Genomic DNA, 144,179 nt, shown 5'->3' on the forward strand with positions numbered 1-144,179 from the left:
GTAAACCGACGCGATATGATTTTTCATGAGCAGTGGTATATAAAAAACATAAATAAATAAATAAATAAGTTATCCATTTAAATTATTAAATGGCATATTGAACCTCTTATCCACCTAAATCATAGCCAGATATGTTGTTATCCGGTTATAATTTTGCCGGATATAAAAGTGTCGTTCCAGGTAGGGCTCCCTTTATCCGGCTAACTTCGCTGAATATCAGGTATTTCTGGCTAACAGGGTCATTTATCATGCCACAATGTGGCCCTATTGTATGCGATAAGTACAGCGTCGCAGCGGTAATATTTATATTTGGGAAAGGGGGGAGGGGTTTGGGTGGGCTTTGGGCAGGGTAAAAACATTTTAATTCTGGTACCGCTGCGGGTGACCATGTTTTACACGTTATCGCCGGCAGTAGTGCCGGGATTAGCACCACCTTTTCCATTGGTGGTACAGGGGCAATGCTGTGTGGGGCGGCCGCAACCGCGGTGGGCGAAAACGTACCACCGCGATGCGGCCAGCTGCCCAATTTCTCCCCACCCCTTTTTTTTTTTTTTTTTTAGCGCAGTTCATCATTCTGCTATGGGAATACAGTAAGATATGAAACTTTCCATTCCATCCTCAAAATTCTTTTTCTATTGAATATATATCATTAAATTTAATGAGTATTGAGTTTACTATTGTTCAATTATAATATTAATGAAGATTAATAAGTGAGGTGATATAATTGAGTATATTCAAAGCATATTGTGGATCCGTCAATAGTGTTTAATTTGTGCGTTATTTTTGGTTTATCCCGTTTTGGGGGGGGTGGCACATTCGGCCTCAGAGGGCCTTTGCAACTCGGATGGGAGGGAGGTGGGGGACAGGTTTGGTTTTGGTTTTTTTTAAAAGGGAACCTAACTTAACCGGATTGATTCTGTTTTGAATCTACCCAGTTAAATTTATATGGCTAACCATAGCCGAATAGCTTGTACATAATCGATATTTAATTGGGGATATTCAGTGAGCCCTTTATCTCACTGAATATCTGGCACAAGTTATCCGGCTAATTGTAGCCGGATAACTTGTCCACTAAACGTCCTACTGAATATAAATCCCTCTATGTGTTACCGACCGCGCCAATTATGGTTGGCATCGTAATCTGTAAAAGGACAGCAAGCACTAAGCAACACCATCTGTACTCAAAAGCCATACTCTATACATTATAAATGCCCAACATCCCTGGCATGGCCCCCCCCCCCCCCACCACCACCACCATGGTCATACTTTTAAGTCCTGCATCCTGGCTGAAATACCATTCCCTCCAAAACCTGAAAAAAATGGATCCCACCCATTGGCCATGAATCTCTACCCATCACCTGCAGGCCTCCAATACTCTTTTGCAAAGTCTGAGTCACCCCAGCGGTGGGCAGGCAAGCTTTCTAAATTATACAGTTAGACACTTGTATTAGAAAATAAAGACTTGATCCACTAAGCTTTTTTTTCCCCATTAAAAGCAGAATGGGGAGAAGAGCCTTGTTGAATCAGTCCTTAAATCATTCCTTTTCAGCAAAGAACATATTTAATAAACCAAAAAGCACGCACTCTTTGAACCCCCCCGCCAAGAACAAGATTTTCATGAATGAAATAACCTTGGCTATGGTTTGAACACAGACAAAATAGTTAATAGATAATACATACACATTCAAATAATCATCACCTCCTTCCTCAGCCTCTTTCGGTGTGCTCATACAAATCCAGTGTTATTTGCGGAGTGAAAGAGTCCAAGCAGAGTGACTTAGCGGTTTCATGGCTCCGGATCCCAGTGAGTGCCACTGGCATTGTGTCTGCAGTGGCAGCAGAAGAAAGACAGTCTCAGTTTGCATGCGCTAATACCACACAGCCTACATACTGACATGGCAGGGAAAGAAAAGAGAGAGAGAGAGAGAGAGAGAGAGGAGGAAGCCTGCGGCTGCTGAATTGGCCTCTCTCAAACACAAAATCCCTCTAGTTTTCATTTGCTTTCTAATTTTTCCTTGCATACTGAGAGAGCCAAAGGTCCTGATAACTCAAATGGTGCCTAAATTTATAGCTGTGCAGGTACATAGTAGCTACCAGTTATCCTTAACTTTCTTCCTCACAATAAGAGGGACATTTTCAAAGGCTTTTTGTCCAGATAAATAGATGTGTGCCTGGTAGAATGCCTCACTGAAAATTGCCCTCTTCCAATGTGGTTAAAAGTACAAGTAGGATTTAATGCTGTCAGCTACAGGAAAAAAATGGACGCTCCTGTGGGCATGTTTAGGTCAGGAGAGGAAACCAGTACACGTGCATTTGATCTTCAAATGCCCATGAGCTATTTTGCCCCTCTTCCCTACCCATACAACTAGCAAGGGCAAAGTACATGAATGCTTTAAACCTGCACGCTTCCAACATAGGTACTTTCTCTTTCAGAATTTTCCTATGTTTTCAGTTTTAGGGCTTTTAAAATCTGCCCCACACTGTGAGGAACTGCAGAAAGACCTTGAAAGGCTGGGGAAATGGGCATCTTAAATGGCAGATGAAATTTAATGTGGAAAAATACAGAGGGGAAAAGTAATCCTAATCACAGCTATTCAATGTGGGTTCCATATTAAGAGTCACCACCCAGGAAAAAACAAATCTTGTCATCCTTAAGGACAATACATTGAAATCCTCAGCTTAGGGTGCAGTGGTGGTCAAAAAAAACAAATAGAATGTTTGGAATTATTCTGAAAGGGAGAATAAAACTGTGAATATCATAATGCCTTTGTGTTGATCCAGGAGTATTGTGTGCAGTTATGATTGTCCCATCTCAAGAAAAATATAATAAAACTAGTAAAGGTATAGAATAGGAGAATAAAAATGATAAAGGGGATGGAATGTCTCCCTTATGAAAAATGGCTAACCAGGTCAGGGCTCTTCAGCTTGGAGGAGATATATTAGAGGTATATAAAATCATGAGTGGGCTGGAACTAGGGATGTGAATCGTGTCCTCGATCGTCTTAACAATCGATTTCGGCTGGGAGGGGGAGGGAATCGTATTGTTGCCGTTTGGGGGGGGTAAAATATCGTGAAAAATCGTGAAAAATTGTGAAAAATCAAAAAAACGTAAAATCGCAAAACCGGCACATTAAAACCCCCTAAAACCCACCCCCGACCCTTTAAATTAAATCCCCCACCCTCCCGAACCCCCCCCCAATGACTTAAATAACCTGCGGGTCCAGCGGCGGTCCGGAACGGCAGCGGTCCGGAACGGGCTCCTGCTACTAAATCTTGTTGTCTTCAGCCGGCGCCATTTTCCAAAATGGCGCCGAAAAATGGCGGCGGCCATAGACGAACACGATTGGACGGCAGGAGGTCCTTCCGGACCCCCGCTGGACTTTTGGCAAGTCTTGTGGGGGTCAGGAGGCCCCCCCCCAAGCTGGCCAAAAGTTCCTGGAGGTCCAGCGGGGGTCAGGGAGCGATTTCCCGCCGCGAATCGTTTTCGTACGGAAAATGGCGCCGGCAGGAGATCGACTGCAGGAGGTCGTTCAGCGAGGCGCCGGAACCCTCGCTGAACGACCTCCTGCAGTCGATCTCCTGCCGGCGCCATTTTCCGTACGAAAACGATTCGCGGCGGGAAATCGCTCCCTGACCCCCGCTGGACCTCCAGGAACTTTTGGCCAGCTTGGGGGGGGCCTCCTGACCCCCATAAGACTTGCCAAAAGTCCAGCGGGGGTCCGGAAGGACCTCCTGCCGTCCAATCGTGTTCGTCTATGGCCGCCGCCATTTTTCGGCGCCATTTTGGAAAATGGCGCCGGCTGAAGACAACAAGATTTAGTAGCAGGAGCCCGTTCCGGACCGCTGCCGTTCCGGACCGCCGCTGGACCCGCAGGTTATTTAAGTCATTGGGGGGGGGGGGGGTTCGGGAGGGTGGGGGATTTAATTTAAAGGGTCGGGGGTGGGTTTTAGGGGGTTTTAGTGTGCCGGCTCACGATTCTAACGATTTATAACGATAAATCGTTAGAATCTCTATTGTATTATGTTCCATAACGGTTTAAGACGATATTAAAATTATCGGACGATAATTTTAATCGTCCTAAAACGATTCACATCCCTAGCTGGAACAGGTAAATAGTGGATGGCTATTTACCCTTTCAAATAGTATAAGGACTAGGGTATATTCCATGAAACAAACAGGTAGCAGATTTAAATCAAATCATATACAATATTTTTTTCACTCAACACAGAATTTTTTGCAGGAGGTTGTGTTCAAGGCTGTTGCGCTTGCTGGCTGCGGGATCGCACAGCCGGCTCACCTCGCCCATCGTGCCTTGAGGGAACTCCTTCCTCTTCTGCGGCGGCAAGAAATCACCGCCATCACAATCCTTCATAGTGGCAAGGAACACAGTCAGCTTCAAACACCCGACATCAGCCTAGGCGTGTGCATGCCTCCGTCTGGGTCTTAAAGGAACCGTGGCGGGAAAAGCTCCCACGGTTCCCTGCCATGTCATCACATAGGGACTATTTTAACCTGGCCCTTGTTCTTCAACATTGCTTCTGCAACAGGTTTCCTGAAGCTGCTGGCTGGTTTTGGTTCTGCTCCTCTTCCTGCCTGGTTCCTGCCCTTGTTATTCCAGTTCTATTCCCTGCTTCCTGATCCTGCTCTCTCTGCTCATCCCATCCTGCTACTCACCCTCTGGACTGACTCTTGGCTCGACCCTCAAACCGGTACCTGGTTTTTCTGCTCTCTGCCTGTTTTGACCCTTGGACCATTGCTGGACTCTGCCTTAACTGCCTGCCTTGACTCTTGGACCGGTACCTGGATTTTGCTGCTTGCCGCCTGCCTTGATCCCTGGACTGTTTGCTGGACTCTGCTATTAGCTGCCTGCCTCAGCCCTTGGACTGGTACCTGGATTTGCTGCTTGCTACCTGCCTCAACCCTTGAACTGGTATTTGGATCTGCCTCCCGATGACGAGTGCATGGTGGATCCTCTCTCAGGTAGGTTGTCTCAGCTCTGGGGTCTTCTGTTTGCAATAGCTTGCAGAGGCTGTGGACCCTGCAGATCTCTCTGGCCTCCAGGCCATTCTGGGGCTGATGCAAAAAAATGCAACTACAGCAGCAATTCTCGGAAGCCCTTGCCGGCTCAGCGGAATGGTTTAACGCCCCGTCTGTATGCCTCTACTGCGGCGACTAGCAACGTGCCTATTGCTCCTCCTTTGGCTCCTCTGGCAGCAGCCACTATCCATCTTCCAGTGCCTCCCAGATATGCAAGAGACCCGAAAAATTGTTGAGGATTCTTGAACCAGTGCTTCATGCATTTTTCTTTGCAACCCATGTGGTTTTTCAGTGATTCCATCAAGACGAACTTTATCTTCTCCCTTCTTGATGGGAAGGCTCTGGCCTGGGCATCACTACTATGGAAGCAAGCCAACACCTTGCTTCTGGACCTGCAGCAGTTTGTTAAGGCATTCAAGTTAGTTTTTAATGAATCTGGCCGATGGGACACCGTGGGGTCATATCTGCTACATCTACATCAGGGTTCAAAAACCTTGGCAGAATTCACCATAGAATTCCAAGCTATGGCCTCAGAATTGAATTGGAGAGAGGATAGTCTTATTTTCTTAGAAGGGCTATCCTGGGGGGAGGACAAGATGTCCGCGAGCTGAGGATGCTGTCTTTTGCTGTCTATTGTCAACATTTTGTTTCCCTTCTAATGGCTCCAAAAAGAAAAGGGAAGGTGCGAGTTATCCCTTCTGAACCTACTCACCTCCTGGGACAGCAAACTATAACATCTTTTGCATCCTCTGTTTCAATTTTGTCCAGTGGTCAGTTCTCTGTTGCTGGGTCTGAAGGAGGAGCTTCAGCCCAGCCAGGAGAGGAGGTTTTCCTCAGCCCCTGGCCTCAAGAGTCTCTGCAGTCAGCCGGGCATGCTTTCTCTCTGAGTGCAGCCGTGTCACAGGAGTATGACATCTCTCTGCAGCCAGTGTGGAAGGGGGCCGAGAAGATGTTGCTGCTCGTACAATCTGCAATTGGGAGCGTCTCTTCCTGACTTAGCTGTAGTTGCTTAAGAGGGTGATACTGCAGCACTTCGGATCTCGCCAGATGGTGTTCCTCCTATGTCATCTTTGTCTTCTAGGCAGTCTTTTCCTGTTGGTGAGTTCTCCCAGCTTTTTCACAAACCGGCAGAAGTAACATTGGATTCCCTTTGGGACATGGTTGCCAAGTTTGGCCAGACTCTTTGTGCCTCTGCAAGTACAATGGATTCTCTTATTTTAAAAACTGAGCCTCAGTTATCTAGGCTTGAACTATAGGTTCGGGAGCATGTGGATCAACTCTCACAGTGTAAGAATGACTTGGGGACTATTCAAGGAGTTCAAACTGCTTTTTTGCAAGAACAAGGAGCAATGTCTCGATGAATTGAAGCTCTGGAGAATTCTGCTAAAAAATGTAACCTTCGTGTATTGAATTTTCCCAAGATTATGAGTGAATTAGCCTGGATTACTTTTAAGAAATATTTAGCAGAAAATTTGCATTTTGCTCCAGATGCTTCCTTCTGTGAATAAGCTGGGTTTTTTGCCATCTTCATCTCAACCTAATGTTGTTCATGGTCAAGAGGCTCCTGCAGTTTCTTCTTTGAATCTAACAGGCTTCTTAGAATTGTCTTCCCCAGAAATCATTGAAAGGACTACTTTGTTAGTTTCTTTTTTTTTCTGAAGCTGACATTAGTAAAGTAATGAAAGCTTATTTTCAGAATTTAAATGTGGATTTTCTGGGTCAAAAATTGAGAATTTTCCCTGATCTTTCTCGATTGACATAGCAAAGAAGAAAGGCCTTTCTGGCTCTTAGGAAAGATAATTTGTCTTTAGAAGCCTCATTCGTTTTGCGTTACCCCGTAAATGTTTTGTAAAATATCGTTCTGAAAGTTTTTTCTTTTTTTTTCTTCAGAACAGTTGAAATCTTTTATTGAGGCTTGTTCCTGATCCTATAGGGAATCAATGATCTCTTGTTATTGGTATAACAGAATCGGCTCATTAGTGCAGTCACCTTAAATTTTCCTATTTTCTCTTATATTTTCCTCCTCCCCCCCTTTTTCTTCTTTTTTGTTTCCTTTTTCAGGGGTTGCATATATTGTATATTTTTATACATTTATATGTATATTTATAATTCTTTTTTTTTCTTTATTATGTGGTTTTGTATATCCCCTGGTTACTGATACAAAGTTTTTCATGCTTTGTTAATTGAAATATCATTAAAAATAGTTAAAAAAAAAAATAAGAAGGGCTATCCTCTTGAATAAAGGATGAGCTGGCCATCCGAGAACTCCCCGAATCCCTTGATGCCCTCATTTATCTAGCCGGGAGGATTGATCGGTGACTTCAGCAGAGAACCCGGGAACTACGAGCCCCACAAAGATGTGTACCACTAGCTCCTTCTTTCTCACATCCTCTCACTCCGTTATCTGTCACCTCATCTGGATCGACCAACCAAGAGGAGCCTAAGCAGCTTGGACAGAGCCATCTTTCATCAGCGGAGATACTTCGATGGCGTTCTCAGGGTCTGTGCTTCTACTGCTGTGGGCAGGGGCATCTAGGAGCTCAATGCCCATTGAAGTTGGGAAACTCCAGAGCCTAGGAATTGATGGGGAGTTAACTGTAGACTGTGCTCTTCCCTCTCCCCAGCTCACACGACCCATTACTCTTGCCACTGAGGGCCGCAAATTTTCCACCCTCACCTTAGTGGACTGGAGCAGGTGGAAATTTTATTATGAAGGCCTTGGTGGAAACCTTAAACTTCCCACTGTTCCTAGAGCCACTCCTCGTTACATCTCATCCATCTATGGCAAGCCTTTGCCCAGGCAAATCACCACCATGACCAAGCCCCAGTTCCTCCAGACTGGCCTTCTCCATCAAGAAAAGATAGCCTTCCATGTCCTTGAGAAGGCGGTACACCCCATTGTTTTGGGGCTACCCTGGCTATAGATCCATTCTCATAGTTTCGAGTGGGAATCTCTTCAGCTGTCCCTATGGAGTCCTCATTGTCTATCTTCATGTATGCTTCCTGTAAGACCTCTACCACCGCTTCCATTAGCCACAACCTCCCTGGGCTTTCCCTCCCAGTACACAGACTTTGTGGATGTGTTCTCCAAACAAGCGGCAGACATTCTATAGGAACACCATCCTTTTGATTGTGCCATAAATCTTATTCCAGGAACCACGCCGCCCCGAGGAAGAGTATATTCTCTCTTACTCCCGGAGGCCAAGGCCATGGCTCAGTATATCCGAGAGAATCTTGATAAAGGATTTATCAGACCTTCCACTTCCCCTGCAGGTGCAGGGTTCTTTTTGTAACCAAAAAAGATGGAACACTGCACCCCTGTAACGATTACAGGGAGCTTAATACCACATCTAAAAAAGACAGGTACTCTCTTCTACTATCAGAATTACTTGATCAACTCCAAGGGGCCAAGGTCTTTACTAAATTAGATCTGTGTGGTGCATATAATTTGGTCCACATTAAGAAGGGGGATGAATGGAAAACCGTGTTTAATATGTGAGATGGACACTATGAGTATGATGAATGAAATCTTCAGAGACCTCCTGTATACCAGTGTAGTAGTCTACCTGGATGACATACTCGTCTTCTCTAAAGATTTATCTTCTCATCGTAGAAATGTTTGTCAAGTGCTCCAAAAGCTTTGAGCCCACAAACTATATGCTAAAGTGGAGAAATGCATATTTGAAAAAGAGAGTCTGCCCTTTTTAGGATATATAATCTCCAGCAAGGGTTTTTGCATGGACCCCAAGAAGGTGAAATGTATTCTAAATTGGCCTCAACCTTCTGGTCTTCACCCATTGCAAAGATTTCTAGTATTTGCCAATTTTTATCTCCAGCTATTCTCAGATGGTAGCTCCTCTTACGGCACACACCCAGAAGGGAACCAATACCAAAATCTGGCCCCTGGAAGCAGTCATGACTTTCTCGAACCTAAACAAGCTTTTCTCGAAGAACCATGTCTCCATCATCCCATGTGTCCCTTTATCATCAAGGTTGATGCATCCTTTGAAGGCATTGGGGCTGTTTGAAATCAACTCTCATAAAAGGGGGCCCTCTGATTCTGTTCATTTTTTTTTTTTTTTAAATGTCTCCAGCAGAACAAAATTATGGAATCGGGGACAAGGAACTGTTAGCCATAAAACTGTCTTTCAAAGAATGGCGGCACTAGTTAGAAGGGATGCAACACCAAATTACTGTGTATACGGACCATAAAAATCTAGAACATCTCCATAATGTGCAATGTTTAAATGCTCGTCAGGCTCGATGGTCATTGTTTTTCACTTACTTTGACTTTGAGGTGAGATATAGACCAGCTCATAACAACATCTGTGTGGATGCCCTCTCCCGATTGTTTGAAGTGGAGGATACTCTGGAACCCCTAAGCCATATTATCGATCCTGCCCAAATCCTCCTGGCTGCCTCCACACCTGTTCCACCTAGAAAAATGGTAGTTCCACGTCGTCTCCATCAGAGAGTATTTGAGTGGGCGCATGACTCTTATATTGTGGGTCATCCTGGCCGGGCACAGGCCCTAAACCTACTTCAACAGTTTTACTGGTGGCCACAAGTGAAGAAGGACATCAGGCATTATGTTGATTCCTGCCCCATTTGAGCTAAAAAAAAAAACCCTAGTAGGTCAACCTTGAGGGCTGTTGCAGCCCCTACCTGCACCCAAAGAGCCATGGACTCATTTATCTACTGTTTGCATGGTTGGCCTTCCCCCTTCTGAGGGCTGTCGAGAGGGAGACATCGGGGCCCATCTGGGTGTTCATCGATTGCTTCTCCAAGATGGCCCATTTTGTGGCCCTCCCTGGGCTTCCTACTACTCCAGAACTGGCCAACTGTTTACTACATACATTTTTTTTATTTACATGGACTACCACGACATATCCATTCAGACAGAGGTACTCAATTTACTTCAAAATACTGGCGATCACTCTGTAAAAAATACAATACATTGGATTTTACAACAATGTACCACCCTCAAGCCAACAGCCAAACAGAACGCACTAATCAAACTCTAAAACTTTCCTGTGAATGTTTGTCAATGAATATCAGGACAATTAGGCTGCTCTGTTACCCTGGGCTGAATTCTCCCATAATTTCCATTTCAATATCAACACTGGGACCTCCCCATTTTAAATAGTCTACGGATGACAGCCTAATCCTCTGCTACCCCTACTTTTATCAATAGCCTCTTCTGCAGCCCAGCTGATGACTCAGGAACTTCAAAATCTTTGGATCCACACTGAGTTCATGATACAAAAAGATGCTGTTAGAGCTAAGAAGAGCACAGATAAACATTGTTAATCAGGTCCAGAGCTCAAGCCTGGAGACAATGTTTGGATAAGTACCCGATATATTTGACTCAGGGTACCCTCTATGAAACTAGCCCCTGTTATATTGGACCATTCTCCATTATTTGGCAGATATGACCTGTCACATACCAATTACGTCTTCCTACTACCCTGAGGATAGATGACATTTTTAACATCTCCCTCCTAAAACCCTTGGTGTTATCCTGGCTCACCCAAAAAATTCCAGAAGGGTGTCTTCAGCTTAAGATCAACTGTATCAAGTAAAGGATGTTTTGTATGTCCTTTGGAGGAACCGAAGGTAGGAGTAATTGATACCTTGGGAAGGATAAGGAACTGAAGACAATACCTGGAAATAAGTCTCAAACATAGTGGATAAGAAATTGCTCAAGCAGTTCCATGCTCATTATCCCAAGAAACCTAAACCTCCTGGAAGGGGGCATAAGAGAGGGGGTAATATTGTGCTTGCTGGCCCCGGGATCACACAACCGGCTCCCCTCACCCATCAGGGCCCTGGAGAGACTCCTTCCTCTTCTACAGCAGCAAGAAACACCACTGCCATGATCCTTCACAATGGCAAGGAACGCAACCAAATTCGAACACACGACAGCAGCCTAGGCATGTGCAAGTGCCTTCCTCTGGGTCTTAAAGGGACCACAGCAGGAAAAGCTCCCCCTGTTCCAGGCTACGTCATCAAGCAGGGAGTATTTTAACCTGGCTCTTGCTCTTCAACATTGCCTCTGCAACAGGTTCCTTGAAGCTGCTGGCTGCATTCTGGTTCTGCTCCTCTTCCTGCCTGGTTCCTACCCTTTAGTATTCCAGTTCTATTCCCTGCTTCCTAATCCTGCTCTCTCCGCTCACCCCATCCTGCTCCTCACCCTGTGGACTGACTCTTGGCCTCGACACTCAGACCGGTACCTGGATTTTGCTGCTCTCTGCCTGCCTCAACCCTTGGACTGGTACCTGGATTTGCTGCTTGCTACCTGCCTCGACCATTTGACTGGTATTTAGATCTGCCTCCTGAAGACGAGAGCCTGGTGGATCCTCTCTTAGGTAGGAAACACTCGTCTCAGCTCAGGGGTCCACTGTTTGCAATAAAGGCATCTAGCACAGCTGGGTTTAAAAAGGGTTTGGACAAGTTTCTGGAAGAAGTCCATGAACAATTATTAGCCAGTTGGCTAAACCCACTGTTGTTTATCCCTAGGACTGACCAAAAACAAATTGAACTCATTTTTGGGATCAGCTGCGTACTTCCTATTGACCTGAATTGGCCACTATTGAAGATAGGTCTCTGGGATCGATAGACTTATGGTCTGACCTAGCATGGTGCATCATATGCTCTTGCAGTATGTTAATAGTGTGTACATAGTTTGAAACTATGTGGGCTATCTAAAAATTGACCTGTAAGATACTATATTCTCATCATGATGGTGCTCATCCATCTTTCTCCTTGTCTAGTATGATTTTTACTTTTGTTTTCTGCCAAGTTGGGCTCTCATGCTGCCATTGTATTAGCAGTAAAAGCATTTTGCTTTTACTGCTGATGCAGCAAATTTAACTAGCATGGATACCAAATCCAATAATAAGGCAGGAGAAAGTTTACTCAAAAATGTTCTACCCTCAGGGGCGCTCTTGAGCAGTGACCAAGATGGACATTTGAGCCCGCAGCTCCGCTCGAACCAAGTCCTTAATCGGGAAAAAGACCGGAAAACGACGTCTTTTTTATTCGATCAGTCAATCTCATCCTAATCAATATTCGATGGCATCCAATAAAGCTGGGAAAATTGAAGCTGCATTTGCAGCGGCATCAGGAACTAAGAGAACAAAACCAGACCCTCTGTCACCGGACAAGGCCTCACCACCAAAGGTAATGGCATCTGCAGATTTAGTGCTCACGGAGCTAAAACAATTAAAAGACTTGATTCAGGTTAATATCGAGGCAACTACAGTGATTCGGGGGGACCTGCATACCATGTCAGTGCGAATGGAATCATTTCAATCCTGCATAGATGATGTGGAGTCTCATCTTTATTGTTAGCTACCGCCTCGGTTCCGCGCTTTTCTAAAGACATGGAAAGGCTGCAGCAAAACGTAGAAGATCTCTAATCGTAATCGGCGCAACAATATCAGAATATTAGGAATTCTGGAGGGTACTGAAGGAACCGATATCATGCAATTTCTCTCTCAAATGATTCCCACCAGCTTACATCTGGATTTTGACCACCCGTTTGAACTGGAACGCGCTCATAGGATTCCGTCAAAACCTCTGCACAATTGAAAATACCCCAGGCCGATTATTTTCAAAGTTTTAAGATACCCTCAAGTTTTGGCCATATTTTCTGCAGCTCAGACCCAAGCACCCATACAATACCAAGGCCACACCATTTTATTCGTCCCGGATCTTGCAAAAACCACAGCTGACAAAAGGAAGGCCTTTCTGGCGATGAGGCCTCACCTACAGATATTGGGGATGAAATATGGGCTGCTCTACCTGGCCCAAATATGGGTTACATACCACAATCTAACAAAACTTTTTCATAACCCTCAAGACCTAGATGGATTCCTACAATCTTTTGAAACTGCGCAATCAATGGTCCCTTGAACGGATCTGGGCCTACACACCATTCCTATTGTTGTATTTCAAGCTTTTTCATGGTATTTGACTGACTAACCCTGTATTTTTTGGCTCTTTTCGCTGGACTCAGCCTGCAGTGGTCAAATAGACCGACTATATCCATTTTCAGATGCCACAAAACGCCTGAATAATGAAGACTTTCTGTCTTCCCTCTCACAGGATTCTATTGAAATTTTCTCTTCCGAGCCTTAATCCAGTGTGATAAAACCAGTTGAACATCGGTATAGTAAAAACAAACAAGCAAATAAATAAATAAATCAATAATCTACAAAATGGCAACCGGTTTATTTTTCCCTGATTTAATCATCTGCATGATGTTATATTGAAAGGAGCTGCAGTCTCGGGGGGGCCAGTGGTCTGCCTTTAGGCTCTTTATTTGTATTTTCCTCTGATAAAAGTGCCGAAGTGCGGCTTACTTACTTTTAGTTTCACCTCTCACACCGTCCTCTAGGGATGTGCAGAGGGACGCCATACATTGCATTTGGAATTCGTATTCGTCGGGGGGCAGATACATTGCATTCGGCAAGGGGGGCCCCCGATACATTTATACGTTAATTCTTATTCATTTCCCAGCTAAAATTAAATGAACTACAACCCCCCCCACCCTCCTGACTCCCCCAAGACTTACCAAAACTCCCTGGTGGTCCAGCGGGGGGTCCAGGAGCCATCTCCTGCACTCACACCCTCGGCTGCCAGTATTCAAAATGTCACCGATAGCCTTTGACCTACTATGTCACAGGGGCTACCGGTGCCATTGGTCAGCCCCTGTCACATGGTAGGAGCACAAGATGGCACCAGCCATCCATTTACATAGTAGGTCAAAGGCTATCGGCACCATTTTGAATACCGGCAGCCGAGGGTGTGAGTGCAGGAGATGGCTCCCGGACCCTCCGCTAGACCACCATAGAGTTTTGGTAAGTCTTAGGGGGTCAGGAGGGTGGGGGTGGGTTGTTTCAATTGGCTCCTTTAGATGGCTGAATAATTTGGCGAAGATTCATTGTATTCATGGGGAATCGCGATACGTTTCGCTTCCCCATGAATACGAATATGGCCCTATAAGTTGCGGATTACCAATTTGTAGGGAATGAATGCACACCTCTACCGGCCTCTTCATCTGGTTTTTCTCCTCTGTTTCTACTCTTTCTTGTTCACCCTCTTCCCCCTCTTAACTATGCCTTTTTTCTCTCATGTGTGTCAAGTAAATGAGGTTATACCCGTGGAACATAGTTTTGACCAACAAGCATCATTAACATCATTCATTTACTTACGGTGACCAAGATTTCATCATTTACATTGGTTTCCCTAAATGTCAATGGCTTCTCACATCCTATTAAGCGGAAGAAAGTTCTCACCTATTTGCAACCCCTGCAACCAGACATTGCTCTGCTTCAGGAAACCCACTTATCTGCTCCTGAATCTCTTAAACTTTAGGACAGGTCTTTTTTAGCCCTGTCATGCGTAAGAAAAGAGGTACTGCCATACTGTTGCATAAATGATTGTCCTTGCCCTATGCTATACATTGGTAAGACCAAACGAAGCCTTAAGATCTGAATGATTGAGCACAAGAGTGCGATAGTAAGAAATAAATTGGAAGCTCCGTTACTACAACATTGCCTACAGAAACAACATACTTTTGATGATTTCAAGTTTGCAGTGATTGAAAAACCAAATCCATGTAATCGTGGTGGAGATTTTGATAATTATCTCCTGCAGAGGGAGCAGAAATGGACTTATTTTTTTGACACAGTGGATCCGAAAGGTTTAAATAGAGAGATTGGTCAGTTTTTTATCAGATTCTTAGTGAATTCAGTGAAGCATGGTAACGATGTTTGGGTGTTTATAGTTGGGGGAAATAACTGCAGATTTAACAATCGCATTGGAAGATGGGAGATGTAGTTTATGGAGAAGGAGTTAATCTAGTATTTCCGGTGACGGAATTTCGGGAACGGAATTTAAACTGGTAGTGATGAATCTATGTTGACAGCTGAGATGCCGAGGCGCCATGTTTAAATCTTCTTAAGAGACAGTGAATGTCGTCCGGGTGAGTTTTGCTGTACTTTGCTTTTGGAGTCTTTTGAATTCATTGTAGAATGAATTATGGAGTCAGTAGATGAATGGTCTGTGAGTGTTTGAGATTATCTTTATAGCGGTGAGGGTAAGTAGGGTGTGTTTGTAAAAGCTTTATGGATGATAAATTCCCTCCATAGTGGATGTTGGGTGCTGATTTTATAAATTTCTTTTATTTCTAGGATTTGAGAATATTTTGCCTACATTAAATAAGAGAATTCCCTGAAGAAGACTGTTTTTCAGTTGAAATATGAGTCATGTTGGGAGTAACTTTGAAAAATTTAGTTCGTGGGTCTAAGTGATCAACATTTGGGCTAAGTATTCCTATTTTAATAGCTATAGTGTTATACCATTCTTAATATCTACGCTCCAACTGTAGATGACCCTTCCTTTTTCATACCACTTTTGCACGTCTGCTAGATGTCGACTCCACTCAAATCATCATTAGAGGAGATTTTAACCAACCTTTGGACCCCTATCTTGACAGGAAATCTACTGCTCGTCAAACCACCTCCAAATCCTGTATGACGCTCAAACATGTAATATCTTCATTTGGTCTTTTGGACCCTTGGCGCTTGCTGATCCCAGCAGAAAAGAAATACATGTTCTATTCCTTCCCTCATCCATCATACTCATGCATTGACTTTTTTTTAACTTCACATCGTTTAATACCTCGGATTCTCTCATCGTCCATTGCTCCCATTTTAATATCAGATCATGCAGCTGTAATCCTTAAGTGTGGCCTGCAATCTTCCATCACTACTGACCGGATGTGGTGCTTTAATCCCTCCCTATTGTCGGAAACGGCTTTCATGGACATGCTTCATGGTAAAATTTCCACTTCAATGCCACTCCAGATGTTTTGGACTCCTCCCTATTGGCAGCATTTAAAGCCACAATTCAGGGAGACATCATTAACTACTCGTCTTATCGGTAGAAGCAACAACAGGCCTCCTTAGATAATCTTCAACAGGAAGTGGCTACTCTTGAAACAGCTCATATTTAGTCCCGAATAAAGCATCCCTGGATGCTGTTTTGAAGGCCAAATACCTATATAATCAGATACTAAGCTCCACCATACGACTACACGTATTTCAATTCAAAGCCCTTTATTATGCAGAAAATAACAAATGTGGACAGTTATTGGCTTCCTATTTAAAGAAAAGAGTGGAGAAAAAAGGGTAGTTATAGTTATTTCCCCATCCAACCAAACCCTGACAAACGACGCTGATATCTTACAAACGTTTTGGGACCTTTATGACACTCTTTATCAGTCTGGAATTGGAGGAGGTTAAGAGTTGTCTGGGAAGGCTTGCTTAAATAACCAAGTCTTGCCTCCATCAATTTTTGCAGGCTTCAATTTAGATAAAGCAATTCTAGGGACCTTATTCTGCCAAAGAAAGTTTGTGAGAAGTCTGTCCATATATTTATAAAAATCTGTAGAGAAAAATATGGGCAACATGAAAAGTATATATGTTATTTTAGGAGCGATAACCATTTTGATTGTTTCCAGCCGGCCCCACCATGTTAGATGGAGGGGGACCACTTAAGTGTTAATTCACGTAAAGTTTGCAATATTTTAGATTCAGTATTTCCAATAGTGGTTTGCGGGTCTGAGTAGAATTTAACACCTAAGTACGTGAGACCTTGGGGGACCTTCTGTATGGTGGACTGAGAGAGATCCACCAATGTGCCCAGATAGTTTAAGGGAAGAAGCTCAGTTTTATGCCAGTTGATTTTATAGCCTAATAGAGAGGAGTAGGAGGCTATCAAATTCAATGTGAGGAAGTGAGTTATCAGGGTTTAGGAGAAATAAGAGGACATCATCTGCGTAGGCCAAGAGTTTAAATTCATCAGATCCAACAGTTACACCTTCAATCAGAGGATCTTGCCGAATTGCATTGAGTAGTGGTTCCAAAGCCAGACTAAATAGAAGGGGAGAAAGGGGACACCCCTATCGAGTGCCCCTATGTAATGAAAAAGATGGGGAGATTTGATTATTAATATAAAAAAACACTTTAGGAGAATGATATAAAAGTTGTTCCCAAGAAACAAAATTGGGAAGAAGAAGCGATTCAGACTTTTTTTTCTAACATTTCTCACCCCTTGCTTTTATCCGAGCAAATGGCCTTTCTTGATAGACCAATTACTCCTTAAAAAATAACTACAGCCATCACGATCTCTCCACAGGCAAGGCTCCTGGTCCTTATGGATTCACTATGGATTTCTATTGGGCTTTAAAGAAGGAAGTCGTACCCCATCTACATGCGTACTATTCGGCAGCCCCTTTGCAAATGACTCTCTTCTCCACTTTCTCTGAAGTATGCATCATAGTGCTTCCAAAGCCAGGTAGGGATGAAACTAACATTGACAATTATAGACCAATCTCACTCCTGAATATGGATTATAAGATTTTTACTAAAATATTGGCTACTAGACTGTCCTCAGTCATGTCCTCCTTGATACACCCAGATCAATCCAGTTTTATCAAGAACTGTTTAATTGCGAACAATACGCAACTTTTTCTTCACATTCATGAAGCCACCCTTTCAGCCTCATCACCTGCAGTAGCGGGATCCCTGGACGTGGAAAAGGCCTTCATTGTGTCGAATGGCCTTTCCTTTTTTCCACTCTCTGAAGGTTTGGTTTTGGTCCCAATTTTGTTTCTTGGGAACAACTTTTATATCATTCTCCTAAAGTGTTTTTTTATATTAATAATCAAATCTCCCCATCTTTTTCATTACATAGGGGCACTCGATAGGGGTGTCCCCTTTCTCCCCTTCTATTTAGTCTGGCTTTGGAACCACTACTCAATGCAATTCGGCAAGATCCTCTGATTGAAGGTGTAACTGTTGGATCTGATGAATTTAAACTCTTGGCCTACGCAGATGATGTCCTCTTATTTCTCCTAAACCCTGATAACTCACTTCCTCACATTGAATTTGATAGCCTCCTACTCCTCTCTATTAGGCTATAAAATCAACTGGCATAAAACTGAGCTTCTTCCCTTAAACTATCTGGGCACATTGGTGGATCTCTCTCAGTCCACCATACAGAAGGTCCCCCAAGGTCTCACGTACTTAGGTGTTAAATTCTACTCAGACCCGCAAACCACTATTGGAAATACTGAATCTAAAATATTGCAAACTTTACGTGAATTAACACTTAAGTGGTCCCCCTCCATCTAACATGGTGGGGCCGGCTGGAAACAATCAAAATGGTTATCGCTCCTAAAATAACATATATACTTTTCATGTTGCCCATATTTTTCTCTACAGATTTTTATAAATATATGGACAGACTTCTCACAAACTTTCTTTGGCAGAATAAGGTCCCTAGAATTGCTTTATCTAAATTGAAGCCTGCAAAAATTGATGGAGGCAAGACTTGGTTATTTAAGCAAGCCTTCCCAGACAACTCTTAACCTCCTCCAATTCCACCCAAACAATGTAGCCTCTTGGCACTGTATATAATTAACTTATGTTAACCTTTACTGCTCTTCTTTCCTCTCCCAGTTCTTTTACCTTGTTCATTGTAACTGCAACCCTGATGCACCAGATTATAGTTTTCTTTTGTTATATGCACCCCCTGTTCGAATGTAAACCGGCATGATGTGATCTGTTCATGAATGCCGGTATAGAAAAAACCTAAATAAATAAAATAAATAAAATAAATTTTCCAGATTTCTATGCATACCACCAAGCGTTTATCCTACAGCAAGCCTATCACCACTTTACTACTGACAGAGATTCATGGGATGGTCCTCGATGGCTATGTGTAGAGCATAGTCTCCTTTCTCCATACCCAACTTCTTGCTTTCCTGGCATGAAGCTGCTCTCCCAACATGCTTCAAACCCCATATTAAGATCTTTTCATAGAGCCTATATAGCTTTTGACTCCATCTGCCCCAAGGATATCTGCTTTTGGAGCAACTCTACTATGGTCCCGCTGTGGCATAACCCCTTGTTAAAAGTTGGGGATCATTCTCTTAATTGGCCCTCTTGGCAAACCAAGGCCATATGACTTCTTTCTTCGGTATTGGAAGGTTCAGTCTTAATGTCATTCTCAATGCTCCAAATGAAATTTGGTTTACCCAGTACTCAGTTTTATGCCTGGTTGCAGCTGCAGAATATCCTCCACTCCAAACCACTCTTAATCACCCGGTAGTGAGTGCCAAGGTGGTGACCTGGATTGCAAATTGGTTGACGGACAGAAGACAATGTGTGATGGTAAATGGAACCTTCTCTGAAGAGAGAGCGGTTTTAAGTGGTGTACCGCAAGGATCGGTGTTGGGACCGGTCCTGTTCAATATCTTTGTGAGCGACATTGCGGACGGGATAGAAGGTAAGGTTTGTCTTTTTGCGGATGACACTAAGATCTGCAACAGAGTGGACACGCCGGAAGGAGTGGAGAGTATGAGACGGGATCTAAGGAAACTGGAAGAGTGGTCGAAGATATGGCAGCTGAGATTCAATGCCAAGAAGTGCAAAGTCATGCATATGGGGAGTGGAAATCCGAATGAACTGTATACGATGGGGGGGGAAAGGCTGATGTGCACGGAGCAGGAGAGGGACCTTGGGGTGATAGTGTCTAATGATATGAAGTCTGCGAAACAATGCGACAAGGCGATAGCAAAAGCCAGAAGAATGCTGGGCTTCATAGAGAGAGGAATATCGAGTAAGAAAAGGGAAGTGATTATTCCCTTGTACAGGTCCTTGGTGAGGCCTCACCTGGAGTACTGTGTTCAGTTCTGGAGACCTTATCTACAAAAAGACAAAGACAAGATGGAAGCGGTACAGAGAAGGGCGACCAGGAAGGTGGAGGATCTTCATCGGATGACGTACGAGGAGAGATTGAAGAATCTAAATATGTACACCCTGGAGGAAAGGAGGAGCAGAGGTGATATGATATAGACTTTCAGATACTTGAAAGGTTTTAATGATCCAAAGGCAACGACAAACCTTTACCATAAGAAAAAAATCAGCAGAACCAGGGGTCACGATTTGAAGCTCCAGGGAGGAAGATTCAGAACCAATGTCAGGAAGTATTTCTTCACGGAGAAGGTGGTGGATGCCTGGAATGCCCTTCTGGAGGAAGTGGTGAAGACCAGAACTGTGAAGGACTTCAAAGGGGCGTGGGATAAACACTGTGGATCCATAAAGTCAAGAGGCCGCCAATGAAGAGTGGGTGACTTGCCAGAATGATGGCTACTGCCTGGACACAATACCCTTATTCAATAAACATACACATGGTTACTGTGACTCCAACATTGCTCTAAGCTTCAACAGCAAGAGGAAATGTGGAAAAAAGGATTTGCACTCACAAAGACGGGAGTAGCTGGCTTGTTACGGCGGTTACTACCCCAAACCAAATAAGCCTGATACTTCACTTTCAATGCATATCCAGCATAGTTCTCTGCTTCAACGGCAGGGGAGAAGAAAAACTGATACTTCACACATCCAGCAGAGTTCTCTGCTTCAACGTCAGGGGAGAAGAAAAAAGGGTTCGCACTCACAAAGCGGGGAGTAGCTGGCTTGTTACGGCGGTTACTACCCCAAACCAAATGTGCCTGATACTTCACTTTCGATGCATATCCAGCATAGCTCTCTGCTTCAACGGCAGGGGAGAAGAAAAACTGATACTTCACGCATATCCAGCATAGCTCTCTGCTTCAACGGCAGGGGAAAAGAAAAACTGATACTTCACGCATATCCAGCATAGCTTCAACGGCAGGGGAGAAGAAAAAAGGATTCGCACTCACAAAGCGGGGAGTAGCTGGCTTGTTATGGCGGTTACTACCCCAAACCAAATGTGCCTGATACTTCACTTTCGATGCATATCCAGCATAGCTCTCTGCTTCAACGGCAGGGGAGAAGAAAAACTGATACTTCACGCATATCCAGCATAGCTCTCTGCTTCAACGGCAGGGGAAAAGAAAAACTGATACTTCACGCATATCCAGCATAGCTTCAACGGCAGGGGAGAAGAAAAAAGGATTCGCACTCACAAAGCGGGGAGTAGCTGGCTTGTTACGGCGGTTACTACCCCAAACCAAATGTGCCTGATACTTCACTTTCGATGCATATCCAGCATAGCTCTCTGCTTCAACGGCAGGGGAGAAGAATAAACTGATACTTCACGCATATCCAGCATAGCTCTCTGCTTCAACGGCAGGGGAGAAGAAAAACAACCAATAAGGGCTGTATAACATAGTCTGGGTTAAAACAAATAGGCGTGGGTGTAGCTTGCTTATTGCGGCGGTTACTACCCCTAACTAATCAAGCTGGATATTTCGCTTGGATGCAGCTCCATCACTGCTCTCTACATTGATGGTGGGGGAGGAGGGGAAATAGAACCAAGAGCTAAGAGAAACAGATAAGTATGGGAGAAAGAATGTGTGAAGCTTGCTGGGCAGACTGGATGGGCCATTTGGTCGTCTTCTGCCGTCATTTCTATGTTTCTATGTATGTTTCTATGTATGATAAGTGTCCTTTCCTTCTACAAATATATCAGGAACATGGTTCCAAAAGTCACTTAGCCTCACAACTATATAAAATGATAACCGCTTATTCCTCGTGTACCCCCAGAAATCGTCTATGCCTGGCTTGGGCCTTAGATATTGATGTACCTCTTACTGACAAAGTATGGCAGCATTTATGGTCCATATCCATACGCATTTCACTATTTCCAGTTTGACTCAAACCTCCTTTTTTATAATGCACAGAGCATTATGGACTCCCTGGAAATTGCATCGAGCTGGCCTTCTTCCTTCTTACAACTGCTGGTCCTGCTTGACCACCAAGGCAACCTTGAAACATGATTTTCTCCTGTTCCTATGTTAATGCCTTTTGGCAACAGCTTTGGCAAACCATTTCCTCAATTCTGACCCTCACTCAACCTCTCACTTACACAATGATTTTCCTTAAGAGTGCGAACTTCTCTCTCTTCCATGCAGAAAATTACTTGACTTTCTGATTACGGTGGCCTTATACAACATCATGTCCAACTGGAAGCGTAGTGATTTGCTTTCGTACCACCTTTGGTGGAACTCGGTTTGTCTATATTGTAAGTAAGAGAAGGCCATGGCAATTAAATGTAACAGACTTGTAAAATGGTCTCGGGTGAGGAAGCCTTTAGATGACTATGTTTCATCTCCCACACTGTGATGACGCAATGTATACGATCGCGAGTATAAATTGAAGTGTAACTGAAGATATCCTGACCTGCAAATGCAGAAATGATACATAGTCAGAGAAGTTCCTGAGGCAGCTTTGGACACGAAACGTGGTCACATCGAACTGTACTCTGTTACGATCGGAAGGGCAGTACCCTCCACAAACTGTGCTCTGCTATCCCCGGAAAGGAAGTACTTTTGAATTATTCATTCTAAAAATGGAATACAAAATTATTTAAAGGCATATTTTATTTAAATGAAAAATTGTGAAAAAAATAAAAAAAACAAAAAACAATTTGAATACAAGTGAATTCATGACCTATGATTAAAGATGATCCCAGCAGCGGCTTAACAAAGAGCAGAGATGCCCAAAGAGACCGCAGGATGTTATGAAGGTCAACAAATCACTTGTATAAATATTGCATAGTGGGATTCGGTACTGAATGTTTGATTCTTTGAAATACTTAAAGGAAGTTGACGTACAGTTTACAATTATTTTGCGATATTCGTCAATTCAGAAAAAAGTAAGAGTAATTTACAATATATGTTTCATCCCTCCATAACCATATCTAAAGGTCGATACTATGGATCCCATGGATGTATCTTTCTATCTTTTGTTCTTCTTTCCTCTTCTCTTCCCTTTTCTAATCCTTTCTTACTATTTCTTCCTTTTCTTCCCTTTTTAGCTTTCAATTGAACCATGAATAGTCTGGATAGATTATTTTTTCACTGTATACTGCTGTCATTTCCTCCAGACGACCTAAATAATAATTCATATTGTTTCTTTGTTTTATGGTTCTCTTATATCTGCTTTCTTGTATTACAACTTGTTAATAAAAAGATTAAACAAAAAAAAAAGTTTTCTACCCGCTGAACACAGATGTGTTCAGCATCTTTGACTGAGGTGGCACATTCTGTTAGCATGTAGATTCTATGCAAAGATTTATAAAGCCTAGTTTGTTCTGCATTCCTAATAGGAGGTGTTTTAGGGCCTGGTGTAGTATCTGCAATGTTTATTTTTAATAGGGTTGTTCCTGTTTGAATGCTGACATGACAGTACCTTTTTGGTACAGGAAGTTTACTAAATCTTATTGTCATTCAGTTTACTCTTGGCTTTCTGAGGGCCAAAACCACACCTACTCACATGACAATAGGCATAATGCCATATGGTTTCCAAATGCCTTTTTTTGCAGAGTTTTCTGGGTGGCACCACAACAATGCATGCAACAGGGCTCAGCCAGTGCCATTTTTATGTGCTGGTAGGTGGGGCAGGAGCACCTGTGGATCACTTCTACACAATTCAGGCATTTTGGACCTGCAGTTGGTATGTGTTGGTTATTGGGAAAACAACACAAATTCTGTATTAAAAGGAACAGAACAGGGGTTGGAGGGGGGGGGGGGGTGCAGCACATTAATTGTTAAAAAACCAAGGAAAAAGATAAAAAAATTTTATCACAAAATTGTGCTCAAAAAATTGTGCTCAAAAAATTTTTATGGAATAAGACTGACTGTATCAGCAAGCCTGACGACACCCCTTGAATAATTTAACAGGGGTTGTCCGGACTTCTCGTCATGTACAGTCGGCCTTTTTCAATTAGATTTTTTTCAATTTTTTCAATAATTTTTGTTTTAAATAATTTTTTATATAAATGTTGCTTAAAAAATATTTTTTAAGTCCAGAGCAATTGTATCCAGTTATCTCAATTCAAAGACACAATTATTTCATTGTTTCACTTGACTCAGTCCAGAGAAATTATTATTTTCAAAGCCAAAGAATGTAATTTTCAATGAACAAAGGACAAGAATATTTGTTAAATAACCTCGACACCCGGCCGATGTTTCGCTACTGCTTCATCAGGAGCGTGACATTATTTACTTCCAATGTCTCCCGTTGAAATTCTATACAAGGAGCTTATAAAAAATCTTGCTTGTCCAAGTATGGTGTCTCCCGTCGAATTTATTTCATCGGGAGCCTACCCAACCTTGTTCCGCTCAACATTTTAGCAGCGGTCTCATTTTTCAGAATTGTTGCTTCTCATTATTGCCCGGAAACAACCTATAGTAAAACATACATACATGTTCTTTAAATATGTGTAATTATATAGCTTGTTCCTAGTAACTTAACTTAAACTCGTGGGCACTGCCAAACCTTCATTTTGGACAAACACCGTCTCAACTGGCTTCCGGAAATGCAGGAAACAGCAACCGCTTGAACGCGTGGTAAACGCTTAAATAGAGAATGTCAGCCTATCAAAATCAGACAAGGGCAGTCAATCAAAAAGCAGAGATGACGTCATTGTACGATCAGCTGTGAACCACAACTCAAAGGAAAACATTTAATTCCTGTTCCCCATTCAGTCCATTAGGTTGTAGAGTATCAAGGAAATTAATCCATTTTTGCTCTGCCTGCATTAATTTCTTGTTAAGATCGCCTCCGCGCCAATGAGGCAAAATTTGCTGTATTACACATACTCTTAATTCTTCAAATTTATGTTGTTTGGCTAAACAATGCGGGACTAAAGGAGCACTTATTCGTTGCGTGTTTATACTGGAACGATGTTCGATCAGTCTCACTCTCAGTTGTCGTATAGTTTTCCCCACATATATCATTTGGCACGGGCAAATAATAATATACACGACACCCATAGATGTACAATTGGTGTCTTGTCGTAATGTAATAGTTAATGATGGATTTTGTAATAATACCTGTGCAGTGCCCATCATTACATTGCATACAGCGGTTGCTGTTTCCTGCATTTCCGGAAGCCAGTTGAGACGGTGTTTGTCCAAAATGAAGGTTTGGCAGTGCTCACGAGTTTAAGTTAAGTTACTAGGAACAAGCTATATAATTACACATATTTAAAGAACATGTATGTATGTTTTACTATAGGTTGTTTCCGGGCAATAATGAGAAGCAACAATTCTGAAAAATGAGACCGCTGCTAAAATGTTGAGCGGAACAAGGTTGGGTAGGCTCCCGATGAAATAAATTCGACGGGAGACACCATACTTGGACAAGCAAGATTTTTTATAAGCTCCTTGTATAGAATTTCAACGGGAGACATTGGAAGTAAATAATGTCACGCTCCTGATGAAGCAGTAGCGAAACATCGGCCGGGGTGTCGAGGTTATTTAACAAATATTCTTGTCCTTTGTTCATTGAAAATTACATTCTTTGGCTTTGAAAATAATAATTTCTCTGGACTGAGTCAAGTGAAACAATGAAATAATTGTGTCTTTGAATTGAGATAACTGGATACAATTGCTCTGGACTTAAAAAATATTTTTTAAGCAACATTTATATAAAAAATTATTTAAAACAAAAATTATTGAAAAAATTGAAAAAAATCTAATTGAAAAAGGCCGACTGTACATGACGAGAAGTCCGGACAACCCCTGTTAAATTATTCAAGGGGTGTCGTCAGGCTTGCTGATACAGTCAGTCTTATTCCATAAAAATTTTTTGAGCACAATTTTTTGAGCACAATTTTGTGATAAAAAATTTTTATCTTTTTCCTTGGTTTTTTGATGATTAATTGAATGGAAAATTATTAGCTCTTTTTGTATATTTTTTTGCACATTAATTGTTCACATAGGGCAGCAAAAACTCTAGCACTGGCCCTGTCCAGTCTCCAACCCAGGCCTCAGCATCAGGTCTGGGCCCAGGCTCTGGCCTAGGCCGTAGCCCAGACATTGAAACCCAGTCTCTGGTCCAGACTGCAGTTCTGGGCTTAGGCTTTGGCTTTGGCATTGGCTAAGGCCCAGGCATTGAGACCTGGCCTCCTGGCTGGACCTCGGCATTGGGCCTGCATCCTGGCCAAGGCCCCAACATTGGGACCCAGCCTCCAGGCCAGACCAGAGTGTCAGGCCTGGGCCTGGTCTCTGGCCTAGGCTGAGGTCTCAGCCTAGGCAAGGCCAAGGCTTTGACCTGGACCTAGGTTTGCTGACAGATTCCCATCAGACAGGGTAAGTGGGGGTTGGGTGGGATCCTGGCCCTTGCATTTTTCTGGGTGGGAATGGGATGGGAGACCTTGATAGGTCCTGTTTTCTTTTTTTGGGTCATTTTTGTTCTTGTTTTGCTGTTGTTTTCTTTAAATGTTTCATTCATTTTTTTTACACAAATTAAATGAATGAAACATTCCATGAACCAAAATTCATGGGCAAAAAACCTCCCGAAAACAAACCAAAAAACAACACCACATTTTTAATTCCTACATGCCCCTAATACTGGCGGTAGACACTTCTATCCACAGTGTGTAAGGCCTGTCTTCTTATAGTACCCTAACAATGGCCCACTTGTGGCTCCTATTTCTCTAAAAAATGTACTCCCACAGAGAGAAGTTACACTATTAGAGATCGTTAGCTGTTAGACATGAAGCTAGCTTTAGACAAATGATAACACGGAGGAGGAGAGAGAAGGAGGTGAGAGAGAGAAAAACTACCGGAGGCCATCCGGAGGTGAGGAGCCTATCCTGGCCTCGACAGGGTCCTATCCGGAGTTACCTGAGGCTGACGTCACGGTGGAGTGAAGCTGCAGAGGCCCATAAGACCGGCCTATCTGCGGCATGCAGTCGCTGTCGGCACGTTGCCTTAGTCGCGTGTGCCAAAGGGACGTGCGGCTTTGTTTGAACTTACCTGAGTTTGGAACTGCATCTCTTCATCTTCCCTTTAATTTCTATGCCTGTCTCCTCTGTATCTTGAAACCTCCAATTCAGACTTGGATCCAAAGTTGTAAGAGTAGCTGAGAATCATGTGGCCTGGTTTTAATAATTTTTTATTTAAATAACATGCCGCATTCGGTCAGAAAGAGAAGGGCGAAGGAGAGGATGGGCCCTGCAGTAGCCTCCGGAACCCCTAAACTGGGCCCGATGGATTCTCATATACAGCAAATACACAGATCGGATGAGGCGCAAGACGGGGGAAAGGCCGAGGGAATTACTATGGCCTCCCTGTTGGACCTATCTATATCTCTATCCCCAATCTATCAGGAACCTCCAGCCAATCCAGCGGCCTCCAGAGACCAGGGTGTCATGGGGGGGGGGGGGGGATCCTTCTGCAGAAGTCGCAGTTAAAGAGACTTTCCCAGCAGGACCTGAGACCCATGGAGAACTGGGAGGGGAACTCCGGACAGGACTCTTTGGGAGTTGTGCTGATTCACTGGAAATAGAAGGTGGAGAAGATCAACTGAACCAAGCTGTAGTGGAAAGTACATCATATCTTATCAAATTGCCATCTCCACAACTGGTAAGACCAAATATAATTACTTTGGAAGAAATTTGGGAAGCAATTGCAAGTTTGCATAAATCTTTTGCTTCTCAATTGATTCCGGTAGTGGAAAAAGTGAAAAATATACAAGATCGAATGTCTAATATACAAAAATGTAAAGAGAAAACAATAAAAGAAAGAGAAAATTAAACAAGATGTGGATAATTGGAAGTTAGTGCAAGACACATTAGTTAAAGTGAACCAACAATTACAGATCAAACTAGAAAACTTGGAAAATGCAAATAGAAAGAAGAATCTACGTCTGATTAATTTTCACAAATTACCACATGACTTGCCAAAGGAAATGTTTAAAAGGTATATGCTGGAAATATTTAAAGTTACAGAGTCGGCTATACCGCCGTTAGTAAAGGCATAGGGGCGGATTTTAAGAGCCCTGCTCGCGTAAATCCGCCCGGATTTACGCGAGCAGGGCTTGCGCGCCTGTGCGCCTATTTTACATAGGCCTGCCGGCGCACGCAGAACCCCGGGACTCGCATAAGTCCCGGGGTTTTCCGAGGGGGCGTGTCGGGGGCATGTCGGGGGCGGGGCCGAGCGGCGCGCCGTTTTCGGGGCGGGACGCTGTGTTTCGGGGGCGGGCCTGGGGGCGTGGTTTCGGCCCGGTGCGGTCCGGGGGCATGGCCGCACCCTCCGAAACTGCCCCCGGGTCGCATCTAGGCGCGCGGGGATTTACTTCTCCCTCTGGGAGGCGTAAATCCCCCAACAAAGGTAGGGGGGGGTTTAGACAGGGCCGGGGGGGGTGGGTTAGGTAGAGGAAGGGAGGGGAAGGTGAGGGGAGGGCGATAGCGAATTCCCTCCGAGGCCGCTCCGATTTTGGAGCGGCTTCGGAGGGAACGGAGGTAGGCTGCGCGGCTCGGCGCGCGCTGGCTATACGAAATCGGTAGCCTTGCGCGCAGATACAGGATTTTAGCGGATACGCGCGGCTACACGCCTGGAGCGCTAACAAAAGTACGCCAACGCGCCGTGTTTGAAAATCTACCCCTCATTATATACCATCGTACAAGAAACAGGAAAATGTAACTCCACAAGAGGGGCACAAGTAATGGACATTTTGACTTCAAACTTAAATGTGTCATTACTGTTGGAGACATCAGATAGTGAGCTTGCCCAGGAGTCTACTATGATAATAACATTTGTTTTTCAGTCGGACTGGGACTGGGTGTTAAGGCTGTGTTATTGAACACGGTATAGAAGAATTTCTAACTTTAAAAGTCAGAATATCCTGATTTTTCTAAACAAACGCAAAGGAGGAGGAGGCAATTCCTACTTCTGAAATCTAGGGTACTCCAAATTGGAGCATCCTTTTTTCTTAAACACCCTTGTAAGTGCTGTATTAATTACAGGGGTCATTCGTATGCCTTTTTTTCCCCTCCTCAGTTAACTTTCTTTTTAAGTGATAAAACTGTTGCGACTCAAGATAGTTAGAATGTTCAGTTAATACCTTTAATAAGTGAGTGTTCCAAGTAAGTTTTAATATTCAGCTAGGGTAGCTACTCAATTCAGATGATGTTGCCTTAAAAGATTATTAATGAATAAGTCTTACTTTAATTTGAATCCATGATTGTGGACTATATTAGGTAGGAGGAATGAATATTTTTCTGAAATTGCGAAAATTTGTGTTTAATCTTTTGAAATCCACCTGTGTCTAATCCAGATTGCATTCTTGTGAAATAATTTTGTTAAAATGATAAATAATAAATAGAAAAGAAGGGGCCAGTCACACTTTGAACTTTTACATAAACACAAAAATCTGGAACACCTGGCGCAAGCACAATGACTGAACCTGCAGCAAGCCCGCTGATCACAAATCTTCAACCTTTTAAATCTTTGAACTGCGATATCACCAACGTAAAAGAATCAACAGGCAGATACCATCTCATGCTCCTTTGACCATGAGGGCTCCTTAGAACTCCCACAGCATATCAATGATTCTGCAAGAACCATGGTTGCTGCTGGAGTAACAGTGCTTCCTGGGAAAACTTTCCTCAATGGTTGCACCAGTTAAGTTCTTCAATGGGTTCATGACTTTAATTCGGCGGGTTACCCAGGTTTAACCCACTCCTTTGTGGTATGAGAACCCTCCTGCTATCAGTGGACAAGGAGTAATAATAATTGGTTTATAGATAGTTCTAATGGGTATCACTTGGTGTTGACTGAAAGGGAGCCGTCAAGAGGAATGCTCTCCTTTCTGTCGAGGAACCTTACTGGATTAAAGGGAATTTACCTACCTGAACAGTTCTTTGGAAGGAGAGGGGAAAGGCAGAGTTTTTTTTTATATAATGGAATTAGTTGGAATCACTAGTGTAAATTAATTAAAAATATATTATGTCAAACCTAGTAAACAATCACAGTTATATTCTTTCACAAATATATAAAATAAGTCTCTTACTCTATTGGGCAGATTTTAAAAGCCCTAGGCGCGTAAATCCAGGTGGATTTACGCGCCTAGGGGGGTTACGCACACTGGGCCTATTTTCAAAAGGCCTGGCGACGCGCGTAAAGCCCCAGGGCTTGCAAAAAATGGACGGGGCATGGGTGGGGAGGGGCAGGGCAAGGCGGGGGCGTGGCCAGAGGCCTTCACACGGCCGCTATGCCAGGGGATCATGTGCCGGCAGTTGGCCGGCAGGCGTAACTTGTGAGATAAAGGGTTTTCTTTTTTAGGCTGGGGGCGGATCAGGTAGGGGAAGGTGGGGGGGGGGAAAGGAAAGTTCCCTCAGAGGCCGCTCTGATTTCGGAGGGAATGGGGAAAGCCAGCTGGTCTCCCCGAGGGCTCGGCGCGCGCAAGGTGCACTAGTGTGCACCCCCTTCCGTGCGCCGACCCTTGATTTTATAACGTGCATGGGCGTTCATTTGTGTACGCCGCGCATGTACCTTTTAAAATCTACCCCTATATGTTTATTGACAAACTACTCCTTGTTTTACCTAATATAACTTTCATGTATATGTGTATATAAGCTTTTCTTTTCCTTTTAGGTGCTTTCACTTTAAAGACTCCAAATAGAATGCATTCAAGAACCAAGCTTCTATTCAAAGCTCCCATTAGATAAGTATAAATTCTAAAAACAAACAAACAAAAAAAAAAGAAACCTCCTTTTCATACTGCAAAAACTTTTTGTTGTGTATCCAAGAAATGATTCTTTGTGATGTCTTGTTTTCTCTCAGGTTCCCGGCTCAACAAAGGTGAACTCCACAGCGCCCTATGTGGTTTTTTTTCTCCTCTTTGTCTGTTTTATCTGTTAAGTATATATCTGCCTCCTCTTTCTTTTATTCTACTGTCAGTCTTTCTCTTTCTTTTCTGTCTCTTTGCTATGGCTGGTATTGGTGGTACCTCTAGTGCTGGCGTGTACCCACACTTATCTCTCCCATGGTGATCTCTTCTTCCTACTACCTATCTATTAAATAATTCAATAGGAGAGTCTATCTCCCTGTACCGACATATCTTCCACAGACTTATTTTTGTGAGAGTTCCCTCAGTATGTTCTCCGATGACTTGTTGGAAACTATGTCTAGCTAAGTAGAAATAATTAAATAACCGTAGCTAAAGGAAGAACTGTAAGAACTGTGCTTTGCTGCTCATTCAGGACAAACATTCCTTCACACTCAGCACTTCAACTCTGTATGAATTTTTTCTTTTTGTTATTTTCTGTAACAAACAAGGTGGCTTGGTCAGAGTTAATAACTGGTGATACTAGGCAATATTATTAATCCAGTGGCTGGATCCAGTAGAACGATAGTGTATGATAGCTTACAATTGACTATCTTGTTCCCTGAAGAAGTTGTAATTTTCCTTGGTGACATACACTCAGTCTTTCTACTAACTTCACTAAGCTGCCATAATTTTTTGTTTTTACATTATGGGGTAGATTTAATAACATGCGCGCATGGCGTACATGTGCGCGCACTACACGGCATGCGCACATGTACACCTGATTTTATAACTTGCGCGCGCAAGTTATAAAATCAGGGGTTGGCGCGTGCAAGGGGATGCACAATTGTGCACCTTGTGTGTGCCAAGCCGCACTGCCTTCCCCGTTCCCTTCTCCCTAACCTGACCTTCCCAACCCTTCCCCTAACCTTTCCCCCCTCGAGCTCTACTCTAACCCCCCTCAAAAAATGTGTTTTACCTTTTGTGCCTGCCGGCCGACTCCTGGCACTCGATCCCCAGCATAGCAGCAAATATGGCCACTGTGTGGGAGCCTGACCCCGCCCCCACCCCCTCCCTGCCCCTTTTGTAAAGCCCCGGGACTTACATGCGTCCCGGGGTTTTATGCGCACTGCTGGATCTTTTTAAAATAGGCCAGGCGCACGTAAGGCCAGTTACGTGTGTAAATCCTCCGGTTTTATGTGCATAACCTTTTGAAAATCCGGCCCTATGTTTTTGAATATAGATTTGCTTGCATCCTGATTTTAGTGATTGTGGCTGTTTGAATTGTTGTACACCACACTGACAGGTCTTTCCTGTGAGAATGGTCAATTAGAATGAATAAAAAAATAAATAACAGACTGCTCTTCCTTGATCTAGTTCTTTAGTCAACCAATCAAAAAAAATTAATCAGATCCATTTGACATGACCTTCCTCTTGTGAAACCATGTGGCTTTGGGTCCAGCAACTCACCAGATTGTAGATAGTTTACTATCTTTTCCTTCAGCAGAATCGCTATTAATTTTCTTACCACCAAGTTAAGGCTAACTGGCTACCATTTTTGTAAAGCGGGACAACCATTTTTCTCTAATCTTGTGGCATCACAGCCATCTCCATCTTTTGAAGTGGTCCTTCAATGGACCCACCAGTACTTCTCCTAGCTCCCTTAGTATCCTGGTATGTAAGCCATTCAGCTCAATGGCCTTGTTCACTTTCAGTTTTGCTGCCAAACTCTCTCATCTATAAATGGGGCTATGGTTATTCCACTCCCATAAGTGTACTTGCTGAACAGAAACAGCCTTCTTTAGTGAAGCTCAAAGTGAAGAATTTGTTAAATATTTCTTCATACATTGATCCTTGTATCCTTTCAATTTTACAATACTACAACTGGCCTTCCTCCTTTCTCTGATATATATGAAAAATGATTTGTTTCCTCACTTTACTTCTTTGGTGATCTTTTCTTCTGCTTGACATTTTGATTTTTTTATTTCTTTCCTTGACTCCTTCATCTTCATCAGATATTCTTCCCTTCCACCATTTTTTTAGTTCCTTTGTAATTTTTGAATGCTGATCTTTGTGCTTTATTTTTTTGCTACCTCCTCAGAGACCTATAAAGGTGTCCTAGTCCTCTTAATTTTATTTACTTTTCTTACATAAAGATTTATTGCCTTTATTATAGCTCCTTTTAATTTGGCCTACTGTTGTTCTATTTCACGCATCTTTTCCCAATTTTCTAACTCCTCTTCAAAGTACATCCCCATTTTACTGAACATATTTTTGAATTCCATGATTATGATCACCTCCCCTTCTTTCCCACTTTTTGGATGACTTCGACCAAACCTATGTCTGGTTTTTCTGCTTGAGTTGGAAGCCTTTAGACCACGCCAGTATAATTGGAAACACCATCATCTTTTTTTAAGACATCTCATAGTGCTTATTCTCTTCCCCACACCCCCCACATTTCAATTGCTTGGATATTGTTTTTGACAAAGAGCTACTCCTCCCTCTGTCCTTCTTTAATAGGTTATAGCACAGTATGACCATATCCCAATCATTAGACTCACTGAACCATGTCTCTATAATAGCAACAATGGCCAAGCCCACCTCCACCATTAGGGCCTGCCGATCTGGAATTTTATTGCCCATACTAAAAGTATTTATTCTTATAGCTTTCCATTATTTCTCCCTTACTGCTCTTCCTTGTCATCTTTGCTACCCTTTTGCTTAAGAGTGGACTATTGAGCTGAATGAGTTTGTTAAAGTAATTCTACCAACTGGGCACATAAAATGTCAAGAGAATATGTCCCATATGGGAAGTGTCAGCTCTAATTTATTTTGTGGGTTCCACAATTCCGGTCATGCAGATTGTGAAGTGGACTCTGTTAGATTCAGTGGGGCAGAATACCTGTTCCTGGCTAGAACAAGGAGAGTGTTGCCTATTCTCCTCTCCATGAACCTCATCCCCGCTACTTCACCATTAGGGTTGGTATACAAAAAGTTTCACTAACAAAATCACTGAACTCGCTGACCTAACCAAAATCTAACTTTATTTTTCTGGATTTCCATCCCATAACTATACATTTTAGAAGAGGGTAAACAGACTGTACTGTACTGAATTGTACTGTACTGAATTCTCAGAGTTCATGGGATATGCAGTCAAAGCAAACACATACTACATTAAAACTAAATGATACCGCCATGCTTTGGAAGACCATACTCTGTCCACATATGAAGTGTATCCTTCAATCACAGACACCCCTTTCCATCCTCCAAGTTTCTCTCTTTGGGAAACATGGAGTACAAATTCCCAATTTCCTGCAGATGTCACTCATACTTGACCCCATGAGCTACACAATCTCTCAACTTCAGGTACCTATTTCGTACCATTTTGAGCCTCTCCCTCTGGCAATGTGCAGGCTTCTCTGTTTTTTTTTTCTACACACTGGCTCATTCCTTGTGGGTCATCCCTTCACATACTTCTCCAGGCTGTTTTCTTCAGAGGGAGGAGTTGCCTGCTTTCAGGTCCTTGGCCTTGGTCTTTTATCTTGGGGGAAATAGCCCCTGCAAGGGCCACTCCAAATTGGAAATGTCCCTAGGCCCCACCAGCCCATGGGCTAGCTACTCCAGGACTCTACATCCTGGAAGACTTGAAGTTCCAACCTTGAACGGGCAACTCCCACCAATTTAACCCAATATTTATACCTTCCTCAGCAAAAATCCTTAACTTATGTTGCCTTAAAATATCCCAGAAACTACATTCCATGGATCACACAAAATGTCAACCAGAGGATACAACACTTCAAACAATAATAAATCCTGGGGTCTCCCCACCTAAAATATCTTGTACTACTAAACGAGAACAGGGCACAATAGGGGAGCACCACATTCTCCCCCACCCAAAAGTTGTTTTGGTCCTCCAAACCACCCTGTTTATTGGCAAATACAGTGACTCAGTGCATGACATTTTCCCCAACACATTTTCATTTAAATATCCACCACCACTGTAGATCAACTACATCGTTAGGTGTTATCCACCTACTTTTAACCAGTTAGGATTGTCCAGGCACATCTTCTATCCACTCCTTGGGTGCAGCCACTGCAAAATACGAAGTGAATCTCCTTCCTCTTACAACATCCATAAGCAAAGATACATATTACCCACTATCACAATTTCATTTCCAACCCAAAACATCCCCTACTCTCTTTGAGGTAGACATGATGGGAATCACATGAGCGTGTACAATGGTGCAATCTCAGGGGGCTGTGCTCTATGGCTTGTACTGATAGCAGGTGAGTCTTCGCATGGGCCAGATTATGACAGAGTCCAGGAGTCTATACCAAGACAAAGCTGGGACTGAAGACTTGATGGAGGCAAGGTTAAAGCTGAAGACTTGAGAAGGCAAAAGCTGAGGCTGATGACTTAGCATGGGCTGAAGGGGAACTGAAGACTGGAAAAGCTGAAGAGTAAAGGAGAGCTGAAGTGGAGCTGAAGACGAGTGGAGCAGGGCTAAAGACTGGAACAGGATTGAAGGCTTGAGCAAGACTGGATTCTGGATCCAGGATAAGACAGGAACCAGAAGACCTTTCTGAGATGAGATTGAAGCATTTGAAGAGTCCTTTTATAGGGCAAGTGGCAATGACATCATCTGAGGGTGCCGTGGCCTTTTCTTGCCGTGGGCCCTTTAAAAGAAGCTGTGATGCACATGCCTAGGAAGTAGAAGAGGTATGGCGGTTACCTGCCATGCGGAGAAGCAGCGTTGGGCTGGCAGCATCGGGGTGAATGAAGATGCTTGTGGGGCTCTCCTACAAGTGGCCCTCCTACAAGAGAGCCCTCCTCAGGCCTGTTATCTTCTTCTTCTGAGGAGATGAAGGTACTTCTTTACCAACTGGAGTCTCGGGTGTCCAGCCACAGGATCCAGAGATTCTTTGATTTTAAGACTAGACTGAAGAATCATTCAAGATTGAAGGCTTGGATGAGGCCAAAGGTTGAAATCTTGGACAAGAACTGAGGCATCTTCTGATTTATGGACAGAGATTCTTTGGCAGGAGGATTACAGAATTCACATAGTAATAGGATGTACATTGGAGTGGCAAAGCTGGCAGTTCAGGTGAGGTAGTTTGGAATGAAGGGCTCAGAGACAAAGATGAGATGATACAATGCTCCCAGCAGGATGGACCCCATTGGTCAATCTGTAGGGTGCTCCAGTCAATGGACGGTTAATGGAGTCTAAGCCAAAGTAGTCAAAGGTGGCTGGATGCTTTAGATAACATGTAGAAACAGTCTCTTGATGAGACCCAATCTGCATCACAATGGGCATGGAGGCTGTGGTCACATGACCAGATAGAGGTTCTCTGTAGTTGGATGAAATGACACACGGGGAGGTTAAGCTGGTACTAGGGCAACCACATTGGTATAACAGGGATTCTTCGATAAAGTTGCCCCCAGCTCTGGAGATTACTAAGGCTTTGTCTGAACTGAGTATTTTCCATAGGTAAGAAACACCAGTATCATTAATTGCGGAGAGGGAGCAGGATGGTGAATTATTACCCTCTCAATGAGGCTTCCTTTTACTGAAGTTTTCGGTCTCACAGGACACCAACTGATGAAATGGTCTTGTGCAGCACAGTAGTGACATAGATTGTGTGATCTTTACCTTTGTTTCTCATTGAGTGAGAGTTGGCTATTACCCAATTACATGGGTTCTTCCATGGCAACCACTCTTGGTAGATATGAGAAGGACTGTGAGAGACTCAGAGGCCTGGGAACCACAGAAGATGTTTACTGGAAGATCTTTTTTTCATGGGCTTGCTCCTGGACTCTCAAGTCTATGCTTCAAGGGATGGAGGAAGGTCCTGAGCTCCTAATTCATCTTTTATTCTCCCAGATAATCCTTTCCAGAAAATGGTGGTTTAGCGTCTTCGCCTCTGTTGAGTTCAGAAGCTAGAGTATGAAATTCGACTGCATACTCGCCAACAGAGCGGATGCCTTGGGAGATATGAAGAAGTTCCATGACAATGGATGAAACTCAAATGAGCAGGTCAAAAATCAGACAAAATTGTTAATTAAAGTTGTCCAATTTTGAAAGAAGTAAGTCATCTTGTTCTCACAAGGGAGAAGCCCAGCGGGAGCAGGACCATCCAGTAAGGAAAGAATATACATAATCTTGGCAGGTCAGAAAAAAAACGAGCCAGCTGTAATTCAAAATTCATCTTGCACACATTGAGGAATCCTCTATACTCTTTAGGATTGCCACTATATCTCGGAGGTGGCTGAAGATAAATCATGGATTCCCCGGTCCGGATGGGTACCAGTGCAGGATTCGCTAGAGTTGGAACTGAGATAGAAGCTGGACATTGGACTTGTATCATATCTAAGTACTGATTATAGGGTCTATAAAGAGTCCTTTACGTGATTGAGTTGCTGCTGGGCCTGTTGCATGAACTAGTGCAGAAGACCAATCCTGTTTTTTGCTCCTGCATCTGGGTGATCAAGGCAGCAATGGCTCGTCACAGGGACATATCCACCAAGCTCATGGCCTCAGCAATCTGTTGTGAATGACATGAGCGTGAGGCCCTTTTGCTGTGGTACAATTGGTGCAACCTCATGGGCTGTGCCCTAAGGCTTGCACTGACAGAGGGCGAGAGAGTCTTAGCACAGGCCAGACTATGACAGACTCCAAGAGTCTATACCAAGACAAAGCTGGGGCTGAAGACTTGACAGAGGCAAGGCTGAAGTTGAAGACTTCAGAAAGCTGAGGCTGATGACTTAGCACAGGCTAAAGTGGAACTAATTTATTTATTTTTATTTATTTATTTTTATATACCGACATTCATCTCAATTGAGCTATCACACCGGTTTACATTCAGGTACTGTAGGTATTTCTCTATCCCCAGAGAGCTTACAATCTAAGTTTTTGTACCTGAATGTATCTGTACCTGTACCTAATGATTGGAACAGGCTGAATAGTGACGCGGATCTAAAGACTGGAACAGACTGAAGAGTGAAGCAGGCCAAAGACTGGAGTGGAGCTAAAGGCTGGAGTGGGACTGAAGACTAGACCCAGCTGAAGACTAGAAAAGACCAAAGACTGTAAAAGGACTGAAGGCTTGTGAAAGTCTAGATACTAGAACCAGGATGAGATAGGAACCAGGAGACCATTCTGAGGCAAGACTAATACATTTGAAGAGCTCTTTTATAAGGCAACCAGCAATGACATCATCCAAGAGTCCAACAGGCTTTTCCCACTGTGGGCCCTTTAAAAGAAGCTGTGTTGTGCACATGCATGTCTAGGAAGCAGAAGAGGAATGGTGGCATCTGCTGCACATCGTCAGTGTTTCCCTGTTGTAGGGAGTGGCAGTGTCAGGCTGGTGACCTCAGGGTGAGTGAAACCACTCGTAGGGCTCTCCCGCGAGCAGTAATCATAACAATACACAATTTGTAAATAACCTTGGTCAGCCATAAATATCCTCCCATCCAACCAGTTTCATGACAAATAGTTTTCCTTATTAGGAAGGTATCATGGAAATGTTTTAGTAACTAGAAGCAGGATAAATAGCATTAACTGACCACTTCAGGGGCAAAGATTATCCAGGAGACTAGGCCATAGGATCAGTTGTTATCCAAGCCTGCAGCAGGTCAGTCCTGAGGAAATTCTTCACAAAACTCTTGAGATCAACTTGATCCTGAAAAGCAAACATAGGACAATATTTTACAGGCATGCGCCCAACTGAGATGGTTGACATCACTCAGATATGCTCCATTGGGTTCCACAAAGCACAAAGTCCCCAGGGTTTCCATCTAAAGAGACACCAGGGCTCGATAGAGCTAAATTTCAACCAGATATCAACACATATACTTGCCCTCACATCTAATCATAATTATCTGGGTCTGGCTTTTGGACCAAATCACCAGTAGCTACAAGCTTGCAAATCACCAAATACCTTTCCCTCCATCTATTTGGGTGGATGTCCTCTGCCACATCAGGGTACACTGAGGGTGAGTAGGGGACATTCTCTGCAGCTTTAGCATGTGGCACATTTAAAACTAATCAGAGAAAGTTCTTTTTCACTCAACGCACAATTAAACTTTGGAATTTGTTGCCAGAGGATGTGGTTAGTGCAGTTAGTGTAGCTGGGTTTAAAAAAGGATTGGATAAGTTCTTGGAGGAGAAGTCCATTACCTGCTATTAAGTTCACTTAGAGAATAGCCACTGCCCTTAGCAATGGTAACATGGAATAGACTTAGTTTTTGGGTACTTGCCAGGTTCTTATGGCCTGGATTGGCCACTGTTGGAAACAGGATGCTGGGCATGATGGACCCTTGGTCTGACCCAGTATGGCAAGTTCTTATGTTCTTATGACGTATTCCATGTCATCTGGAGGTTTTGCCCATAATTCAATTTCTTAACCACATCTGTACTGCAGCCTGCAGCACAGAGTCCTTTGGATCCATTTCCCTATACTGCTGATGCTTTTTTAAAATAGCCAAGATGTACAAATGCCCTAACAAAAGTTTTCATTTTCCTAGTTGAGTATCTCCAAGCCTTTTCCAGGCAGTGAATCAGCAAAACAAGTTCTCATTTTAGAGACTGAACAATGCTGGATCCAAGTCTTTGCAATGCTGAGATGGTCTTGCTAACGTGATCTGGTACAGCTCTTGGCAGGAATCTACCTATGCTACTGTGTGGTTGGGACATGCACTGTTCAGTAGGGGTGTGCATTCGTTTTGAACTTAAATGTAAAACGCAACTTTTTTTTTTTTTTAACTTAAAAAAGTGATGAGGCGAAAACGATCGGATTTCCAACTTATTCAACATAGCTATGTTGAATAAGTTGGAAATCGCGATTGTTGATCCTAAATAAAAATTTAAACCCCTCACCCTCCTTAATCCCCCCCAAGACTTACCAAAACTCCCTGGTGGTACAGCAGGGAGTCAGGACGCCATTTCTGAACTCCTTTGCGAGGAGCACGTGACGTCGGCGTCACGTGATTCCCCGCGCGATCGCTCCGGGACCCTCGTTGCACCCAAAAGGAACTTTTGGCCAGCTTGGGGGGGTCAGGGACTTTTGGTAAGTCTTGGGGGGGGGGGATTAAGGAGGGTGAGGGGTTTAAATTTTTATTTGCACGTATGGACATAGACTCAACTTATGGAATTCTCCATATGTCCATATTGACCGCAAATGGGACCCCCTTTCGACTTATGGACTTATGAACATAAACTTTTGCTCTGCACATCCCTACTGTTCAGTTTTCTTTGTCTACCAACTCTCCTTGAAGTATTGCCAAACTAACTGATAAGAAAAACTGCTGCATGTTTCAGGACAACTCTGAAATAGTGAATTCTCTTATGTTGTATCCATTTTCCCCTTTTCACCATTTTGTACATCTTTCTCTCTCACATATGGAGATACTAGTCCTGTACATTCTCCAAACCTAAACATATTCTGTTGAAAGCCCAGAATCATAATAATGATATTTGCCTCGGTATCATGATTCTCATCAGCGTCATGTAAATATAAGAGCAATCCTATCAGATGGAAACACTACTGTTAAACCAATATACACACATGCACTCCCTTGTACACATTTGCACATACAAACACATGCATGCTCCTTCGCACACCCCCATTCTCTCTTTCCTCTCCTGCCCTCTGAATATGTAAAAGAAATTTTTTTTTTGCTTACATTGGTGGTTAGGAGGGATCCAGGTAGGGCTACTAGCCTCATTGCCCTCCTGTGGGGAAGAGGTAGGTAGCAAGGTCTGATGCGGGGGAGGGGGTGGGGTGATATTTTTTTTGCCATGGCCCCAACTTAAGGGGGAGCTTTTGGCAGAAACCAGTAAGCGAGGCCTTCAGCTATGGTGAGGCAGCAGCAAGATGTCTGCTGGATGCCTCTCATAGGAGAGAGAGAGTCAGGGTTGTGTGAGGAAAGATTGCGGGAACATTTCCACCACCGCAATAGTGAGGGGAGGGGGGGAAAAATCCCATAGAGATTAGCGACACTGTGGGGAAAGGACCATAGAAAAATGCAAGGCCAGGGAGCTGCAGGGACAAAAAAATAAGAGAGAAGCATAAGCCACTGGAAACGTAGCCACAGGAAAAGCCAAAAAAACCCCCAAAAAACAGAAACTAGTGAAGGGGTTCGGGGGAGGCTCCTGCTCTGTCAGAGCAGCCTGCTGTGGGGGCCGGGTGTTAATCGCAGCGGCTTCGCAGAGATGGGGGGGGCCGCTGTGAGCAACCCCAGTGTCATGTAACTGGACTGTCCAGCCCACTGGGGGCATGCCTGAAGCCCCGCTAGGCCAATCAGCTTCTGAGTATGGTTGCACATACTTTATATCCTTAGCAATTTTCAGAGAAAATGCAAGCATACGTTCACTATGGGGTAGATTTTAAAAGGGTTTCGTGCATAAGTTATGCACGTAACCCTTTAAAATAAAACCCCTGTGCGCGCTGAGCCTATTTTGCATAGGCTCAGCGGCGCGTGCAAGCCACGGGACGCGCGTAAGTCCGGGGGCTTTGCTAGGGGGGCATGGCGGGGGCGGCGAGACGTTTGGGGCATTCCGGGGGCGTGGTTCCGGCCCGGGGGCGTTTTGGGGGCATGGCCGAGGCCTCCGAAATCGCTCCCGGGCTGGGGAATCGCGCGGCAGCGGCCGACCGGGGCAGGCGTAACTTTCACGATAAAGGTGTGGGGGGGGGGGTGTAGATAGGGCTGGGGGGTGGGTTAGGGAGGGGAAGGTAGGGGGAGGCCGGAGGGAACGGGCAGCACGTGCAAGGCTCGGCGTGCGCAAGGTGCACAAATTTGCACCCCCTTGCGCGCCCTGACTCCAGATTTTAGAAGATACGCGCGGCTGCGCGCGTATCTTCTAAAAATCTGGCGTACTTTTGTTTGCGCCTGGTGCGCAAACAAAAGTATGCGCGGGCGTACTTTTCTAAAATCTTACCCCTATGTGAACTGGTGCAAAGCCTGCAGATAAAATGTATGGCACAGATTTTGTCCAAAATGCCAACAGTTTGAAAATTGCTCTCTGTGTAATCAGAACTGGTACCCAATTCATCATAAACACAGAAGATGTTATAATGCTTACAGTCCTACTGCCTCTGGTCTATTTACTGTAGGAAAGATTAGAATTTTTTTTTTTAAAGTCAGTAAGAATGTTTTTTTCCAAAGCTATTAAGCTACAGGTTACAAGCAAATCTGTTGGGCCTTAGTCAGCAAGGAATTTATCTTATTCTGTGCCCCTAGCAGAAATAAAGGTCAACAAACAAGTTGTAGGTGATGCCTTTTTATTTGACTAACTTAATACATGTGCCTAAAGCAAAAAAAAAACAAAAAACCATGCAGCTGAAGTCAGACAGCAAACGTGGACTGCTGAATCCATGAGAGCTAGCTTGGGATTCACTTTTGTGAAATGCTGCTTGAGAGCATTTTTCTGGACTGAGCTCAGATTTCAGTGCAAAAGTTCCCGAGCTGTGTTGTATGACTGGAGATATTTGGTTGCCAGCATTTTCTCCCTTGCTTTGGGAATGCAATTTTGCAGAACTGTTGCTCTAATGACTAGGATCCAGGTTAGAAATCAAACACTGTATATTGCGTACATGTGGATCCACAAAAGAAAAAGTAATGAATGCTATTTCCTACAGAAATTGATCTGGAACACTTCTGGCAATGCCCTACTATATACTTAAATATTTCTGTGCTGTTGGTTTTTTTAACCATCAAAATGTAAGAGTATTTAAAGATTATTTTTTTTTTTGTGAAGGGGGTGGTAGAAAGTAATCCTTTCCTTCTGCTTCTTTGGGTTCCCAGCTTAGTTGGAACTGGGGCGGAGATGGGGGCACCTTCACAGCCTTCATCTGTAACTACCCAGGTATTTCCCCCCCCCCCTTTGATATAGGCCGTCCCAACTTCAGCGGGAACCTTGCAGCCACGGGCCCCCTTTAATCTGACCACCGGGATGCGGCTGCTGTGTGACCACTGGGACCCCCGCCCCTTCCGGGTGCCATGTCTGCTGCCTTAATAGCCACCCAGGCCTGGCCAGGGGACCTGGCAAACAGCCCGGGGCCAGGTTCTTCTGCGTGGCGGTGGACAGACAGCACTGCCACCGAGCCAAAGAGAATCCCCGTTGGAACCTTTTAAAATGAATTGGAATAACTTAGGGTGTTCATTTCTGTTCACTGTTCTCTCATTTCAACCGCCCTATATTGTATCTTTTACTCTCTACCTCGACAAGCAAGGTATTTGAGAAACTTTCATAACATTCGAAAGTTCCCTACTTTTTTTTTTTTAGGTTCCATGTGTTATAAATAATACATTTAGCAATTGCGAACTATGAGTGTGTGTCACCCAACATTAAAAAACAGCCATCTACAAATTATTTGTCTAGTAGAAGTCTTGCGTTTTGTTAATTTCCTTCTGCTTGCTTCTGATCATTGAGTAATGCAATATATGTGTGTGTGTGCTGCAAGAGTCTGCTTACATTAAAAACTGTGAAATCAATTAGAAGACAAACCATAAAAAAAATATATATATATTCCTATTGCTAGCTATTAAAAAATTGATACAAAAGGTTAAGCAGAGCAGCAGACATCTGCACACTAATGACATGATTGTTATGATAGGTGTTTGCTTTACCCTGGAGTGGCAAACATTATAATTCATCTACCTCCTGAATGAGTGGGGACAATTAGCTGCAGTCAATGTGTCCCACGTGTTCCCTGTAGCATTAACAAGGCAGCTCTAGGCCCCTTGGCAGCCACTATAGACTGAAAACCGAGCCGGCTTCCCAGTTGAATGTGATCCTGATTACCTCAGCCGGGGCCACCTGCTGCTTGCATGGTGGCTGCTGGCTCTTGTGTGTTTAGCAGGCCTTCCCATTTGTAGTGCCCCGGGGGAAGCCCAACCTTAAGGGCAAACCCAGCTGACACCAATCTGCTGGAACACCGGCTGCAACAATCAGGTATGCACGGGCTGGCCACTTCTTTCAGCCCGCTAGCCGGGAACAATGGGCCTGTTTGTCTTGCTGTGCTCTGAGCACTTTCCCATGCAAACAATGCTGGGGGGAAAAAAAAAATATGATTTATAGAGTTAAATACCCCTTTTTGTTTATTGAAATGTATATAACCCCCTTCCCCAGCAAAGCATTCAGCCTTTTCCAAGTGGCTGAAGGGAAAAAATGATTTAAAAAACAAAAGTGCAATGGGGTAAAATGTTGATTTCCAGATTAACAGATATGATGTCTTTCTTCTATAACCAATCAGTTGCAAAGAGGCTTCCGGTTTCTCTGCAGTGTTTTTAGCAACTTTATAAAATGAACTGAAAGTCACTGCACTATGCCATCTGAGAGGAATCTAGCCAGTTGATTTCCCAGTGCCCTCTGTTATAGCTGAATGAGATGTGGAAGCATGGAAAAGGAGCTAAGGCTTGGTACGTATCTGCTTGCTAGGATGACCCTGGGGAGGGGAGAGGGACCATCTCCCAGGACCTTTGTGCTGTTGGATTGGTGGTCAAAGGTCATGTTGCAGTCAGGCATACGCTTAACAGGTTAGTACCTGAGAAAGGGTGATGGAAAATTCAAGAAAACGAAACAGTTTGCAGAGGAGCAGCACTATTTCAGACAAAGAGCCATCAATCTACTAGAGCAAGAATATCTAGGCTGAAATTCTAAAAGATTCAAGCAGCTTCTACTGCACGGTTTAAAAAGACTTGTCTCAAGAGTTCACTTTCAGATTACATCTCATCAGTCTGAATCGGAGTACTTAATTATTTCAGAATGTACAATTCTCTTTCATCTAAAATGAAATAGTTGTTTCTACAGTATAATAATGTAGGTTATTATAGCTACTGTTATCATATAACCCCACTGGGTGGGTAAAGAAAGAGCATTGACAATGGGCTCCGTGATTCTGCTGCGGCTTCTGCTGTGAAGATATTAAAGCAGGCGCTCTCAGCTCCTGTTCTCAGGGTTCTCACTTGGGATGTTCACAATCACATTGCATGAACTGGGATTATTTGCATACTTTGTATACCCTGAAAGCTTTGAGGACCAGAGTTGAGATCTATTGCAATAAACACCTCTCTCTCTCTCTCTCTCTCTACTTTAGGGGTGCTGGCGTAAATTAACCTGACCCCCCTCCTCCCCATGTGCATTGGTACAGTAAGGTCTTGTGGCACATGGCACAAGATAAAAGAAAAGTGCCTACCCTTGGCCTCAGCACTAGGGCTAATGATGGCTGTAGTGACCATGCAGAGCCTTCAGGTGGCGACAACGCTCCTGATGCACTTAGAGGCCATGGCGAACCTGCTCATGGACTCCCTGCAGCAGGAGAGAGACTGCAGAAGCTAAAGAAAAAAGAAGACTACATATTGTTACATGGACTCCTGAAGATAAAAAGGAGATAATGTGCTGATACTTTTATGTTACAAACCCTATATTTGAATCAAGAGGGGTCCCAAAGACCCATGGCAAGAACTGGAGGAAGAGATTTTATGTTCATTTTCCTTTTATTCCACTTCTCCCGTTTTCTCTCTGTTCCACAGCAGAGGTAGTAGGTCTATTTCTTTTTCTTTCTGATAGCATTTCAGTGAGCCAGTATTGCAGACAGGACGTGAAGACAGTGGACAGGGTGGATCTCTCCGAGGCAACATTCTTGTTTCCCTCAAGTTTGAGAAACGGGCCAGCAGCAACCTTTGATGCTGTCGGCATGAGCTGCAGCTGCCCGGACGATGTCTTCCTCTAATTTTTTCCCTCTTTCCTTTTGGCTCTGTGACTATGCATGTTCACATTATTACTTAGGATCTGATTATTGTACTTTGTAGACAAATAGTTCATTTGGCTGGATGCATCGCTGACAGTTGATATATTCATTCAAGTTGAATTTGGACATTTGTTATCCATTCATGGCCTAAAGATAATTCTCTCTCTGAAAGTTGTTTGTGGTTTTTTTGGGGTTTTTTGCTGTGGTTTTCAGAGACAAGAGGGTGGTTGTTGTTATGTTTTAGAAAATTGTGTATATACCCCTAAATACTGAAACATGGCCATTTTGGGACTTTATTGTAAAAGCGGTGTTACGAAGGCTGGTCATGAATCCCATGGCCAGCTCTCTTCACCCCTCCGTCGTGGTCCGGGTGATCCTCTGCCACTGCGTGGCACGGTGGGGAAGCCATCGCCACCCACCTCAGGGACTTCACACGCGGCTCCTCTGCCACCAATCCCCATTCCGGCCGGGGACTTCCCTAGTGCGCACGCGCCTCTCTCAGAGACTTAAGGGGGCCGTGACTCGCTAGGGCTGCCGCCCCCCCCCTTGATGACATCAGTTCCACAGATTTATTTAAGGCAAGCTCTGACAACCAGATCTTGCCTTTGCAACTGGTTCTCTCCCTAGTTGTCTTGACTTCTTGCTATTTTGCCTTTCCAGTATTGTCTGATCGCTGCTGGAACCTGACCCCTGCCTGTCCAACGACTTCGCCTGGTCGCTGCTGGAATCTGACCTCTGCCTGTTCCTGCATCCTTCCGTTCCAGTGTCCTCTTGTTCCTGTGTTCAGCTGTCATCTCCCCAGGTAGTACCTCTGGACTGTCTCACTGGTACTGACCTTGACTTGCTCCTTGACTACTCTGCTTGCTGCCTGCCTTTGACCTTGGCCTCCCTGTGACTTCGTCTGACTTCCAGAACCTGACCCTTGCTTTGTTGACCACGCCATGGACTGACCCTCGGATTCTGGCCTCTGCCTGCATGACCATGTCTCAAGATTCTAGCTCTGTTCCTAGCCTTTTCATCAACTATGCTGTTCTGGTCCTCTTTGCTCCACCTGACCTCCAGGACCAAACCTGACCACACTCCCCCTCTGTCTGCGGGCACGCCAGACTTCCATTCTCCCAGGAGACCCTGTGAGGCCCACCTAAGTCCTAGCAGCCCGGGTCCCTATGGCTTCCTCCCTGTCCTGAGGCAGTGGAGAACCACCCCCTGGGGGAGTTGTCTCCTGGTCCCTACCAGGATCAGTTCTCCACTGCCTCAGGCCAAGTGTCCACCCCCGAGTGCAACAGGCGGAATATAAACTAACTAAATAAATAAATAACATGATGTTTCATTTTCTGTGTTGCATACTTGTAATAAATTATTTTATTAACTTAATCATTTCTTATTCACTTATCTATTTACTTGTTCTATAACATTTTTTAGCTAATTCCCTCAATTATCCCTAAGGCCCAGAGTTGAGATCCACTGCAATACCACTTCTCAATATTTTAGAGGTGCTAGCTCAAGCTAACCTAACCCTCTCCCAATGTACACTGGTTCTTTATTTAAGTTCATCCTTCTGTTCTTCTCCCCTCCTCTAACTCTTGTTTTCTCTCTGTCCCACATAGGTCTTTCTCTGTCACTGCCCATTTGTGTAGAATCATTCATCAGATATTTTTCCTAAGGTTTCCAGAACAGCAAATTTGCAGGGATTTATTTAGAGCAATATGTTCTCCTTTTCAGGGCAGGCAATGTTGATTTATTTAAAAACCCTTATTGAAATACTTTAGTGCATACGTAAGTGTGTAAATTCATGTATAGGTGTATGTATGTATCTATCTATCTATATTTGAATGCTAAATTACAATCATACTTTATATAAAAAAAATTCTGAGCTACTAAGGTCCATTTATTTTCATAACCTGAAATCCTCCAGACTGATTTCATACAGTCATTAAGTCATCAGGGGTTTATACTCTAGCAAATCCACTTAGTTTTGTAATGCAGCTATCTTCATGCTGTAATGCATTCTATAGTTTTCTATTGATCTGTTGTTATTAAATATATTAAAACTTCAAAACTATGTTTTAAAATGCCATAATTTAATTTTTAAAGTTTTCTGCAGCTTAAAGACAATAAAAGAATAAGCCCAAGCCTGGAATACTTGGTAAAATCAGATTTGCTTTTTTTTAAACTATAAATAAAAGTATCCTTATTTTTCCAGCTTGATGTACAAAAATGATCAAAATACACTATGGTGCTAGTACCTATCAATTTATCTTTTTTTGGTACCAGAGAATCAAAATGAAAGGTATGTGCTGGATGTGGTATGTCTAGCTTACAGGAAAGTGCTTGGTGCTGTCCCACACTGGAGGTTAAAAAATAAACTGAACCACTTGGGGGTGGTCGCAACATGGTGGACTAGATTAGAAACTGATTGAATGACTTATAACAGAGGGTAGTGGTAATGGACCAGTCTGAAGAATGAAGGGTGATGAGTGGAGTGCTCAATGGATTTGTCTTGGGATGGTTCTATTCAATATCTTCATGAGTGATGGTTGCGGTGTGGTTAATAGGTAAAGCTTTTCTTTTAAGATCTATAAAAGACTGGACATGTCTGAGGGAGTGGGCAGAATGAAGAGTGTTCTAAGAAAGACTGAGATACAGTTGCATGCTTGGTTGGCAGCTAAATTTCATGTGAAAAAAGTGCAGGGTCGTGCATCGAAATCCAGGGAAGCAAAACGTGATGGACGGAGAGATACTATTGTCAATCAGGCAGAAAAGAGAGCTCAGGTTGATCATATCTGAGGATTTCAAGGAAACTGTACCTTTAAAAGGATATAGACAGAATAGAGTTGGTCCAGAAAATGTTTACCAAATGGTGCTGGCTATGCATGAAAAATCCTATAACGTGAAACTTAAGGAAGAAGATATGTATATCCTAGAGAAAAAGAGAGAAGCACCAGGGGGGTTGGGTGGGGGGAGTTTTGGAATATGGTAGAGATATCAAGATACTTCAGAGATATCCATAAAGCACAAGAAGCAAACCTTTTCAGCAGGAAGGAAGATTTGGAACAAGGGGCCGTGAAATTGTTCTGGGTGGGTAGACTCAGGAGTCAGCATCACAAAACACTTCTTCACAGAAAGCATGGTAAATGCATGGATGCATGGAACAGACTTTCAGGGGAAGTGAAGAAATGAAAGAAATGGCCAAAGATCAACTGGGATATATGGCATGCGCCTGGAAGTAAATTTAGTAGACTATTAGTTTTATGGCTCTCATCTGCCATCATAGTCTATGTTTCTATTATCTAAAAAAGGACAATGGAAAGAAGCCTAATACTAGGAGAGTCATTATCTCTGACATTTTTTCCAAGGGATGGGACATAGACCAAATAATAATTACATATCGCTCTGAAAATGTATTATTTGGCATTATGCACAACCATTGTGGGGGCCTTCAGAGTAAACAAGCTAGCTAGTGATATCTTCATTCAAACACGGGTACTAGGTAAGGGCCAATTCATTGCCTCCAGCTTCCTCACCATTTGCAATGGTGTAAAGGAAGCAAATTCATAAAAGTTCTAGGTCAACAACAACAAAAAGTTCCAGATCAATGACCTGGCAGCAGAAAACCACTACTGAAGCTAGTAGCAGCATCAAGAATCAGTTCAAAATTGGCAACAATGCTAACATATGAGCAGAACGTGTTAGATTTCTTCTCCAGAAATTCAAAACCGATCAGATGGGGAACAATGCATGATGACAATTGATTAAGGCACATCAGATAGTGAGACTTGTCCAGTTAGAACATAAGAAATTGCCATGCTGGGTCAGACCAAGGGTCCATCAAGCCCAGCATCTTGTTTCCAACAGAGGCTAAACCAGGCCACAAGAACCTGGCAATTACCCAAACACTAAGAAGATCCCATGCTACTGATGCAATTAATAGCAGTGGTTATTCCCTAAGTAAACTGGATTAATAGCCGTTAATGGACTTCTCCACCAAGAACTTATCCAAACCTCTTTTGAACTCAGCTGCACTAACCACATCCTCTGGCAACAAATTCCAGAGCTTTATTGTGCGTTGAGTGAAAAATAATTTTCTCCAATTAGTCTTAAATGTGCTACTTGCTAACTTCATGGCATGCCCCCTCGTCCTTCTATTAGCTTAAAGAGTAAAAAATACTTGCTAATGCTTTGGATAGGAGCATTTCAATAAAATAATGTAGTAAAGCTATGTCTAGCAGTCTGCAACTTTGACTTAATCATTTCAGTGCCTCCTCTTTCAGAATTTGGGCTGGTTAGTTGATTGCCTAATACCATCTAACTTGCAAGAAATAGAACTCTGGAAATTGTAAAGATTTAAAATCTTCAGAGGGACAGCTGTGTTGTCTGGTATAGCAAAAATGGTAAGAGGTGGGTATCACCTTGTAGACTTAACCAATTTATCAAGGCATGAGCTTTCGAGGACTCTGTCCTCAAAAACTGACACCTAAATAAACTGGTTAGTCTATAAGCTGCTCTTCAAAAATGCGTCTTGTCATTTTTTGAAGATTTCTTTATGACTTGACATGATGTGTTAATATAAGTGTTCCATTCGGTAAGTGTTTTATTACTTAATATGGATAAGAGCAGAAGGACATAGGATTTGCCAATCTAGGTCAGACCAAAGGTCCATCATCCTGTTTCCAACGGTGGCCAATCCAGGTCACAATTACCTGGCAGCATCCCAAAAGATCGATAGATTTTATGCTGCTTGTTCCGCAGTGGATTTCCCCAAGTCCATCTTAATAATAATGGTTTATGGACTTTTCTTCCAGGAACTTGTCTAAACCTTTCTTAAACCCACCTATATTACACCACGTCCTTTGGCAATGATTTCCAGAGTTTAATTATGCATTGAGAGTATTGCCATCTCTTCTCCAAACTGAAAAGCCCTAACCTCTTTAGTCTTTCCTCATTGAGGAATTCTCCCATCCCCTTTATCACTTTGGTTGCCCTTCTCTGTACCTTTTCTAATTCTGCTATATGTTTTCTGAGATCTGGTGACCAGAACTGCACACAATAATCAAGGTGCTAGTGCACCATGGAGTGATACAGAGGCATTATGATACTCTCTTATTCTCCATTCCTTTCCTAATAATTCCCTAACACAGGAAATACGTTTTTGAGTCTTCTTAGCCCAGGCATTACTACAGCAATCCAAAAATTAGAATTTGGAAACAGTGATTATTATTATTTGTCACCTAAAGGGGATTCACATATATATATAATCTCCATTTTCTTGTTGGTGATGTACAGTAGATGTCCTGATTTTACAAGATAATGAATGAAAGGACTTTACATCAGGTACTAGTACAATCGTTTAATATATTCCTGTCATGCTTCAATAATACAAACAGCTCTGGGCTTAAATGAACAACAAACTTTTTCAGGTCATTATAAAAGAATTTGAACTGCCTCAAAAAGACTTGCACAAAAAAATTGATTGCAAGTGTTTTTCCTATTCCTTCTTCCTCCTTCTATGCCTTTTCTTGTGCTGAACATTTGTAGAAGGGAAATATTTCTTGGCCTTACATTTCTCTGTATCAAAGTATAACTACTACTAGATCAGTGACATCCTGGAAAGAGAATGTTTGCTTCTCAGATGCTAAAACGCCACAGTTCACTGTCAGCGAGTATTTCTTTTCAACAACTCGGAAAGTAAATCCTTTGCTTATTTGAGACCAGACTAGCAAAAACAGAGCAATGTTTGAAGACACAACAATCCACAGCACAGTAAATCTCCCCACTTCACTTAGAAATGTTTCTTTAATTTGAGTGGTACAATGAGTGGGTTTTGAAAAATAATGCAGATAAGCAAAGCAAATGTGACAGCTCCATGGTTGTTTGACAATCTGTTTGCACAAACAAATGGCTTCTTACTTTTTGCGGGATAGTGATAAAGTCCAACAAGAATGTTGGATCGTTTAGTCACTATTTACTTACAGCCAGCATTGCACAAAGTTCATCAGTGTACAGTGGTGCATTTCTTGGTATCCTGTACACCTTGCCTATAAGTTTTTTTCAAAAATGGAAAATGTTGCAGCAGTAGAGTAAATCTGTGGAATAACTACAAACGAACACATATAACTACATGCGACTTGATAGTACTGAAATCTTTCAGCCAAAGGCTCTGCTGTAGCAAACAGCCAGCTGTGCCCCTGCCAGCTGGGCTATGCATGTTACTATTACAATTGTGGTGAGCAGGGGGAAATGACTTCATGTGTTGCGTATGGCCCAAATATTAAAAATTCCTTCAGCCAAATGAAAGGGCATTACAAGACGAGAGGCGAAGACGCAAGCGTGCCTATTTTATTTCAACACAGTGATCCAGCAGATGCAGTATTAAGCAGGGGAAATTGCCGCATCTCGGTTTCACGTTGCAATAGGTCTTACTGATTGGTGGACAGATTTACAGCACATGTAAGAAACAATTAGAAGGGGGGAATCCGTCGACAACAAAGCATGGAAATAAATTCTGATAATGAGACAGGAAAAGTAGAAGGTAGAAATGATGTATGCGCTTGCAGTTAGGGGATAACATGTCAAAACGGCCTGTGAATCGCACTAGGCAACAGATGGTGTGCAGATTATTTGATTCCTCTCTCTCTTTCTCAATACATTTCTTTAGAAGTGAAAAAAAAACAAAAACCAAACAAACCCCAGATTCCCATCAGTCTACTATTTCTTGGTAGTAAACCTGAAAAACCAGAAATGCTTGTGGGTAAGGGGTTAAAATAACTTGGAAAAATGAACACTTGAAAAGTTTTTTAGGCCACTTTGAATGGGTTACAAATCCAATGCCTTATTGGTAAGTTCCACTGACTAAAACCACTGAAGCAAAGAAAGGCAACATTCATTCCTCTTGCTTTGCTGGGGACAGAGGGCTCTGCTTGTGACAGTGGGAAGGGAAAGAGGAAGCAAACCCAGTGCAATAACGGGAAAAAAATGTCTGCGACCACCAACATTGTCCTGTACTGGGAAATACACCATTCCTGCACCATTATTACAATGTGCTGTGGAAGAGTATCACAGAATGCGTCAGAAAACATTTTAAATTCGGTAAGCGATCTGTTAGTGAATATTGCACTGCAGCAGCGCACCCTGGCTGTAATGTTTCAGGGATTTCAAATCTTCTCCCACTCTCTCTCACACCTTACAACTTGAAACAAAAAAACGATTACTGTTGGGTTTTCAAGCTCAAAATGTTAATAATGTTACAGCCTCTCTTAGTCACAATGTTGTAAGCGTGTCTAGGAAGAAATAAGAGCAAAGAAATTATATATACACATCTTGCTTATATATATTTTTTTAATGTATTGTGTTGTAATTATCATAGGTGTTTTATCAGTAATATTGCATTTTTAAAGTGATTTATTTTAGTTTACGTAGGAGTAATGTTTTAAGTAATTGTTTTTAACATCTATGTAAAATTATGCCAGATGTATAATGATAGGTTTATTATAATTGTTTTATGTTGAATTCTGCTACAGCAAATTTTATTATTGTAAACCGACATGAAATTAATTTGAATGTCGGTATATAAAGTTGATTAAATAAATAAAATTTAAAAATGACCAAAAACCCAACTGTATGTAGAAATATCCAAGTATAACATGATTGTATAGAAATAAAGTTATTGTTGTTATTGTTATCATTTCATTTATTTACTGGATTCCATTTGCATCCCAAAGTGCTTTGCAAATAATAAAAAGTATCCAATAAAATTCAACTAAAACAATTATCACTAACGAACACATTAACACAAAATAAAAAAATAAAAGCCATCATCCCCACACACCGCTTCTCCCTAAGTCATCCAATAAAACCCTCCTTAGTCCCTTAAAATACTAAATGTGTCTCAGCAGTTAAAACCAATCAAATTATCCTGGGAAAGCATGGAGAAACAACCAAGCCTTCAATAACTTCTAAAAACATAACAGATTATCTTCTAAAAGAAATTCTAATGGAAGAAAATATTCTGGATCTTTTTCTCTCCTGTATAACCTCCTGTACCCTTAGTACCAAAAGAAGACCCCATTGAGAGGAGTGAAAACTAGGTATCAAACACTTATAATAAACAATCTTTTTTTTCACAGTTAGCTGGAGGCCATATAGTAAAGGACCTTAAACAAAAGGACCAGTATCTTACTGGATCCTACACTGAATAGTGAGCCAATGCAGTTCCCAGAGCAATGATAAGACATGATCATATATTTTCAGTCCCCCAATAAGTCTTGCAGCGATGCTTATTACCAGCTGAACAAGTTTTGATAACTTCATTGGGAGCCCGAGCAAAACAACATTACCTTAGTCAGTCCTGGCCAATACCAAAGATTGACTTACTGTCCTTGGGTCTTGCATAGACTAAAAAGGGAAAACCTGATGCACCACTCATATAGTAAGCTATCTTAACAGCAGTCTTAACAACAGCAGCAACTTGGGACTACATGGATAGTTTAGATTCCAACTGCACCAGATCTCAAATCGCCTTACTATACACAAGGTCCTAAGCTAAAGAGATCCATTCCTGTGTTAGCCTGGTTAATTCAAAGGAGTTCAGTCTTTTTATTATTAAGTTTTATAAACATTTTCTGTAGATATTCCTCAATATGAAGCTGCTCCTCTTTTTATAAGATACTATAGAAAAGAACAGAGAAAAAAACACCTTACTTTCAATTTGGAGTTTTTCAACATTACCTTATTCTGACAAACTGGCTCTATCTTGCAAACTTCTAGGTAAACTCTTACATGATAGAGTCCCAGTTCTGTCCCAATCAAAAGACTGAAACAATTAGGGAATCTTTACATTTTTTACTACTACTATCTAAACTACTACTACTACTACTACTATTTATAATTTTGAAAGCACTACAAGACACATGCTGCAATGTAAAGAAACACATTAGGAAGACACTCTCTATTCCATGGACAAATATACAAGATAAACAAGAGTTGGACATTATTTCTATTGAGAGAAACACTTAGGATTTTAAAAGCTGATTCAAAAAAGCAAATTTTTAAATGGATTTGAGTATGGCCAGATATGGAGCATGATGCATGGACTCAGGACTCTAACATGGCACAACAAGGTGAAAAGCACCAGGTCAGGAGCTGCAGTGGAGGAGAAGGGCACAGATAAGAGCAACTTGCCAGATGCATGGAGTTTACGAGGAAGGGTATATAGATAGAGAAGAATCATAATGAGGACCTGTAGAGTGAATGCATTTATAGGTGAGTATGGGAAGCTTGAACTGTTTGTGGAAGGGAGCCAGTGTAGTGAAATTTTGAGAAGTTACAAGATCATAGCGCCACTGAAGATAGGTAAGCCTTGGAGCTGAATTTGTAATACATTGCAGTGAGGAAAGATGGTCCAGTAGGAGGCTTACAAAGAGCAAGTTAGAGGAAATGGGAGGTGATAAGAGAGTGAAAGAGAATTTTGGTTGTATGCTCCAGAAAGAAAGGGACAGATTTAAGTGATATTATAGAAGAAGAAGACCTGACACACTTTAGCAGTGTTTTGAATGTGTATAGAGAAGAAGAGTAAGACATAAAAAATGACCCCATGTTTATGGGTCGAGAGAGCTGGGAGGATGAGAGTGCCATCCATAGAGACAGAAAAAAAGGGAAGAGGGGAAGCAGGTTTGGGTGGTGGGCAGGGAGGAGGGAAAGTTTTGGCCATATAAAGTTTAAGGTGATGGCAGGAAATCCAAGTGGCAATGTCAGACAAACAGGCTGAAATTTGGGACTGGATTTATGGTGAAATTTCCAGTGTAGAGAAGTAGATTTGGAAGTCATCAGCATAAAAATATTATTGAAAGCCATGAAAGGAGCTTAGAGCACCAAGGGAAGAAGTGTAGATAGAAAAAAGAGAGCCCAGGACAGAGCTAATTGATAGAAAAATAGTAGAGGAGAACCACCAGAGGATATAGTAAAAGTATGAAATGATCCTGTAGGGAGGACCTTCTCTCCGGGTGGTGCATTGTCCTCTTGCACTGAGGATGTGTCTTCCCAGGCTAATACCCAGGAGGGAAGGATTAGATCAGCCATCATAGTTGGTGATTCGATTATTAGGAATGTGGACAGCTGGGTGGCTGGTAGATGTGAGGATCAGCTAGTAACATGCCTACCTGGTGCGAAGGTGGTAGACCTCATGCATCACCTAGATAGGATTTTAGACAGTCCTGGGGAGAAGCTGGCTGTTGTGGTACATGTGGGCACCAACAACATAGGAAAATGAAGGAGGGAGGTTCTAGAAGCCAAATTTAGGTTCTTAGGTAGAAAGCTAAAATTCAGAACCTCTAGGGTTCCATGTGCAGGTCCCCAAGGGGCCTGCACATGGAAGCTCCAGTCTCAATGCTCCAGTCTCAATGCGTGGATGAGACGATGGTGCAAGGATCAAGAGGGATTCCATTTTGTAAGTTACAGAGGAACCTTTTGGGGAAAAGGGAGTCTTTTACAAAAGAATGGGTCCACCTTAACCACGGTGGAAGCAGGCTGCTGGCACTAACCTTTAAAAAGGACATAGAGCAGCTTTTAAACTAGAACAAAGGGGAAAGTTGTCGCTTAACAGTGCATGATTCGGCGGGAGGTATCTTCAAAGGATACTAATGAATAATTAGAGTTAGGACATCCCAACAGAGAAGTTTCAATAATAAGAAAAGTAGTCCAAGTGCCTATAATTAAAAACTCAACTGAGCTAAAAGATTCCAATGTCAACTGAAAAGCAGAATGTAAATACAAACAAAAAACAAACTTTGAAATGTTTGTATGCTAATGCAAAAAGTCTAACATGGGAGAATTAGAGGATATAGCAATGAATGATGACATAGTCTTAATTGGTATCTCATAGACATGGTGGAAAGAGGATAACCAAGGGGATATTGCTATATCGGGGTACAAATTATACTGCAATGACAGAGAGTAACATCTTGGTGGCAGGGTGGTGCTTTATGTCTGGGATGGCATAGAGTCCAACAGAATAAAGATCCTGCATGAGACTAAATGCACGATCAAATCTTTATGGGTAGAAATCCCTTGAGTATTGGGGAAGAGTATAGTGATAGGGGTATACTAACATCTACCTGGCCAAAATGGTGAGATGGACAGTGAAATACTAAGAGAAATTAGGGAAGCTGACCAAATTGGTAGTGCAGTAATGAGAGATTTCAATTACCTCAATATTGACTGGGTAAGTGAAACATCAGGTCATCTAGAGAGATAAAGTTCCTGGATGGAATAAATGACAGTTTTATTGAGCAATTGATGCAGGAACCAACAAGAGAGGGAACAATTTTAGATCTAATTCTTAGTGAAGCACAGGATTTGGTGAGAGAGGTAATGGTGGTGGGGCCATTTGGCAATAGTGATCATAATATGATCAAACTTAAATTAATGACTGGAAGGGTGACAGTAAGTAAATCACCAGCTCTAGCGCTAAACTATCAAAAGGGAAACTTTGATAAAATGAGAAAAATAGTTAGAAAAAACTGAAAGGTGCAGCTACAAAAGGAAAAAGTGTTCAACAGGAATGGACACTAAAAATACCATCCTAGAAGCACAGTCCAGATGTATTCCATGCATTAAGAAAGGTGGAAGGAAGGCAAAATGATTACCAGCATGGTTAAAAGGTGAAATGAAAGAGGCTATTTTAGCCAAAAGATCTTTTCAAAAATTGGAAGAAGGATCCATCAGAAGAAAATAGGATAAAGCATAAGCATTGGTAAGATTTATTTATTTATTTATTTATTTATTTATTTAAAATCTTTTCTATACCGTCGTTTAGTAGTGCACCGTCACAATGGTTTACAGGGCGGCACGCATATATGTATTTGATTAAATTCTTACTACCAAAGTGCCAAAACATTTACGGTAACAATTTCATAATCTAAGGTATATAATGTGAGATCTGGATCTTGTCTTTTATATGATTAATAGGAAATCATACAATAATTGAACTTTAAACTGCATGTTTCTTAAATTATTCTATAATAATGATGGATATACAATTATGCTAATAGGGTGACTTTAGCTTTGTGTAGATGTTCATTTTCTTATTCCTTTAAACTTCTTGTTCCCCATTCATATTGTAGAATGCTTTTTCGAAAAGCCATGTTTTTAAACTTTTTTTAAAGCTTTTTAAACCACTTTGTAATCTTGTTTCGAGTGGCAATGAGTTCGATAATGCTGGTCTGGCTAAGGAAAGGGCTCGTTCTCTAACTTGGGTAAGTTTTGCTGTCTTGACTGAGGGGATGGTTAGTAGAGCTCTGTTGGCTGATCTAAGATTTCTTTGTGGGACATGTAAGCGTAGTGCTGTGTTTAACCAGTCTGCTTTTTCTTCGTTAGTCAGTTTGTGAATTGTGCATAGTATTTTATATTGCACTCTTTGTTCTATTGGCAGCCAGTGTAATTCGGCCAGTGTTTGAGTGATGTGTTCCCTTTTGTTTTTACCAGTCAGTATTCTGGCAGCCGAGTTTTGTAATATCTGAAGAGGTCTTATTGTTGAGTATGGTAGACCCAGAAATAGAGTGTTGCAATAGTCTATGCTGGAGAATATAAGTGCTTGTAAGACTGTTCGGAAGTACGCTTGGGTTAATAGGGGTTTAAGCCTCCTGAGGACCATTAGTTTAGCATATCCTTCTCTAGTTTTTTGGGATATGTGTTGCTTTAGGCTGAGTTCTGTGTCAATTATTACTTCTAAGTTCCGAGCCTTCTCGGTTAGTACTATTTCTTGATTGTTTTTAAGTTTGATTGGGTTTTTAATTATCTCAGAGCGTTTACGCTCTAGGTGTATAAATTCAGTTTTTTCAATGTTAATTACTAGTTCCATTTGGTTTAGTAATTGCTTAATTATGTCTAGGTACATCAATGCTAGGTTTAATGTCTTATCAATTGTGTCCTCTACTGGTAGTATTAATTGGATGTCGTCTGCATATATGTAGTGTATGATACCTAGTCCAGCCAGTAGATGGCACAGAGGCAGCAAATAGATGTTAAAAAGTGTCGCCGAGAGTGCGGATCCCTGAGGTACTCCATTTTTTAGCTCAATTCTGTCTGATATTGTGTTTTTAATTTGAACTTGGAAAAATCTGTTACTTAGGTAAGATCTGAACCATTTTATTGTTTTGTTTTTTAGGCCTATTTCTTCTAGTCTTTTTAGTACTGTGTTATGGTTTACTGTGTCGAACGCTGCTGAGAAGTCTAGTAGAATCATGATGTAGTGCTTCCCATTATCAAATCCTCGTAGTACGTTGTCCATTAGAGAGATTAGTAATGTTTCGGTGCTATAGTGTTTTCTAAAGCTGTGCTGTGAGGGGTAAAGTATGTTATTGTTGTCTAAATGCTCCGCTAGTTGTTTTTGAACTATTTTTTCAATCAATTTAGCAAGTAGGGGTAGGTTTGAGACAGGTCTGTAGTTACTTAGTATATTTGGATCACTATTTTTTTTCTTTAATATGGGTTTGATTATTGCACCTTTAAGATATCTGGGATTGATCCTTCATTCAGGGAAAGGTTAATTATATTGGTTATTGTATGGGAAACAGTGTCGGCTAGTTTTTTTATGTCTATGGTAGGAATTGTATCGATTTTATGTGGTGCTGGATTTAAATTTTTTAGCATGGATTCAACTTCGATACTGGATACCTCATCAAATGTGGACCATGGTGTCATATCTCTAGTCTGCATTGTAATTTCTTGTTTTGTTGACTTTGGGATTTTTGCTTTTAGGTTTGTTATTTTGTCTATGAAATAGTGTGCTATTTCGTTACATTTAATCTCCTCTGGGATTTGTGTTGTTTCTGTTTTATCATAAGTCAGGTTTTTAACAATGTTGAATAGTGTTCTAGGGTTGTTAGCAAACTTTTCAATTTTTCAGCTGAAGAATTGTTTTTTTGCGTTGAGAATTATTTTTTTGTAGTATGCTAATTGTTTTCTGAAATTAGTCAGCCTATCTGTTTTTTCTTTTTTCCACTCTTTTTCTTTTTTTCTAAGACTTCTTTTACTTTCTTTTATAATCTTGTTATACCATGGGTTTAGTTGTTTAGGTTTGTGTAGTTGCACTATTTTTGTGGGGTTTATATCATCTGCTAAATTACGAGTAGTTTCCAGCCATGCTGTTGTTGCGTTCTCACATTTCTTGTGGTCACAGTGTGTTAATGTTTCTTCAAGCTTACTTTTCAGTATTTCGAGGTTAAATGGTGGGCGATACACAAACTTTACTGTCTCCTTATTCTGTATGTCTGTAGTGTTAAGGCATCTAACTGTAGACTGAACTAGAAAATGATCTGACCATGGAATTTGTTCATATTTAGTGTTCATGTGTTCGAGACCACTATGGTTGATAAAAGTCAGATCCAGTGAGTGTCCTGCTTTGTGTGTGGCTTTGTCTGTAATTAATGTGAAGCCTAGTGCTGTCATTATATCATTTAGTGTCTGGCATGTATTTGTTAAAGGGCGCACGTCCATGTGAAGGTTGAAGTTAAATATAAGACATTGTTAAGGCAGGCTAAGAGAAAATTTGAAAAGAAGTTGGCCATAGAGGAAATAACTCACAATAAAAACTTTTAAAAATATATCCGAAGCAGAAAGCCTGTGAGGGAGTCAGTTGGACCGTTGAATGATCAAGTGATTAAAGGGCACTAAGCGAAGATAAAGCCATTGCAGAAAGATTAAACGATTTCTTTGATTCGATGTTCACTGAAGAGTATGTTGGAGAGATATCTGTTCTGAAGAAGGTTTTCATGGGTGATGATTCAGATCAACTGAACCAAATCATGGTGAACCTGGAAGATGTGGTAGGCCTAATTGAAGAGTAGTAAATCACCTGGACCGGATGGTATATACCCCAGGTTTTTGAAAGAACTACAAAATGAAATTACAGAACTATTTCAATTAATTTGTAACCTATTATTAAAATCATCTGATGTACCTGAAGATTGGAAGATGGCCAGTGTAACCTCTATATTTAAAAGGGGATACATAGGTAATCCGGGAAACAATGGATCGGTGAGCCTGACTTCAGTGCTGGGAAAAATTGTGGAAACTGTTATAAAGAATAAAATCACAAAAAAACATTTTGATAGACATGGTTTTATGGGACACAGCTAACATGGATTTACCAAAGGAAGTTCTTGCCTTACAAAGCTCCTACATTTTTTTGAAGGGGTGAATAAACATGTGGTCAAAGGTGAACCAGTAGATGTGGTGTATTTGGATTTTCAGAAGGCGTTCAACAAAGTCACGCATGAGAGGTTTCTAAGAAAACTAAATAGTCATGGGATAGGAGATGATGCCCTTTTGTGGATTGCAAGCTGGTTAAAAGACAGGAAACAGAGAGTATGTTACGGGAACCGGCTGCAGTAGGCCGCAACTGGCTCCCTCCACCTACCGCCGTGGCCACCCGCCACTTGTGTCAGCTCTGGGAGTCTTGCGGCCACAGGGCGCTGCGGCAGACGTGCTCCTCTTGAGCTAGGTCCCTGCCAGGCTTCCGATGCTACTGCTCCTTCCTGGCCATGCTCTCTATTCACGCAGGGCCCCTGCCAGGCCTACGATGCTGCTGCCTCTTTTTGGCCAGGAAGTGGCGGTGCCTTGTCCGGTCCCGCCTGCACATCTTGTGCTCCTAGGCGCACGTGCGCACATGGCCTCTGACATTTAAAGGGCTCCTCTCTCCTGACCCGGGTCTATTTAAGGTAAGGCCTTCCTGCAGTCCTTGCCTTGGCTACTCAGCTCCTGCTTACATTCCTAGAAGTTTCAGTCCTGTGTTCCTGCTTTCTGACCTGCCTGTGTTTGACCTCTGCTTGTACCTGACCTCCGAGTTACACTGCCTGCCAAGACCTCTGCTTGAACCTGACCTTTGAGCTGCGCCACTTGCCTAGCCTTGCCAGCACCTATCTCAGACTTGCCACCGCCTGCCAAGATCTACGCCAGCACCTGGACCCTGTCTCCTGAGACCCCATGTAAGTCTAGCTCTGGTACCCAAGGGCTCAACCTGAGGGGAACATGGGCTGGCAGTGGTGAAGCATCAACGAGGTCTCAGGCTTCTCATAGCCTTGCCTGCCAACGGTGGAGACCTGTGGTGTTCCTCTCCACAGGTAGTACTAACTGTAAATTCCCCTTGGCCCAAGTATCCATGATCTGTAACAAGTAGCCAAGGCCATAGATCCGGAGGAGGCTTCTGTGCTTCAGGCTATCTCTGGTCTCACTCAAAAGATCTTGGAGCAGCAGAAGGTCCTGGAGTCTCTGGCGACTTCCATGGAGCGGCTTAATGCCCACCTGGATTCGGTGGTCTCTGCTGTTGCTTCACCCTCATTGGGTTCCCCAGCTGCTGTTTTGGCTCCTCGACCGGTCATTCTCCTGCCAGCTCAGTCCCGTTATGCAGGTTATCTTCTGCAGTGCCATAGCTTCCTCAATCAGTGTAATATGCACTTTTATCTGCAGTTGGCGCTCTTCCCAGATGACCTTACCCAAACTACATACATTCTGTCCTTGTTGGAAGATAAAGCCTTAGCCTGGGCATCACCCCTATGGGAGCATTCAGATTCTCTTCTATTGAATCTCTCAGGGTTCCTGGCCCGGTTTCAAACTGATTTTGAAAACCACGGTCTGCCGACTCAGGCCAGCACTGAGCTCTTGCATATCCGGCAAGGGGGACGATCCTTGGTAGACTATACCATTGAGTTCCAGATGCTATCCACTGAACTCCACTTGGAGGAGTCCTATCTGAGGGCCATTTTCTTGGAGGGTTTGTCCTCTAAGATTAAGGATGAATGGGTGGCTCATGACCTCTCGAAATTGGATCTCAGAGGAGCATACAATCTTGTCCGGATCAGAGAAGGGGATGAATGGAAGATGGCCTTTAATACCCGCGATGGCCATTATGATGTTACGATTCCTGTCCGCAGAGCTACACCTGTGAGCAGGTCTCTTACCTCCGATGTCACTGGGACCCCTCACGCGGCTGGGAAGCCGCTAAAGCTTATGCGGCCTGGACCGCCATGCTGCCGCTGCACCGCCAACCTTCCAGTGCTCGTGCGGTCCGGACCACCACGCTGCCGGACCCTGCCTCCATCTTTGCGGCCCTGCTTGTGCCGCTGCTGAAACGCCGATGCCATCTTCATGCGGCCTGGAAGCTGCACCAGCCAGTTCCTCTCATGGCAGGGAGCCGCGAGTCTCTCTGAGTGGCAGGGGAAAGCCGCTACCATGCCAACGTCAGCCTGCAGCCTGGAGGCCGCCTCGAAGCCTGCCTGCTCCTTTGCATCTGCGTGCAGGGAGAACGCTGCTGTCCAGGGTCCTGCGTTCTCCTTTGGGTCTTCCTAGGTGTCAGCGCATGTCTCTTCAGCCCATTTAAAGGGCCAGCAACAGGGAGTCCTCTTCAGCTTGTTTCCTGCTTCAGCCCTATAAAAGGGCCCTGCCTGCCTTAAGTCAGTGCCTTCGGATTGGGTTCCACAGTTGTCTATGCTTCAGGACCAGTCCAGGTCCTCCATGGTCTTCTCCTGCTTCGTCCATATATCCAGATGTCTTCATATTCCTGATGACCGTCATCTCTTCGTCCGTACCTCCAGATGTCTTCATGTTCCTGATGACCGATGTTCCTCTGTTCGTACCTTCAGATGTCTTCTTGTTCCTGATGTCCTGGTCTCGTCCTCCATCTAGAGTCTACGTCGATTCCAGCATGATCTGCAACCAGCCCCGTGGGTGGGCTGTGTAGGGCGCACTGCGTCGCAGTCTCAACTCAGCTTTTGCCTTTGAACTTGTTGTCTCCAGAACCTTGCTCCTGAAGCTTCTTCCAAGAGTTTTCGCCCATGTCTATGTCCACAAGTCTTCGCCTATGTCTACATCCATGAGTCATCTCTTGTCTACAGTGACTTCCATGTTTTGAGGTCTCCATCTGCCCTCGTCATCTGTCCAGCCTGCCGCCTATTGCCATTATCCAGCGGCAGGTCCGAAAGGGCTTGGAACGGTCGGAGGACTGTTCATTGACCAACAATGCGTTGCTGGTCTTCTTGTGGTGTGCAGGACCGGTAGTGGGTCAGACCTTCTATCTCCTTATCTCCACTTCAGTCTTCTTTTGTTCCTGTTTGCATTGGCTCACCTCTAGTTTCGCTCTCGGGGCTCCTCCCTGAGTGGCATGGCGCTCCAAGGGCTCACATCGCCCGTCAGAAGCGACCACGCCTCCGCACTTGCAACATATGAATATTTGGTCATGCCTTTTGGCCTTTGTAACGCATCCGCCATTTTCCAAAACTTAATGAATGAAGTCTTCCATGTCCATTGCTCTTACTATGTGACAGAGGCCAGCCAATGGCACCGAAAGCCCCTGTCACATGGTAAGGGCAAAGGGCCACTGGCGCCATTTTGATTACTGGCAGCCGACGGCCCGAGAGCAGGAGATCACTCCCGGGACCCCTGCTGGACCACCAGGGACTTTCAGCAAGTTTTAGGGGAGTCGGGAGGGTAAGGGGGGGTTGTAGTTAATTGAATTTGAAGGGTTGGGGTGGGTTTGGTTTTTTTTTTCGGGGCAGCCGAACAAAATCGTCCCAAACTGCGGGAAAATGAAATTTCCCATAGCGGGCTGATAACGAAGGACAAACCAAAAGGTTTGGCCGAATCACATCTCTATGAGTAACCAATCCCTGCTCTTCTAGGTGGGAAGATGGCAAGAGGGGATGGATAGCTCAAGATGTTTTAGAAAAGGGAAATGGAACTCAGGCATAGTTGACAGACTGCGGTCCTGTCACATTCAAATGACATGTGTTACGACTGTCACTGCCCAACGTCTCCACTCCGCCCTCCTTACCTCTTTGGCGACTCCTCCCGCGGTTGATGGACGTTTGGCTGCCGTGGCGTCTGCCTGCCATCCTCTCCGGCATCCCCGGTCCGGCTTGGGCGCTGCCTCCCGCCATGCTGTCCAGCTGCCTTAGGGCGCATGTGCCGCGCGGCCCTGCTTCAAATACTTTCTTTGGCGCGAACCTCAGGGGCATCCCCCCTGTGATGATGTCACGCATCCCAGATACAAATAGCCTATATTACTGCTAGCTAATAGAGTTAGCAAGGTCAGGTATTCGTACTGGAACTCCTTACGGATGGGATTCGCTCTCCATACTTAGCTACTCTGCCTCTCCATTATTGGATTTTAGAGATGTGAATCGGAACTGAAATCGGATCCGATTCTGGTTCCGATTCACATCTCTATAGATGTGAATCGGAACTGAAATCGGATCCGATTCTGGTTCCGATTCACATCTCTATTGGATTTACTCTATTTGGGGTACCCGCTCCTCAGGGGCCTCTCTCTTCAGGTCACTGTCTGGAATCGGTATTTGCTCCTAGAGGGCCCATGTTCTCAGACTCGCTGCCTGGACTTTTCTGCTTGGAAGATACCACTGCCTACACCATCAGTGATTTACTAACTACTTCTCTCAGAGCTATTCCCTGGAACCAGGTACTCGCTCCTCGAGGGCCTGCCTCTATTCCAGCTCCTGTGATCCCTTTCCCTACTGAGAGAAACCGCTTGTGAGTACTCAACCAACGAGGCTCTATTCCAGAACCCTGCATCTACTTCATTGTACTCACTATCTCAGTTTCTCCTCACTAAAGCACAGCCATTGTGGGATTGCTGTTCCCGAGCCTGAGGGACTACAAGCCCAGCCGGGCTTCATCTCTGCTCACTACTGCCACCTCTGGTGGCTCCTCAGTACTGTTAATAAAATATTTATCTGTGTTTTGTCCTAAGCTGCCTGACCTGTGGCCCCTCACGGGACTTCCCCCCATGGGCGTGGTCAGCAGCCACATTGTCCAAGGGTCCACCCAAATCCTTACAAACAACAACATCATGATGGGGGCAAAAGTCAGCATGAGGCCGATTGGCATTGTTTTCCCAATGAAACTGCATATCTTGGGGATGCCCCAGCTACCACTAGACATCAGGGAACTTGAATTAAGTAATTTGGGGTATTTCAAGGGTGGACTATGGTGATGGTGGTGGGGGGAGGGGGGACCAGCAAAGTCATGATTCTGGGAGTGAAGAATTTGGAATAAACAAGGGGGTTGGATTGGGAAATGGGGGGCAGAGCCATCACAATATTAAAACTCCCCCCACCCAAACTTTTGCCACCTCTAGGAACGGTGGTGAGGTACTATTGGGATCACACTGGCCCCTTTAAAAGATGTCAGCCCCAGGGTGCAGAGCTCCCATCGCATGGTGTTTTGGCGGGCCCGCTAAGCCATGGTATTTTTCTCTGCAGTATTTCTCTACTCGGCAAGTACCACAGCTTTGTAAATAGCCAATATTGAAAGTTGAACCAGTAAATGTACACAATGCTTGTAAGAACATTGAATACTGGCTACAAAAAAAAAGTAAAGGAACTGTATTAGTATCCTGCACTATACTTATACTTTGCTAAGTTTTGCTGTTCAGAAGTTTGTGGCCACAGTATATTCTTACTTGATTGCTTCATAATAGCCTTTACTTATTAAATGGGTTCTCAATGTTTTCTTAAGCTTTTGTTGCATTTAAAAATAATATCACAGCAGGCATATGATTCTCATAAAGCAGGCCTGTGCCTCTGCGAAGAGAGTAAGCCTGGAGGCAAACTCCTGTAATCTCAAGACAGCAAAGACAGAACAATGACAAATTGTGTAAATATGTGCAAATTGTCCAAATGATATCATGCACCCAGATTTAGAAAATCCAAGGAAAAATAAGAGCGCCAGGCTTCAGTCAACAATCAGCTCAATTCCTCCATGTTCCCAATTAAGGAGAGGTAATTATATTCTACTTACCTAAATGTATTTTGATTTAAAAAATCTCCTGGCAAATCATGATACTATTAATGTGGTTACTTTCAAATTGCTGCTTTAAGAAGGAGCGAATATGATTTGTAGTACATAGAAAGATGAGATACTAGAGAACCCAGAAACTGGATTAATGTAGACATATTGTTAGCTATACAGAATTTGCCATGCAATTATGTCAGTTCAATATTTATTTATTTAAAACATTTGTCACCCGCTCGTATCCACAGTTCAAGAAGAGGCACAGATTAAAACAGACATAATATATAATATATGTTAGAAGAAAAATCAGGTGCTTCCAATAACAGAGCACAAATTAATTTATAGCACCTAGAACATGTCTTGTTTCCATAATAGGGACCTTCCTTTCGCATTGAAATTCTTTCATTAAAGTTCACGACAAGCATATTTGCAAATATACCGATTTTGACAAAAATATGCCTCACGTGAAGCTTTCACTTTTCATTGACCCTTGGGCCTGGCACATAACCTGTCTGTGATGGGGGTTTATGCGACCAAATATTTTTTTTGGATTCCTGGTAACTTTCTGCACTTTGCATATCATTAGTTTTGTGAGCAGGGTGAAGTAACCCATTTAAAAATTGTGCGTCATTTTTCCAGGTTTACCTGTGGTAACATCGCAGAAGTAGTGCATGCTAGTGAATCATCCTTCACCTTCCCTTTTCTTTTTTGCTGCTCAGCTAGAAAACACACCAGGTTCAAGTTTCTGGCCCTTTAATGATCTGATTATATCCTTGATGAAGATTATCTTAAAACAAACAATTATTTAAGGCATTGTACTCACAGCAGCCGGCCTTATCATCAGATAATTACCTATGCTGATGGCTAAATGTCCTGATTTAAGCAGCAGAGACATAACATAATCTGGCTGCCAGCTGCTAAGGGATCTACCAACATTAGAAATGGATTTAAAACATTTGAAGGTTTTAATTCTTGTGTTTTTAAATGACCACCTCAGCAAGAAGATTTAGTGGGTTTTCACTGCCAGTCAGTGCACACTGAATCCGCTCACAGATTGTCCAGAGCTACCAATCACTTTTCTACCAAAAAACGAATAAAGATCCATAGTTGAATATTCTGTGTTTTTAACTTGTCCTACTTGAACTTGAATTGTTTTACTTCATGAGGTTTCAGTTTCCCAGCTGCAGCTGAATGAAGTAATAAATTCTGTGGCAACTGATTAAAGAATCGGAGAAACGTGATGGCAGAGAAAGACCATATGGCATGGCTTGAATAGTTTGCCCATCCACATCAACGGCTCAGCTCTACAATCTCTACCACCCCTTCAGAGATCCCCTTTCCTTGTTCCATGCTTTCTGGAATTCAGATACTGTCCTCTCTACCGAGAGGCTTTTCCATGCAACCACCAACTAATCTGTAAAGAAAGGTTTCCTTAGATTACTCTGCAGTCTGCCCCCTTTTCGCTCTCATCCTATGATGTCTCATTAAAAGCCTCCTTTTCATTGCAAAACCTGTCTCTGGCTTTGATACTTTGAAGGTATTTAAATGTCTCTCTCCTTTCCTGCATTTCCTTTAGAGTATACACCTGTAGATCTTTAAATCTGCCCCCGTATTCTTTATAATGAAGCCTACTGACTATTTAAAGAGCTGCCCTCTGGACTCACGCCAACCAGTTTCTATCTTTTTGAAGGCGTAGTCTCCAGAATTGTACTTAGTATTTCAAATGAGGTCTCACCAGGGATTTATGCAGGGACAATGTCGTCATCTTTTTTTCTGCTGTCCATTCCTTTCCGTGTGGACACAAGCATCTTTTTGGCTTTTGCTATTTCCTATCCACCTGTTTAGTCACATCAGGATCATCAAATATGATCACACCCAGATCCTGCTGTTGTTTTGTGTATAGAAGAATGTCATCCCCTAGACTAGACCGCTCCCTTTTTGTAGTCCAAATGCATGAATCTGTATTTTGTTAGCGTTAAATCAGCTGCCAGACTCTAGACCAGTAGTTCACAAACCTGTCCTGGAGGACCCCCCAGCTGGTCAGGTTTTCAGGATATTTATATTGAATATCCATCCATAAGATAAACTATGCATGCTATGGAGGCAATGCATACAAATTTATATCATGCATATTGATTGTGGGATATGACGAGTGAGGTGACTAAATTTGCAGACAACACAAAATTAAGCAGAGCAGTTAAATCTCAAGTGGATTGTGATGAATTGTAGGCGGCCTTACAAGACTGGAATACTGGGCTTCCAAATGGCAGATGAAGTTTAATGTGGACAAGTGCAAAGAGATGCAAATAGGGAAAAATAACTCTTGCTGTAGTTACACAATGTTAGGTTCTATCTTAGGAATTACCACCCAGGAAAGAGATCTAGGCATCGTAGTGGATAACACATTGAAATCATCGGCCCAGTGTGCTGTGCCATTGGGATCAGTTCAGATTATATGAAAATCAGCAACTGGGCTTGATGGACACTTGTTCTGACCCAGTAGGGCAATTTCTTATGTTCTTATGTTCACAAGTCACTAAGGGATGGGCTCTGCAGTGGTCCTGCTGCAGGGCCTCCTCTTCTCGGGCCGCTGCGACGTGGAATCTGCGGCGGCCCTGCTACAAATGCTTCTCCTCTTCAGTACGCAGCCGATGCTGCTCCTCCTCCTCCTTCCTGCCTGCACAGGAATGTTTTTCTTCTGGGGTCGTGCAGGCAGGAAGGAGGAGGAGCGGTATTGGCCACGTCCTGCAGAGGAGCAGTGCTTGGTCATGACCTTTTTCTTCGGGCCATGGTGGGATGAGCTCCCCCACAGCCCCCGTCATCTTCCTGCTGCGCGTGCCCGCACAGCATAGCAGCAGTAATTCCCTGCTCAGCCGCCAGTGGGATGAAACCGGTGGCCGTATGGGCCTTTCTATCAGTCATCAGCAATCCCACCTGCTCCCCTCCCCCCTCAGTACGCCTCTGCGGAGAATCATCCGCAGCTGACCGATGAAATGCTGACCACCAAATTTTTTAAAATATTAACGCTGCCATGCCCATTAACCTTTTCTTTTTTTTACACTTACATCCTTTGCTTATGGCAGGGCAAAGCTGCAAGGCAAGAGGACAAGACGGTCGCAGCTTAGCTTCAGCCCTGCCGCATGCTCAGAGAAGCTGTTCAGCACGAGGTGGTGATGCGGGACGCTCATGCTGCTCTCTTAAATGTGTGCTGGCCGGTCTGGTAACCTGAGGCATTGAGAGGAGGCAGACGCTGCAGGGGCATTTTTTTGCCGCCTCCGAATTCTGCTGCCTGAAGCGGTCGCCTCATCCTGCCTCATTATAGAACCGCTCCTGTCTATACCATTCATCAAGCTTCATTAGATCCCTTCTCATGTTTTCCACACCTTCTTGTATGTCTACTCTGTTGCTGATTTTCATATAATCTGAACTGATCCCAATGGCACACACTGGTAATGCTCCTTCCCTTGTAGTAGACTTCATTTACTACTACCCTTTATCATCTTCCATTCAAGCATTTTCTAATCCATTTATTTAGGAGTCATATAAGGGTATTCAATTTGTTTATAAGTCGCCTATGCAGATCCATGTCAAAAGCCTTATTGAAATTCAAGTATACTTCATTGAATGTTCTCTCCTGATCCAACTCATGGTCGCCCAGTCATAGAAATTGATTAAATTAATCTGACAAGAGCTAAGACATAAAAACGTGCTATGTTGGCTCTTGTAATCCACTGGATTCTGGAAACTGCACTATCCTCTAACTTAGAAGCAATTCTACTAATTTACTCATCACAGAAGTCAGTCTAACTGGTCTGTGGTTCCTAGCTCCCTCCTTCCACTTTAGTGATGAGGAGCCACATCTGCCTGTCTCCAGTCCTCTGGACCTATACTCACAACGAAAGAAGCATTGAAGAGGTCAAACCACAGAGTTACTAGAGCTTCCCTAAGTTCCTATAATATCCATGGATGTAGCCCATCCAGCTCCATCACTTTATCTGCTTACAGTTTTTGCTAGCTCCTCACAAACACAGTTTTCTGAAAATTGTTTGGGGTTTCCCTCACATCCAATCCTATTCGCGCCCATTTTCCGTGGTTGTACTCCTTACTGTTCCTCAATGAACACAGAACAGAAATATTTGTTTAAATAATTCCACTTTTTCCTTGTCAGCCTTTACCTATTCCTCCTCTTCACCTTTGAGTCTCGCAACGCCACTTTTGCACTGCCACCTATCGCATATCTAAAATATTTTGTCCCCCTGCCCAATTGTACTGCATTGGCTATTTTTTTCCCTTTCTATCTTTGCTATCCTCACTACTTTCTCAGCTTCTCTTAGCATTTTCCAGATTTTGTTGCCTATCTTCCTTTTTTCTGTGATCTCTTGTAGTTTATGAACAAACTTTTTCTTCTTACCTTTTCAGCTTCTTCTTTAGAAAACCATAGCATTCTCTTTTCCTCTTACCTTCTTCATTTACTTTCCTAACAAAAAGGTTAGCTGCCCTTACACTATCCGATTTCTGTTTTGTCCACTGCTTTTCTACTCCCCCTAGATTTTCCCATCCAGCTAATGACTCATTGAGGTACTCCCCCCATTTTAAGAAAGTTAGTTTTCTTAAAATCTAGAACTCTCATCTTGGAATGAACCATCAGAGCATGAACTCTAATACTGAGGCACACTATCCAGTGATCACTAGATGCCAGGTGATCATCCACTATGACATCAGAAACGGTCCCCTCATTGGTAAGCACCAGGCTCGGTATCACCTCCTCCGTATGGGTTCCATTAGCAGTTCATGGAACGGTTTTCTTCGCGAAGAATCCAGGAACTCCTTGTTTCTAGAAGACACCTCAGCTGGAACATCCCAATTAACATCCAGCAGACTGAAATCACCTAGCAATAGCACTTCCCCTATCATAGCAATTTTGTGAATATCCTCCATTACGACTCCATCCATTTCTTCTGCCTGGGATGGAGGTCTGCATATTACACCAATGTACTGTAAATAGATGTACCATTCCTTCTTTCCATATTAATCCACAGCACCTCCTCCTTACCTCATAAGCCTTACAGTTCTGATGCTTTTATATAATGTTTTTATTATATAGTGGCTAGTGCTTCTCTTCCTTGTGTCCTTGTGGGCTCCTATATGTAGGTAAGACGATGAGGTTATTGAAGACTCATTTAATTGAACACAAAAGTGCATTGAAACGCAACAAGTTAGAGGCACCGCTGGTGCAACATTGTGTCGATCAAGCCCATTCTTTTGGAAGTTTAAAATGCACTGCTTTGGAAAGCGTGGTACAGGATGAACGAGGAGGGAATTTAAATCTACGTTTATTGCAACGTGAGCAGAAATGGATCTTTGTTGGAAACAGTTACGCCAACGGGGCTTAACAAGGAAGTGGATTGGTCTGTATATCTGTAGAGTGATGTTGATAGGACAATCCATCATCCCTTACAACCCTATATATGGTAAACTTCCAGTAGGAGGTGAAAGGAAGCATCTGAGCGCCATCTTTTGATTGTGGAAAATGCTGTAAGAAGTTGGGTCAAGTCAGAATGTAAGTCTCGTTGCTGTAGCCGTATAAGTAACAAAAATTTTTAAAATTATGAAATGGAGATCTAAAATTGTTTTTTCTCTGTAGGAACTTTGTTGAATGCCCCTGAAGCAGGCGCGAGTTTAGAACCGAAACATTGCCAATGTCGGGCGGGCAAAAAATAAATAACAGCAAGAAAGGCGATCACAGCAAAAGATAGGAGCAGAGAAGATAAGTTGCTACACTATTGGTGATATAAGTGAAATGAAATAAGGATAAGGGTGTTTGCAATTAACAAGAAAAGCATTTTGGAGTATACCCTGTAATGGGTATTTTTTAATAGGTGTTTAATTAGAGGCTTGGGCACGAAAAAAAGATAAAAAGAACAAAAGCCAAAAGAGCACATGGGAAAAGGTAGATGACGTTATAAGAAAGTGCTAATACAAGAGAGGGGTTGTAGCCCTATGCGGGCAAGAGCCCATGAGACTGCAGCACCAAGTATTCTGATACCATTCCCTGTGGCTTATTTAAGGTGTGTTTTAATGACATGAAAATATAGGTATTTTGCAATTTGCAGTTTTCCCTCAAGGAATTTTTTGTTTTTGATATAATAATTTGAGGGGGTGAGCCGTTGCTTTTTGGAATAACTATATCCAAGTCATGATTTTCTATGTGCCACATCTCCATGATAGCCAATATATACAAGAAGCCCCTTCCATGACTTCTCTAGATTCAGGATATTATTTCCCTTAGCACAGGCACCAATGTACATAGTTTTCCAGATGTTGCCATTCTTTCTCACTTCTATACAAGAGTTTAATATTTTACTTACCCGAGGGCTTATACTTAGCCAAGGGCTTTTTTCATTAATTCCCAATGATCTTAGTTTAAAGCCTTTGTCAGTAGGTTTGTCAATCTGTTCTGGAGACACTTTGCCCTTTTTTGATAGGTGACATATACATTATCTGTTTTGGAATTGAAAAGAGACATGCACTCAGTTTCTTACCTGTTGTTTGATTTTTAGTTCTGCTAGAGATTGTAAGCTCCTGGAGACTGTTTCACTCCCTTATAAGCAGTGCCATCCTCATCCCTCCCTAATACCCCATTCTTCCAATTGCACTGGCTTGGTTGATAAGTTCTGTCCTTCCTAGCAGTCAGTGCCACAACTCAGCATTGATCAGAGACATCTCCCCCTACTATCAGCACTGATCAGCAGCATAGACCAGGTCTCTCTTTTATCCTAGATGTCATCATCATAATCTGACATGTTTTCAAGGCACTGCAAGTTTAGGACTTGCCTCTATCCCCTAGCCTTAATCTGGGCTCTGGAATATCTTTTGATGCAGAGAATTTACTTTTATTTTTATTTTTGCTTTTATGTTTGTTACATCCGATGTTATCTTATGTAAGTTGTAATTCCTGGATTTCTTTTTTTATATGTCTTCTAGAATATTTTTATTATTATTTGTTTTATTGTTTTATGTAATTTTTTGCATGTTCATCAATGGAGCAGGATAGAAATGTATTAAATAAATACATAAACACATTTATTTATTAAATAAAAATAAATAAAACCACAGCATTATGAGCTGGAATTTTTCTTCAACTAAAGTCAGCAACTTAGGCTGAGATTTATCATTCATCAGCAGTGCAGGTGATGATGTTTTTTCACATTATCACCGGCAGCACCATGGGAAATAACTATACCTTTTCCCATGGTGCTATGGGGGTGATAATGTGTAGTGTGGCTGCACTGCGGTGGGCAAAACCACATGAGATGTATTTGCATGCACTACCTTCATGTATATGCAAATATTTCTCATGCATATTCATTAGAGATATCCTGAAAACCCAACTTGCTGGAGGGGCCTGTAGGACCGGTTTCAGCACTCATTGCCTAGAGGACCAGCCTAAAATTTGATATATGGGAAGGAAGACAAGGGAGAAAAGAAATGTAATGCCATCTTGGGAAGAGGATTCCTGATGCAGGTCTGTCTTAGACTCCCAGATGTCTATCACACTCAAGCACCAAACTTCAGCCCTGGGGAGCGAGGTTCTCCAATGAGGAGGAGATCTTAATCTCTGGGGCCTTAGGCACAGCAGTGAGGTAACCAGGCTGCACAGTCACTCTTACTCTTTGCTCACTTAACCCAAGCTTTACCCCAGGCAAGTCTTGCCTCACAAATCTGCTTCACTTTTCTGAAGGGGTTAATAAACATGTGGATAAAGGTGAACCGGTAGATGTAGTATATTTGGATTTTCAGAAGGCATTCAACAAAGTTCCTCATGAGAGGCTTCTATCATGGGATAGTTGACGATGTCCTTTCGTGGATTACAAACTGGCTAAAAGACAGGAAACAGAGAGTAGGATTAAATGGACAATTTTCTCAGTGGAGGGGAGTGGGCAGTGGAGTGCCTCAGGGATCTGGATTGGAACCCGTACTTTTCAATATATTTATAAATGATCTTGAAAGGAATATGATTAGTGAGGTAATCAAATTTGCAGATGATACAAAATTATTCAGAGTAGTTAAATCACAAGCAGATTGTGATAAATTGCAGGAAGACCTTGTGAGACTGGAAAATTGGGCATCCAAATAGCAGATGAAATTTAATGTGGATAAGTGCAAGGTGATGCATATAGGGAAAAATAGCTCATGCTATAGTTACACATTGTTAGTTTCCATATTAGGAGCTACCATCCAGGAAAGAGATGTAGGCGTCATTTTGGATAATACATTGAAATTGTTAGCCTAGTGTGCTACAGCAGCCAAAAAAAAAAATAGAATGTTGGGAATTATTTGAAAGGGAATGGTGAATAAAACGGAAAATGTCATAATGCCTCTAATTTGCTCCATGGTGAGACCGCACCTTAAATACTGTGTAGAATTGTGGTTGCCACATCTCAAGAAAGATATAGTTGCGATGGAGAAGGTGCATAGAAGGGCAACCAAAATGATAAAGGGGATGGAACAGCTCCCCTATGAGGAAAGAATAAAGAGGTTAGGACTGTTCAGCTTGGAGAAGAGACGGCTGGGGGGGGGGGGGGGGGGGATATGATAGAGGTGTTTAAAATCATGAGAGGTCTAGAACGGGTAAATATGAATCAGTTATTTATTCTTTCGGATAATAGAAAGTCTAGGGGGCACTCCATGTAGTTAGCATGTAGCACATTTAAGACTAATCGGAGAAAATTCTTTTTCACTCAACACACAATAAAGCTCTAGAATTTGTTGCCAGAGGATGTGGTTAGTGCAGTTAGGGGTAGATTTTAAGACCTGGTGCGTGCGTCCATGTGTGCTCGCTATCCATCGTGCACACATGGCCATGTGATTTTATAAGATGCCCGCGCCTGCGTGCATATGTTATAAAATCGGAGATCAGCGTGTGCAAGAGGATGCACAATTTTGCACCTTGTGAGCGCTGAGCTCTGGCTAAGCCGCGCTGCCTTCCCCGTTCCCTCCCAGGCCACTCCGAAATTGGAGCAGCCTCGGAGGGAACTTCCCTAATCCCCCACCCCACCTTCCCTTCTCTTCCCAAGCTAAACCTCTGCAAAAAAATTGCCTTACCCTGTTGTGCCTGCCTCGGGCAGGTGCAAGTTGTATGCGCTAGTCGACTGCTGGCTGACAGGCGACGCGCGATCCCCCAGCAGAGCGGCAAATGGCCGCTGTGCCGGGAGCCTCTGACCCCACCCCGCCCCCAGACTGCCCCACCCCACCCACACCCCGCCCCCGGACCACCCCTTTTTAAAAGCCCTAGGACTTAGATGCGTCCCGGAGCTTTACGCGCGTCACCGAGCGTTTTTAAAATAGGCTTGGCATGCGTAAGTCCAGTTACGCACGTAATGCTTTGAAAATCCGGCCCTTAGTGTAGTTGGGTTTAAAAGTGGTTTGGATTAATTCTTGGAGAAGTCCATCACCTGCTATTAATCAAGTTGACTTAGAAAATAGCCACTGCTATTACTGGCATCTGTAGCATGGGATCTTCTTAGTGTTTGGGTACTTGCCAGGTACTTTTAGCCTGGATTGGCCACTGTTGGAAACAGGATGCTGAGCTTGATGGACCCTTGGTCTGACCCATTATGGCAATTTCATATGTTCTTATGTATTTACTACTCACAGTAGAGGATAGTGGATGCAAATTGTTCACTTGAATAAAAGCTCAGGGTCCAAGAGTGGTGTTCAACTCATAAAAAGGTTTACTTTAACTTAAAAAGTAATACTCCAACACTAGGATTTTAAAAGGCAAAAATAAGATCTCTGTCTTCAGCTAGGATCATGGTATGCTCCTGCCGTGATCCCAGCCAGTGGTTTCTGCATTGCTATGTCAGGAAGTCCTGGTGTTGCCTGTGCAGAACTGGGGAGCAGGAAGGGAGGACACCATCCCTAGCTGTTTTACTTTTAAAATGCTGCCAGAGTGGCTTGGCGGATTAGGAAGGCTCAGCCCGGCAGGGTTCATTATTTATAACTTTGGTTGGAGAGTTGGTGACCTGGGCTGCTAGGCCTGTGAGGTACTTTTTAGAAAAAAAAGTCAGCTTGGTCACTTAACTGGCTATATATTTTTTTTAATATAGCCGGTTAAGTCTAAAATTATTTGGATACATGAAGCCAGATAACTTTAAACCTAACTGATGATATTAAAAAGATAGCCAGTCAGGTTCAAAGTTATCCGACTAAAGGTAGCTAGATACTTTTAATAGTGGACATTTATCTCACTGAATATCCGGGATAACTTGTCAGCTAAATTTAGCCGGACAAGTTATCTGTTCTTCTTTATTTTTTTAAATATTGACCTCTCTGTAACTACGCAGCAAATAAAAAAAAAAAAAAAGCTAGGATGTTTCAGTATTCATGACATCAGCTGATGACAAAAGGCTAAACGTTCCAAAGCAAATCAATAAAGAAACTCAATTTTATTACATAATGAACAGAGCAATGTTTCTGTTCATCGCCCTTAAGACAGTTCTTTTGTTGAAACAAAATGCTGATAGGTTTATTATGCAATACAATTTAGCTCATTGATTGACTTTGCGGGGCCTTCCACAAGCTCTGGCACTCAGAAAGCAGAGTTTAATATTCAGAAAGGCAGTGAGTAGACAAGTTATCTGGCTAACTTTAGAGCAACGCTTGGAGTGACCAGGACTGAGGCAAGACTGCATTGGCTCTTGGATCAGATGTGAGGGTTTGGCAGGATTCAGACTGGGAGGGGGCAGGAGGGTGCTTGGTGTCTGTTTTAAGTATTGTAAAGGGAATGGGACTGGTTTGGGTTGCTATTGCCGTATCTTGTTTTAAATGTTGGAGTTTGGGATTTGGGAGAGTGAAGATCAGGTGCTATACCCACATATACTTAAAAAGCATTTTGGGATCACACCTGCAGCCCCAGCAGGCATTTCTTTTTAATATACTTCTGGCTATATTCTGAATATAGCCCTCTAAGGAAAGATATCCAGGCACACAGGCAACTTTAGGACTGCTCTGAGGCAGTTCTAGAGCTGTCTGACAAAGGGGGGTTATTTTCTAAGGACTTATCGCATGCATTAGGGCCTTATCGCATGCGAAAAGGCCCTTTTCGCGGTGGGAGGAGGAGGAGTCAGCGGTGGCACCGCTGCCGGCGATAATGTTTCGAACATTATCGTCGACAGTAGCGCGGGGAATAGCACCACCTTTTACGATGGCGCTAGGCCCGCGATAGCCTGAAGCCATCCGCGCTGCGGCTGGCGAAACCGCACTGCCGTGGTGCGATCGGCTGCGGGCTATCGCCCACCCGCCCACCCCCTGCTTCGCCCCCCTGCCCCCTTTAGTGCAGGCTTCATCATTCCGCACGGAAAGATGAATCCTGGCCAAAGTTAGCCTGATAGCTTCGTGGCATTCCAGAACACCCTGGTCCATCCCTGACGTTTCAGACTAAGTTTTTGGCTGGTTAAGGACTTGGCCCTATATATCAGGGGCAGTCAAATTAGTGGAAAATTCAAACTTTTGAAAATAGACACCTACATTTTTTTTGGACTGGTTTGAAGGTGTTTTATAGGTCGCCCTAATCAGCTTTAATGAAGCTTATCATGGGGTGGTTAATGGTCCATTGTCTTCTGATACTGGGCCAGATTTTTCAAAAGTATTTACATGCATAAAAGCTATTTTCATGCACATAAATGGTCTTTGGAAAATTGCCCAGGGAGTTGTTTGCCTAAAAGTAGCATGTAACTCATTCACATATTTTTAAAGTGCTACGAAGAGGCATTCTGGGGGACACAGAGTACTCTTTACTCGTAGACTGTAGCCCTATGCACACTGTTATAAAATTGGGCTCATTTATAAGGAAGAAGGAGAAAACCCAATTCAGAAATTCACTGTCACTTAGGAATATGTTAGATCAACCTGTGATTGTAATTAGAACTCTGTTAAGGAGGCCAATAAACTATGCCAAGCAAAACTTTACAAAAATGGCTTCACGTGCTAAAATCTGAATACTGTACGTATATTTCTGATATAATATGTACTATTTCAGATATCAGACCACAAAGCACAATTTGCAAAATGTTTCGTCTTTGCAATTTCAGCACCTCCATCTGGTAATGCCAGTAACAGGCCGCAAAAGAGGATGGAGGGGTTACACCAGAAGAATAAAAGCCCACCAGCACCCAAGGGTAGAAGTGAACAGTGTGGGGGTGCAAGTATATTAGTGCTTTTAGGCAAAATAATTCAGGGACCCTTCTGATCTACAATTACTACTGTTCTAGCAGCAACAAAAAGAACATAACTGTTTTAATGATCCATTCACAGTTTCACTGTATTGGCCATGTGCCCTTAACATGTGCGTGGCTTAATCTTTGACAGCAGCACATGCTATTGGTAGGATCAACCAGATAACATATACTGCGGCAGATTGCCATGCATCGGACAGGGGTCCACCCGCTGCTCTACAGTGGAAAGGAGGGCCTCAGTGCAGCTAGAAACGTGAAAGGGCGCTGTCCTGGCCTCCCACTACTTAGGGAGAAAAATGGTCCTATGGTCTGAAGAAAGAACATTCAGGAAAGCTGGAGGAACATGGCATGGCTGTTGGAAGAGGAGTCATGCCTACATTTATGCTTGGCTCCCTGGTGAGCTACTGGGAGAATTGTCTTTGCTGTGCTAAAGACAGCCCCCAGTGGGGGCTTCCCGAATCATGCCACAAAGTCTTCTGGGGGGAACCCATTCTCGGGACCCTTGGGTGCATTCATCTTCTGCTCTGAGGTATATTAAAAAAAAGTATAAAAAGTATATAAAATGTATATATAAAGGCCCGGGACTGCGCATAAAGCCCCGGGACACGTCTAAGTCCCAGGGCTTTAGTAAAGGGGGCAGTCCAGGGGTGGGGCGGTCTGGGGGCGGGGTCAGAGGTTCCCGGCACAGCGGCCATTGGCTGCTGTGCCGGGGATCGCGCGCCGGCAGTTGGCTGGCGCGCGCAACCTACTTCAGCCCCAGGGCTGAAGTAAGTTTTGAAATTAAAAAAAAAAGAGAAAGGTAGGGGGGAAAGGGCGGGAGAGGTAGGGGAAGGGAAGGGAAGGTGGGATGTGGGTAGGGAACGGGGGAAGGCAGCGCGGCGCGGTGCATGCAAGGTGCACAATTGTGTACCCCCTTGCGCGCGCGCCGATCCCCGATTTTATAACTTGCGCATGCCTGCGCTCGCAAGATATAAAATATAGGGCGTAGATGTGTGCGTGCCAGGTAGTGCGCGCACAGGTATGCCTGCACGCTGTTTTGAAAATCTACCTCTTAGTATACTGAGGTATTACTAGCTATTGTAAATAACATTTAAAAATTATTTCCATCATTCTTTAGGATATGTGACTTAACTATCTTAAGTGTTTTTGTTGCATGCAGATCTTCTGAAAATCAGGAAGCATCAGGAACCCAAGCATTCATTCACATACTTTTGGAATCCCTCATTATAGTCATTTAAAATATCAAGACTGTCAATATTTGTGCTCGGGCAATATTCAAATTTTCAATTATAACTAAGTAAAAGGTCCTAATTCATCTACATTGGTTTTACCCTTTTTTATGATTTGGAAACTGATTTATCTACCTCAGCTTTATATCTCTTTAAACAAAAAATGAATGAGATACTTGTTTATCTATACCAGTTTTATATCTCCTATGCTTTAATTTAGTATTTAAAGGTTTACTAAATATTTGTGAAAAATTATTAAAAATATTCTGTCATCCATCCATACAACGTTCAGTCACTATCAGGGCTGACAAATAAAATCTGTGGGTCAGTCAAATTAAAATTAATTTTTAAATCCCCAATCTTCCTTCCTTACCTCAGGATAATTAATAAATATAATCACAAACACCTGCACAATCACTCAGTTGTGTTCCCTAGTTATCTTTAGCTATTAAGTGCTTTCACTAGGCCTCTTGGTATAAGCAGCAGCTGTGCAGGTTTTGTCCCTTCCTCAGTCAACTCAGGAATCCGCCCAGTGTTCTAAACTGAAACTACTATGTAGGGTTCAAGGGATTATTACTCTGCATGAAGTCATTAAATAAAATAGTTCCTTGCTGCTTTGTTTTAGATAAATGAGAACATATATTTAAGAATTAACTAATCTGTTAGTGAGTAATACAGCTAAAGAAATTTGTAATTCACTTTTACTTTTGTTTATTCTCACAAGAAAAAATATTTTAAAAGTGCTTTGGCTTTAAAAAAGTAACACTATGCTGACTTTTCACTTCAAGAATTTTAAACAAGACTCTGTTATCAAGGAGTCCCGATGGCAATGACTTTCCTTGTTACAGTTGCTCTGATGTTTAAACCAATGAAACCTATTTTTCTAAGTGGCAAAGACTGAATTTTTAAATAAAATTAAAATCTATGGTTTCCAAACAAAATATTACTTTTCCCCAAATACAAAATAAACATCTCAAATCCATTCTCTCATTATTCGCATTATTACAGTACCCTTTTACTTGAAATCCTATGAAAACCCTTCAGGACTCCCTTTAGTTCAATGTCTGAATTTAAAAATATTTCAGAACAATTTTAAAAATAGCCAGAAGCTTCTTTAAAACTCCTTAGATATTTATTAATTTTAAAAAAATTCTTATGAATCAGTATTTTTTATGTGGTCTCCAGAACTACTTATAAATATAATTTTTTAAATAAACTTTTTCAAAGTCTAATTTTACATGAATTATATTTTAAATAAGTATTTTCATGACCACCACTGTCAAAACTCTGAATTTTTAAAGTTTTATTGGTCCTCTTTAGCCCTTTAAAAATCTTATGGAAGTCTCCTTAATTATTAAACATTAAAATTGCTAAGTTTTTGAACTTTAAAATGTTTGGTGGCTCTGGGCTACAGGGGAGACCCCAAGTAGCAACAACGCTGACATCCGCTGCTCGCCTTGTCTCTCCTGCATGTGGTGTTTTTTTTTTTTTTTTTTTTACTGTTTCCATGCTGGTGGTTGTCCTCATTCTCCCGTGGTACCTCCAAACAAACGCTGGCACTCCCTGGTACATTGGGACATGCATAAAGAGCCTCAGAGAAGCCATGGCACTAAAACAGCTGCCTGTTCCAAGTCCTGATGCTCCTTCCACTGCAAACATGGCAAACACCGCGCACATTTAAACAACGCAGTGTCTATGCTGCCAATGGGTTTACTCCTCTCGCAGCCTTTTCCCCAACTCCAAATGTGGCGATCAAGCTGCTGGAGGCCTTCACTGCAGCTCCTGCCGCTTTTACTTTTAAAATGTGGCATTTCAGCTGCTGGAGCATTTTTAACTTCTGGCCCCCCTCTTGACAACAAGGATAGCTTCCAGACCCTAAAATAACTGGGTCACTGCCTACATGAGCCATTCAAGCCCCCACAGTTGCAGATATATTTTTTCTTTTCTTTCACCTATCTACACAACTGTTGTTTTTTTTTCTGTTTTTTATCCTTTGACAGATTATACCATAGTAAAAGGCAATCGGAAATGCAGATCCAAACTCAGGACTGCTTCTCAGGTAATAGAGGCATTATTTTCAAAAACGGATTCAGAGGAAGAATCATATCCTGGGTTCTCTGAATCACAGGATATTAAGCAGCAAGGAGCTAAAGAGTATTTCATACCTCCAGTCAGTAGCATCTTAGCTTACAATTAACTTCTGCTCCAAGTCTGAATAGCCAGCTCCTTCATCTAATGATGCCATATTGAAATGATATCGAACAGAGATTTCATTTCACTTCTCCCTGTCAATGAATTGCCTAATTTGGAATAGTTCGGGAGAACCGAAAAATGATTTAATTTTTTCCAAAATTTCAGAAAAAATTCATGTTTTAGTTAGTGTGCGCTAACTCTCGATAGTGCTGAACAATGAAATCATTTCCAACCTGTTCCAAATACTCTCATGGGATCAATGTCTATAAATCAGGCCACTGGCACCCAATTCAAATGGAACACATTCTGTTCTATTCTACCACATATTCTTGGTCTCATGTCACTTGGTACTTGAGGATTTTCTCTCTTTCCATATGATCCATGGAATTGTCACTTGGTACTAAAACTTCTATCAACAATGCTGTCCTTTTGTTTTTCTCCTTTACGAGTTTTCTTGAATCAAACTGTTTATCTGCTGGAATAGGAAAAATGTTGTTATAATAGTTTGAACAATTTCCAGTGGTTGAGCTATGCATCCTTATTATGACTTTCTGTACATAGGTCTTCTGACATTAGAACTTGACATTGACATCCAATCATGAATTGTATAACCATGTCTGGTACTGTTTTCTAGGATTTGCTTTCATCTGTTTTACCATCTATTTTTGGTGATCGCATCTGATAATCTTAAGGTGGCCAAACTGGTGGATAAACAACAACAAAAGCCAGAAAATTGTGTCGATGCAGAGGAAGAGGAATGGCCAGCAAAAAATGTAGGTGATACTGCCCCTGTATAAGTCCCAGGTGAGACCCCATTTTTATGCTGTGAAACATCTTATCCATAATCTACTATCAGTAGAGTATAGGAGAAGCCTAGTGGTTAGAGCTGTGGGCTATAAACCAGAGAAACCAGTATTCAAATCCCACTACCATTCCTTTTTATGTGGTGTAGATCACTCTACTGTCCATTGCCTTAGGTACAAACTTACATTATAAGCCTGTGGGGATAGATAAATACCTCTAGTATCAGAAGGTAATCTACTTTGAAGTGTCATAAAGCAGAATATAAATCAAATTAAATAAATAATCAGTGCTGCAATTATCAATTTTTTATTCTGAGATTTAAACTCTCCTCTCCACAGCCATTCCTGTGTCAGGTTTTACATAGGGTTTCCGAAGTAGCTTTCTATATTTGTGTTTTTGCCAACTTTTTCTTTTTTTTTTTTATCAACATTTTTTTGTCTTGTTTTGCAAATTCTGGGCCAGATTTTCAAAGGGGTACGCGCGTAAGATACGCGCGTACCCCCCGAAAACCTGGCCCAAACTCCCCCTGCACGCTCCGAACCTATGTTGCCTAGGCTTCCGGCGCGCGCAAAGCCCCAGGACGCGCGTCGGTCGGCGTGATGCGACCCGCGCATCATCGGGGGCGTGTCATAGGAATTGATTCTTTGTTTTTTCTCTCTCTCTTTTATTTTTCCCTAGATCACATGTGAGTACGTACTCCTCCTTTGGAAACCTTCCTGGGTAGGAATCTTTTCTTTTTATACTTTCTCTTTCACCTTTATTTTCTGTTCTCTCTGTTGTCTTTTACAAACAGGCCTGTCTTTTTTTTTAGCTGGTGTATACATACTATTTTTTTTTTTTCCTTTTTGGAATTGTCTGGCGTTCTGTGAATTCGTTGCTAGGGTGCGTTGATTGTTCCTCTTGACTCTCACAGCTCTTGTACCTACCATCTCACTCTTTACAAAATCAATAAGGAAAACGAACTCCCTTGTACCAACAGTTCATCTGACAACTAAACATGTTCCCTAGGGTGTTGTGTCTTCAATGGCTTGTTGAACTTTTAGCTAAATATAATTAAGTTTTCTCTAGCTAATGCCGGTCAGGAATAATAGTGGGTAACTAATTTACTTTTTTGTCAGAGAGAACTTATACTTGTACTAAAGGTTCTGTTTCCTTTCAAGTTTCTTTCTCTCTTTATCGCTGAGGGGCTATTTTCTTACTTTACTCTTCTGTTTGAGAGCAGTGAGTGTTTTAGTCTCCAAGACCAAGACAATGTTTCTTTACTTTTCTTGGCTACAACTCATAAGTTCCTATTGGAAAGCCCAAGCTCTTTTCTCAGACCTCTCTTATCTGAGCCATTTATCTGAGAAATTTTCTTTCCAGGTTTTTTTTCCCCCCAAAACCAGTTGAAACATTTTCTCTGTCTGGAATGCCTTGGTCTCAGAGTAAATGCTTGAAACCTTCTTTTGAATGGGGAATCTTTTTCATGTGCTTTTCTGAGCTCTTTCACTAACTCTCATAAACAGTTTCTCTAAAATATTTATCCCTTTCATTCACTGAAACTATCAATGCTGACACTAATTCATCTGAGGTCAGCTGCCATTACACTTAAGGTTAACTACTCTTAACCTTACCTTTGCTGTTTTTTAAATAACTAATCACTATTCAATCACATACCACTCATTCCATTGTTAACTATTGTTTCTGTCAGGCAGCAACGTTTACAGTTTCAGAGAGGAATACTAGCTTAGCTTGCCTTCTTCCATGTCACTTACATAGAAACATAGAAACATAGAAATGACGGCAGAAGAAGACCAAACGGCCCATCCAGTCTGCCCAGCAAGCTACGCACTTTATCCATTTTTATTTCCCTTTTTCTCTCTCCCACCTGTTACTATTGGCTTCCAGTACCCTCCAGCCCTAATTCCCCTCCACCCTACCACCAATTTAGAGACCAGCGCCGTATCTGCATCCAAGTGACATCCAGCTCAATTAGGGGTAGCAACTGCTGTAACAAGCAGGCCACACCCTTGCCCCATACTCTTACCCACCCCTGTTATTATTTTTTGTTTGTTTTTTTTTATTTTTTTTGGAGATAGCAGCCCTCCATCCTTCCGCTCAGTTCTCTCCCAGATTCTTAAACTGCCACTGCCTTTTCTAGCTTCTCTATATTCTTACTTCATGACATCATCGGGTCTCAATTTTTCAAATGTTGGGTGGCATTCCCTTACTAACCCCTAGATGTAGCAATCCGCTATAATTATAGTGTAATGATGAGCTGCGGAAAAAAAAAAAGGGGTGGGGTGATAATGAGTAGGCAGCTGCATCACGGCGGTGCATTTTCACCCAACATGGTTGTGGCCGTGCTGCACACTAGCACCCCCATAGCGCCAATGAAAACTGTAGATATTTCTGGCATTACTGAAGGTGATAATGTGTGATACATTATCTCCCGCAGCGCTACAGGACCCTAATTTACCTAAACCCTGCCCAAACTCCTTCCCTTTTCCTAATTTACATTTTCAAATCGTGATGCTGTCGTTATTGTGTGCGTTAGGGTGTTACGATGAACAATAACGTCCTAATGCACGCGATAACAGCCCATCGCAGTTTGATGAATAACCCCCCAGCATTGGCCTAGGCCCAAGGCCCATGGCCCAAGGCCCAGGCATCAGGCCTCCAGGCTGAGGCAGGACACTGGATCAGATAAGTGGGGGTTGGGAAATTTCCCAACCCCAGCAAAGTTTTTGGGTCCTGGGCCTTTGCTCGAGTATCCACCTAGGCCCAGGCGTTGGTACCTGGCCTTGGCCAAGACCCTGGAATTGCACTTGGGTGTAGGCTGTGGCCTCTGAGTTGGGCCACAGCCTAAGCCTATGGCAAGGCCGAGGCACCGGCATTGTGCTCATTCATAAGCTGATGTGCCTGCTTTGGGCCTCAGCCTATTCTTTAGGTGAGACCCTAGCCTCGGGCCTGGGCATAGGCCTGACCGAAGTCTTTTTTTTTTTTTTGTGGTTCTCAAAATGAAATGTGAAAAACCCACAACATTTTGTTGAATTTTCATTTGTTTCATTTTGAGAATGAAATAAAACAAAATAGGGCATTTCATTGTTATTTCTTTTTTTTTTGCTTCTCCCGAATACAAATCTTAGTACCTACCATACCTGAGATAGGCACCAAAATGATGTCATTTTGGAGCCATCCTCAGATGCCCTTTTTTTAGAGGATTCAGTGGGAGCAAGAACAAATGGACTTTTTTCCTCATTCCCCCCTCTATAAGGGGTAGGTGGGAGCTATGGAGTTCCCCAGACCTGGCAAGAAACAGGGAGTGGTAGAAGGGCCTCTGGAGGCAAAAACTGAGCTCAGACTGGGCCCCAAGGCTTTGTTTGGTGAGAAGTAGGGGTTGGAAGACCTCTAGGAGGCCAATTATTTTATTGTTATTGTTTTCATGGAGTTTTTTGGAGCAGGAAATGAACTGAACAAAAACAAACATTAAATGAACAAAATCCCTCTAAAACAAACACACACACACACACACACACACAAACCCAAAATGAGAAAATGGACCAAAAAATTGCAACTGCACATCCCTAGCAATTATCAATCTCTCATCTTCTGGTCTAAACTCACCTCTCTTTAATCATTCTTGAGTCAGATTTTGATCCATGTGTTGCTTCTGAAGCAAATCCCAATATTTCCCACTATATTTATACTTTTGCATTTGATTTTCCGTATCTTCAAGTCAGATTATTTAAATTATTTTCTCGTGTTCTGCAGATGACATTGCCTTTTTCCAATCGTCTGCTGGTAAATTCTGCCCCTCTGTATGTACCATGTGCTAGTCCTGCCACTATTGATGGTGCCTTTTGTCTCTCTGTAAGTGCCTTGTGGAGTTTATTAGGACTGTACAGGTGTAAACATTCCATTCCATTTCATTTTCCATTTCATTTTTGGGGGATTTCCCATGAACTTCATTTTGATGTTTATTTAATTTCTTTAATAAAAAAAACCAAACAAAACATTTAAAAAAACAACCCCAAAAATAGAAAGAAACAGAAACAGAGCCTCCCACCTAGAAAAATGCCAGAGCCCGGATCCTCCCTGGCCCCCACTTACCTCATCTGAGGAGGATCCATAGACAAGGCTTAACCCCACCTTACCGAAGGTAAGCCTAGTCCAGGACCTGGTCCCAGGACCGACACAGGGGCCCGGCCCAGAGGACCAATACCAACATTCAGGCATTGGAGTGATGCCACAGCCTGGCTTGGAGTTTGGTTCCTAACACCCAAGGCCTTGGCCTAGGGTCAGGCCCAGGCACAGAACCCAGGTCTAGGAAGTTCGCTTCTGATGTCTTCTTTCATCTTTCCTTGCTCTTCAGATGACTGTGTCTGCTTGTGACCCGCTGGAGTAAATTAACTCTGGCTCATCTTCCCCAAAGAAGGAAGCTATTTGGATGTAATGAAATACATCAAAGCTGCCTACATCAAAATAGCGCCCTCCACTAGGGAAGGTGCACTATACTCTGGTGCATCCAAAGCGGACACTATCATTTGAAGAGCAAAGAAAGGAAGCATCAGAAGAGGACTTCTGAGGCCTAGGCCTGACCCTGTGCCAAGGTTCAAGAGTCAGGCCTGGGCTGAGGTCCAAGCATTGGGACCTGGCCTCCTGACTGGACCCAAGTCCTGGTCTAGGCCAAGTTGCAGCCGTTGAGACCTGGTCTCTGGCCAGGCCCCAGTTTTGTATCTGGACTTTGAGTCCAAACATCAGTTTTGTATCTGGAAGTTGAGTCCAAGCATCAGGCCTCAACTTCCAGGTTGTGTCCCAGCATCAGGCCTGGGCCTGATCTCGGCTTCAGATCCATGATGGAAAAGGTAAGTGGAGGTCACAAAATTTTCCAACTATGTCACAATCTTTCAGGACTGGGCCTTTGCTTAGGTCTCGGATGAGACCTCAGCATTGGGCTAGGGCCTAGGTGAGACCCCTGCATCGCACTTGGGTGTAGGTCGCAGTCCATGTGTCAAGTCTCTGGCACTGGGCTTTGGCCTAGGCTGAGGGACTGGCGTTGACTTCGGGTTTAGACAGAGGCCTCTGCTTTGGGTTTCAGCATATTCCCTAGGCAAGGTTCCGGTCTTGAGCCTAGACCTAGGCCTGATGAATTACTTTCTTTTTATAGATTTTCAAATCAAAATGAGATTCTAACAAAATTTTGTTGGAATTTAAATCATTTCATTTTGAAAATGACCTGAAATGAAATAGGAAATTGCATTCATATTTTATTTCTTTTGAATGCACATCCCTAGTGTTTATGCCAATATTGTTGGAGCCCTTTGCCCCTCTGTAGGTTCCTTAAAGTGTTGATCTCATTGCCTCACTACTCTCACTGTACTTTGAGTTGTTCATGATCTGTATCTGCTGTTATAATGTTCTCAGGGTACCTTGTTGTGTTCATGTCATGTCATGCCCTTTGCCTCTGTTTAGGTGCCTTGGGATGTTAATGCCGTTAGTTTTGTTGCTCTTTGCCCCTCTGTATGTGCCTTGTGGTGTTTGTGACTTGCGGGTGAACTGACTAAATGCCGACTTTTAAATATTTTGGACAATATTCTGCCTAAAGTTTGGCTGGATATCTCATTATCCAGCTACAATTTAACTGGATAACATAAAGGCATCCAGGTGCCTTCTGGGTGGAGTTATGTCAGCCAGATAAGTTATCCAACTAACTTTAGTCATACCATAGAGTAATCCTAAAGTTAGCTGGTTAAAGTGTCTGGTTATCTTTATGATAAATTGCCATGCTGGATCAGACCTTGGGTCCAACTAGCTCAGCATCCTATTTTCTATAAAGGCCAATCCAGGTCACAAGTACCTGGCAAGAACCCAACAGTAGATTTCATGCTGCTAATGCTCGGTAATAACCAAGTCAACTTGGTTAATAACAGTTTATGGAATTCTACTCCAAGAACTTGCCCATACCTTTTTTAAACGCAGCCATGCTAACTGACTTAAACACATTATCTGGCAATGAATTCCAGAGCTTAATTGCACATTGGGTGAAAATAGATTTTGCTTATTTGTTTTAAATATGCTACTTGTTAACTTCACGGAGTGTCCCCTAGTCATTGTATTTTCTGAAAGAATAAATAACCAATTCACATTTACCTATTCTATTCCTCTCATGATTTTATAGACTTCTATCATATCCCCTCTCATCCTCTTCTCCAAGCTGAACAGCCCTAACTCTTTAGCCTTTCTTCATAGGGAGCCATTCCATCCCTTATATCACTTTGGTTGCCCTTCTCTATACCTTTTCCAGTGCAACTATGACTTCTTTGAGATGCGGTGACCAGAATTGCATAAGGTGTTGTCTCACCATGGAACAATACAGAGGTATTTTGATATCCTCCATTTTATTCTTCATTCCTTTCCTAATAATTCCTAACATTCTGTTTACTTTTTTGACTGCCACAGCACAATGGGGGGCGGATTTTAAGAGCCCTGCTCGCGTAAATCCGCCCGGATTTACGCGAGCAGGGCCCTGCGCGCCGGTGCGCCTATTTTACATAGGCCTACCGGCGCGCGCAGAGCCCCGGGACTCGCGTAAGTCCCGGGGTTTTCCGAGGGGGGCGGGCCCGATCCGCGCGGCGTTTTTGGGGCGGGACGTAGTGTTTCGGGGGCGGGTCCGGGGGCGTGGCCGCGCCCTCTGGACCCGCCCCCAGGTCGCGTCCTGGCGCGCTAGCGGCCCGCTGGCGCGCGGGGATTTACGTCTCCCTCCGGGAGGCGTAAATCCCCCAACAAAGGTAAGGGGGGGGGTTTAGACAGGGCCGGGGGGGTGGGTTAGGTAGGGGAAGGGAGGGGAAGGTGAGGGGAGGGCAAAAGAAAGTTCCCTCCGAGGCCGCTCCGATTTCGGAGCGGCCTCGGAGGGAACGGAGGTAGGCTGCGCGGCTAGGCGCGCGCCGGCTATACGGAATCGGTAGCCTTGCGCGCGCCGATCCAGGATTTTAGCGGATACGCACGGCTACGCACGTATCTACTAAAATCCAGCGTACTTTTGTTGGCGCCTGATGCGCCAACAAAAGTACGCCAAATCGCGCTTTTTGAAAATCTACCCCTGGGCGAGGATTTCAAAGTATTGTCCACTTTGATGCCCAGATAATTTTCTGCATGGAAACTCTTAATATTGAAATTAACATTGTGTAACTACAATGTGGGTTACTTTTCCCTATGTCCATCACTTTGTATTTGTCCACGTTCAATGTCATTTGGATGCCTAGTCTTCCAATCTCGCAAGGCCCTCCTGCAATATATCACAATCCACATGTGATTTAACAACTCGGAATAACATTGTCCCATCTGCAAATATGACTATTTCACTCGTTGTTCCATTTTCCAGATCATTCATAACTATATTGAAATAGAGATGGCTGTTATAGTACAAGTTTTTCTATGGGGTTATTGGGAAGATTCCACCAATATTCCCATTCTGTTTTCTGTCTTGTTCATATGACTCTCCTTTTGCATTTTGTATTGATAATTAGAGCTGTGCATCGTCCAGGCAATTGTTTCTGCTTTCATTTTTGTAAAACCGCAGGAAATTTGTATCTCCCGCGGTTCGGTATTTTTTTTTTCGTGGTGAATCGTTAATGCGCGCTAAACCGAAAACAATTTGCTACAAAATAAATAAATAAAAACAGCAAATATAATATAATATATATATAAGGTGATATTTTTTTATTGCAATAATACATTTCTTAGAAAGCTTTGGGAAGCAAATACTCCCGTTCTCCTTCCGTCTTGTAATATTTGAGAATATTAGATATATTTTCTTTTATCCCTCAAAATTAGTGTTGCCTTGATTCTATGAAACATTTGAATACCAGAGATGAGCATATTAAATCAGTTGTAGTTTGAGTTGTAAGTCCTATGAGGTAGATCTTAAAAAAGTACGCGTGCGTGTACTTTTGTTCGCACAACCGGCGCAATCGGAGCGGCCTCGGAGGGAACTTTCCTTCCACGTCCCCCCACTTTCCCCTCCCTTCCCCTATCTAACCCGCCCCCCAGCCCTACCTAAACCCCCCCTACCTTTGTTGTGCAAGTTACGCCTGCTTGAGGCAGGCGTAACTTGTGCGCGCCAGCTTGGCATGTCCCGGCACAGGCCGCAGTGCCGGGGGACTCTGGACCACCCTCCCGGCCTGCTCCCGAACCATCGCCATGCCCCAGGACCCGCCCTGGACCACCCCATGATCCCCAGGGAGACCCCCGGGCATGCCCCCTCCCACCCCTTTTACTAAGCCCCGGGATGTACGCACGTCCCGGGGCTTTGCGTGCACCGGCGGCCTATGCAAAATAGGTGCGCCGGCGCGCGAGTGCCCTGCACATGTAAATCTGGCAGGATTTACGCGTGCAGGCCTTTTAAAATCTACTCCTATGGTTGTCCCTTTATAGTTAAGTTGAAGAAATGCCACTATGCTATCTCAGTCTAATGTCTTTTTATTTGTTTCTTACCTCCCTACTTCTGGGGTTTTCTTTTCTGGGATCCACTGGTTCAAATTGCTTGCAAAACCAAAATAAACATTAACCCCAAATGAGTTGCTAATGATGACTATCAGCAAAATTATCCAGATAACATTGTTCCAGCTTGAAATACCCCCCATCTGATTCCACCAATCTGGCTTCATTCTTAGCTAGATAACTGCTTAGACAGATAAGTCAGGGGTGGTGAAACCAGAGGGATTTTCAAAACCCACTATTTGGCAGAGATTTATCCAAACACTTTGATTATGGGCCCCCCCCCCCCCCCCCCATCCCCATCCCCAATGTCCCACCATTTGAAAATTTTATATTAAAATTTGACACAATTTTATTTCTTCAAATACGACAAATTAATTTAATCTGACTGTCATAATGACAGCTAAATTATCTCCTCCATTCCTATTTAAGGGTTGGTTGGTGACTCTTTTTCACAGGTTCTATTAATTCCAATACCCAACACAAAATATTTTCTCCTGACTGCAGATAGTTTCTCTTGCTTTTGATTTGCACAATATTTAGACTATAATATGATATTTTGATTGCAACTATTAAAGATGTCATTTTTATTTAAGATTTAAAATCGCTTTTACTGTAATTAAAATGATTTACAATGTGGGAAGATTGTAGGTCAAGTTTGACAAGCGTTTTTCCTCTGAGCACAAAATTGGATTATTCCCTTAGTACTTCTCTCCTAAAAAAAAAGGGCTGAATGGACTATTTTGCAAGAAACCCGAGCCCCCTGCTGCTGGTTCACATCCTGAATCTAGAGATCTGCAGGTTTCAATGTGCTAAATTTGAAGTCTAGTGAACGGAGCAGGCAAAGGTGGAAGAACTCAGTGGTTAATCTCTCCCAGGACCAGTGGTAGATGGGAAAGAAGAAAGAGAAGCAACTCTTCTGAATGCAGAAAATCACACTTTGGCACCACTGCCACGTGCCAGTTTCAGGCAAATAATAGGCAAATAAGAAAAATGTATCCTGTCGCAGGTTAAACAAAATTGCAGGTTGCTTGAGGCCAAGATGGTTGTTTCTACTGCGGGGAATTTAATAAAATAATCTTAACAGTTGCATGAATAGATTGCAACATCAGTATGAAAACAAAGCAATGCTTGGATTTTGTAAAGTAAATCCCTAAATTTTAGGATGTGTCATATTTGCAGGATTTTATTATGAGTTTTTTGGAATTTTGATAACTTTTTCTATAGATTTGAAAGTACATTTTTTACTGCAGACATTTTTCTCTCTTTTCCTATTACGATGGTAGTTTTGAAACAGCCCCATGGGCGCATGTGTGCACGCGTTTGCAGGCTCGTGTCCAGGGACGTGGCCTATTTTATAACACACGTGTGTATATGCGCACATGATATAAAATAGGTTGAACATGTGCATGCAATTTTAAGTAGGCGGGTGGCTATGTATGCAAATGCCACGTCTACTGTGTAATTGGGGGGATTTTAGTAGACACAATTGCCGACACAATTACCAGTTTCCCAGTTCGTTCCCTGTTCACCCAGTCAAGGGGTAGGATTTCCAAACCTCCCTAGTTTAATAGCTCCCTTTTACCTTGTTAACTCCAACCTTTAAAATATCACTCATCTCTTTACGTTTTTTGTTTTTTGACACATGCCATCCATAGCAGAAGTGGTAAGGGACCATGGTGCGTGCTTGTACGCATAAGTGTTTACACGCTGGTTTCATTGAGAGATTATTTATTTTATTTAAAAACTTTTCTATACCGTCGCTAAGTTATATACCATCGCAACGGTTTACAAATAGGCACATAGACTAAGGTAAGCAAATGTAGGATATTGTACATTCTAACAGGTGCCAATAAAGAGAGTGATCCAGGAATGCCCATGCTCTGCCCCTTTTTTAGAAAAAAAATGTGTGCATATAGAGGGACATACATGCGTATGCGGGTACCTTTTAAAATCTGCTCAGCACACACCGGCCTGCCTTGTGCGTGTATCCCATTTTTTTGTGTGCACTGGGCTTCTAAAATTCATCTTTAAGGTTTTTTTTTCTTGCAGGTAACTCTCTCTTTCTCTTTCCCCTTCCCCCTCCCCCCTCCCCCCTTTCCCAGCCCCAAAATGCCCAAAATAGAATTTGTGAAAAAATTGCATTATGGGTATAACACATGATATCACACAGTTTAATGCCTTTGAACAAGATATATTTATGGTTTTGAAAAGCCAGCCCACTTTTGCAGAAATCCCCTCCCCTTTAAAAAATTTCCATCATGTTATGGTGCTTGCATTAAGGCCATAACGCATTTTAAAGAATGATGTGGACAGGCGATTGATCTTGTGCATTTTAGGAAAACTTTCTCAGTGAAATGGAAAACCTCCTGAACGGTTCATTAAGTTCTGCTAAATTTTTGAGGTCTTTGTCATAGACAAATTCTGTAAACCAGAAAAATACTGCAGAATTCTGTGATATTCAACTAAAAATGAATTATATTTTAGGGAGATTTTACACAATACCTATAAAACGCAAAACTGAAAATTGTATTTGTTTCACACATTTCTGTTATAACCCTTGATCTGGTCCATTGGGTCACTGAGCTGTGAGTTTTCTAGAAAGAAGGAAAGAACTAAAGAGAATTAAGAGGTAAGATGCCCAAGGCCCTACCAGATTAGGCTTCTTGCCCTCTGTGAACATTAGAATGAGAGATTAGAGGTGTACATTTGTTTTTAATGAAATGCAATCCAACAAACACATGGTCTATTTCATCTTTTTATGGGATTCCCGAAAAATATCCCCCCCCCCCCGAAATTTCATGGAAATTGATTTTTCACTTTACTGCGCACTAACAGCACTTACTGCGCAGTAGCTCTGTATTACCGCACACTAAAAACTGATAGTGTGCAGTAATTCCCATTAGTGCACAGTAACTCTGTATTACGGTGCACTAACAACTGTTAGTGCACACTGCACAGTAATGAGCCCAAATTTAGATGCTTATGCACCTAGATAGGTGCTCAACTGGGCATGAATCTGGATGCTTGTGCGTGCTTGTGCGTGCAGAAAGGCGCCTATGTAATCACAAATCTTTGCTGCTTGGGGCACCAATATAGGCACTCTATTGGCCACCAGTTGGGCCACTTAGGTGCAGCTGGATATTGGTGCTCAGTCTGGCGCAAATCTGGACAATTGGGTGCCCAGAAATGCCCCTAGGTATTCGCCCATCTGGATGCTTGTGAACATGTATGCATGTTCAGGAAAAACATGACCCAATTTTACTAAATTGACCAGTTCGTTGGCAACAGGTATGAATCTGTATTCCTACTGGCTGTCTCCTTGTTAATTATTTCTGTTACCAAGGTTCCCAACGAGGTGGTGTTTATTGGGGGATGGGGTGGCATGACCTGCTGATTAAGACCTGCCCCTAAAGTTTTTAGTGCTCACTAATTCCTAGTTAGTGCGCACTACCGGGAGTTAATGCACACTAAGGAACACTAATGAGCATGCTCAATGTAGTGCACACTAAATTTGTTAGTGCGTACTAAGTCCGAATTTGAAAAACAACAAAATAAGACCATCTTGACTCATTTTACCCATGAAATGGCCCTAAAACAAAATGACCCTAAAACAAAATGAAAAAAACAAATGCTGCGCTTCCCTATGAGAGATGTAGGTCCTTGTAGGATACTGAGCTGTTAAGTAGAAGGTTGTGGATTGGTTTGCGAATAATGAAAAGCATTAAACCTCATTGACTTCTGTGTGCTCAAATGTTCTCTTGGTAATGTATTATTTTGGTGTGGACAGTGCAGGTAAAACAATGAAATGTGTCTTTTTTGGGGATCTGGGAATTTCATAGGTATTTTATTCATTTATTCATTTATTTATTTATTTATTTATTTACCAACCATCTTTTATATACCATCGTTATTTACCATCACAACGGTTTACAAGAAGGCACATATAGTAACATAAAGTATATAGATCAGAAAAAACATTATAGAAGTGCCAAAAAGTGATTTGGTAGCAATGTATATTTTAATATATAATTATATGGTGAGTTTGTTTGACTTGTCCTTTCGCTAGAAGAAGTAGAAACAAAAACAAGAAAACATTTTGTGAGGCTAACTGAAGGATAATGTTCCAGAAAGTCCTACCAAGTTGAGGCTTGGTTTTACTGCTACCATTTTTGCTTTGTTCCCCCTTTATTTTGACTTAGGATGCTAATGCCATTTTTGGTGCCAGTTTGACACTTGACGTTGCCATCAGGTGTTCATGGCACTATTGCTGGTAACTGGTAACCTATTGTAGAGCCTTGGAGTGTTAATCCCACACTTGATCTCTTCTTGGTTTGGTCCAGCACAAACATTTGAAAAAAGTCAATAAAAGACAGACACAGGATTCACTAGAGGGCAGGGCATAGCTGCATCTATTCATTTGATAGGTCTCCCTTTCCTTGAACACAAGCCAGGTTGGCACATGCCACATAGATTTTAAAACTTGCCCACATATATATGAATATCCTATTATGTGTTCAAAAATATTTTCAAAAAAAAGGGGTGAGATGTGGGCATGGTCTGGGCATGACAAGGGTGTTCCTGGATTTCTCAATGAAACCAGTGCATAAATACTTACACTCAAGCATGCATCAGGGTCCCCTGCTGCTTAACTTGACCTTCTATGGATGATAGGTAAGTCAGAAAACAAAAGTAAAGGTGAGTGGGGTTTTAAAAGTCAGGGTTAACAGGGTAAAAGGGATGCTATTAAACAAGGGGGGGGGGGGGGGTAGGAAATCCTATCTCTTACCTGGATGAACTAGGAACAAATTGGGAAAACCGGTAATTCTATCAGCGCACGTGTCTACTAAAATCCTCCCACTTATGTGGTAGAAGCAGCTTTTGTACACATAGGTGTTCACCTTCTTAAAATTAAAATTGTGTGCACATGTACATATATGCGTATGTATGTTATAAAATGGCTGTGTCCCTTGGAGTGAGCTGGCAAATGCACGCACATGTGCACCCGTGCACCTCTTTCAAAGTTATCATCTTTGAGTAGTGCCAGAGATTTAATGCAAAATCAGGAAATGGAACAGGCTGAGGTCAGCTCAGTGATATAGGAAATGGTCTCTAAATAAAGCAGCCCTCATTACTTTCCTGGAAAACCACCCCACAATCATTAGAGAAACCATTGCGATGTACTAATTGTGGTAAAAACTTTCTATTTCAAAAATGAAACAAATAGGATTCATTTAATTCATGGGCCCCTTCAATTTGTTTTGGAGCCCCACAAAAGAAACAAATTGGCCCCTATTTATTTCATTTTTCTATTTTGTTTTAAACTAATACACATCCCTATAAGCCAAGCCATACAAAATACAGAATGAAACAACTATAAACAAAACCTGTAGGCAAAAACTGAACTGGAAACCGTAAGCCAGACTCAGTATGTAGTGCAACAATGGGAAAATAATAGTACCTTTCCTCATAAAGCATTAAACAAAGAAAAAAAAATCAAGAAATATAAAACATCAATCATAATAGTAAAACTCTACTAAACAAAAGAATAAATATTTCAAAACATAATATCCAATAGTTAAAAACTCATAACAAAAAAATAAAACACCAATAAAATATTTCAAATTAGCAGACACATCAAATAACAGACCATAATTAAAACAACTAAAGACAAAAATTCCTCACTGTCCATACCTTTTGAACTTTTGATTTTCAGTCACTCTGAAATTGTTTTGGATTAGTGATGAGATGGGGGAGGGGTTGGCGGGAGGGAAAGAAAACACCAATTTTCTCTTCAGTCATATATACACACACAAACATCCACCTATGCTGACTCACATATGCACACACACAAAGCTCTTTGACACACACAAACATATGCACACAGCTTTCACTCTCTGTCATACACATACTCATGCTTTCCCATACACACACAATCTCTCTCTCATACATACAAGCTCTCTCTCTCTCACACACACACACACATACACACACACATGTATACAGGCTCTTAATCTATCTCAGTGCATCCCCCTCTCTTTGGACTGTGGCCCTGTTTGACCTGTCGACTACGAGATGGGGTCCACTGTAGCCCCACTAGGCCTCTCTTTGGGCTACGGTGGGATAGTGTCTACTGCGACCCTGCTGGGCCTATCTTTGAGCTGAGTGGGATGGGAGTATCCTGTAGCTCTGCCAGGCCTTTGTACAGTTGGGTGATGGGGTCCACACAGACCCTCTAAGCCATGATGGGATAGGGCTCGTCATGGTCCCATCAGTCTTTCTTTGGGCTGCAGTAGGATGGTTATTCTGCAGCCTCACCAGTGTCTCTTTGGGCCACAATGGGATGATGATCTGCCACAGTTCCTCTTCCTTTTTTTTGGCCGTAGGTGGGTGGGGGCTCTCACTGTTTTGCTTGATGCATAATGGTAGACAGTGCAGAGAAAGGAGGTAGAGAGTCAATTAAGTTTAAAAGATGGTGGGGGTAAGGAAAATCAACACTACAAAACTTTAAAAGGACTAGATTCTCTGTACTGCGTCGAAAATTGCAATACAATCAGCTCCAGTCATCCTGCATTTCCCTATCATGGAAAGCAGAATTAAGGAGCTATTATCTAAAGTTTATTGTACGTGCTAAGGCTGCTTAGCATGCACAAAACCTAGAATTTTACGTATGAAGGCCCTAACAAGCATGCTAAATCGACTTGAAAAGACTAAATGAAAGACTGTCAGCTGCAAATGAAGTCCATATAAGAACATAAGAAATGCCATGCTGGATCAGACTAATGTCCATTGAGCACAGTATTCTGTCTTCGAGAGGTGGCTAGTTCCGGTCACAAGTACTTGGCTGATCACAAAGAGTAGATCTATTTCTTGTTACACACTCCCAGGCTTTCTCTAGTCTACCTGGCTAATGATAAAGTCTTATGGACTTTACCTACTGGAATTTGTCCAAACTTCTCGTAAACCCCAGTATGCCAATGGCCATATCCTCTGGCAACAGTTTCCACATCTCGATTGTGCGTAAAGTGAAAAAGTTGTTTTGAATCTGCTGGCTGTTAGTTTCATGGAGTGTCCCCTTTGTTTTATTATTACTATTTGAAAGTGTAAATAGCCTCCTTTATTTACCCATTCCATCCCAGTGATGATTTTGCAAAACTACTATCCTGTCCCATCTCTGCTTTCTCTTTTCCGGGTTAGAGACTTAAACTTAACCTGCGTAGCCTCTCTTCATAGGAGAGCCATTCCATCACTTTTACCAGTTTTCTTGCCCTTCTCTGCACATTTTCTAATTCCACTGTACCCAGTACTCAAAGGGTTGAATTTTTAAGAAACCTGTGCTTATGTAATAGCTATTTGATAAACATTGAAAATATGTGCATACTTCAGGTTTCACACACACAGATATGCATGAAAAAAAGAGGCAATGTAGAGGCATTCCAGGATATGGTCAGCAGTTACACACGGACGTTGTTATTTGATAAGAACCTTACGTGCGTACATTTGGCAACTTACTTGTGTAATTGTAAACCTTCGAATTATCTTAAGAACATAAGAAATTGCCATGCTGGGTCAGACCAAGGGTCCATCAAGCCCAGCATCTTGTTTCCAACAGTGGCCAATCCTGTCTACAAGAACCTGGCAATTACCTAAACACTAAGAAGATCCCATGCTATTGATGCAATGAATAGCAGTGGCTATTCCCTAAGGGGCGGATTTTCAGACTCCGCGAATAGGCCTACTTTTGTTTGTGCTCCAGGCGCAAACAAAAGTATGCTGGATTTTAGTAGATACGCGCGGAGCCGCGCGTATCTGCTAAAAACCTGGATCGGCGCGCGCAAGGCTATCGATTTTGTATAGCCGGCGCGCGCCGAGCCGCGCAGCCTACCCCCGTTCCCTCCAAGGCCGCTCCGAAATCGGAGCGGCCTTGGAGGGAATCCTCTAACGCCCTCCCCTCACCTTCCCCTCCCTTCCTCTACCTAACCCACCCGCCCAGCCCTGTCTACACCCCCCCCTTACCTTTCTCCGGGGATTTACGCCTCCCGGAGGGAGAAGTAAATCCCCGCGCGCGAGCGAGCGGGCCTCCTGCGCACCGGGCCGCGACCTGGGGGCGGGTACGGAGGGCGCGGTCACGCCCCCGGACCGCCCCGGGCCGTAGCCACGCCCCCGTACCGCCCCCAAAACGCTGCCGACACGCCCCCAAAACGCCGCGACGACCGGGCCCGCCCCCGACATGCCCCCAACACGCCCCCCTCCGAAAACCCCGGGACTTACGCGAGTCCCAGGGTCTGCGCGCGCCGGTAGGCCTCTTTGAATGTAGGCATACCGGCGCGCAGGGCCCTGCTCGCCTAAATCCGCCCGGTTTTGGGCGGATTTAGGCGAGCAGGGCTCTGAAAATCCGCCCCTAAGTAAACTTGATTAATAGCCGTTAATGGACTTCTCCTCCAAGAACTTATCCAAACCTTTTTTGAACCTTGCATTATTGATATCAAACTTGTTTATTGTGTACTATTGGCTGAATGGGAGGTCTGGGTGAACTGGCAGAAGTTAAGCTGAAGAACAAGAAGGGACTTGATGACCGGGAGAAAGACTGTGCTAACTGGTAGAGGAATAGGAAAACTTGTAATTTCAATTCCTCGTGCATGCTTTAAAATAAACTGACTTACGCGAGTAAATAGGCTTTTACTTGAGTGAGTCCTACATTTTTTTTACAAGTGTAAGGACCCCATGGTCTCCTTACCAGTAGGAGTGTGCTAACTAGCATACTGCTTGATTTACTAAGGCTTTTCTCCCATTCTGTATCTATTAGGGGTGTGCATTCGGATTGACCGCATTAGTAAAACACAACTCATATTTTTTTTTTACTTAAAAAATTGATTCGACATAAACGATCGGATTTCCCACATATCGAACATAGATATGTTCGATATGTGGGAAATCGCGATTGTTGAGCCAAAATAAAAATTTAAACCCCCTCACCCTCCTTAATCCCCCCCCCCAGACTTACCACAACTCCCTGGTGATCGAGCGAGGAGTGAGGACGCCATTTCTGCAATCCTTGGCGAGAAGCATGTGACGTCGGCGGCACGTCGAGTGACGCCGGCGTCACGTGATTCCCGGCTCGTTCGCGCCGGACGGCTCGTTCGGCCCAAAAAGAACTTTTGGCCAGCTTGGGGGGGTCAGGAGGCCCCCCCAAGCTGGCCAAAAGTTCTTTTTGGGCCGAACGAGCCGTCCGGCGCAAACGAGCCGGGAATCACGTGGCGCCGCGTCACTCAGACGCGACGTCACGTGATTCCCGGCAAGTTCGCGCCGGACGGCTCGTTCGGCCCAAAAAGAACTTTTGGCCAGCTTGAGGGGGTCAGGAGGCCCCCCCAAGCTGGCCAAAAGTTCTTTTTGGGCCGAACGAGCCGTCCGGCGCGAACTCGCCGGGAATCACGTGACGCCGCGTCACTCGACGTGCCACCGACGACACATGCTTCTCGCCAAGGATTGCAGAAATGACGTCCTCACTCCTCGCTCGATCACCAGGGAGTTGTGGTAAGTCTGGGGGGGGGATTAAGGAGGGTGAGGGGGTTTAAATTTTTTTTTTGCACATATGTACATATACCCAACTCATTGGATTTTTTTTATGTCCATATTGGCCGCAAGTGGGACCCCCTTTCGGACATAAAAAATATGAACATAAAATTTTGCTCTGCACATCCCTAGTATCTATGGAATAATACCTTGATGAATCAGGCCCATAGGGAGGTTCAAAGAGATGTTAATGATGAGAGGTTTGGGTTTTACTCCTCCATGTGGGAGTGGCAGGTGGTGTGCTCTATCTGTTCATCACCACCAGGCACTATATTAGGAGCATGGATTTTAGTTTGGATTTTGATTAGTCAGGTTCTAGATTTTCAGTTACCCTTACAAAGGACATGAACACTCTGATTCCAGTCTCTTATTTTCTAACTTATTGCAGGGCAGTTGCCTGTTTTTTTTTTTCCCTCTCTGTCAGCTTGCCAGTCTGGCCTACTTCTGTTTGCTTTTTACTCTGGTAATCCCAAGTTTAGAGACGTTTTCCTGTGAGAACCTTGGTACTCCTTCATAGAGGATTGAGGAGCCTCTGTGTAAGGTTAGATCAAGGGGTAGGGAAGATTCTAGCAGTGTTCTGTCATTCCACCAGGGAATAGACCTGTTCATGACCCAATGCAGAGGAGTTTCAACTTTGAGTTGCCTGTCTTTGGTGACTATCTCCTCAGTTTGAGGCAGGTTTTTCCACCCTTGCTGTCTCACTTTTATTGTCTCCCTTTTAAGTCAAAGCCTATTTTGGTTCCACCTGGGTTTAAAAAGGATTGGACAAGTTCTTGGAAGAGAAATCCATTACTTGCTATTTATTAAGTTGACTTAGATAATAACCACCGCTATTACTAGCCGGAGGCCTCGGTCCCGCCCCCGCCCCTTTCGCAAAGCCCCGGGACATACGCGCGTCCCGGGGCTTGCGCGCGTCGCCCGGCCTATGCAAAATAGGTTCGGCGCATGCAGGAGCGGTTACGCGCGTAAATCCTGAGGATTTACGTGGGTAACCCTTTGAAAATCTGGCCCAACGTGTGCCATTCAGAAATAGTGCACACTGAAAATGATAAAAAATATAACACAAAATATTGTGCATTTTTTTCTCTATCCTTTTGTTCTAAAAATAACATAAAACAATATTTATCTCTATCTTGAAACCGGTTTCTAAGCAGCAGCTATTCTTGTATATGTATTAAATAAAAAATATTATATAGATGAACCATGAAGTGACATAGACAATGCACCTTCCCTCAATGTGGCTAATAGTGCAAGTATTCTAAAATGCACTTTCCTTTCCATGCCTAGAGGGTGGGCAATCATCAGACAGCTAATTCATGCAGGCAAAAGTCATTTACCACGCTGCAATCATTTTGGAAATTGCCCTCTTTATATTCAAAAATACCTTGTGGTATGAGCTGAAGAAAGTTACAGATTCACCTGAGGAAACAGTTACTTTTAATCTCAAACTCGTTTTTATTAATGAAATCCACTGAAACAGGATTGTTAACACAAAAATAGTAAAAATGATGCATTTTTGGAAGTGCCTCCTCCGAGACACATGTTGGTAAACTATAGGTAACAGAGCCCACAGTAATTTCAGAGTGAGTAATTTCCAAATGTGCAATTACAAACGACGAACATGCAATGGCTCCCTGAAGCACCGCCACAATTTCTGCAGAGGGTTTAATTGTAGTCAGACGGAGTAACCTGAACATGGCCTGTGTCCTTGCTATAACCCTAGGCTCAAGCTCTGTTCTCCCAACATATGGGAAAATTTTTCAAGCTGATTGCTCCAATCTGATTAAGGGGGGAAGTAGTGGAGCTGCCACTTAGTCAGCCTTGTTACCACACTCTAACAGCTGCTCTACAATGATTCCCATTAAAGCCATTTTCTGCCTACTCCAATTCCAGCACGCCTGTTGAAGTAATTGTGATTTCTGTGATCTTTCAAGGGTGCCAACAAGGGCTTAAAAGATCTTTTTTGCATTTGGAAGTTGCCAAAAACAGCAAAAGAAAGAAAGAGAAAAAGGCTGGCTAGAAATTCCAGTTTCCTTTCACCCTGTTTTCCCATTCTAATTCCTTGGTGGATCAGAACTTCCTTCCTTAGAGAAAGACTGAGGCAGGCACAGGTGTCTGAAGGAATGTGGTTTCAATGAGAAGATCACAACTCGACAGAGCTGCTTCTAAACAAAAAGGCGGCCATTTTGAGACACAAAAATGATTCTTAAAGCGGTACGCTGGCAAGCTCAAAGGCCCTGTACTTTTCCTGTTGATGTTCAGCCTGCAGTTTAAATATTGAAATGATATTTGAAGTCTGCCGGGGAGAAGAAGTGTTTTCAGATATTGACGACTTTCTTTTCCCCAAAATCATAAAGCTTGAATGCAAGCCAACCCTGTGGCTCTGGTCACTGCATTGTGTGCTACAGCACTAGAAACAAGTACAAGTCAGACTCCTCTCCAAGCAGTTAGCAAGGAGTGAATGAACTATTGGAGGCAAAGTACTTGATGTGGGGAAAGAGGAACACGGGTGCCACAACTTTAAAATGACGCTTGTTTGCTGAAGGGGCAGAACTGATGGTGAGTCTCCGAAGAACCTTCCCTTCGGCCCCCTGCTAATTTGGCTGAAGTCTGCCTGTACGTCCTACAAGCGGACTTCAGCCCTGTGCGAGCTGTCATAATTTTGCCCTCTTTATGGCCTCTGGCTCATTTCAAACCACAATAACATCCTTAGTGGAAAGGGGGCAAGACAGCTTCTCACAATGCCTCTGCCGGATACTACAAGCTACGCAGAGCCGAGCTAGGAATTACGGAGGCAATTTTGTAAAGGTCCTCATAAGAAAGTCGGCAAAAAATGCATATCCGCTGCACTAATTTGCAAAAGAACTTGTGCCTGCAAACACAACACATGCTGAAATTTTTTCTGGAAAATCCCAAAGTATGCATGTTAAGTGCCAACCCTTCCCTAGCTCCTCCTCCAGGAATGCCTCCACTTAGAGTGAGTAAACTTCCATGCATGCAGGACATCCCCACACAAGTTTTCCTGTATTTTGGATGGGTCATTTTATAATACTGTTTTACCTATGGAAATGCCTTTGAGAATTGCATTCCCTAGTCATTTCCCTCTCCCTGCTTCTCTCTTCCTGCAAAGTACTTCTGCTGTCCCCCACTACTGCTCCTGTCCTTGTCTTCCCTCTACTGCTGCTGCTGCCCTATCCTCCTTCCCTATCCCTCCTCACCTCCGTCCCTTCACTCGCCCTAATCATCTGCCTACTACACCCATTAATGGCTCCATTTTAATGCATGATAAAATTCTTGGATAATGCAAACTAAGGTGGCACGATTATCGCAGCTCAGTAAATAGGCCTTTTTAATGAGATGCTATCCAAGCAATATAACAGAGAAATAAACTGGAGTTCTCTCCTTTAAATACTCAGCTCTTCTTTTCTTATTAATTCAATCATAAGAACATAAGAAGTTGCCATACTGGGTCAGACGGAGGGTCCATCAAGTAGGGGTGTGCATTTGTTTCCAACGTATTGGCAATCCGCAATGTATATGCCATATTCGTTAGGGATGTGAATCGTTATCTGACGATTGAAAATATCGTCTGATATTTTCAATATCATCAGTTAACGGGGGGGGGGGGGGGGGCAATAGCGATAGGAAACCCCACGATTAATTTAGTGGGTTTTCTTATCGTTATGGGGGGGGGGGGGGCTGGAAGAAAGGACACAACCTAAAAACACAACCTAACCCTTTAAAATGAGTTTGTTAGTATCCCCCCACCCTCCAGACCCCCCCAAAATTTTTTTAAATACCTGGTGATCCAGCGGGGATCCCGGGAGCATTCTCCCGCGCTCGGGTTGTCGGCTGCCACTAATCAAAATAGCTCCGGTGGCCCTTTGCGCTTACCATGTGACAGGGGCTATTGGTGCCATTGGTCGGCCCCTGTCACATGGTAGGTGCAATGGATGGCCCGCGCCATTTTTAAAGATGGCGCCAACCGTCCATTGCTTCTACCATGTGACAGGGACCGGCCAATGGCACGGATACCCTGTCACATGATAAGGGCAAAGGGCCATCGGCGCCATTTTGTTTACTAGCAGCCGACAGCCCGAGCGCGGGAGAATGCTCCCGGGACCCCCGCTGGACCACCAGGTATTTAAACATTTTTTGGGGGGTCCGGAGGGTGGAAGGATACTAACAAACTCATTTTAAAGAGTCGTCTGTATTTTTTGGTTATCGGCTCGGGCGCAGCCAATAAAAAAAAAACCCGATCGGACTGCAAGAAAAAAATATTACGATGTGAATCGGAACCGGAATCAGAACAGATACCGGTTCTAATTCACATCTCTAATATTCGTTGTATTCGTGGGAGTCATGAAATGTATGGCGAACCCCCACAAATATAATGTATCACTAACGAATAAACCCCCACCCTCCTGACCCCCCCAAGACTTGCCAAAAGTCCCTGGTGGTCCAGTGGGGTCCTTAAGTGATCTCCTGCACTTGGGCTGTCGGCTGCCGGTATTCAAAATGGTGCCGATAGCCCCTGGTACATAGTAAGGGCAAAGGCTATCAGCGCCATTTTGAATACTGGCAGCCGATGGCTTGATTGCAGGAGATCGCTCCAGGACCCCTGCTGGTCCACCAGGGACTTTTGGCAAGTCTTGTGGGGACTCCTGACCACCCCAAGACTTGTCAAAAGTCCCTGGTGGTCCAACGGGGGTCCTGGAGCGATCTGCAATCAGGCAGTTGGCTGCCAGTATTCAAAATGGTGCCGATAGCCTTTGCCCTGAGATCATTCCAGGACCCTTGCTGGACCACCAGGGACTTTTGTCAAGTCTTGGGGGGGACTCCTAACCTCCCCAAGACTTTCCAAAAGTCTCTGGTGGTCCAGCGGGGGTCCTGGAGTGATCTTCTGCAATTGGGCCGTCAGCTGCCAGTATTCAAAATGGCGCCTATAGCCTTTGCCCTTACTATGTCACAGGGACTACCGGTGCTATTGGTCGGCTCCTGTCACATGGTATATCACCACATCGCACCTCAGATCTGAGTTGCTTCCACCTCACACTTCTCGAACGGCTGGCCAGGTACTGAGGAGGTTGCAGCCCATCTGTATCCTTCTCCCAGCTGCCTCAGAGGAAACTCTATCCCCCTTCAGCTTCAACCTACCAGCCACGAGGTGCTCGCTATAGCATTACCTCAGTTCAGTGAATTTTTCCCTCTCCTTATTACCTATAGCATCACTGCATCTACTCTTCCTGATGCTTATCCTCCCATTTTCTTTTTTACTTTATGTTTATATATTTGAACATTCTGATATACAAAACAGAAGTTCCATACATAAGCAGCAACAAGAGGAAACATAAAATGGAAATAAATTCAGAGAAAAATTTCTAGTCACTTATAATCATTCCACAAATATAGAGCAGCCAGTTTCATAAATCGCAAAGGAACAATAAGAAAAGAAAAATATAACCAAATCTTACTAATACATATAGACTGTTACACAGATATATTTTAAGAGGATGTGTTAAAGATACCAGAGAATTCTGGTCAGTCTCAGATCTGAGGAAAGCAATAAGCTGAGGTCATCAAAAAACACACACTGAGTTGCCTGAATTTGAAGGGCATATTTACAAATGTAATTCAACCAAAATTTGCCTCCTAGATGTAACACCTGAGGATGCATCAATAAAAATTATTTCTTTGTACATTGTGCTACATCAGGAAAAATATGCACAACAGAACCCAATCAAGAATCATCCTTTAGTCGGAAAAAGCTTCAACACCCAATTTCTATCGGGTTCTAATACAAAATGCCCTATGAGATAGAAATAGAAACAACTACCTATTCTTTCTTTTCTAAGATAGAAGTAAGATCTATAAAGTCAAAGAAACGTCACATCATTTTTTTTAACAGAAGGTGGTATATAATAAGCTTTTATAATGGGTGAAAAAGTATTCTCTGGTATCTTCAACACATCCATAAAATAATGCTTGAACAATTGTAGTAAAGGAGCTGTGGGGATTTTAGGAAAATTAAGAAAACACAAGATTTTCTGATATTTTTCCTGATATTGTTCTCCATCATATTTAAAAACCTGGCTTTTTAGCGAGGCTTATGCAGCCTAAGCACCCTCCTTTTATTTCTTTTTATCATTTATTATATTTATATTTTAATTTTTTTAACTTCATTATTTTTACGAGACAAATGCTAGGATAGTAAACATGCTAGGATAGTAAACATTTATGTTTATTGTATTTATATTATGTTGTGAACCCCTCTGATGCAGTGCCACAGGAAGTTCTTGGAGAGCAGTGTGTGTGTGTGAGGCACCTAGTGATGAAAGCAGATGCTGTTTAGCAGCAAGAACCGAGGAACTGCTGCAGTTGATGGCCAACCATCAACTACAGCAGTTCCTCGGAAAGCTAAAGGAGGAAAAACTCAGAGAAGAAGTATTCAATTTAATTCCAAAATTGTGTCTGAAATTTCTAAATAGGATGGGTCTCTGGTCGGTCCTTTTCTTTCACTGTCTTTGGTAAGACTGTCTGCCTTCACGTTAGAGGGGATCTGCGACACAGGCCAAAGTTGAACAATCTATAGCCACCCAGTTTAAAGAGCTTTTCCAGCAGCTACAGGATATTCCTGGGAAAGTTAAAGAGTTTCTCAATGGAAGTTAAGGACAATAAAAAATCTTTGAAAACTTGGGAAGATGGTATGGGGTTAATTCAGCAGCAAATGCAAACTTTGTCTAAAGATGGTACTTTAATTCAAAATAAAATAGATATGATTTTTATTTATTTTATTTATTTATTGGGTTTTATATACCTTCACTAGGACAAGCCATCGTAGTGGTTCACAACATAATATAAATACAATAAGAAAAATAAGTCTAATACATAAATGTTTACTATCCTAGCATTTTTCACGTAAAAATAGTGAAGTTAAAAAAATTAAAATATAAATATAATATAAGATATAAAACAGGCTAAGAAAAATAAATATTATGTTCCTAATAATAACAGTAATTTTTCTAAAAAATAGTGTTGAAAAAAACCATGAGTCAAATAAAATAAAATAAAACATTAAAAATCAATGGTAATATAGGTAAAATAATGGGTCACTTCAGATGGAGGAGATCACTAGCGGTGGTGTTCGGGGCATTACTGGGAGATTCAGTCACTTAAGTCAGAAAGGATAAAGTTCCCTCCTGCTCTGCAGTCGATGAAGGCCTGCGTGGAAAATGAGCCCTCGGGCTGGATAAGAATAACAGGAGCAGTGCATTGGGGAGCTGGGTTAACACAGCCTAGGATCATCTCCTCCATGACACCTAGGCTCTGGAGTTTCTAGGCCTCTCAGGACACTGGGCCAGCATGTGATACTTGCCGGCACAGTAGAGGTATAAGCCCAAGGCCCAGCGCCACTCTTTTTCCTCCAGGGTGAGGTGGCTGTGACCGACCTGCATGAGTTCCCGAGTCTGGGCTGGCTCGGATGAAGGAGGTGGAGCCAGAGTCCGGGGGAAGGATGGCGTCAGAGGGATGGCCTTATGACCTGGTTTCAGCTCCCCCCTGGTGTTGTTGGAGGAGGAGGTCAATTCATCCGGTTAGGTTGATGAGGGCTTCTAAGTCTTCTGGAAGCTCTCAGGTGGCCAGTTCATCTTTAATTCTCAAGGCCAGCCCCTCCAGGAAAATGCTATGGAGACTGTACTCGCACGACCCTAGTTCCGAGACTAGGGTGCTGAACTCCACGGCATACTCCGCCAAGGTGAGCCATGGACTGTCATCTGGGTTCATCAAAGACCTGTTTAAAGGTCTGTATGAAGTGGGGAAGATCCAGGAGTAAAATATATCTGAAGCAGATAGCCTGTGAGGGACCATTAGATGATCGAGGGTTTAAAGGAGCACTTAGACGATAAGGCCATCGTGGAAAGATTAAATGATTTCTTTACTTCGGTGTTAACTGAAGAGGATGTTGGGGAGATACCCGTTCCAGAGAATGTTTTCATGAGTAATGATTCAGATGGACTGAACCAAATCATGGTGAACCTAGAAGATGTGGTAGGCCTGATTGACAAACTGAAGATAGTAAATAACCTGGACTGGATGGTATATACCCCAGGGTTCTGAAGGAACGCATAAATGAAATTTCAGATCTATTAGTAAAAATTTGTAACTTATCATTAAAATCATCCATTGTACCTGAAGAGTGGAGGGTGGCTAATGTAACCCCGATATTTAAAAAAGGCTTCAGAGGCGATCCAGGAACTACAGACCAGTTATCCTAACTTCAGTACCAAAATAAATAGTGGAAAGTGTTCTAAAGATCAACATATAGCACATATAGAAAGACATGGTTTAATGGAACAAAGTCAGCATGGCTTTACCCAAGGCAAGTCTTGCTTTACTTTTTTGAAGGCTTTAATAAACATGTAGATAAAGGTGAACTGGTAGATGTAATATATTTGGATTTTCTGAAAGCATTTGACAAATTTCCTCATGAGAGGCTTCATGAAAAAGTAAAAAGTCATGGGATAGGTGATGATGTCCTTTTGTGGCAAACTGGTTAAAAGACAGGAAACAGAGAGTAGGATTAAATGGACAATTTTCTCAGTGGAAGAGAGTGGGCAGAGGAGAGCCTCAGGGATTTATACTGGGACCCGTGCTTTTCAATATATTTTTAAATAATCTGGAAAGGAATATGATGAGTGAGGTAATCAAATTTGCAGGTGATACAATATTATTCAGAGTAGTTAAATCACAAGCAGATTGTGATAAATTGCAAGAGGTCCTTACAAGACTGGAAGATTGGGGATCCAAATGGCAGATGAAATTTATTGTGGACAAGTGCAAGGTGATGCATATAGGGAAAAATATCCCATGCTATAGTTACACAATGTTAGGTTCTATATTAGAAGCTACCACTCAGGAAAGAGATCTAGGTATCATAGTGGATAATACATTGAAATTGTTAGCTCGGTGTGCTGCAGCAGTCATAAAACAAACAGAATGTTGGGAATTATTAGGAACAGAATGGTGAACAAAATGTAAAATGTCTTACCTCTGTATTGCTCCATGGTGAGACTGTACCATGAATATTGTGTATAATTCTGTTTGTCGCATCTAAAAAAAGATATAGTTGTGATGGAGAAGGTACAGAGAAGGCCGACCAAAATAATAAAGGGGACAGAACAACTCTCCTATGAGGAAAGGCTAAAGAGGTTAGGGTTGTTCAGCTTGATGGAGGTCTTTAAAATCATGAGAGGTCTAGAACAGGTATATGTGAATCGGTTATTTACTCTTTCGGAAAATAGAAGGACTAGGGGGCATTCCATGAAGTTAGCAAGTAGCACACTTAAAACTAATTGGAGAAAATTCATTTTCACTCAAAGCACAATTAAGCTCTGGAATTTGTTGTTGCCAGAGGATGTGGTTAATGCAGTTAGTGTAGCTGGGTTTAAAGGTTTGGTTAAGTTGTTGGAAGAGAAGTCCATTAACTGCTAGTAATCAAGTTGACTTAGGGAATAGCCACTGCTATTACTGGCTTGGCTTCAGCAGCAAGGGATATGCTTAGTTTTTGGGTACTTGCCAGGTACCTGTATCCTGGATTGGCCACTGTTGGAAACAGGATACTGGGCTTGATGGACCCTTGGCCTGACCCATTATGGCAATTTCTTATGTTGTTATTGGATAAAATCTTTTCCATCAACTTTTGGCCCTCAGGAGGTAAACAGAAACTAAATACTGGGTTTTCTATGTATCTACTGTTGTAAAAGGAGATAGTCAACCACTTTTTGATGTGTTTTGAAATTCTCAAATAGATATTTGAATGGACCTGAAAAAGAATGAATGGGGTGTGCAACATGCAGAGTCCACTTATAATCTCCTTTTCAAAATGTACTCCGTCTCAGCTCCTGACAAAAAAAGATGATTCACCCACCTTGATCAGGGCTTCACAAAACCCTGTCCCATTAACTCTACAGCCAGTTGGGTTTTCAAAATATCAGCTATGAATGTTCATGTGATAAATTTGCATACATAACTACTAATTGAGGACTGAGTTTTCAAAGAGATTTTGTATGTAAAAATAGTATATATATATATATATATATGCATAAGTAGCATGTGTGTATGTATATGCTATTTTATAAACCTCTAGAGTATGTGCATTCTTGCAGTATGGTGTGCATATTTTACCGAAGGGAAAAAAGGAACTGTCTAAGTGCATTCTAGTATAGAGTTCAGAAGACGGTGTGCAAATTGCTATTTGTAAGAGGAATACGTTGCAAACATTACTAAACTTATTCAAATATACACCTGCTAAGAGACTCGTACAAGTGAAGTCTTGTTTTTTGTCTGCAGTTTTGGGTGGGAGGTCTGGCTGAACTGATGGGGACTCAGGTGATATGCCTGAGGGTCTAGGTGAGCTGGAGAAGGTCTGGGTGAACAGGTGGAGGTATAGGCAAAGTACGCATGCAAGTAAGTGTTTCTTGAATGGTACACGTGCATGCTTTATAAAATACCTGCCTCTATATTTAAATCAGGATTATTAAGCAGACGTTATATATTTTTACGCACCTAAAATATATGTGGGTCCATTTATAAAATAGTTAGAGAAAGTAAGCAGGTTTTTGGCATTGAAAATATATGCATTTACTACAACATATGGAAGTAATTTTAAAAGAAGTTACGTGCAGAAATATAACATACTATTGTAGCAATTTTAAAAAGCCATTGGTGCCTATAAAATACACTTACACATGTATAACCTGTGGACTATTTGATAGCATACATTGTAGCAATTTTCAAAAGCCCACTTACACAGGTAAAATGCATTTACATGCGTAAAGCCCATTTTTAATCGAGTACATGCTTTTAACAATCAGGTCGTTAGTGCATACTTTCAGGGCAAGAATACATGGCATTTTATAAACTGTGCAGAGCCTGCCCCACAGTTTACGAAATACTTGCATACATTTCTGCACATTCACTTTGAATTTTCAAAAGAGTTATGCGCGTGAATGAAACATATTGGGGTAGATTTTATAAATCTACGCCCGTGCATACTTTTGTTCATGCACCAGGCACAAACAAAAGTACACATATCTTATAAAATCCGGGGTCGGCGTGCGCAAGGGGGTGCACATTTGTGCACCTTGTGCACGCCGAGCTAGTGCGCGCTGCCCGTTCCCTCCGAGGCCGCTCCGAAATCGGAGCGGCCTCGGAGGGAACTTTCCTTCCACTCCCAACACCTTCCCTTCACTAAGCCACCCCCTGACCCTATTAAAACCCCCCCACCTGTGTTTTAAAAGTTACACGAGCCAGTGGGCTGCTGGCACGCGATTCCCTGGCCCGGGACCTGTTTCGGAGGCATCGGGAACGCCCCCGAGCCAGCACCACACCCCCGACACGCCCCTCGGAACATCCCGAATGTCGCGTCGGCCCCGACACACCCCTGACATGCCCCGACACGCCCCCTAGCGAAGCCCCGGGACTTAGGCGCGTCCCGGGGCTTGCTCGTGCCACCGAGCCTATGCAAAATAGGCTTGGCGCACACAGGGGGTTTTAAAAGGGTTAAGCGCATAACTTATGTGCGTAATCCTTTTAAAATCTACCCCCCAATCATAGCTATTTTCAAAGGTCACTTACGAGTAAATCCTATGGACTCTTCAATGGCATATATTGTAGTTTTCAAAAGCCCACTTACAAGGGTAAAGTGCAGTTATTTACACATGTAAAACCCAGGTTTACACATGTAGATGCTTTTTTTGAAACTCAGGCCTTCAGTGTACCATGGACAGTTTTGAATATTGAGCTCTCGTTGTTCATTTATCTCATTGCATGTTCATTGTGAATATCCTGAAAACCTGACTGCTGTGGAGTCAGTAGGACAAGTTAAGAAAACACTGATCTAGATACAAGGCTTTTTTTTTTTTTTTACTGCTCCAAACCTTCTACACTAAACAGATTACTCTGACTCTGAGAAGTAAGTCTAGAAAATCATAGAAGATTGCCCATGCCATATTCTATTATTTAACTCTCTGAGGATAATTTTCAAAAGGACTTCTATAGTTAATACTGTTTTGCATGCAGAAATGCTCTTTCACAAAATTGTCCACCTGATAGGAAAGTTAACTTGCATGTGCATGTCATGTTCATATAAGTTTTCCCAGACAGAGTGGAGGCGTTCCTGGGGGTTGAGTTGGGGACGGATTTGGATTTAAGCACTTACTTCTGACATTTCCAATTTCTTTTATTGAAATTTAAATACAGATTAACAGGACATGGAATCCCATAACAAAGAGAGAAATCATTCAATAAAAACAGCATGATTGACTGGATTCCAAGGGTATTTAATAGCCAACAAAACCAAATCACTCTCCAGAATGAATGTTGAAAACATAAAAATCTATCAACTTTTTACTGAGATGTTGCTTAGCAATTTTGAACTGTAGAGGATTTCAAAATAACTATGCAATAAGTAATCTGGCAGAGTATTCAAAATATTAAATACTTTTATCTCATGCCTTCCCCCCACAACACTTGAACATTCAAATAATTAAAAAAAAAAAGCATATGTGAAAGGAATGCTTTGGCAAATGCAGAACCAGTACTGATAAGATTTGAAAATACCACCCTTGTATAATTTTCATAGCGTCCAAGTTGAGTAGTGAACTACAAGGAACAACATTGATTTTGTAATAGTAGAGGACACAGATTTCCAATGGATTCCTAAAACAGCTTCTAACAACTTCCTTCTTCGTAATCTAAATCTGATTCTCAAGTTTTCTCTAACCCAAGACAACCAAAATTCTTATACTTCCTCACCAGATTATAAAAGCCTGAAGTCATGTGTCCTTTTTCCTTCAACTAATCGATAGGTATGACTGTAGGCTCATTTTGTAAAGTACAATATTGCAAGCAATTGTCACGCTTCAGGATGGTGACCCTTGAGCCACTGTCGGATTGGTGCAGCTTTATTCATGCAAGCACAGAACCAGGCTCTGATAGGGCATCAGCGGAGGGGTGGCAGGCTGCGGTCAGTGCAGACAAAGAGTAGGCAAAGATGAGGTTTTTTTTTTGTTTTGTTTTGTTTTAATTTTTTATTTATGCATTTCAAATTATACATAGAAATTCAATTTTTGATACAGAAATCAAACAAATCTAACAAGAAGAAAATGTTTCCTTAACAACACAACTATATGTATCAACCTTTAAAGCAATTGGTAATCCTCTAGAAGTGAAAATCTATTCAAGCGGTTACAGGAAATGAGAATAATCTCAATATACAAATGAAAAAATAAGGTGGCACTTTCTATCTATCTTGTCTCCTAACCAAAACTAAAGACTTTAGGTCAATGAATCCAAATAAACTTTCAGTTGTGAAACATCATAGAAGATATTCTGATTTAGGTGGGTTATTTCGCATTTACAGGGGAATCTCACTAGCATTTTCCCTCCTTTAGTTTCAACTGTATTTTTCATTGCAAGAAATTGTTTCCTCCTAACCTGTGTATGACGGGACAGGTCTGGATAAATCCAGACAGGGGCACCATAAAACTTTTCTAGCCGCTTCCTCATGTAGATGCGAAACACTACATCCCTATCTGCGGAAAAAACAAAAGATATATGCAATGTGGCTCTAGTTTCAATTTTTGTATCCACCGATGCTTCAAGGATTTCAGATATATTTAATTGTGGTTTCTCAGATTTACTTTTTATATCAAGATGAGGTTTAAAGGAATGAGAAACCGGGCTTGCAGAAGTGTCGTGCTATGTTCCAAGTATTGCTGCTGTGGTTGGACGTTTGGTACCAGGCTCTGCAAGAAGTCAGGCGAGAGCATCATACCTGGGAACCTTTGATTTCCTGTCGCCCTGAGATTGTCGCCGGGGTGGGGAAGGACGGTAGCAGCAAGCACTCGGACGGTAGCAGGAAGCACTCAAACTCTCTCACACACACACTAGCACACGCACATGTTCACTCACACACATACATGCTCATTCTCACACACTCACTCACTTCTCTCCCTTGTCCACACACACATACATGCACACTCACTCACTTCTCTCCTTCCACACACATACATGCACACTCACTCACTCACTTTTCTCCTACCACCCACATACATGCACTCATTCCTGTTTTACACACACACAGATGCACACACACATACACACACTCACTTCTCTTCCTTTTCCATAAACGCCTATAAATCCACATACCACCCACACTCATTCACTTCTCTCCTTCTTCCACACACACATGCACTCTCATTCTCTCTTCTCACATCGAATCTCATTAGCTCCAGGAGCCTCCTTTTTCCCCAGGCCCGTGGAACATGGGGTCCACTTCCCCCTCCTCCTGCAGTGTCGAACCGCTCTGCCCTTGTTTTATTTTTGGCACATGGCCCAACGCTGTTGCTCCTCTTCCTGTGCTCTGCAGTTTCTGTTTCCCGCGGGGGGGAGGGAACACTCCTGCTCATCTCGCTGTTCACATCGTCTTCCTGAAGCATGGGTGCTGATGCTCCTCCTTCCTCGAACCCGCACTGCTCTAGACCTTTGATCTTCCGGCCTTCTGCAGCAGGGAATCCGGAGTCTTCGGACGTTGGCCTGGAGACCCGGCAGTTCATTCAGAATTCTGGAGTCTCCGGGCCAAATCCAGAGAGCTCCCAGGTATGGACGGCACCTCAGCACAGCTCATTTTCTCGGCAGTCTGTCACTCTTCAGGGAGGTGAGCCCTTGAGCCACTGTTGTATTGGTGCAGCCCGGTTCATGCAAGCGCAGATCAGGCATCAGCTGAGGTATTGCAGACTGTGGTCAGGGCAGACAGAGACTAAGCAGAGACGAGGAGCAGACCAAGGCTGGGACTGGCAACGTTCAGGCAGAGACGAAGGCAGGCTGATTCAACAATTTATTTTTTATTTTTTTATTTTTTAACTTTTCTATACCAACCTTCATGTTGAAGTAACATATCAAATCGGTTTACATTGTAACAACAATATTGCAAGGCATTACATAAAACAAAAATTGCACCAGGCATTACATCGAAACAAGTGGTAACATAGAACTAGGAGAACAGGGGAAAAACTGGCGAAGAATAAAGAGTTAGCAATAGATAACGTGAGGGTTAACAAATGATAAATTGAAAAAGGTGAAACGAACAATAGGGACAGGGATGTAGATTAATCACAATGGAAGAGGACCTGCAATCAATGTGAATGCAAGTTAATGAAAACTAAAAGTCCAATTATAGATTCTGGGGGCAAGATTAACGAAATAAGAATAAGTCCAGACCTGACGGGGGAGATCCAGAGCTGTATACGGGTGTGTAACCTGTCGGGAAATCCAAAGCTGTAGGGGAGTGAGAAACTGTCGGGAAATCCAGGGCTATGTCAGGGTGTGACCCTGTTGGGTGGGTACAGGATCTAGTGGGGGGATGAGATGGGGCATTCTTGAAAAGAAGGGGGGATTGTAATGTTATGGAAAAGCCTGTTTGAATAGCCAGGTTTTAAATTTCTTTTTGAAAGTGAGAAGACAAGGTTCTTGCCGGAGATCTGGGGGAAGGGCGTTCTAATGTGAAGGTCCTGCAGTGGATAAGGAGCGTTTCCTTAGGGCTGTCTTAGCTGGAGGGGCATAGAGGGTGCCTTTGTAGGTGAATCTGATCGGTCTGGAGGATTCATGGAGACGAAGAGGTAAGTTCAATTCCAGAGGTGACAGATTGCGAGTGGCTTTGAAAATTATCATAAGGACTTTGTAGAGGATTCTAAATTTGATGGGAAGCCAAGGTAGGTTGCGAAGTATGGGAGTGATGTGCTCTCTTCTGTTGGCTTTAGAGAGGATCCTCGCGGCGGAGTTCTGAACCATCTGCAACGGTCTGATGGTGTTAGCTGGAAGACCTAGAAGGAGCGAGTTGCAGTAGTCGATTTTTGAAAAAATGATTCATTGTAGAATCGTGCGGTAGTCATGGAAGTAGAGAAGGAGTTTGAATCTTTTAGAACTTGTAGTTTGAAGAAACAGTCTTTTGTGGTAGTATTGAATTTTTTTAGGTTGAACTGGTTATCAAGAATAACGCCAAAGTCTCTGACTTGGGGGGAAATATTTATTTGAGAAGTGTTAGGAAGTTTGTTTATACCATGGATGCCGTCATGGGAGATGAAAAGGATCTCCGCCTTGTTGGTGTTTAGGACTAGGTTAAGACTGGTAAGCAGGTGATTGATTGATTGAAGGCAGTCTTTCCAGAAGCAGAGAGTTTTGGAGAGGGAGACCTTGATGGGGATTAGTATCTGCACGTCGTCCGCGTAGATGTAGTGGGTTAATTTGAGATTGGAGAGGAGTTGGCATAGCGGAAGGAGGTAAATGTTGAAAAGCGTTGGGGAGAGAGAGGAGCCCTGTGGTACTCCCAAGGAGCAGCTCACGGGGTGCGATTCTTTGTTGTTGATTTTAACCTTATAGCATCTATTATTAAGGAAGGACTTGAACCATCTGTGAGCCTTACCAGTAATACCAATATCTGAGCGATGATCTAACAGTATAGCGTGGTTCACTGTGTCGAAAGCTGCGGATAAATCAAGGAGGGTGAGAAGGTATGATTGTTTTTTTTTCGAGGCTGAGGATGATAGAGTCGGAGAGTGAGATTAAAAGTGATTCTGTGTTTAGAGATTTTCGGAATCCGAATTGAGCTGGGGCAATGAGAGGACAATCCAAAGGCAAGGAGAAGCAGGGTAGCAGGAGCAGAATAGGTCACAGATAAAGGCAGGACTGGAGCAGTGGTAGCAACTGGAAAACAGGCAAGAAGACCAGCAAAGTCAGGATAGACTAGGGTATCCGGAAGGCCCTGTTGTTGCTGGGGCACTGGCTCACTGCACTGAACTCCCTTATAGCCAGGAAGAGTGGTGATTTCATCAGCCAGCATCCACAGGAAGTCCTGAATGCAGGGGCTATGAAGGCTCAGGAGCTGCAGTCTATCTCCTAGTCAGGGGCCCTGGATGCAGCATGGCACCAGGAGGTATGACAGAGGAGCCTGCGGTCAGAGGGTGCTGCTGGAAAGGTAAGGGATGTTACAGCATTTTCAAGAAATGGAGAGCCCGTCAACAAAGTGTGAGTTCCCTACACTTATTTCACATAACAATTGGAGACAAGATATGCCAGACTGACTAGAGGAGGACCCACTAATAGCAATACATCCCATCCTAATATTGGTCATAATAAGATAAAAGCATGAGACGTGCCATGCTGGGCCTGGCCAATGATTCTTTTGCCCCATCTTCATGTCTGGGTCACCAGGAAATGCCTAACACCTTAACAGGATGAGTCCATTCCATGTTTCTCACTTTCAGAAGTAAGAGTTGGATGCACCCAAGTCTATCTAGCTAAAAATTGTTAATGGATTTGTCCTCCAGATTTGTGACATGGGGGACTAGCTGCAGGAATAAAAAGCATGTGATTGTTGCGGGTAACAGGGATGATGTTAGGCTTGTCTGTCAGTCGGGCAATGGCCATGAGTACTTGTTGCCTGCATTTTTATATTAGTCCTGTGCACTGCCAAGGTAATATATTACTAGGGATCTGCAGGTCATAATAAGTTGTTTTGTTTCATTCTTTGTCCTAATTCTGTTTCATTGGGGGCTTTTTTTTGTTTCATCAAATAATAGTGTTTGCAAATAGTGCACACTGTTTCTGAATAGCGTGTACTTTTCAGAATCTGTTCGCACTGAAGAGAGATAATGAAAAATGAAATTATGGGGTGAATTTTAAAAGCATTCTGTGAATAAAAATTAGTATATACATGCATAAGTAGATAAATGATTTTATAAAATGTGCGTCCATCATACGCAGAGGTTATAAAATACTTGCGTAGATCTATTTTCAACCATTTGTGTGTGTGTGTGGGTATATATATTCTGCCATACAGTCGTTTGAAAGTTATTCTTCCTGTGTTTTTTCAATCTTTTCTTTTTAAAAACAATCCGAAATAATATAGACACTGTTGTTGACATTGTATATGTTATTTGACATGATTTCACATCCCTATACATTACTAGTATTTCAAGGACCAGGTCTGCTTGTGCTGCCTAGGCACAGTTGTCAGGCCCTCTTGCACTCTTCGGCATTAAACAGTTCTTAGAGAAGGTGCAAGAAGGGTGAGTGACAAAAATCACTCGCTGGCCTTCAGATGTATCCATTTGTTTGCATATAGGATCATAATCTTTCTGAATACTGACATACATTCTTGATCAGAGCAGTGCGGGTGGGTGTTTATGACGTCTTATTTTTCAGATTGTGCTGAAATCATGGCCCTTTGCCTATTCAGCTTGGCTTCCCTGCTATTTTGTACAGCTGACCAATGTCACCTGAGTGACTTTGAATGTCCCATAGGAGATTATCAAACTGATGCGTAGGGCAGTGAAGCAGCAAACACATTCCATGGTTCAAAGCAAGGTAGGCCTTAACAAAAACTCTCATTTGCATCTTATTTACCCCTACTTAGCCTCCTACACAACCTTGGCTCCAGATTTAAATAGAAAAAAATACAGTATTTTTTATTAACCAACCCGTCCAAATAGCTATATACCTCCTCAGTCTCCTTACAAGTCCCTAAACAGTTAAATTGATTCCTACATACCAGACACAGATATTGATAGATTATGTTTGTTGATCCTTGATTCTACATAGCCAAGAGGACTCACATAGCATCCGCAGCTTCTTGTCATATGTTTAAAGCAACTTCTGCTTGCAGAACTGCTCAGTGTTATTAGAGATGCATTATTAACTGTGTTAAGAAAACGGGGCTCAGTCTCATGCAGAACGGTTTTGTTTAAATCCATGCCAAGCCGTCACAGTTACTGCGAAGTTTTATAACTTTCTCTATAAATAAAGCCTTGTCATCTAAACATCCAGTTTAGCTACTACCCTATTTTATTTTGAAACAGTGAAAGTTAATAATAAATATCATCTTTGTTTTCTAATTTTTTTACTGACTTGATTTAAATGCTCTTGACGGCTCCAATCCAATACTCCCATCCAAGCTGACAAGCATGACATGCATCTCTGCATACAAGCTCTCAATTATGCATAATACAATGTTTTTCCAGGGTTTTAATTGAATCACTAGTCTCAAACTTGTTATTTTTAATTTACAACATTTGATTTCTGACACTGGGCCCCTCCATGCCATAAATTATGTAAGAAGGAGGCATTAGTTGTGTGGGGTGATTAAAACAAAACTAATTAGCCGTAATTAAAAAAAAAAAATAAAACGCACATCCCTTTACCATATGTATACTTCTGAGCAAAAGAGCTTTCACTTCAAAGATTTTGTAATTTATTTTAACAATTCCATTCCATTTGATTTTTACCAAAAAAAGCAAGATAAAGTAAAACTTTTCCCCCCTCCACCCCACTCATAGCAGGGGCGGAGAAATTGCATTGCGTGGCCTTGTTGATATAAATTTCTCCCATGGCTTATTGCGAATAATTTTGTTAAGTGGACAGGAAACTAGCTCTGACGAAAAGTGCCCATAATCCAACATTTTCTTTGCTGCCTGGCCCACTTAAACACGGATTTTTCCATATGGACTACAATTAGAAGTGGTCAAACCTCTTTTTATGCTTGCTGACACCACAGAAATAAGAAAAATATCTAGAATGCACAGAAGAAGAAAAACATACAGTGCTTTCACAGAGATGAAAATAGCCGAGCAGCTATGCGGCACAACTTCACAAGAATATAGCAGCATATTTTTATTTTACTGAACTTAAGAAGTTGCTCATGTGTAATTACATTTTTAACTGCGAAGTGTGAACCGGTGAATATGCATGAATTAGGCTGGTTTCAATGATTGCTATTATTCCAGATATGACCTCCTGAATGTGACTGCGTAGATTACACAGAATTAACTCCTTTGATTTTTTTTTTTCCTTCAGGCAAATACTTAAAGGCAGTAAGGCACACCACCAGATGATTACCCCCATCCATTCTCTACCCAAATACTGCTGTGTGCTCCGATGAAATGACATTCACTGCATCTGTGCTGAGTTACATTGCAAAAATCACTTGAGCTGCAAAGGTGGGCTCAAATACTTGGGGCCTATGCATTAAAACGTAGCATGCATGCTGGCTAGTTTGTTTAAAAAGTAGTGGGCTATGCACAAAGGCCCGAGGGTGCATGCTCAACCTGAGCAATGGCCATGACTTCAATAGCTGACCAGACTCCATCCCTCACTGCAGGCATATTTTTCCCTCGTTTCTTTTCCCTGGAATGCCCCTAACTCATCCAGCTAAATTTCAGCTGGATAATTTATTTTCTGGCTAGAATTTGGCTGGTTAATTACCCAAACTTTCGTTTAGCCAATAACTCTTGATACTGTTGATGCAACTTCATCGTTGCTCCCTGCTTCAACGGCAGGGGGGAAAAAAGGGGGGATTCATTCAGCGACCAACAAGGGCCCTGACTTACAGTAAGGAAAGGAAAGAGGGCAAACCTCTCTCCGACTCTGTTCCCAGCACCATCAGAAATTGTTCCTGCTAAGCTCTCAGGCTACTTTGTCCTACGTGTGGAACAAGGCTGCTTTGTGAGCTTCCTTCCTAGTTCCCACTCAATGCCTTCTATGAGGGGACTTATGTCTTACTTGCTGCTGCTTTGTCTCCACTGCAACACCTCTCAGGCAGAAAGTCTGTGTCATCTGAGACCATGCCGGACATAAAACACATGCAGTGCAATGTTTCAGCACATTTATGCCATTTGACTGAAATTTATGTTTTACACACTATTGTCATCTAATCTTTTGATTAAAATTGTACTTGTGTAGATATGGACTTGCTTTTTAAGAGGTCCATATTCAGCCGCGCTGTGCTGCTTGGCTAGTTAGCTGGATAAACTTGCCTGTATAATCAGTGGTGCAGCCACAACACTGAATATACCGGGTTATGTTAAAGTTAGCCAGATGTTTACCTGGCTAACTTTAGGAGAGTACTACGGGCCGACCACAGTTAGCCAGATAAGTCATCCAACTATGTCTGAATATCAGAGTTAGCCCCCATAGAATGCCCCTAACTTATCCAGCTAAATTTCAGCTGGATAATTTATTTTCTGGCTAGAATTTGGCTGGATAAGTACCCAAACTTTCATTTAGCCAATAATTATTGATACTGATGCCACTTCATCGTTGCTCTCTTCTTCAATGGCAGGGGAAAAAGGGGGGATTCATACAGCGAACAACAAGGGCCCTGACTTACAGTGTGGGAAACTGGTAAGCATGGGGAAACCTGAAGGTGCAGTGGACATTACCATAAGCTTACTGGGCAGATTGGATAGTCCTTTTCTGCCATCATTTCTATGTTTCTATGTAAATGAATAAACACCTCTTAGAGATCAAGTACAGGTTGGTATCTCTTCTGTCTGGCCTCCTCCTGTGTCTGTGTCTCTCACTTTCATCTTCTCCTCCCACATCTCCTGCTCTAATAGCCTCTTCTCTTCCATCAGTAATGCACAATGCATCCTGTTTGCTTTCAGGTAATATATAAGCTAAGAAAATTTGCTTTTCAGAGCCTTTTAGGACAACATGCATACGCTAAAGAACATGTTGAAAACATACTACGCTATTTCCCATGTGCCTGCTGAAACCTCATTTGCTTCTGATGTATTTCATTTAGATGTGTGCAGGTGCTAACTTTTATGTGCATGCACTAATATCTTTTTGTAGCAGTTTAGTGTGCTAGATCTTTAGGGCCAGATTTTAAATCACCTACGGGTGTACAACCCGGGGGTTTACGCGTGTAGGTGGCCTTACGCGCGCAGGGCCAATTTTCAAAGGCCCGGCCACACACGTAAACCCCCGGGATGTGTGTAAGTCCTGGGGTTAGTAAAAGGGGCGGTCCGGAGGGCGGGGCAGCCCATTTGCCGCTGTGCCGGGGGATCGCGTGCCGGCAGAGTGCCGGCACGCAACTTGCTCCTGCTCAGAAGCAGGTGCAAATAGTAAGTTAAGGATTTTGGGGGGATTTAGGTTGAGATAGGGGGAGGGCAGGATAGGGGAAGGGGGAAGTGCGGTAAGGCTAGGGGGTTGGGAACTGAGGAAAGCCCCGATGCATCACCGTGCGTAATGCAAATATCTTCCCCCATTGCATGCGCTGACCTGTCATTTTATAACATGCGTGCATGTTATAAACTTGTGCGTCCATTTGTGCGTGCTGGGTAGCATGCACATGGGTAGATTTTCGAAGGGTTGCGTGCATAAGATACACGCACAACCCCCAAGAACCTCCCCCTGCCTCCCCCCGTGCGCGCCGAGCCTATCTTGCATAAGCTCGGCGGCGAGCGCACGCCCCGGGACGTGCGTAAGTCCCGGGGCTTCGAATAAGAGGTTAGCCAGGGGCGTGTCCGGAGGCATGACGGCGGTCCGGGGGCGGGGCCGAGTGCTTCAGTGGCGCGCACAAGTTATGCTGCCAGAGGCAGGCGTAACTCCACGAAATAAGGTGCGGGGGGATTTAATTAAGGCTGGAGGGTGGGTTAGATAGGGGAAGGGAGGGAAAGGTGGAGGGGACAAAAAAAAAAGTTCCCTCCATGGCCGCTCTGATTTCGGAGCGGCCTCGGAGGGAACGGAGGCAGGCTGTTCGGCTCAGCGCGCGCTGGTTGCACAATTGTGCACCCCACCTGCGTGCGCTGACACTGGATTTTATAACGTGCGCGGCAGCGCGCGCACGTTATAAAATCGAGCGAAGATTTGTTCGCGCAAAGTTTTGCGAACAAATCTGTGCCCTCGCGTAAGTTTAAACATTTGCCCCACAATGTTTTAAAATATACCCCTAAGAGCAGTGGTCCCCAACCGTGTCCTGGGGGCCCACCAGCCGGTCAGGTTCTCAGGATATCCACAATGAATATGCAGGGGAGAAAATTTGCATGCACTGCCTCCATAACATGCAAATTTTCTCTCATGCATATTCATTGTGGACAACCTGAAAACCCGACTGGCTGGTGGGCCCCCAGGACAGGGTTGGGGACCACTGCCCTAGGGCCGGATTTTAAAAGCCCTGCGCGCGTAAATCCGGCTGGATTTATGCCTGCAGGGCACTCGCGCGCCGGCATGCCTATTTTGCATAGGCCGCCGGCGCACGCATAGCCCCGGGATGCGCGTAAGTCCCGGGGCATCGTAAAAGGGGTGGGGAGTGGGGATGTCCGGGGGCGTGTCCGGGGTCAGGGGCGGTTTGGGGCGGGACCGGCGGCATGGCGCCGGCCCGGGGGTGTGGTCGAGGCTTCCGGACCAGCCCCCGGGTCGGGTGATGGCGCGCCAGCAGCCTATTGGCACGCGCAGATTTACACCTGCTTTCGGCAGGCGTAAATCTGCCAACAAAGGTAGGGGGGGTTTAGATAGGGCCGGGAGGATAGGTTAGGTAGGGGAAGGGAGGGGAAGGTGCGGGAGGGGGTGGTGGAAAGAAAGTTCCCTCTGCTGGATTTTTAACATGCAGAAATATACTATGCTATGCTCTAACGGGTAAATTTTATAAATTTACGCGAGCACGTAGTTTTGTTCGCGCACCAGGCGCAAACAAAAGTACGCTGGATTTTATAAGATACGTGCGTAGCCGCGCATATCTTATAAAATCCGGGGTAGGCGCGCAGAAGGGGGTGCACATTTGTGCAACTTGCGTGCCTCGGAGGGAATGGGCAGCGCGCGCCGGTTTCGGCGCGCGCAAGTTGCACAAATGTGCACCCCCTTGCGCGCGCTGATCCCGGATTTTATAAGATATGCGCGGCTACGCACGTATCTTATAAAATCCAGCGTACTTTTGTTTGCGCCTGGTGCGCGAACAAAACTACGTGCTCGCGTAAATTTATAAAATCTACCCGTTAGAGCATAGCATAATATATTTCTGCATGTTAAAAAGCCTTAGCATTAATGATAAGGTTAAATGCATGGGCCCCTGAGTAAATATCTTATACAAAGATCTTTGGGTATATATGGAAGGAATGTGGAAATAAAATATATTATATTTGGCTATGCATACAACTGAATTTTATATCTTCTGGAAAACATCAAATTCCTTAATGTTCTACATCCATGGAGGCTTCTGATCACAAAGGACTTAATTCACCCAAATACTTTTTGTTGTCTGGAACATTGATAGTAGAAGTAAATAAAATAGCAACTGTCTTGGCAAAAAGTAAAATATTCTCCAGGATCTGAAAATAAAATAACATTTAAGAGGTGATGCTACCATAGATGCTTTACTAATATATTCCACTTTGCCCCTAGATATGTCCATAAACATAGGTTCACTTATATATTACATATTAATCATCATCATCAGCCCTCAGACATTTTGTTCTTTCACTAAGATCTAGCTGGTTTCTAATCAAATCTATTTTCAGTATATTTTTTATGTGTACTGCTTGCTACCTGTCTTTTTTGTAATTTGCTTATTAATTAGTCATTTACAAATGTCATAGGGGAAGATTTTCAAAGGGTTACGCGCTTTCAAAAGGCCCAGTGGCGCGCGTAAAGCCCCGGAACGCATGTAAGTCCCGGGGATTGAAAAAATGGGTGGTCCGGGGGTGGGGCGGTCCAGGGGTGTGGGGGGGGGGGGTGGCCAAAGGCCTCTGCAAGGCCCCTGGCCCGGGGATCACGCGCCAGCAGTTGACAGGCGTAACTTGTGAGACAAAGGTAGGGGTTTTTTTTCGGGCTGGGGGGCGGAACAGGTAGGGGAAGGGAGGGGGGAAGGTGGGGGGGGGGGGGAAGGAAAGTTCCCTCCGAGGCCGCTCCGATTTTGGATTCCGATTTCGGAGCGGCCTCGTATGGAACAGGGGAAGCCAGCTCGTCTCCCCAAGGGCTTGGCATGCGCAAGGTGCCGTAGTGTGCACCCCCTTGCGCGCACCGACCCCTGATTTTATAACATGCGCGCGGCTGCGCGCATGTTATAAAATCTGGCATACATTTGTGCGCGCCAGGTAGCGCGCACAAATGTACGCCGCGCGTGTACCTTTTAAAATCTGCCCCATAGCTTTTATGACTCTGACCACAATTATCAATGAAAGATGTTCCTTTCCCAATTGCTTCCCTTCTCAATGATTGGTTTTCTCTCTCTCTTCTAGTTTGCAGATATCATAGTGCTGATTCTGATTTTGTAGGTGCTCTTAGGATTTTGCATTCTTAGAATGTCCCTTTTACTTGTATGTGATTTGGATAACATTTAAATTAGTCAGTGTGCTGACAGACATGTGGACAAGGGTTTTGAACTTGTTGCCTTTGAGTTGACCACACAGCAGGAGCATGTTCAATGTGTTTCCCCTGCCCAATTCCAGCTGTTGCTGTATTGAGGTAAAGTGAGTGATATTTTAGCCTTCCAAAATAAAATTAAAATGAAGCAAAGTAGTTATGAGGTTAGATCTTTATAATACTAATGATTATTTAAAAGTGGAAGCTTCTAAAACTTGAAAATTCCTTTCCTCATGCATGTGAATCTTTTGAAATTGCCCTGCCTCCTTTCGCCAGCTCAACTCGATTTTTTGTAAGACTTCTTATAACTTCCAATTCAGTAGGAAAGTAAGAAGTTAAGAAAGCAGATCAAAAATGTAGGTATAAAAGTTGAGAGATCTATCTGTTGGAGAGGGAGAAGCAGCTGGAACCTTCATGAAAGCCATTTTGCAAACTTCAATCTAATTTTTAACAAAGGTCTTCCTTTCAATGCGTTGTTCTTCCCTCCATCATATTTAGTCTTACTGATTTTCTGCATTCTGCACTAACATTTGTAAATATACTATAGATTACCCCATGATTATCGTTTGGTAGGGGAGCAGGAACAACATTCGCTATACAAATACACTAAGGGGCAGATTTTCAAACCCTGGCGTGCGTAAATCCCGGGGTTTACACCTGTGGCCGAGCCTCGCATGCGCCGAGCCAATTTTCAAACCGCACGGTCACACGCGTAAACCCCGGGACACGTGTAAGTCCCAGGTTTTGAAAATGGGGCGGTCCAGGGGGGCAGGGCGGGGTGGTCCGGGGCGGGCGGGGCTAGAGGCGCCCCGCACAGCGGCCATTTGCCGCTCTGCCAGGGGATCGCTCGCCGGCAAGGTGCCGGCACGCGCAACTTGCTCCTGCTCCTTGGCAAGAGCAAAAGGTAAAATAGAAAAATTCGGGCTAGTTAGGATAGGGATAAGGGGAGGGCAGGATAGGGGAAGAAAGGTTAGGGTAGGGAGTTGGGAAGTTCCCTCCCAGTCCGCTCCTTAATTGGAGCGGACTGGGAGGGAACTGGGGAAGGCCCCGATGCATCGCCACACGTATTTGCTAAACTATACCCCCCCCCCTTGCGCGCAGCAACCCGGCATTTAAAAAAAATGCGCGGATATGTGTGCGCGCTGGGTAGCGCATGCACATGGATGTGCTGCGTAAGTTTTGAAAATCTATCCATAACCCTGATTCACAAACCATTAAAAAGAGGTAAAATTTGGTTAGAACATCACTGAATGCATGCTTGGAAACTTCAGTCATCATCTATATGGTTGACCTGAATCTTATAGTCATAAGCTGAAAGGGTATTTTAATTCCAGACACTCCTGGTATCACATTTTTTTTCTCTTCAACTCCAGACTGTGAAACTAGAATTTCTTGCTTTGTAACATCGTACTATTAATTCATTATATTACCATATCTGTATTTTGATATACATTTCTTAACAATACATAGTATAACAGCAACAGATAAACTTTAAACATAGCCAACAAATATCAGTCTTGTCCACCTCATATTTGATGACTAATTCACAATATAACAGTATGTCAGGAAAACCACTGGAATCAGTTTTAGATGAAAACACTGTAGTTTGATCTCCTGTCTGTCTATGGAACAACAAAAGCCGGAGGAGCTAAAGAAGCCATTTAAGGTGAATACTTAGAATCATGTGCAAAATTGAAAAGCGAACTTTCTGACGTGACGTACGCCAGCAGTGATGCAAGATTTTCTAGCATTCTTCTTTAATCAAATCTTAAAACCAAGGGCAGGTAATTAATAACATTCCTAAATGGGCAAAAGAAAAGTGAAACTATATATGTTAATATAATTTGGCAAAAAAAAACCCCAAAAAACATTAAATAAATAAATAAATATATATATATATATAAATATAAAGCATAACTGGCACACTTCTATCCCTACCTATTCGTTTCCAAATCTTTTGTTTCTATTGTTTATTGTTTTGGACAGGGTTCTGTTTTTCGAGTACTCTGTGTTAAAAAAAAATCTCTCTTTACCCTAGGCATAAAATTCTTAAGACAACATATAATAAACAATGAACTGAAGAGCACAATGCAAAGTTCTGCTCAACCTACCATAGTATAACAGCAGAGGCCATTGCCAAACAATTAATGGAATCAGAAAAAGGTCTCCTCGTGTGTGCGTGTGTGTGTGTGTGTGTGTGTGTGTGTCTGTCTGTCTGTCTGTCTGTCTGTCTCTGTGTGTGTGGCAGGAAGGGGGATGCAGAAATTTTTCATTTTATTTTGGAACAAATTACCTACATCTCGAGAAAATCTTAGTTCTGTAATCCTGTCACTCATGATCAACTAATAAACAATCTGAATCAGATTACAGCAAAGTGTGGCTTTGAAACACATAACCTTTATCAAAGGGTTGTGACTTCAACACCAAAGATGCACAGTGTTTTTTCAAGCATGACAAATTAAACTTTATGCCAACAATACTCAACTATTATGCTTTAAAGATTTCTCAAACAGCATTAGAAAATACATATTTCAAACATGAAAACAATATTTCAGACATTAAAAGTAGAACCTTATTTATGAACAGGGAAAGTCAAGTCCTGGAGCTGCAGCCTTTACTTAATTCCAAAGCCATGAAATGAAATGATCTACAGAAATTCACACTCATGTCTCTGGGGGCATTGTTACAGGTTTATAAAAAGTCAAATTGCTGATACTTGTGTTCTCAGATAATTTATACCTATCATTTTGCCCTGTAGCCTTAGCATTTGCTTTCCATACCAGCCACCTACTCACAAACATATGCAGTGGAAAAATCACTTTGTTGGAAAAGTCACAGGAAGAGTGAAATGTGATGTCTATTTGTTCTACATTCTCAGCCTCAATCTGTTTAATAAAAAGGACTCAATTGTGTGTTATTTGTTTAGGAATAATAATTAAGGGCCGGATTTTCAAAAGGTTACGCACATAAATCCGGAGGGGCTGGGAGGTGGGGGGGGGGCTCTCGGCACAGTGGCTATTTGCCGCTGTGCCAGCGATCGTGCGCTGGCAGTAGGCTGGCGCGCGCAGCTTACTTCAGCCCCAGGGCTGAAGTAAGTTTTAGAACAGAAGAAAAACAAAGAAAAAGGTAGGGGGGAAAGAGTGGGGGAGGTAGGGGAAGGGAAGAGGTGGGGTGAGGGGTAGGGGTAGGGAAGTTCCCTTCAAGACCACTCTGATTTTGGAGCAGCCGGGGAGGGAATGGGGGAAGGCAGCGCGGCTCGGCACGGGCTCGGTGTGCGCAAGGTGCAGAATTGTGCACTCTGTTGCGCGTGCCGACCCCCAATTTTATAACATGTGCATGCCTCCACCCGCATGTTATAAAATTGCATGTCCATGTATGCATGCTGGGTAGTGCGCGCATATGGATGCGCTCACGCAAGTTTGAAAATCTACCCCTAATTTTTCAAGACATCTGAGGACCTTACAATTAAAACTGTGCAGACTCTATCATAACATTAGTAGACCAGCCCTAGATGCCACGTGGAGATTCCTACTTCTGGCTTGGCACGACTCCTGCAGAGGTTGTTGGAGTAGAGATCAGGGGTGGGAGAGGGATGCCCAGGGGCCTGGAGCCACCTTCATTTACAAAGATTGGGTGGAGGCAGCGGGAGGGTCTGGGACTCCACAGACGTTTAAAAAAAAAATGGGAGGATGGGAAGGAGGCACTGAATACTGCTTTTTTAAAATGGCGGGCAGAAGAAAAGGATTGGGAAGGGGCCCTAGGAATTTTCTTTCCTTTCATGTATTTGGGCAAAGTGAAAGAAATCAAAAGAAAACAAACAAAACAAAATGATATGAAAATGTTTTGACTAAATCAATCAATATATTTCAAAAGAGTTATTGCATCCCAAAAAGGTATCCCGAAAAACAAAAAGGGAATTAGCTGCCTTACCTGCCCTAGCCATGGTGACTGCAGCCTACCTGATATTTTCAATCGCCCTCTTTAGAAGAGTAATGAGACATACATGGGAAAGGTCTCTGTAAAGCTGTGTGCTTGCAAAACTTCCCACAGTCCCATCACTGGAACCGTATGAAGTACCAGATAATCAGTGATCATATCTGGTCACTTTCCAGACTAGGAAAAAGAGGGTGGCACATCTGAGATGATGTCTCTACCTCATATTTCTACAGCATACACCACATGAGAACTACATTATTTCTTTATTTCTTATCACCCTCATACATTTTGTATTACTATTATTCATAAAATGTTTTCATTATACATTTTGCCTTTCCTCATTATAATGATTTTATTCACTATTATCCTATCTATATTTTATTTTTTTATTTATTTAAGGCTTTTATATACCGACTTTCTTGATACAAATCAAATCAACTCGGTTTACATCGAACAAAGTGGTTAACTGTAACCAAAAAACAAGAGACACAGATTGAAGAAATAAAATAAGTTACATTATAACAAGGGTGTAAAAAAACTGGGGGTAGGAAATAAAGAGGGGAGAGCAAAGCTAATTAACTATATACAGAAGGTGGTGTGGGAGAGAGGCAAAGTAACCCATCTCATTATAACATATGAGAACTTAGTGATAGTTTGATCACTGTAGAGTGGGAACAGTTCTTTTGCATCATCTATTATATCATTACACTATTCTCATTCTATAAGAACCTAAGAAATTGCCATGCTGGGTCAGACCAAGGGTCCATCAAGCCCAGCATCCTGTTTCCAACAGAGGCCAAACCAGGCCACAAGAACCTGGCAAGTACCCAAACACTAAGAAGATCATTATTACTGCTATGATTCCTTATAAGCACTATGACTATTATTATTGTTCCATTATTCCTACCTCATGTTGATGATGTCATCATTATTGATCATACATGTCATATAGCTGAGGCCTGCATAGTAGCAAAAGTTAGGCTTAAGCGAGATAAGATCCATTGATGGCTCATTCCACTTAAGAAGGGAGAAATGTAGGGAGATATCTCATGTTTTACCCCTGATTCACCAATTATGAATCATAATAGCCAAGAACCTTACAGGACAGTGTGGTGACAAGCCCAGACACTATCACAGCAAGAAAGAAGAAAACCTTTTATCCAGAGGAACTTTAAAACTGCACTGCCTCAGTAGAAAATGAAGAACTTTTGTCCTGTTACACTGAAGGATATCCTATCAGATCTGCCTGTTTGCATGTTACTGTGTCAATAGGATCAAAGCAGAGAGGCAATGGTTTAAGCTCCTTAGCAAGTGTCAGGGATGAGTCAAGGTGAGTCCATAGGTCAGAGAAAAATGATGATACTGGCAAGACAGATGTGGAATGACCCCTCTTGAAGTAATGTGGAAGGGGGAAAAGACCTGCAATGCAGAAAAAGACCCTCCACCCACCATGAGGTTATGCATGAGATTATGCGTATTCATCAGCTGGGAAGCAACAAACCCCCCTGGAGGGGGGGGGGGGAGTGACCCTGAAACAAAAAGGATGAGAAAGGAAAGTGAAGGACCCCTGAAAAAGAAAGGGATACAATAAAAGACAGAGAGAAAGAGAGCACAAACCAGGGGAGAAAACCCAGAGAGTGAATCCTGAGCATCCCTGCAAGCAAAAGGCTGGTCAGAAACAGACAAGCACTCCCTGCTATTGAAGGGAGAAGCCTGGGTGTGGCCCAGAGACCAGAGAGATGATGTACCTGCTCAGGTGTGGAGAGTAGGATGGTCTGAGCTGATGAGGGGCAAGAGCAAGCCCAGACAACCGAAAAGTACCAGAGCCAGAAGCCTGTCTCCTTCCCACACAGCCTGCCCGCTGTGCCAGTACCAAGCCCAGGAAGCAAGCCTCTCCCCTGCCCACATTCTCCAGCTCTCCAGTCGGAGCCTACTTCAGAGGTGAACAGAGATTTCGCCTGAAGCCCAGACCAAGGGTAAGTAAGGTAGCCATAAGTGTTAATATATTAAGCAAGCTAAAGTTTATGGCATGTCTGTTACCACCCAGGATACATAACTTTCTTAGGGAAAAACTGGTGCTTAGTAGCCAGGAGGTTAGAAATAGGAATTGTTGTTAGTTTCTGAATGCTATATCCTGCCAAATCTGATAAATAAAACTCTATTTCTGAGGAGAATACATGATGTATTTTCCTGACTTAGGATCGCAAGTAAGGTAGGAGGGCAGCTGGCAGTGTCTTGTAGCAGACAGATTCCTGCACCTCTAAACCTGCTTACAGTACTGAAGGCAAAGCATTTTTTCATTAAATATCAAACCCTCGGTGCTAATGATGACATCAACATGTCAGCGAATTGAAGGCTATTGATGGCATACGGCTGATTGCATCTACCAGTGAAATTATGTCAGTCCATGACAGTAGGAAATCCTCCTGTAGCCGGAATTGCCATTCTCAGAATAGATGAACATTGCATCTCAAACAGCGTAATGATGTCAATCCATGACAGTAAGAAATCCTCCTTCAAAAAATAAAGAGTTGATTTTCAGGAACTAACCTAGAAACATACTGAAATCTAGTTCACAATTGAGTTCCCCTGGCGTTATTGTTCTTAATTTGTAAATCCAATGTTGTTCCAAACATAGTAAACATAGGATTGCCCCCTCACCATTCTGGAAAAAGTTGATCAATAACACAAAAATGAAGATTTTCAAGAGTGAGAGAATTCTATACAATGTGAAACCAAGGGTCCATTTTCATGGTGAAGGGGCAAGCTTGAACGATGTTCTATCCTGGTTTTCACCATGCACTTCATCTTATCCACATACATATTGAATGATGTAGATAACCCTCTAGGAAAGGCATGTTGTCACATTTTTTAAAAACTATCAACCCCACAGAAGGAACAAAATAGAGTTAATATTCATAGATATAGAACAAATAGAACAATTCCCATGTGGTCGGTGGAAACCAGTTGTGTTTGTCAGTTCTGTCCCTTGATTCCTGGAAAAATCAGAGTGCACCAAAATATCATGTAAATCATTACCCTCAGTAAATGCAATTCGAGGAGGTTCCCTAAAGATCTCATGTATTTGTAGAACCCTCCAATTCCGCATGTTTGAGGAACATACTTCCTGCAATCTGGAACTGTAAAACACAAGTGACGTATCACTTTGTAATGGAAGACATAACCATTCACATTGACTAAATTTGGATCACAGATAGGTTTTGTGTACACAAGATTTCAGATAACCTCGCACCAAAAAGTGAGACATCATTGATTTTGTCTGAGTCTGAAGATCCACCAAGTGATTAACATAGGCTCTGGAGCCGAAAACAATTGGCTTACAGATAAATTCTCCTTAAGAGCTCTTAGATGTGCACTACAGAAATATAATAATATATTATAACAAACAGATTTCAAAACATTGAAGTCGAGAAACCTTTTGAAGCTTTGTCAATCCAGATGTCTAAGAATGATATTCTTTGCTCCTGTATTTCTGCCATAAACTTCAGGTGCATATTTAATGAATTAAGCCAAAGCAAAAAATCAGAATGGTTTTATGGTTCGATATGCGATGGTTGTCCATTTAAAGAATGATATTTCTGGTTACAGATGAATACAATTTTTATTTTATCACTGACAATATATTGTCTATATTTTTTCAGACAACAGTCACATTATTCTTTTTATTGTGATATGTGCAAGTTTGCCCCTGAAGAAGCGTATTGTGTTTTAGAAATACCCATAAGAGCCCAAATTACATTTTTATTAGATGTTTATTTGTATTGCTTATTTATTATGTTTTATGAAACGTTTTGAGGTATTCAATCTGAACATGTAACTTGTCTAATAATGAGCAGGTGAACGAAATGTACTAAATAAAATAAATGCAGATGTCAGGAGGAAGTAAAGACATGAAGTCAAAGATATTTTGTCAAACTTTTGGCAAAAAATAGGAATTGTTTTTCCTAATTGCAACTCTTAGTGGGGTGCATTAAGTCCCAAGGACACACAATCTTATTTATATCTTCTGGGACTGCTCCAGCTAATCATCCACTCCCATGCTGACTCTTAATCCTTGGGAGGGGGGAACTCTCACTTATGGCCCAGAAGATGAAAGAAGGTCACCAAAATGCGTGCTGTACTTTGAGTGCTTCTCATGAGGTGAGAGGCTGTAGCATTAATTAGACAGGACTAGGTCTGGGTGTTAAAATAAAGTTTACTGGTTACTAGAGATGTGAATCGTGCGATCGATCGTCTTAACGATTGATTTTGGCTGGGGGGGGAGGGAATCTGATCGTCGCGGTTTTGTTTTTTTTTTTAAATCGTTTAAATTGTAAATCGGGGAGGGCGGGAAAACCGGCACACTAAAACAACCCTAAAACCCACCCCGACCCTTTAAAATAAATTCCCCACCCTCCCGAACCCCCCCAAAATGTTTTAAATTACCTGGGGTCCAGTGGGGGGGTCCCGGTGTGATCTTCCACTCTTGGGCCACGGCTGCGTTAATATGACAGGGCAAAGGTAGCGCCGGCGCCATTTTGGTTCCTGTCCCCTGACGTCACGAGTGCAGGAGATTGCTCCCGGACCCCCGCTGGACCCCCAGGGACTTTTGGCCAGCTTGGGGGGGCCTCCTGACCCCCACAAGACTTGCCAAAAGTCCAGCGGGGGTCCGGGAGCGACCTCCTGCACTCGTGCCGTATTGCAAAATGGCAATACGGCCATACGGCCGGCGCCATTTTGCAATACGGCACGAGTGCAGGAGGTCACTCCCGGACCCCCGCTGGACTTTTGGCAAGTCTTGTGGGGGTCAGGAGGCCCCCCCAAGCTGGCCAAAAGTCCCTGGGGGTCCAGCGGGGGTCCGGGAGCGATTTCCTGCACTCGTGACATCAGGAGACAGGAACCAAAATGGCGCCGGCGCCATTTCTATTAACACAGCCGTGGCCCGAGAGTGGAAGATCACACCGGGACGCTTCCTTGAATCTGACATTGATCCTTGCTATACATTCAGAGACTCTCTTCTGGCCTTCTCAGGCACCCAGGACTTCTAGCCCGAGTATTGACCGTGCACCCTTAATTGTGGTGGGCACACGCCTGAAGTTCCTATCAAGGAGATCCTGCGAGGCCCACCTCAGACCAGGCGGCCCGGGTAACCAAGGACTCAACCCAAGGGAACCCCGGGTTGCTAGTGGTGAAGCTCCAGCGAGCCTCTGTCTCCTCTTGTGCTCCACCTCCTGGTGGCAGGCGCTCTCTGGGTCCGACCAGGGAGCCTATCAATCCTGCACTAGGCCAAGGGTCCACCTCCCGGGAGGTGGACCCTTGGCTTAGGATATCTCATATATGGATATCCTATTATTCATATAAATGGAATTTCCATTCCACAATCCAAATAGCGTATATTATTTGAATCATGTAACCGAAACTTTATTAGCACCTACTAGCTAACTTATAATCCTAACCAGACTTATTTATGTGCCAATCTGTAAACTGTTGTGATGGTGCACTACTAAACGACGGTATAGAAAAGTTTTTAAATAAATAAACACCAAGTTCCTGTAAGTAACACTTTTCAGACTTATCTGGTTATGTGTTGCTACTTAGCCACATAAATCAGAACTTATCCAGATAAGTACCATTACTTTTCCAGATTAGTCCAAACTCGTACGGCTCGTGGTTTTTCTATACATGTTTTTTTTACAACCTGCACATATCCTTTGCACGCAGGTTATGAAATACAGTGGTAAATTTCCATGCACCTCTATACATGCATACATGGGTGAGCATGAGCAGTTTTGAACGTTGAAAATGCAGAAGTATACAAATAAGTACAACCTACTCCCCAATCCTGCCTCTGGAAACACTGGGTAAATGTATGTGCAAACAGAACATATATGCAATGGTTTACCTGCATATTGGGTGGAATAATTTTATAGCAGGCTATTCTGCAGGTAAAGCAACATTTTGCCAATCAAAATGTCTTTGAAAATTACCCTTCCTATGCTGTGACTTTATTAGAGCTTCCTTCTGGCAATGCTGATCCAGGTACTCTAATTAATTCCTAAACTGCGTTGTGTATAGAGACCAGAAATGAGTTTCCAAACATAGCTGAGTGTACATTAGCATACTAGCTGCATCTGTATAGTCACATAAAGTAGTCTCCAAGTCCAAGGGGACATCTGACTGCTTAATAGCCAGTTAATTTCTATTTTGATTGGAAAGGGTAAAGTAAACCATTTGGAAATGTATTCATCATTTCATCCTGCATAACAGCTTTTACTGAAATGCGGGCTGCGAAATGATAAAGCCAGCCTCATCATTGAATGTTACGACTTATCTTAATTATTGATGGTTGTTATACTGTACTTATATTAATAATGTTTTTATGTTAAAGAGATTTTTTTTTGACCTTTTGGAGTACAAAAATCAATAAGAAGTTGATAAAGCCAAATTCATTGCTGCCTAAAGTAAAGCAAGCCTGATTTGTTTACTTACCTAAGCCTTCATCTGTCAGACCCATTCTGAAATGATTTATAGACCTCTACCCAATGAAATCATTTAAAGTAGATTACATTCAGGGAACAATCACCTCTAATATGACAAGCTGATGGAGGCTGACAGGTAACCAAGTTGCTCTGGATGGCAAACAAGTTCCTGAAATTCTGATTAAATTAAAATATTAATGGGACCACTGGGAAAATGAGATTGAATCATGTTAGGTGAATTCTGTACCAGAACCAAAATGAAAACGCAGAGCCACTCTGCAAGGAAGGAGGCCTGCCGAGGTACAGACACATGGGGAGATAGGCACCTAGAGCACAGGGACGAGAGAACGTAAATTGCAATGTAGAAGAGCGCGCTGGGTAAAAAGCTCTTTCCAGTTGCAGAAACAGGGCATCTGGCAGGCTTTTACGTGGGTGGTTATCTTCATTTTCAGCCCACAACTCTATTCGGTTTTTTTTCTTCTTCAAACATTTCGATATGCTTGACTTCTGTTTGTGCGTTTGCTCTCATCCTATGTAGATCTTGGACGGCTAACATGTTTCTTGATAAATCAGAATTGTATTTCACAACATGTAGCATGGAGAATATCACAGGGATATATGCAGGCAAAATATTTTTGGTTCAATTTTTGGGGCCTTTTTTTTTTTTTGGCTGAATTTCATTTTGGGTTTTGTTTTTTGTTTTTTGTTTTTTTAATTCAGATTTTTTTTGTTTCGGTAAAGAGCCCCTACTATTTGAAAAGTACTCATTTTAAACAAATGCACTGCAAGGCAAGTAAGAAGTTTATTTTTGGACGGACTGAAAAGTTGATATTTCTGACCTGGACTACTAACTCCACCCATGGTCTCGGTATTACATTGCTGATGATTTTTATTGATGAAACATTGAAGAATTTGGCATGGATTTACTGCTTTTGGATTCCCGAGGCCAACTATCTTCATAATTTTGCCATATACCATCAATCATGAAAGATGATTTTCAGAGCCTTCAAAAGATATTCATTAAGGGGAACATTTTCAAACAACCCCCCCACCTAGGCGCAAAGTCCAAAGATAGTTTGTATCCACTTTGCATCTATTCTTCAAATGGAGTAGAGTTTCCCTTTGACATTTTTCAGGGTTTATAAAGTTCCCACAGACTTTTCATCTTCTTTTTGAGCTGGTGAAATTCCAATAGAAAATGACTTGTATAGTAACATAAACAATTAGGGGCGGATTTTAAAAGGCGCGCGAATAGCCTACTTTTGTTTGCGCTCCAGGCGCAAACAAAAGTACGCTGGATTTTAGTAGATACGCGCGGAGCCGCGCGTATCCACTAAAATCCTGGATCGGCGCGCGCAAGGCTATGAATTTTGTATAGCCGGCACGCGCCGAGCCCCGCTGCCTACCCCCGTTCCCTCCAAGGCCGCTCCAAAATCGGAGCGGCCTTGGAGGGAACTTTCCTTTGCCCTCCCCTCACCTTCCCCTCCCTTCCCCTACCTAACCCACCTGCCCGGCCCTGTCTAAACCCCCCCTTACCTTTGTCGGGGGATTTACGCCTCCCGGAGGGAGGCGTAAATCCCCGCGCGCCAGCGGGCCTCCTGCGTGCCGGGCCGCGACCTGGGGGCGGGTACGGAGGGCGCGGCCACGCCCCCGGGCTGTAGCCACGCCCCCGTACCCGCCCCCAAAACGCTGCCGACACGCCCCCGAAACGCCGCGACGACCGGGCCCGCCCCCGACACGCCCCCCTCCGAGAACCCCGGGACTTACGCGAGTCCCGGGGCTCTGCGCGCGCCGGGAGGCCTATGTAAAATAGGCTTCCCGGCGAGCAGGGCTCTGAAAATCCGCCCCTTAATGAGAGATAAAGACAAAAATGGCCCATCCAGTCTCCCCGATTGAGATTCATCCTCTTTTGGTAGATGCGCCTATAAAATTCCCAAATGAAATCCAAGCCCTACTCCCACCTTGAGTCCTTTCAGCTGAGATTACTCAACCTTCCTTTCATTCCTGTCCCAATCACAGCCCAAGTGAAATCAAAACACTGCTGGTTTAGATGCACTGCTGCATCGCCATTCGGGTTATCCCCATTCAAGTGCACCACTGATGCTATGGGTTGTAACTGTTGCTCTGTGCAGGTTATGCCCATTCTGTTTTTTTGGAGCCCTGCTGCAATTGTACCACTGCTGGTTGTGGGTTCTAACTGCTGCTCTCTGCAGCGTATCCCGGTGTCCTTCATTCCCATCCTCTTGCTATCCTCAGCTGTATACCAAAAGAGCACCATCTGCTCTGTAGAAAGGCACCACATATTGGGTCAGACCAAGGGTCCAACAAGCACAGTACTCTGTTTCCAACAGTGGCCAATCGAAGTCACAGGTACCTACATGTACGTAAACATTAAATAGATCTCAAGCTACTATTCCTTACTGATTAATAGCAGTTTATGGATGTTTCCTCTAGGAGCTTATCCAAACATTTTTTTTAAACCCAGTTACCCTAACTGCCATAAATACATTATCTGGCATTGAATTCCAGAACTTAAATATGCACTGAGTGAAAAATAATTTTCTTCAGTTTGTTTTAAATGAGCTACTTCGTAACTTCATGGAGTGCCCCCCTAGTCCTTTTATTATCTGAGAGAGTAAATAACTGATTTACATTAACCTGTTCAAGTCCTTTCATGATTTTGTTGACCTCTATCATATCCCCCCTCAGTCGTCTCTTCTCCAAACTGAAAAACAGCCCTAACCACTTCAGCCTTTCCTCATAGGGGAGCCGTTCCATGCCACTTATCATTTTGGTTGCCCTTCTCTGCACTTTCTCCAGGGCAACTATATCTTTTTTGAGATGTGGCGATCAGAATTGTACACAGTATTCAAGGTGTGGTCTCACCATGGAGCGATACAGAGACATTATGACATCCTCCATTTTATTTGCCATTCCCTTCCTAATAATTCCTAACATTCTGTTTGCTTTCTTGATCACCATAGCACACTGAGCTGAAGAATTCGATGTATTATCCACTATGACACAGGGAGGTACATTTTAAAAAAGAGTGCACGCGCGTACTTTTGTTCGCGCACCAGGCGTGAACAAAAGTACGCCGGATTTTATAAGATACGCGCGTAGCATATAAAATTCGGGGTCGGCACACGCAAGGGGGTGCACATTTGTGTACCTTGCGCATGCTGAGCCCTGCGTGCACTGCCCGTTTCCATTTACCCCCCCGCACCTTCCCCTCCCTTCCCCTACCTAACCCACCCCCCCAGCCCTATCTAAACCCCCTCCCTACCTTTATCTTAAAAGTTACTACTGCCTCCGGGCAGTAGCAACTTACGTGCGCCGGCGCGGCAGGCCCCGACATAGGCCGCTGTGTCGGGGCACTCGGCCACGCCCCCAAAATGCCCCCGAGCCGTAAACACGCCCCCGGACACGCCCCGAAAATGCCGCATCACTCCCGACACGGCCCCGACACGCCCCCCAGGCAAGCCCTGGGACTTACGCGCATCCCGGGGCTTGAGCGCGCCGCTGAGCCTATGCAAATTAGGCTCGGCGCGCGCAGGGGGGGTTTTAAAAGGGTTACGCGCGTACCTTATGCGCGTAACCCTTTTAAAATCCGGCCCCTAGTGTGTGTACCTACAAAACTCTAATAGGTAAAATAAAATGTCATCATTTATATTTTATTTTTGAATCAAAGAAAAGAAAAATGAAGAAAATGTTATTTTAGGTGCTGCCATTTTCATAAATTCATTTGAAACAGCCTCCTCTGATTTACCTTCTCCATCCCACTTCCCTCCCATGAGCCTCTGCAGGCCCTCTCAGACTTTAACTCAGCCCTTCAGGACCACTTCTTATCCTATTATGAGTTTAAAGGGGACAGAACAGAAGCAATCTCCAGTCACTCAGGCCAAGCGGCTGCAGTTTCCCAAAATGATGATGGCTGATCAAAGGCTGGCACCATTTTGATGTATGGCATATTATTCTTACAGATGAACATAAGACGTTGCCATACTAGGTCATACCAAGGGTCAATCAAGCCTAGCAACCTGTTTCCAACAGTGGCCAATCAGGTTAAAAGTACCTGGCAAGTACCCAAACATTAAAAAGATCCTGTGCCAGTAATAGCAGTAGCTATTCCCTAAATCAACTTGATTAATAGTAGTGAATGAACTTTTCCTCCAGGAATTTATCCAAACCTGTTTTAAAACCCAGCTACAATAACTGCCCCTAACCACATCCCCTGGCAACAAATTCCAGAGCTTAATAGAGCATTGAGTAGAAAATAATTTTCTCTGATTTGTTGTAAATGTGCTGCTTGCTAACTTCATGGAGTGCCTCCTAGTTCTTCTATTAACCGAAAGAATAAATAACCAATTCACATTTGTCCGTTCTAGACCTCTCATGATTATATAAACCTCTACTATATTACCGCTCAGCCATCTCCTCTCCAAGCTGAACAGCCCTAACCTCTTTAGCCTTTCCTCATAGGGGAGCTGTTCCATTCCCCTTATCATTTTGGTCACTCTTTTCTGTACCTATTCCAGTGTAACTATATCTGTTTTGAGATGTGGCGACCAGAATTGTGCACACTGTACTCAAGGTGCAGTCTCTTTTTGAACATTGCAGCACAATGAACAGACAATTTCAATGTATTATCCACTATGATGCATAGATCTTTACCCTGGGTGATAGCTCCTAATACAGGGTTATTTTTCCCTATATCCATCACCTTGCCCTTGTCCACATTAAATTTCATCTGCCATTTGGATGCCCAATCTTCCAGTCTTGCAAGGACCTCCTGCAATTTATCACATCTCGCACGTGATTTAATTACTCTGAATAATTTTGTGTCATCTGCAAAGTTTTGTCACCTCACATATCCTTTTCCAGATCATTTATAAATATATTGAGAAGCACTGGTCTAAGTACAGATCCCTGAGGCACTCCAATGTTTACCTTTTTCATTGCAAAAACTGACCATTTAATCCTACTCTCTGTTTCCTGTCTTTTAACCAGTTTGCAATCCACAAAAGGAAATCACCTCCTATCCAATGACATTTTAGTTTTCTTAGAAGCCTCTCATGAGGGACATTGTCAAATGCCTTCTGAAAATCAAAATAACCTACATCTACCAGTTCTTCGAATCTATGTTTATTAATCCCTTAAAAAAATGTACGTCTCCTTGGGTAAATCCATGCTGGCTGTGTTTCATTAAATGGTATGTTTCTATATGTTCTGTGATTTTGATCTTTAGAATAGTTTCCACTATTTTTCCTGACAATGACATCACACTCACCAGTCTATAGTTTCCTAGATCACCCCCTGGAACCCTTTTTAAATATTGGGGTTGCATTGGCCACTATGCAGTCTTCAGGTACAATGGACAATTTTAATGATAGGTTACAAATTTTTACTTGCAGATCTGAAATTTCATTTTTTAGTTCTTTTAGAACCCTGGGATGCATTCCATCTAGTCCAGGTGATTTGCTACTCTAGTTTGTCAATCTGGCCTACTACATCTTTCAGGTTCAGTGATTTGATTCAGTTCATCTGACTCATCACTCTTGAAAACCATCTCTGGAACCGGTATCTCCCCAACATCCTCATTAGTAAACACAAAAGAAAATAATTAATTTAGCCTTTCCATGATGACTTTATCTTCACTAAGAGTCTCTTTAACCCCTCAATCCAACCGATTCCCTTGCAGGTTTCCTGCTTCAGATATATGTTTTTAGAGTTTCTATTATGTGTTTTTGCCTCTATGATAAATATCTTTTCAAATTTTCTCATAGTCATCTTATCAATCTTTTACACTTAATTAGACAATGCTTATGCTTTTTCCTGTTTCTTCAGCTGGATCCATCTTTCAATTTTTGAAGGATTTTTCTTGGCTAAAATAGCCTCTTTCACCTAACCTTTTAACCATGTCGGTACCTGTTTGGTCTTCCTTCCACCTAAATGTGTGGAATATATCTGAACTGTGCTTCTAAGATGGTATTTTTTAACAATGTCTGCACCTTTTTTAAATGTTTAACCTTTGCAGCTACACCTATCAGGTTTTTTTTCTATTTTCCTTATTTTATCAACATTTCCCTTTTGAAAATTTTGTGTTAGAGCTGTAGCTTTACATATTGTCCCCCTTCCAGTCATTAGTTCAAATTTTATGATGTTAGGATCACTATTGCCAAGTGGCCCCTCCACCATTACCTCTCTCACCAAATCCTGCATTCCACTAAGAGTTAGATCTAAAATAGCTCCATCTCTCATTGGTTCCTGAACCAATTGCTCCATGAAGCAGTCATTTATTCCATCCAGGAACTTTACATCTCTAGTATGTCCTGATGTTACAATTACCCAGTCAATGTTGTGGTAATTGAAATTTCCCATTATAACTACAGTTAGCATCCTTGATTTTTCTTAGCATTTCATCATTCGTCTCATTTTGGCCAGCTGGATGGTAGTATACTCCTACCACTATACTTTATCCAACATACACAAGATTTCTACCCATATAGGGGCAGTTTTTAAAAGCCCTATGCGTGTAAATCCAGCGGGATTTATCTGTGTAGGGGAGTTACGCATGCCGAGCCTATTTTGCATAGGCCCGGTGACACGCACAAGCCCTGGGACGCGTGTATGTCCTGGGGCTTGAAAAAAGAGGTGGAGTGTGGATGGTCCGGGGCGGGGGCATGGCCAGAGGCCTTCATAGGGCTGCTAGGGTGGGGGATCACGTGCCGGCACTTGGCCAGCGCGCGCAACCTACGCCTGCACAGAGGCAGGCACAAATTGTAAAACATTGGTGAGGGGGGGGTTAGGTAGGGCTGAGGGGTGGGTTAGGTAGGAGAAGAGAGGGAAAGGTAGGTGGGGGAGGGAATGGGAAAAGCCTTTGGGGCTCCCCTAGGGCTCGGCGCGTGCCGACCTCGGATGTTATAACATGTGCGTGGCTGCGCGTGCATGTTATAAAATCGGGCGTACATTTGTGCACGCACAAATTTATGCCCATGTGTATCACTTAAAATCTGGCCCTTAGATTCTACCCTGCATGTAGTCTCTTGTATGATCTCTATTCTGTTTAATTCTATGCCCTCCTAGTCACAAAGCACTATCCCCCCACCACCAAATTGATGCTCCCTATCATTGTGATATAATTTGTACCCTGATATATCACTGTCCCATTGGTTATCCTCCTTACACCAGGTTTCTGAGAGGCCAATTATGTCTATCGCATCATTCACTAACTCTCCCATCTTATTTCTTAGACTTCTGGCATTGGCATACAGACATTTCAATGTGTGCTTTTTGTTTGCATTAACAACTTACTTTTCAGTTTATGGGGTTTATTTGGAATCTTTTAGTTGAGGTGATTCTTTAAATTTAAAATCAGAAATGGAGAGAAAAACAAATGGAAATTTCTAGAAGCTGGTCTCTTCATTCAGTGCAATTTTAGAGAAACAGAAACAGAAATGCATTTCTTCCTGTACTGAGCACATTTTTCATGATATCAGAATTGCATATCCTCAAAATTGATATATTCCAATGACCAGACTGAAAAAAAAATGCTGTTTGCTACCTTTCTTGTCTGCACCTTTTTAGTTTCTAATCATGTTGTCCCTGTTTCTTTCTCCTTCCTCTGTCTTCTCCTATGTCCTTTTCCAGGGTCACCTGTCCATTTGCATGTCTTATCTCTCCTCATTACATATGACTTTGACATTGATGTTCCCCTTTCATCACATTCTGTCCTCCCTATACCTAGATTATACTACTTATTCACACCTAACCTCCACCCCCCTCTCATTACACAATTTGCAAAGTCTTGCTCTCTGTTCCTCCTCCTACCCATCCACCAAATCTAGGAG

Source organism: Rhinatrema bivittatum, chromosome 5 (genome assembly GCF_901001135.1).
Source record: "Rhinatrema bivittatum chromosome 5, aRhiBiv1.1, whole genome shotgun sequence".
Classification (NCBI taxonomy): Eukaryota; Metazoa; Chordata; class Amphibia; order Gymnophiona; family Rhinatrematidae; genus Rhinatrema; species Rhinatrema bivittatum.